The sequence below is a fragment of the Pinus tabuliformis genome, chromosome 8 (genome assembly GCF_031772625.1).
Source record: "Pinus tabuliformis cultivar Carrire ecotype Pingquan chromosome 8, CPIR1, whole genome shotgun sequence".
Classification (NCBI taxonomy): domain Eukaryota; kingdom Viridiplantae; phylum Streptophyta; class Pinopsida; order Pinales; family Pinaceae; genus Pinus; species Pinus tabuliformis.
Genome location: NC_142294.1, coordinates 2,009,909,548 through 2,010,053,726, shown reverse-complemented (window position 1 = coordinate 2,010,053,726; position 144,179 = coordinate 2,009,909,548). Strand labels below are relative to the sequence as shown.

Genomic DNA, 144,179 nt, shown 5'->3' with positions numbered 1-144,179 from the left:
CACGTCTTGGTCCCCTCCCTGCCGCAGCGTGGTCCACTATATGTATTGATCCTCATAGCTTCTAACAGGGTAGTACTGCTCCTTGATGGCATCCCAGAATGAATTCCAAGTGGGTGCGGCTAGAAATAGTTAGCCTATACTTTCATCCTTCTGCTCGTAGTAGGTTTCCCACCAATCCTTGACGTGGGGGGTTGCTTTGAGAAGAGCGAAAATAATCTTCTCCTGACTGGAAAAATCATGAATAGAAAAATAACCCTCTAGCAGATTTAACCATTTATCGATGTCATCTATGACTATCTAACCTTCGAATATAGGGATTTCAAAATTAACTTGTGCCTTAAATGATGTGGTGTTTCCAGAGTAGCTGTTGGAAGCTGATGCGTCGCCCCTGGGTAGTCGCTGAAGGATCTGGGCAAAGTTGTCCATCATCGCATTCCTTTGTCACTCAAGGGCTTCTTTAAGAAAGATTTTGATAGGATCTCCTGCCACCTTGTCTTTCTTTTCATCCACCATGGGAGGCCATTGGGATTTGCGAGGCTGGTCTCGCAAAGGTTTGACTAGTTCAAGCCCTAACTCCTTATATCCCAACCTCGTTGGGGACATGCAAAGAAAAATAGAGAAAAAAAGCAGACCGCTCTGATATCACTGATCCAGATTTAAATAGGAATGCAACAAATTATAGAGATAACCATAAACCCATAGATGCAATGGAAATAATACTTCATTTCATTGATGTAAAATACTGAAATATGCTTACAAACAGAAAGGGAAATACACCAGCTAGGGCGATGGTAGCTTATCTCTAAGAAGAGATGTGGTGGCTACATGCCTCTAAACTAAACCACAATGAGGCTCAAGGGCCTTTTTATTATTGAACAATAAGATCAAACCCTAAACAACCAAAACCCTAACCCGAGGAGATGTAACACCAAGAGTTTATGGGCCCCGTTGGGGTGTTTTGGACAACCAAATTCCTGGGGTCATGACTTCGTCATATTATGACACATATGATAGCCCATTGGAAAGATATCTCAAAGGAATACAACGAAAAAGACGATTTTAGATATAATATAGTTGGTAGTAGATTTCCAAAAAAGCATCATTTAGGTCCTCAAAATGGCTCCGGAAGTTTAGGACCCGAAAAAATGTTAAAAATTGTAAATTGTGCTACAATTAAGGAAACTGAAAAATTGAAAGAAGCAATGGTGGGGGTCCACATGGAATTGGCGGGTGGCCACCAATTGCCGCCTGGATCATAGAGTCAATTCAAAATTATGAATCCTATTATTATAAGGCCCCAATAGTGGCTCCACATGGGGATGGCATTTCCTGGTGAAATGTCAAGAAATTTAATATCAATAGCCTTTGAATTGTGATTGCAGTTAGCCTGTAAACTGTTCCTTTGTGATTTCTGCCTCATTCATATTTATGATAGTGAAACCTTAAAATCTCAGGGCCTTCTCTCCAAGCTTCAACATCAAAATATCACCATCCAATCCAATCTACAATCTACAATGTTATGTACAATGATGCAAAGTAAAGTGAATTAATGTTAATCAGTGGAAAATTAATGCTTCAACATTCTACCATTGACAAGTCCTCCTGGTAGATCTGATCCATCTATTTCTCTCATGAAAAAAACATTGTTACCCCTTTAACCATAAATGACATAAGTCCCTTACCATAAGAAGCCAAATTTTCCATGCTTGCCTTTGTCTTCTTTTCTTCAATCCCACTTAAGAACTTTATCACCTATTTAAAAATCATCAGCTTTGGTATTTTTATCAAAAATCTTTTTGATCTTGTCTTGGATTACTTGTGATTTTACATATACTTCTTCTCTAGTCTGTTGCAGGTGTATGGTCTGATTTATCCTTCTATGGATATCATTTGGTTCCACCTGTAATTCCTGGATGATCTTCACAACTAGTACTCCCAAAGAGGATGGAAAAACAACACCCATCCCATATACTAACTGATACGGAGATGTACCATTTGACTTCTTAGTATTTAGTCTGTCTGCCCATAAGGCATTGACAAACTTTTTGTTCCATGTCTTTTTTTTGTCTTCTAGTAATTTCTTAATGATATTGACTAGGCTTTTGTTAGAGGATTCTGCTAGTCCATTACCTTGAGGGTAATAGGCAGTGGAGTGGCCAAGGGTGATGTGGTATCTGTTACAGAAGTCTACCAATTTCTTGTATTTAAAGGAAGCTACATTATCAGTAATGAGCTTTTGGGGGCATCCAAATCTTGATAGGATATTATTTTCTGGGAATAAGACTATGACAGTGCCTGTGGCTTGTCTAGAAGGAATGGCTTCTATCCGTTTTGTTAAGTAATATGTGGCTGCCAGAATCCATTTATGCTGAGATGAGGAGGCTAGGTATATTTCTCTAGTGAAGTTTAACCCCGATTGTTGAAATGGAATTTCAGTGGAGATTGGTTTAAGAGGAAAGGATAAAATTTTCTCATTCCCTCAAAGATCTGGCATTTATGACTAGAGGTCACAAGTTTCTTAACATCTCCAAAGAAAGTGGGCCAGTAGAAACTAGCCCTCAAAACTTTGTCAGCAGTAGTCTTCCAGTACAAGTGTCCTCCATAATCCCCTACATGAAATTCTTGCATGATTTTATCAGCTTCATATTTCAGTAAACAATTCAAGATAATACCACCATTGTCTTTCCTAAACAAAGCATTATCTATAATACAATATTTAATGACTTCATTTTCAAAAATATAGCTTTAGTTCTTGTTAAACCAGGAGGAGCTTGTAATTCTATTAATACAAATATGATATCTGCATACCAAGGTGAATCAATAAAAGGTTCACTAATATGTGGATTTTCCATCTCTTCCTATTCATCAAGGGCACCAATAAAATTAATATCTAGAGCCTGACGGTTAAATTCAACCATGAGTTTGGCTAAACCTTGGCCTTTTATGAGTTTAGTTGATCTAAAAATCACTCGTGAATGATCTCAATTAATTAATGAAGGTATTACAAACTCATGTGCTGGGGTGTTGTTGATGCCTCGAAAATCACTGCATCAACATCAGGGAAAACCACCCAGTCCGGACCTTAACAAGCTCCTTTTCCATTCGTTGTGGTGGCTCTGACTGGATATAATGTGTCACGCCCCTACACCTGCGGTGATCTTCCAACTGCTTGTAGCGAGGTGCGGCACCACCGAACACGTTATTTTTAACAATACTAACGTTTATGGGCTATGCCTACTCCAACATAAACTTACTTAACTTGTGTTCTTATAACCGAATAAAATATTACCCCTTATACTTCAATAGAGAACATTCTTATTCATTAACCATCAACAATAAACCGAGAACAATACAAGTGTAAAGGGGAGGGGCAACTCCCCGAACAGTCTGCCCAACAATAATACTATATCAAGAATATCAGATTTTACAACAAGTGTGCGAAGCCTCACACTTAACCAATATTCTTACAAAAGACAGGCCACCTGCCTTTTACAACATTTCATGCATCCTTGTCCAAGAGAGAGTGCTCACCCGAGCCACTCAACCTCCTTACAAAAACCTGCATAAAACCGTGTACAAGAATCCACCCACAATGGCACTCTTTGCCAACCTTCACCCAAGATAAAATGTGCACTTCCTTCAAGCCTAATGCGCATGAGATATGCGCATTTACCTACCTAAGAATGCGTACTCTTTTACCCCTTTATGCGAAGACTTGAGCGAATGTTTCTTGGTTCGAATGAGGAGCATCCTCCTCATATATACACTCTTCATCATGCGTATTCTTCTTTGAGGCCGACTTATGTTATAAGCCCTCCACATAATAATATTATATTTTATGTTTCAACATGTATAAACTTCGCATTACATGATTTTAATGTATGTGCTCCATTATTTTATATTATCCATGGTTCCTCACATACATATGTGCCATCGCATGTCCATATGTATTATTATCATGTCGGTCTTCGTATTTTATTGTTTTATAATTCCATGCATATATATAACCTCCATATTATATATAATATGTCCACATAATACTTAGTCGTATTATGATTTATTATTGTCACATTGTGTCATTTATCGTCGCATATGACTCGTAGAAATGTCGCACCGTCGTGTGCGCTCACCAGCCGTACGCCCGTGCCTGCCCGTGTGCCTGTGCACGATCGCCCACCGTCGCCCCGCTGCACGAAGGCCTTACATAATGGGACCAATTTCCCAATAATATATGGATTGGATGGGTGATTGGTTTATAGTATTTAATAGAAATGATAAATATTCTATTCTAAAATGCAAAAATATAAATGTAATTAATCTATCCCAGGGATCCTTTCTCTTAATGCGATTCTTGGTTGTTCTTATCAACAAGTAAACATGTAGATGACTTACTCATAAATAAAAATATTCCTTCATATGATAATTACTTGGTTCAAGTAATTGAACAAAGTAATAATTAAAACATTATCGCACTAATTGTTATATATCATTGACATATATACATATGGAAGATATCAACTCAGAAACATTCAATAGTGATAAGTTAAAGAACTGTTGTATGAACATATACATATATCAACAATAGCAAATTAGATAAATGATAATTCACATAGAAATGCAAAACAAAGACATAGATAGTAGTACCATATGCATTTGGGTCTCCTCCGATGTGAATCCCATTCAAATACTTCCTTTTAACTTGAGAATACTTTCATAAGAAGCAATAGTGCATATCACATAAAAGTGTTATGTATCAAAACTCAAAATTCAGGTCCAAACTTTTATAAAAATAAATATATCAGAAGCACAATAATGTGACCTTCGATTTTAGTTTTAATACAAAAAATTGAGGACCCTTTCTAAAAACATGAAAGGGTCTATAAATACTACAAAAACTAACAAACTATGAAATAAAATACGCTATGCGCTGGTATAACTGAAACATAAAAATATGGGACTCATCCCAAAATAGAAGTACTGCAGTCGGTCTAGATGGTTCACTGCATTGGCTGGTTATCTTGCGATCGGAGCTGACATATGGCAAGCATCGACTGGAGTTTCTGATGGATGACTCATAAGTGAGTGTAGCTGGGTTTTGTATGTGGCATCGGTTAGCTCGGGGATCATGTGGCTAATCGCATCAGTGAGGCGTTTCATCGTTGTTCTCTGACTATGTGGTTTCAAAAGGAAGAACCAAAAGGTTCCCCTTGTTAAAGTGTGAATGCCTGTGATCAGTTTCTCCTTTTGCTCAAGCTCCTATTTCCACCGCTGTTGCAATGATTTTACCTGTGGGATTTTACCTGGAGAACATTCTATTATTAAATTTGATAAATATAGATTTTCATTGATTAATTCAACCAACTTACTTGTATCCAATCTGCATCGAGGTGTTGCTCTTTCAGCCTTCATTAGATGAGACTCGCATTCAGTAAACAAAATTTCTTTATGCGATTCCTGGATTTGTGGGATATTAGCAGCTTTACCTTCCTTCAAATCTTACCAAGACAGAAAATTCGTTAATTTCTCATTGGCCTTTTCCAATTCAAGTCTTGAGTCCACTGATTTTTCAATCATGGATGCAGTGATATCGCATAGAGGCACTGCTAATGAGATATTGTGACACAGTAGATTCAACTGTTGAGATAATGCTGTTGAAAATAATACTGAGAGGGGGGGTGAATCAGTATTATCTAATTCTTTTAATAAATCTTCTTTATTTGTTCTTTGAATTATTTTTGCATGTCAGTACCATAAAATAATGAGCATGAACAAAAGCAAACAGATAGTCACACCAAAGAACACAAGATGTAAGGTGGAAACCCAATGTGGGTGAAAACCACCTGCTGCAATATGTCTCTATCTTCTTTCAAATTAGAAACTCCTTTTACAATGGTTTTGTACTGGTGCAGTCCTTTACCAGTACGCAGGCTGCAACCTGCAGAGAGCTACAACTTTCTCTCTCGTTTTCCAGTCTCTCCTGGAAGGGAGCTACAACCCCCTACTTCTTTTCTTACAAGGACCACTTTTCATAAATTTTCAAACTGGATCCATAAGCATCAAATAATCATCAAGTATAAGAGAATCACCCAGTCAACTGTAGTAACCAGATCAACAATAATAGGACCAAACCCAGAACACAACAATGATAAACAAAGATTTTAAGAGAAGTAAGCACCCTGCTCAACTGCTCGCCTGCTTACGTAAGCACCCTGCTCAACTGTTGGCCTGCTTACAGTACTCACCCTGCTCAACTGCTTGCCTGCTTACAGTACGCACCCTACTCAACTGCTAGCCTGCTTATGTACGCACCCTGCTCAACTGCTAGCCTGCGTACCTCGCTCTGAGTCCATTGAACTGCCTGCGGACCTCCGCACCTGCAACCCTTCTGTGCCTGCGTATGTACGCACCTGAAACGCTTCATTCCTGCGTATGTACACACTTTTCTTTCACTGTACCTATGTACCATCGGGCATAGATGAATTCAAGATTTCAGAAATAACCCAGACAGTGAGATCTACAGATCTGAATATGCGCCGAAGAGATCTCAATCCATCAGTAGATTCGCCTTATTTAGATCTAGACATACTCCCAAGAGAGATCATAATATGTCAGATCTAGCCCTCATAAGATATTCAACCCAAAACATACTCAAGCCAAATGATCTCCTTTTCTTTATATAAGAAAGCTCTTCCTTAAATCATGGATCAATACCACGAGCCGACACCATAATAACACAATACCGTCGGCTAAATACCAAGAGTAAAACATAAGAAAACCCCACATCTGAATTTCTTTGCCTTGAAATGTGTGCACTGGGGGTACGCACCTCCTGAACAGGATAACTGCGGGTATGTACGCACTTTATGTAACACTGACCTGCATGTACGCACCTTATGCAAGGTGTACCTGCGTACCCCTTATTTTCTTCAATATTTGATAGCTAATCATCAATCTTTGCTGCTGACTTGAAGTACTGTGATCTATCACCTGAATGGGTTGCCATCAAGGACAACACTTTAGCCATAATGCCAACAATCTCCCCCTTTGGACTTGATGGCAACCACCTCAAAGCTTCGGCTTCATTCTCCCCCTTTGACATCAAGGGCAAAGGGTTATGCTCCCCCTAAGAACATGCTCCCCCTGAATATGAACCAGATTTGCAACGAAGAACCATAATCCACCATGAAAGAGATAGAGACATATTGCAGCTACTTCCAAGATCTCCTTCTGCACATTCTCCATAATGCCAACAATGCATTATATGCTCCCCCTGAACCTGTACCATCAATCAGAAGAGGTTCAGCAATAAGATGATGCATCAACAACCCCCAGCTTTTGCCTGAGGTATTCAAAAGTGTCCCTGGGCAATGGTTTGGTGAGAATATCAGCAACTTGTTCCTTAGAAGGAACATACTCCAACTTGACCTTCTGTTCAAGCACTTGTTCCCGGAGAAAATGATACTTGATTGGTATGTGCTTGGTTTTTAAATGCATAACAGGATTCTTTGAGATGTTGATTGCACTTGTGTTATCACATAAGATGGGGATTGGTGGTGTACAAGTGATTTGAAAATCCTGCAAAGTCTGCATCATCCAAAGGAGTTGGGTGCAACAAGATGCAGCAGCAACATATTCCGCTTCAGCTGTTGACAAGGCAATCAAACTCTGTTTCTTGCTGAACCAAGATACCAGTCTGGAACCCATAAAGAACGCACCACCACTTGTGCTTTTCATGTCATCCATGCTCCCGACCCAATCTGCATTTGTATAAGCATGAAGTGTAAGATCTGTATCTCTAGGATACCATAAGCCATAATTTTGAGTCCCTTGAAGATATTTGAAAATTCTCTTCACTGCCTGAAGATGAGTCTCCTTCGAATTTGCCTGAAATCTTCCAACTATTCCAACTGCATGCATGATGTCTGGTCGGGTACCTGTCAAATAAAGTAAACTTCCAATCATAGATCTGTAGGTTGGTTGATGTACTACTGCAGATTCATCATTTGCACTGAGGCTACATCCTGTGACCATGGGTGTACATACTGGTTTTGCATCTTCCATACCATATTTCTTCAAAATCTGTTTGAGATACTTGGTTTGAGATAAAAAGGTTCCTCCTTCTTTTTGTTGGATTTGCAAACCAAGGAAATATGTCAGTTCTCCTAGCAAGGACATTTCAAATTCTTTCTGCATGACCAAGGCAAAGTTTTGACTCATAGCTTCTTCATTGCTCCCAAAAATAATGTCATCTACATACACAACAAGTATTAGCAATTTGTCATTTTCAACTTTTATATAAAGATTGCTATCTGCCGATCCTTTTGAAAAGCCTTGTTGATGAAGATATTTGTCCAAACGGTAGTACCAAGCCCTTGGAGCTTGTTTGAGACCATAGAGAGCCTTTCTCAATCTGCATACAAGATTTGGATCATTTCCAAGAATGAACCCATCTGGTTGTTCAATGTACACTTCTTCTTCCAAGTCTCCATTCAGAAAGGCTGATTTCACGTCCATTTGAAATACTTTGAAGTTTTGAAAACTTGAGAGAGCAAGGAACATTCGGATGGCCTCAAGTATTGCAACAGGAGCAAAGGTTTCTTCAAAGTCTATTCCTTCTTGCTGCGCATACCCTTTACAAACAAGTCTGGCTTTGTTTCTAATTACTTTTCCATTTTCATTCAATTTGTTTTTGAAGACCCATTTTGTCCCGATAACATTCTTATCTTTTGGTCTAGGAACCAGCTCCCAAGGGTTGTTCTTTTCGATCTGCTCAAGTTCTTCATCCATTGCTTTCACCCAACATTCATCTTTGCATGCCTCTTTCACATTTTGTGGTTCAGTAGAGGAGAGTAATGCCAAATAGCTTGAAGCTTCTGCAACTGTTCTTCTTGTTTGTACACCTGCTTCTTTCTGCCCCATAATCTGAGATTCTGGATGGTTCTTCTAAACATATCTGGATGGAGACTTTTCTTCTATTCTTGTTTGCTCCTCTGGTTCTTCTTGAGGTTCTTCTTCTTCATCATTCTGTCGTTGGGGGTAGCCTTCATCTTCTTCGATGTCTTCATGATGTACTTGCCTAGGAATGTATCCCTTCTCATCAACCACTACATCAATGCTGTCAACAATTCTGCCAAGTCTTTTATTGTAGCATTTGTATGCTTTGCTATGTGGAGAGTTACCAAGAAGAATGCCTTCATCTGCTCTAGGTTCAAGTTTGCCAAGCTGCTCATCAGTATTCTTGATATAGCATTTGCTCCCAAATATTTTGAAGTGCTTTACTGAAGGAGTCCTACCACTCCAGAGCTCATGAGGAGTTTGAGTGTTGTTCACCCGGACATTTGTTTTGTTGAGAATAACAACTGCAGCATGTGCAGCTTCACCCCAGAAAGTTGCGGGAGTTCCTGACTCATCAAGCATAGCACGAGCCATTTGTTGGACTGTTATGTTCATTCTTTCCACAACTCCATTTTGCTGAGGAGTTCTTGCTGTAGAGAATTCTCTTCTTATCCCATGTTCTTCACAGAAATCGAAAAATTCATTTGAAGTAAATTCCCCACCTCTGTCGGATCTGAGGCACTTAATTTTGTGACCTGATTCATTTTCAACCAAGGCTTTGAAGGATTTGAATTTTTCGAATGCTTCATCTTTGTGCTTCATAAGTCCTAACCAGAAAAACCTGGAGAAATCGTCAATGAATAATATCAAGTATTCTTCTCCTCGAGGTGTTCTTTTCCTGAAAGGACCGCATGTATCTGTATGTACTAGCTCAAGAGGCATGCTAGCTGATCCTTCTTTCTCTGGAAAGTTAGTTCTGGTTTGTTTTCCAAACTGACATGATTTGCATATGGTGTTGTCAGGAATTTTGATATCTGGAAGATCGCGAACTGCCTGATATTTGCATGCTTTCCTTATTTGTGAAAAGCTTAGATGTCCCAACCTCCGATGCCATAACCAGTGCTCATCATCCTTGCTCAGATAGCATTGTTGTTGTCCTTCTTCAAATATGTACAGATTATTTGGAGTTCTTTTGCCTTTGATCACTGTTTTACCTGTATCAAGATCACGAACAAGACATCCATTTGATCTGAATATAACCTCGGTTCTTTGATCACACATCTGGCTGACACTTAGAATATTATGCTTCAATCCATCAACATACAAAACATTTCCATCCTTGACCTTTTCTTTTAACTGAGCAATGCCTTTTCCTTTTATAGTTGCAGGAGTATCATTCCCAAAAGAGACTTTCTTTCCCTTTTCTAGAGTAGAATAAGACTCAAGTTTTTCTTTATCACCTGTCATATGCTTCGAACATCCACTGTCAATGTACCATATATTTTCCTGTCCCTCTGCATAAAATGCTATCCCACATCTTTCTGTTTGAGGTTCCTTTATTCTCCATGTTTTGGTGCTTGAGGCTTGTTCGTTTTTCTGCTGAAACCTGCTCCTGCATTCAGAGTCTTCATGACCAAAGTTATTGCAAATAGAACATTCAACTTCATTTTCAAGAACCGAAAATTTGTTATAGGTCCTTTTTGTAATCCCCGTCATACTTCTTTGTTTTTGAGCTTCCCTAGTCATGATCGTTTTATATGCAACACATTGAGCTACTTTGTGACAAACGTTATGGCAAGAAAAGCATTGTCCATTGAAGAAACTTCTGCGGTTATCGAATCTACCAGCCAATTGATTGTAATTTCTATTGTCATCTATTCTTGAACCAAATTGAGAAGATTTTACCTGTGGCTGGTTGTAGCTTTTGTTCACCCTTAAGATGGATTGCCCCTGGTAGTTTCTGTTTGTAATTCATCCCTGCTTTACCTGATGATCTTCATTGTGATTTTGCTCATTTCTTCTTGCTGCATCAAGATAACTTTTTGAGGTGGATGCTTGAGAAGTTTCTCCATTATAGCCCAGACCTGTCTTGTTTAGTGGAGACCGCTGCACATTGATAATATCATCCAAAGTTTCAGATCCTTTGACAAACTTGAGATTAATAGCTTTTGTTTTCTCAATCTCTTTTCTAAGACCAACAATTTCACCTTCTAATTTTTCAAGATGTTTTTCCTTTTCATCAATTTGAAATTGTAGAGTATCAATGATCATGTTCTTTTCTTCTATACATCTCTTGAGTCTAGTAATTTCATCATAAAGGTTATCCACATCTATAGCATCCATATAATCATCATCTTCAAATTCCATTAACAACTTATATTCATTACCTTGTTCATCTTCATCACTGTTTGATAGACCATCACTATCTTCATGAGTGTAGTAGCTTTTCTTATTTGCATTTTGTTTCTTGTTCCATCTAGCAGGTTCCTTTCCTTTATCCTTATAAGGACATTTTGCAGCATAATGACCTACTCTTCCACAAGCAAAGCATTTAAAAGGTAACTTACCTCTGAACCTTCCAGAACCCCTTTGAAGATTTCTGACAAAATTTGATTCTTCTTCCTCTTCTTCTGGGACGTGGCTCGCTTCATAATAATCTCCTTTGCCTGATGCCTTGAAAGCAGCTTCTCTTTTGTCTGATGGACCTCCCTTTCTCATTTCATAAGCAGTTAGAATTCCATGTAGCTGAGACATAGTAAGAATTCGTAGATTTTCCTTTTCTTCTATTGCAGATACTTTAGATTCAAACTTGGGGGACAATGATCTTAGAACTTTTTCAACCACAATAGCCTCTTTTATTTCTTCACCCAAATTTTTCATACAGTTAACAACCTCATCTACCCGAAGAAAATAGTTAGCCACACTTTCATCATTATACATTTTGAGAGTCTCATACTGGGTTCTGAGAGTTTGAAGTTTAGCACGCTTTACCTGTTCATCTCCTTCATAGCTCGTGACAATTTTGTCCCATATCTCTTTTGCGGATTTATAGTGCATTACCTTCATGAATTCTGATTGAGATATACATCCTAATAGAGTACTGACTGCTTTTGAATTTGTTTCATACTTCTTTTTCTCGGCTACATCTGTAGGAGTAGCTAAAGGAAAAGCGTAGCCTGTCTCTACGATGTCCCAAACTTCTGTACCAAGAGATTGAAGATAGGCAGTAACTCTTACCTTCCAATAATTGAAGTTTGTCCCATCAAAAACCGGTGGCCTGATTGATGCTTCTCTCTCGTAGTTGCTCATGGTGAACGATCTACCTTCAAGCGATCAAGCTTCTCTGAAGGACCTGCTCTGATACCAATTATTGAAAATAATACTGAGAGGGGGGGTGAATCAGTATTATCTAATTCTTTTAATAAATCTTCTTTATTTGTTCTTTGAATTATTTTTGCATGTCAGTACCATAAAATAATGAGCATGAACAAAAGAAAACAGATAGTCACACCAAAGAACACAAGATGTAAGGTGGAAACCCAATGTGGGTGAAAACCACCTGCTGCAATATGTCTCTATCTTCTTTCAAATTAGAAACTCCTTTTACAATGGTTTTGTACTGGTGCAGTCCTTTACCAGTACGCAGGCTGCAACCTGCAGAGAGCTACAACTCTCTCTCTCGTTTTCCAGTCTCTCCTGGAAGGGAGCTACAACCCCCTACTTATTTTCTTACAAGGACCACTTTTCATAAATTTTCAAACTGGATCCATAAGCATCAAATAATCATCAAGTATAAGAGAATCACCCAGTCAACTGTAGTAACCAGATCAACAATAATAGGACCAAACCCAGAACACAACAATGATAAACAAAGATTTTAAGAGAAGTAAGCACCCTGCTCAACTGCTCACCTGCTTACGTAAGCACCCTGCTCAACTGTTGGCCTGCTTACAGTACTCACCCTGCTCAACTGCTTGCCTGCTTACGGTACGCACCCTACTCAACTGCTAGCCTGCTTATGTACGCACCCTGCTCAACTGCTAGCCTGCGTACCTCGCTCTGAGTCCATTGAACTGCCTGCGGACCTCCGCACCTACAACCCTTCTGTGCCTGCGTATGTACAGACCTGAAACGCTTCGTTCCTGCGTATGTACGCACTTTTCTTTCACTGTACCTACGTACCTTCGGGCATAGATGAATTCAAGATTTCATAAATAACCCAGACAGTCAGATCTACAGATCTGAACATGCGCCGAAGAGATCTCAATCCATCAGTAGATTCGCCTTATTTAGATCTAGACATACTCCCAAGAGAGATCATAATATGTCAGATCTAGCCCTCATAAGATATTCAACCCAAAACATACTCAAGCCAAATGATCTCCTTTGCTTTATATAGGAAAGCTCTTCCTTAAATCATGGATCAATACCACGAGCCGACACCATAATAACACAATACCGTCGGCTAAATACCAAGAGTAAAACATAAGAAAACCCCACATCTGAATTTCTTTGCCTTGAAATGTGTGCACTGGGGGTACGCACCTCCTGAACGGGATAACTGCGGGTATGTACGCACTTTATGTAACACTGACCTGCGTGTACGCACCTTATGCAAGGTGTACCTGCGTACCCCTTATTTTCTTCAATATTTGATAGCTGATCATCAATCTCTGCTGCTGACTTGAAGTATTGTGATCTATCACCTGAATGGGTTGCCATCAAGGACAACACTTTAGCCATAATGCCAACAAATGCCCTAGTAATTTCTAAGGCCTCAGTTCTAAATTCTCCTACTTGAGGATATTCCTTGAATCACTCCATCTGAACTGTCATCTAAGCAATTTTCTCATCTTTTGCTTTACTTATCTGTTCATTTAACAATTGTAACTTGCTAAATGATTGAGATAATTCCTTCTGCTTATGAATAGCTTGCTCATCAATTCTCTGTTTTTATTTAACCAACTACTCATTCAACTACTTATTAAAATGCTTCTATGCTATTAGCTATTGTTCCAGCTATTCTATCTTCTACTACTTTTCTTGTGACTGTGCCTCAAGCAGACTGATTGCTTGATATTTTTCTTTCATTAAATTATTAACCTCTGATTCTTTGTCCATGGTGGCCAATGTGTATGCTCCGGCATACCGAGAAAGCTTGGTTAGGTCATCGGAAGGATTAATTTCCTCCCTCCAAACTACATTCATCATTTCTGTTTGTGAAGTCAAAAGAGGAGAGTGATCAAGTTTCCTCTTTTTCCTTTACCTTTTGATTACAACCCTATGCTTAGGTTTGTCGAAGACATCCAATGGTGGTATCTCCTCTACCTAAAATATGATTTCATCAGACAGATGTTCAAGAATTATTTCTATGTACTTGTGAATCTTGGGTGGGCCGCTTGTTCCTTCTATTGGAACTGCGTTAACGGCTAATTTTTGTGTCGTGGACACCTCTTGTGTCGTGAATTCTTGAATATTCTCAGTGTTGCTTATGATATAGTCAAATTGTTGCCATTCCTTGATTAGTTTAGGGTCAACGTAAACATCTTAATCAAGGGGTGGGCTCCCTGTTTCTTACCTTTGCTCATGTTCTGTTGTCTTTTCCTTTTCAGGAACTTTTTCCACTTCAGGAGCTTTCTTAGTAGCTTCTTGTTTACTCTGGCCTTTTGGTTGAACTGTTGAGGTTGTGGCTAAAAACTCCAAAGGCATGATTTGTAATCTCCGGGCCCTGAGCCTATTGAATTTGTCCAGTCCTTTTGTTTCGAACTTAATTGCAGCCAATCCTTTAACCTGGAAAAATAGTTCTGCTGAAGAAAACAAATCATTAAAGATATCTTCTTCATGATCAAATCTAGTAAGTTTAGCCTGAGAAGTAACATCATAGGCAACCTTTTTAGGGTCATATTGCCTCCTTGGAATAGTTGCAAGATTTAGCATATGAATTTTCTCGGCCTCCTTTTCTGCATGTTTATAATCATGCAAAGTAAAAGAGCCACATTGAAAGGGGAATGTAGGCGACATATGTTTCTTGGAATCTCTAAGAGTCTTTGACATCCCCACAACTATTATCTGATATGCCAACTTTCGGGCCAATAGTTTATCAGGAATGTATAGAGGAAGCACATGAGGATCAATGAGGCTGCCAAAAAGCCTTACATAAGTGAATTTCTCCTCTCCAAACCAACTTCCTACTGTTGTTAGGTCAATTGCTGCTTCCTTAGATATCCTAGGGGCAGGCTTATTGAATATAGAATAATATACAGGCAAAACAAAACCATTACAAATTCTATACAAATGATTCTTGTAATAGGCCTTCCATAGCTCTTTGTGATAAATATGAATAGGATTAGGATCCTGGGGAGTCCATTTCCAGCCAAGAACAAGGTATTATGAATTAAAACAAATGATGTCGAGAATATAGGCACTATAGTAAAAATGAGGAATGACCCGGGTAGTTGCAAACCTCTTTCTTCTATATTCTAATATCTTGGTGGCTAGTCTATCAGAGAGAATATTGGCCCACTCCATAACGTAACCATGAATTGCAACTTCCATTAATGGGACCATGTCTATAGAGAATTTTGCAGAATCATGAATTCCCCACAGTCTACACATCGTAGCTCTAGCATGGCAATAAATGAGTCAATAGAATACATACCCAATGACTCGTGCTTATGTTTATTCAGGAGATGTCTCCAGTGTCTAATCGCGTCCAACTCTATGTCATTTTCCTTTGTGAATGCCTCTAGAAATGTTTTTTTGTAGCACTTTTCCAGCTGAGGTAGATGATACATTTTCCTGAGATCCTATGGTTTGAATGACCTGAATATTTTTCCATCGATTATGGAAGATGTTTGGTATGTTGTAGGAATTTTCTCAATAACCCATCTAACCACATTAGTATATGGCATAACTTTGGCCCGCACTGCTATCCTGTGTAGGTAAGAACATGCCAATTCTCTCAGGGTTCCTTTTGATTTGGTTGCAGCATCAGTTGAAGCTTCCTCTTCCAATTCTTCAAGCTCTTCTGCTTCCATCAAATTATAAATACTTTCCCAACTTGCATTTCCGATACCAAGGCATGTTGTATCTGATACCAGTCCTTTCTTACTTGGTTCTGATTCTTTACCAATGGCAGGGACCTTGGCTTTCTTTGATTTCTTTCCCATTTTTTCTGGGTTCATGAATTCATAGAAACTCTGCACAGACGAGTGAAAATGTAACAAAAAAATAGTGTGGTTGAAAGCAAATTCATAAATGAAAAGAGGTAAGGCAATTCACATATGATATTTCAGACATAATTAAGAATTACCACGGGTGAAAACCTTGGAGGATTCACCCTTAACTGTGAATTTAATAACTGTTGCAGCTGCCAATCATGAAAATAAATATCATAATTACCCGTCGCATCGGCCACATGCTTTCAAGCATGTCTTTAGATTCCCCCGATGAGCAATTAGAGATGAATCACAAATCATAATCGGAAGATTTCACTTGGTAGGACTTCAGCATTTCAGTCCATAAGCTGCGATTGTGATAAAGGAGAATGAAATAAGGCAGAGTATGTTTTGGGAAATATTTTTGGTTTATTAAATGTAAATATATTTTCACAAATGGAGTTCAATTGAAATACGCACGATTTCTTTATAAAATCACAATCGGGGAATTCCACTGCTAAGGTTTGGAATGAAAGCCTTGATAACTCCGATTGTGATCAAGTGAAATTATAGTAAGGCAGGAGTATGCTTTATGTGGATTGGTTTAATTTATTATTTTTAAAGATACGCTCGCAAACCATATCTCTTAATGATCTATCTTTGATATGCGTACTTTTTTATGAATCGCAATTGGGGAATTGGCTTGCGCTTTGGTTCATTGTCATATAATACCTCTGATTGTCGATTGTGATTACGTTTATCAGATCAGAGGATTTGGTGAGGCCCTTTTAAATGCATCCCTTTATCATTGTGATATGCTATCTTCGATCGCTTTATCGCAATGGAGAATTATTTATAATGTGTTTTTCAAAGGAATTCTTTATTTTTTATTCAAAAGGTTTTATATAATGTTTCAATTTCATTAGGCCTTTTTGATAAAGGTTTAAATATATGATAGGATTAATACCAGGCATATCGATTTATTTAATGAAAAATTTCACTAAGTTTATTAAAGGGACCCATTTCTATCTAAGATTTTTTGTAAAAGTTTTTTAGAAATGGGGGGTTGTTGTTTAGCACAATAGGTGTGTCTATGTTATTTTAAGCAACATATCGATAAGATTGCGAAATACACAAACACTTGAAATAGTAGGAGAAACACAGTAAGCAAATACAGAACACAACAAATTTAATAAGGAGTTCACCCAATCCTCCTAGCTACGTCTCTTGTTCTAGCCTTCAGTGGTGGCCTTTCTATTGTGTCTCAAAGCAAAGATTTTACAATAAGGAGCTCAATTTGAGTCTCACTTAATAGAGAATGAACAGTAGGATTTTACCTGGATCCCCCAAGTCTCTGGAATGCATAGACTCCCCTTACTGAATCTCGACCTCACTGGTCTCAGTGGTATGAGTCTAATTTGGTACACAATACCTCACAAGAATACAAAAAGGAGTTGCTTGAACCTCTCAAGCCTTCTCTGGAGTTCACAAACTCTTAGACTCTCTCTGTCTCTTTCTGCTTGATGTTGCCTTCACTCTGCAGGTCAACTCAACTTCTCAGTTCTCTGCAATTCGCTTTCTGCCTCTCTCTCTCTCTTTCTCTCTCTTTTTGTTCTTTGTCTATTTGTGGCTTAAAGCCAATCTACTCCCTGACTGTTCATTTCCTCTTCCTAGCTCTCTGGATCACCTGCCTCTGTCTACTGGAATCCCCCTGTTGTACGTCATCATCGCTATGTAATGCTAAATAGGGAGGTGGCAACTTGTCACCTTATGAACTGAGGGTTAGTTTTCCTTAAACAGTTGTTATTTCTGTTACTCCAGGATTTGCCCATGAAACTGATTCTTTTGCCAGCTCAGCGGTCATGTCGGACCTCAACTCTTTATGCGCCTTAGTCTATTTCCCCATCAAATCCAGCCTTCCATTGGGTTGATTCTTCGCCATTGATCTTGTCCCTCTAGATCCTACGGTCTCTGTCTATATCGTGCGGTTAAGTTGCTTGACTATTACTCATGCGATGTAAGCGGTTTTCTCTCTCATCCGCTAGACATGCATCGCCCAGTGTGTGGCATCATGCTAAACTCGGCCAAACCCGCGTACTGCTTGAAATGCATGTGATATTCCATCGGTTGGGACTTGCCTTTTGACAATTTCCACATGGCTTCTTGTTTTCTTTGTGACCGAGCATTCGGGGCTTTCCTTTTGTGAGGTTTTTGCCCTGCGATACGTGATTAGCACTTTGCACTAATTGTGTATCAGAAATTGCCTCTGTTTCTGGATCCGGACTTCCGATTTCCAATTTTTCATCCATGCGCGATCTCCATGGGCCAACGGTCAGCGTGCTTTGACCAAGGGTCCTCGTTGTTCCATGCTGGCCACAATTTCCATTATCCAGAGTTCATTTCTAATAAGCTTGTTATTCATAAGATTTTGATCTGACATAATTTGAAACAGTCATGAAAAATGTTTAAGGATCCAATTCGGATCACGGCCTTCCCACTAAAAAAGCTTTTGGACCACCAAAAGTTGGTTTTTCGAGCATCAACTAAGTGAGGTATAGTTGTCTCACTTGTCCAATCTCTATCCATTTTGCACTGCTTGGCCTTGAACCCTTGAGTCCAATCCTGAGGTACTCAACATCTCCACTGCGCATCATTCTCACCTTCCTGTCCAGAACTGTATCTTCCTGCATTTCATTTAGATATTCAGGTAACAGATCATCAATATAAGGCAATTGACTCTGCTCTTCGGCATCTTCAATTAATGAAGGTTCAAATATCCTCAAGCTCTCTACATTAACGACTCAGTAGATGTGCATGTAAGCTAGTAAATCAAGGCAAAAAACATTCTCACCAATTTTCTCAAGTATCTTGAAGGGTCCATACCTTATTGGCTTTAGCTTTATTCCTTCACCTTGCCTTCTATCCTTGCTGATATACAACCAGACTTGATCACCAACTTGGAAACTATGCTCCATCTGATGCTTGTCATGCCTTGCCTTGTATTTGGCTTGGCTCTTTTCCAACTATTGCTGTACTACCCGGTGAACCTCTTGGATTTTTTCAATGAACTTGGTTGCCTTGTCCACATAACTATGCCCATCAACTGTTATCTCTTTACCAGAGACAAAATCCAAGGGAGTCCTTGGTGTGAAACCAAAACAGGTCTCAAAAGGAGATCTTTGTGTAGAAGCATGTTTTGCTCGGTTGTAAGCATGCTGCACATAACATAAATATTCATCCCAAAGTTTGGGATGCTTGCTGCAATAGCCTTTGAGAAACTGGATCGCTGCCCTATTGACCACTTTTCTCTGGCCATCTGTTTGTGGATGAAAGTTTGTGCTTTTATTCAGTTTGTTGTCCATTAGTTCCCATAGACTCGACCAAAACTTCCCAACAAATCGGGTGTCTTGATCAGATACAATGGAAGTGGGTAATCCAAAATGAACCCATACATGCTGAAAGAACAACTTTGCAGTTTGTTCAGTTGTAATATGTTTGTTACAAGGTATCAAAATACACATTTTGCTAAACCTATCCATAACAACATATAAATAGTCATGAGCTTTTCTAGATTTAGGCAGTCCTCCAACAAAGTACATGGAAATACTCTACCAAGGATGAGAAGGAACTGGTAGTGGAGTGTACAAGCCTAGTTTTCTATTGCTGGGATTGCTTTTAGCACACATGGTACACCCTCTTACATATCTAGAAATTGTCTCATTCATTATTAGCCAATAACAAAATCTTTGCAGCTATGCAATCGTTTTACTTACCCCAAAGTGACCTGATATTAGAGAAGTGTGTGCTTCTCGAATTATCTTTACTCTTTCAGTTTATGGAATGTATAGCTTCCCACAATGATACAAGAGTCGGTCCTTGACATGATAATCCAATTCTTCTACTCGTTTTCCTTGACTTAAAGTTGCATATACATCTTTGAAATCTATATCTTGAGCATATTGTTCAATGTATCTCTCATGCAGTACTGAATTATGCTTAAGTATAGTGGATGCATTTATAATAGGTAAGATAACATATCTTCAACCTTATTTTGTATGCCCTTTTTATATCTGATGACTAAATGAAACTGTTGTAGAAAACCCATCCACCTATAGTTTCTTGATTGCTATAATTTAGTTTGGGAGTGTAGATATTGAAGTCATTGATGATCAGTATGGATAACTGTCTCTGTTCCCATTAAATAATGTTTTCACTTTTTTACACTCTGTACTAATGCATATAGTTCTTCATCATATGTTGGATAGTTAACTACTGTAGAATTAAATGTCTCAGAATAATAACATATGGGTTTACCGTGTTGTATCAACACTACTCCCATAGCATAGTCACTGACATCGGTTTGGATCTCAAACGGTCTTTGAAGATCAGGCAGTGCTAGTATTGGTGTTGTACTAATATTTTCTTTCAAGGTGTCAAAGGCTTTCTGCTTCTTGCCTCCCCACTGAAACACCTTGTTCAATCCTGTTAAAGCATGTAAGGGAGTTGCAATTGAGGAAAAGTTAGAAATTAACTTTCTCCAATATTGTGCTGCTCCTAAGAAGCTTCTGACTTCTGTAGCAGATTTGGGTTTAGGCCAATTTACAGTGACTGCAACCTTAGAGGGATCTATCTTAAATTCACCACCCCCGACTATATGTCCCAAATAATTCAAAGACATTTTGCCAAATTCACATTTTGAGAGTTTAACATAAAGTTTTTCTCTTTTCAAAACATCTAGTGCCTGCTTAACATGCTTCAAATGTTCTTCCCACATTTTGCTAAATATAAGAATGTCATCCAAATATACAATAACAAAATCATCAAAAAAAGGTCTGAGCACATCATTCATTACTCTCGTGAAAGTAGCAGGAACATTAGTTAAGCCAAAAGGCATAACCAACCACTCATACAATCCCTACTTTGTTTTGAAAGCAGTCTTCCATGCATCTTATTCTGCAACTCTGACCTGATGATACCCACTATGCAAGTCTAACTTGGAAAAATAAACAGCTTCTTTCAATTGATTTAATAGATCATCTATGCGAGGAAGGGGATAATGATTTTTGATCGTTGTTTTATTCAGTGCTCAGTAATTAATGTGCATTCTCCATGAGCCATCTTTCTTTCTAACCAAAACAATTGGCGACCCACATGGTGATGTGCTAGGTCTGATGAACCCCTTCATGAGAAACTCCTGCACCTGCTTCTTAATTTCTACATTCTCTAAAGTGGACAACCTTTTATACCTGTGGCTGCAATGGTTTTTTAATCAACTGAGTCCAACACCAAATATTTCTGAATAGCTGTAGTAGTGTTATTCTTCTTGCACTCGAACTTCTTAGGTCTCAAATCTGGATGCAAAATCTAGTAGTGTTCATCATCATGCCCATCCTTTTTACAGTCAGTGCATGAAGACTTTGTCTTTTGTGCAGTATTGGCCTTCCTTTCCTTCCATTTCTTTTTTCTTTTCTCCTTATTCTTGCTTTCAATGGGTTTGGATGATCCCCCAACTTCTAGGTTCCCATTCTTTCCTCTAGCTTCTAGATGTGTAGCTTGAACAGATACCTCAACTATACTAGTGGGATTAAACATGAGGATAGTGTACCTCGTGTAGTTGTGTAGACCCCCTATTTACTTCAACAGTGTCTCAGGTGAGTCTAATGAAATTCTTAGAATCAAAGCTCTCTTCCTAAATTCTTGGGTGTAACCCTGTAAACTTTTCCCTTTCAATTGGCGAAGAGTTTTCCAGCTCATCATGGCTTGCTACATGTCAGCTAGTGGATAGAACTGTTTTTTGATTGTAAAAACAAATTCACTCTAGACAAAAAGAATCTTACCATGTTTCTTCATGTCAGCTTGGGTCCTGCCTTCCCACCATACCAAGGCAGTGCCTCCGAGGCGTAGGCTGGCCAGCTGAATCTTACTCTTGTCTAAGTTGATACTCTGCACTTTGTAATAAACATCAATTTGTCTGATCCAATTATCTAGCTTCTCTGCATTCAACTCTCCATCGTATATTGGTAAATCAAATTTAGCGTCTAATTTAATCAAATATGTCTTCTTTTTATGTTCAGGGCTATTAGGAGGTGTAAGACAAATTTCTTCTTTCCCTTTGCCTTTTGAGTGGTCATGGAGGAGAGATTCTTCTTCTCCTTTTTCTTGTTTGGAGCCTGATGAATATTCATCTTTATGTTTCCTAAAGTCCTTATAAATTTCCTCTACCATGGACCTCATGGCCAAGAAACTATCTATAAACTGGGGATCTGGTCCCAAGGGACTTTCTTCTGACATTTTCTTTTGAGGATAGACTCTTCCAATTTCTGGATTAGTCTCAACCAACTCTCCTTCTCCTAATTTAAGCTTTGATCTAGTTAGCATTCAACAACAAAATATAGCACAAGCTTGTCTAACCTTAAACAACCTAGTTGCTCTAATACCACTTGATTTGAAAACAACTCGTGAATGATCTCAGTTAATTAATGAAGGTATTACAGACTCATGTGCTAGGGTGTGTCTATGTTATTTTAAACAACGGATCAATAAGATTGTGAAATACACAAACACTTGAAATAGTAAGAGAAACATAGTAAGAAATACATAACACAACAAATTTAATAAGGAGTTCACACAATCCTCCTGGACTACATCCCCTGGTCTAGCCTTCAGTGGTGGCCTTTCTATGGTGTCTCAAAGTAGAGATTTTACAATAAGGAGCTCAATTTGAGTCTCACTTAATAGAGAATGAACAGTAGGATTGTACTTGGATCCCCCAAGTCTCTGGAGCGCACAGACTCCTGTTATGGAATCTCGACCTCACTGGTATTGGTGGTATGAGTCAAATTTGGTACTCAATACCTAACAGGAATACACAAAGGAGTTTCTTGAATCTCTCAAGCCTTCTCTGGAGTTCACAAACTCTCGAACTCTCTTTGTCTCTGTCTGCTCGATGTTGCCTTCACTCTGCAGGTCAGCTTGGCTTCTCTGCTCTCTACAATTCACTTCTTTCTCTACTTCTGTTTCTTGGCTTTCTGCCTCTCTCTCTCTCTCTCTCTCTCTCTCTCTCTCTCTCTCTCTCTCTCTCTCTCTCTCTCTCTCTCTCTCTCTCTCTCTCTCTCTCTCTCTCTCTCTCTCTCTCTTTCTGTTCTCTGTATGTTCGTGGCTTAAAGCCAATCTGCTCCCTGACTGTTCGTTTCCTCTTCCCACCTCTCTGGATCACCTACCTCTGTCCATTGGAATCCCCCTGCTCTATGTCATCATCCTGTATAACGCTACACAGAGAGGTGGCCACTTGTCGCTTTACGTACTGAGGGTCTGTTTTCCTTAAATGGTCATTATTTCTGTTACTCTAGGATTTTCCCACAAATCTGATTCTTCTGCTAGCTCAGCAGTCATGTCAGACCTCAACTCTTTATGCGCCTTAGTCTATTTTCTCATCAAATCTAGTCTTCCGTCAGGTTAATTCTCTGTTGTTGATCTGGTTCCTCCAGATCCTACAATCTCTGTCCATATCGTGCAGTTAAGTTTCTCGACCGTTACTCACACGATGTAAGCAGTTTTCTCTCTCATCCGCTAGACACGCGTTGCCTAGTGTGTGGCATCACGCTAAACTCGACCAAACTTGCTTACCACTCCAAGTGCATGCGATATCCTGCCGGTTTTGGCTGCAGGACCCACCTTCTGATGATTTTCACACGGTTTCCTATTTTCCTTGTGACCGAGTGCTCAGGGCTTTCCTTCTCTAAGGTTTTTTTCCCTGCCATACACGATTCGCGTATCAAAGAATGCCTCTATTTCTGGATCCGGGCTTCCGATTGCCAATTTTGCATCCATGCGCAGTCTCCATGGTCCAATGGTCAGCGTGCTTTGACCGAGGGTCCTCGTTGTTCCATGCTAGCCACAATTGCCATTGTCCAGAGGTCATTTCTAATAAGCTTGTTATTTATAAGATTTTCATCTGACATAATTTGAAACAGTCATGAAAAATGTTTAAGGATCCAATTTGGATCATTAGTGGGCTTTATCTCGGTATCATATTCCAATATAGTGGCAATCCCTTTGCCTCTCTTCCCTTCAGGCCCATTTTGTGTCAAAATGTCCTTAACTACAAAGTTTGGAACATAAGCAATAATGTGTGAGTAAAGAATATAAACTTTGAGATCTTTGATAGCCTTTACTAAAGGTAATGCTTCTTTTTCCATGATATTGTGTTTAATCATGGAATATCTTAAGGATTTACTAAACAATGCAATTGGTTTTTCATATCCTTGGTCATTCTTTTGCAGCAATACTGCTGCAATGGTGTGTTCTGAAGCAAAAGAAAAAATAATAAAATCTTTCTGAAAATCAGGACTTATAAGGAATGGAGTCTTGGTTAGGGATTCCTTGATGGATTAAAAGGACTATTTGGCCTCCATTATCCATTTAAGTGTTGAGTCCTTTCTTAATATGTTATTTAATTCCCTAATTAATTTTGCTAAATTCGAAATGAATCTCCTAAGAAAATTAATCTTGCCTAGAAATGACTGTAACTCTCTAATGTTTCTAGGATGGGAAATAGCCAAAATGGCATATATTCTAGCAGGATCTATCCTAATTCCATCTTTAGATATGATGTGTCCCAACATATTTCCTTCCTCTGTACCAAAGAGTGTCGTTTTGGGGTTTAAAGAAATCCCAAATTTCATGCATTTGATAAATACTCTTCTCAGGTGATCTAGGTGTTCATTATCAGATTTAGAAAAGACAATAATTTCATCTTTGTATATTACTAGGAATTCATGGATCTCTTTGGAAAAATATATATCCATAGCTCTTTAAAATGTAGCTCCTGCATTCATTAATCTAAATGGCATCTTCAAATACATGAAGGTACCCCAAGGAGTAGTAAATGCAGTTTTAGCTTGGTCTTTTGGTTGAACCAAGATGTGGTTGTATCCAGATAATTCATCAAGTAGAGATATTATGGATCAGCCCACTACCCTCTGAAGGATATGATCCATCTTTGGTAGTGGATAGTTGTCTTTTAATGATACCTTGTTTAACTTTCTAAAATCTATACAAAGTGTGATTTCTCCTATCTTTTTCCTAGTAGTAACTAAGTTTGAAATCCAATATAAGTATCTAATGGGATCTATAGTTTGGGCATCAAACATTCTTTTAACTTCTTTCTCAATGGATGGCATAAGAATTGGGTTTATTCTCCTAATTTTTTGTTTGAAAGGTTTATGATCCTCTTTGAGAGGTATTTTGAGTTGAATTATGCTAGTGTCATTAGACTTCAAGTCTCCATAACTCCAGGGAAAAACATCTTGGAACTCTTTAAACAAGTTTATGTATTTTACCTTTTCCTTTGGAGGTAAGGCTTTTGATATGTTAATGAGTTTTGGTTTATCCTCAATTCCTATGTTACACTCTTCTATGTCTGCTCTTAGGGGTTCCATTTTCAGCTTTCTAGCTACATCGCTTGAGTCAAACAAGTCCTCTAATGGGACTAATCCCTTAGGCAAAAAAATGTTTTTAAGATTAATAATATCAGGATAATCATTGATTATTTCCTCTATTTCTATATTTTCTAAGTTGTCTACTTCTACTTGAGTGAATTTAGTAGGTTTACCTATTTCTAAAATATTTACATCTATGTCACTATCTATGTTATTTTCTATTGTATAGTCCGTATCTATTTTACAATTCTAAAAATCTCCTTCAACATTCATGAAATCATAAATCTGGGAATCCTGGGAGAAAATATGCTAATACTTCAAGTTGTCTGGTATGACAGGCCTATGTCTCACTTCTACGGTGTATTGATGGTTGGGTTGAAAGGGAAATTTACAGGTATTAGCAAAAGTGGCAAGATTGTAAGCCTGCATATTTTGTTTTCTAGGAATGAAAGTAAATTTTTTTTCCAGGAGGTCTTTAATCAAGTCTAGGACAGTGTCCCTATATTGACTAATTCTAGGGTTGTTTATAGAGTATTTACCATTAATATGTTTAATAATCAGTTCTGACTCTCCAAGTATGGAAACTCTTTTGGCTCCAAGTATTCTAAAGATTTCTAAACCTAAGATTAGGCATCATATTTGGCCATGTTATTGGTACACTTGAAGTTTAATCTAAATGCATGTCCCTCAGAATTATTATTTTCCAATATTATGGATCCATACTCTTGCACCAACCCCTAACCTATTCGCATAACCATCAAAGTCTAGATGCCATAGGGACTCATGAAAAATATTCTCACTATCATCATGTTTTCTATTTTCTTCTACAACTATGATTTTATTATTGTCATGTTCTCAGTTATACAAGATAAAAGAGTCCATATCAGAATGCATGGAATATATGGGAAAGTTTTGTGGTCTTTCAACACTACTGACCATGTATTTCATCAAGGTCTCTCTATATAATTTCATCTGTTGGTGAAAAATAGATATGGTGGCATAAGCCATATCTAACTGCAAGGATCCTTGCAATTTTTCTCCCCGTGAGTGAGATAACAACATTCCATATTTAGGAGGGATTTCTGCAACAACTATGTCCATTACAATACTCTTTGCTAGGCATTGGACTAGAGTTACACATAAGTATTTGATCAAACCAAGGCATTTAACTTGGCTAGAGTCAGAAGAAAACAAATCCCTATATGGTCTAGTGATGTCTAAGTTCAGTCTTTCCATAATTTCTTTTGGCATAAAATTATGGGATGCCCCTAAGTCTAAGATAGCATTATGAAATATCTTGTCATGAATGTTCAGGCTAATGTAGAAAGGAGGAACTCCTCCTTGCTTATAACTACCATTGGCCTTAGGGCCAAATAATAATTCAGGTTCATCGTCATTCAAATTAACAGCATCTTCTCCCTCTCCTATGTTTAAATTTTTAGTCATCTGTGACCTATAGGATTCATTCTTTACTAGTTCAGTCAAAGAAACTGATATCTTTAACTTTGCTATTTTGGTTTTGATGTTGAAGGGGAACTGAGCCTTGTTTGTTTGAACAAGATCTTCCTTAGGAAATGCAGTCTATATGTTTTTATCCTTTTTCTCAGTACTAGGCAATTCAGTTTGAATTTCAGCTATTTCGCTTTCATTTTCCCTATTAGGATTGGTTTCAATGATTGTTTCAGTTTGTGTTTCAGTGTCAGTGGAGTTTATATCTATCATTTTTGGGGTATAAGTATCTAGTGTTCCCCTAGGGAGGATTTGTAACACTTTGGTAACTGGAGCTTCTGTTATCTTTTTATTGTGGGTCTAGATTGAATTTTTATTGGGAGCTTCGTTATTCATTTTACTCCTTACGCTATATTGTTTGTGTGCCTCATATATAGTTAACTCATAACCCTATTTAAAGTCAATGGACTCAGTAGATTCTAACTACAATTATTACAACATGTACAAATCATGTTCTTCTTGGGTAAGAAAAACAATATCTTGATCCTTCATTTCTAGTAAATTTATTAGGGTGTCATCCTTTTCTTTGTGGCTCTGTGAACCCTCAGCACAGTTCTCTTGGAAGGGAGGCCTAATGTGCTGATCTAGAATATAACTATTTCTAGTTATTTGGTTCTTTCTAAAGTTATGGTTTCTTATTGGGGGTGATTGTTGATTCTCGCATTGATTTTTCCTCTCCGCATTATCTATTTTATCCATTATTAACTATATGCTTTTTGCTAAACTATCTACTTTTCCATCATAAGTGGAAGTTTCGTCTTTAAATACAACTCTCTTTTCATTTCTCATTCTGGCTTTCTTGGCTAATAGGATGACCTCTACACTAACAAAATTTCTTTTCATTTGTTCAATGTTATAGTGTTTCTTTCCTTAAGTGATATGACATGTCAGTGTCAAAACCATCAGGGAATTTAATCAATGCTAGGTCAAGTGGAGGCTTAATATTGGTTGGGATTTCATTGTAGATACTATTAAACCTAATGCAATAATCCTAGACTGACTCATTAGGAGCTCTTCTAATGTTTTCATATTGAGAAAGTATTTGTAGGGGGTTTTCCTTTCCCTCCCATCTATCAATGAATAACCTATGAAAATTAGCTAAGTCTGCAATATGATTGGCAGGTAAGGCTTTAAACCATTTCTTAACATCCCCAATTAAAGTTTGGCAAACAACCTCATCTAGACATCTGCTTCATCTATCTCATGCAAATCAAAAAAGTCAGTCATCTTGTTCACATGCTACTGGCAAGTGTACTGACCAGTAGCATTGAATAAACAATTTTGCTATGATAATCTTGGGGCATGGCATTGATTTGTGCAGGTAAAACCAGAGGAGCATATTGGTTGGCCATATTTGAGGTTCTAGTCTGACTAGGGGGTAAAGAAGTGGTGCTTGAGGAAGGGCTTGAACTAGATGGAGATGAACTAGATGATGATGAGGATGGTTGATGAATAACTAGTTTGGGGGATTGGACTATGGTGGATAATATTGGTGAGGTATTGGTAAATGAAGGTGTATTTATAGTGAGTTAAGATTGTGTACAAATTGTAGGCCCAACAGCAGTAAGTGCATCTAGTTCAACAGGTTGTTGAAGGTAAGCATTATCTATATTGCTTATCAATGTAGAGGTCAAAGCTTCTAACTTCACAAAAGTCTCTAAGACAAATTTATCTAAATCTAGATGGATAACCCTTTTTTATTCAATGAGCTGGAAAAACTCAGGGTCTAACACTATTTCATGGATTGCATTCTCAAATTTAGTTCTAAATAATGAGAGGTCAAATGACAAATCAAAAGGAATTTCCTCTAAAGCTAAGAAATCCACAGTGAGTGAATTTGATTTGACTAACTGGCTACTACTGGCCTGCGTTTCTACGTTTTTTGGTTTTCTTAAAATTTGGTCTGGGTCATCAACTATAGTTGCAAGGTTTAGATTTGGATTGGGCCTGGTATAGTGAATCTTCTTGAGAGCCAAAATTTTAACTTTTTTAGCTATTTTTATGTATTTCTTCAAAAATAACTTCTAAAAATGACCTTAAGGGGCTTAAGATGAAATTTAAGGTTTCCTTAAAGTTTTGTGAGACTGAGGATCGAACACCCCAGTATAGTTTCCAATGATGTTATCACTCCAAAATTTCCTTTGAGGTATGAAGAAGTAAATGATAGAGGTAACCACAAACCACTCTTGGAGATCAGAACCTAGCCTTTCAAATCTCAGAGAGGGCTCTCTCTTTACGTTTTAACTTTGTTTTAGTTAATTGGTTTTTAGGCTAGTTATGGTTGCACTTGGGTTTTGTTTTGAATTTGGGAAGTGGGATCACTTACTTAGATGAAAAGAGGTTTTCTTTTACCATTGGGATATGGAGTCAAAAGTCAGAAAAATGGGACTGGGTCAAGCTTCTAAAAGATGTCTACAAGGCAAGATAGGTGAGCTTTTATAGATCTCAAAGGCTAGATGGTGAAGTGGTTTCTTATCGGATCCAGGGAGAAATTAAGGGTTCCCAAGGCAGGATTATGGAAGGAATGAAAGAGGTCAACCATGATGGGAGAGCAATTAAGGGTTCTCAGATTTGGTTATCAAAAGAAAACATATAAATGACTAACTGTGGAAAATAGAGTGTACTTAAACAAATTCTGAGTTATATTCACAGTTAATACATTCAAATTTGGAAAAGCATTTAAGTTTATGAAAACATAAGAAGGTAACAAAATAACATAAAGAAGATACTTCACTGCAAATAGCTCATCTCATGAATCTTGCAGTGCAATGCTTTTATTACTTTCTCCAGTCTATTGACTTGAAATTAGTACAATCACTCTTAGGTTCAAGATCAAAATAACTCTAAAAATGTAATGTAATCCACCCCAAATACTTCAAATTGTGAACTATTTATACAATAAGAATTTACAAAATATCTCAAACTATATTGAGAACTAATCTAGGAAAAGGAAATATCTTCATGCAAGAAGATATAGACAACTTTTGAACTACTCCTTGATGTCCCTAATATTTAGGTTCTGTTGTCTTTGATGTTTGATATTTTTCCCTTTAAGAAGCTTGGTTGTTTGGTCTTCACGCTGGATGTCATTTTTACTTATGACCTTTGACCTGATACACTTTGACCATGCTAACCTGTCAATATCCATTACCGTGTTTTTACTTTTATTGTTACATTTCAAATTTTTATTGTGTATTTCAAGAGTAAATTGTTTCATTTTTTCCATGTATTAGCATCTGGTAGTTGGATATTGATCATATTTCTGTATGCTTGATCTATTTGTGTTCTGATTGTATGCTCTGCTGTTGTCTCCTCTGTTTTATCTTTCACTATGTAAATTGTCTATTTTTAACATGTATTATCTCTTTGTGAAGGATTTCATCTGCTCTGTGATAATTGTCTTCTTCTTTTGAATAAAATCTTTTAATAGATTTCCTTTCAAGTCTTGGCATAAATAGGTGTTGTGACTAGTATCAAAACTATTTATCCATGGATTTGCTTTTGGACTTACCCAAAAGGCCTCATACCAATGGAGATATTTGTCCATCCGTATATACCCATGATCCTCCCCACTTCTAGTCAATGTGGGACTTTGGTCGTATACCCAACACTATTAATAAAACACAAGGTGGTAGGGAGGTGATCGTGGCTTTATTTGAGCTGAGAGGTCAGTGGACAGAGCCCTGGCAATGTTGTGAAGGCAATCAGAGGTCAAATTTGTGTTGTATAGGTTCAGGGTGGCACCAGAGGGTTTTGGTAGGTTTTCTGTGTAAATGCGCAAAAGGAATGAAAACAAGGGTTTTCGGGGTTTTAATGCGCAACCTTTTAAATTTGGCGCAAAAGTTCATATTATGAAAAGTGATTGTTTTGGCTTATGCGGGGAAGCGGCTTAGGAGGCCATCGCACTGCTTTTGAGCAAAGGGTGGTATTATTTGGAGAGAACACAAGTTAGTGGAAAGTCGCCACGTAGTCAAAATGGGCTCAAGGAAAACCGCTCATATCGCATGCTCTCAGGCCGATAAAGGTCATAGATTGAGAGCACGCGATATGGCCATGGGTCGTAGGATTTGAGGGTTCCAGATACAACAACTACCGCATGATGGAGTTGCAAGGAAGGAATAGGGGCAGAGATTAGCGGGGCCCAAGGAATAATTACAATTAACTTGTAATTATTTAATGAATAAGTGGTGTGGGTTAAAATTTTAATGAATGGGTTTATATAGTGGGACCATGGTTTAACTGCGGCAGGATTTATTTAACCGCATAGATGGGGTGGGTTAAAAAGGTTTATATCTAGTAAATGCGATTTTGCAGGGTTAAATGGGTTTTGCAAAGTTTAACTTTATAAAGCGGAGGGGGGAATAGTAGTTACGAAAGGGGTTTTTATGGGTTTTTTGGGGGAAATTAATAAGTGGAAATTGATTTTTTCAAAGGGGAATGAGTTTCACAATAGGGAAAAGGGGTTTTTGGTTAGGAAATGACTTTTGGGGGGGTAATTTCTAGGGAAAAGTGTGAAAGCAAGGGGGAAGGGTGAAAATGAAGGGAATAAAGGGGATATTAACAAGAAATGATGGGATTATGGGAAATTAGTAAATAAGTAGTGGGGGGTGAAATGAAATGAGGGGAAGATAAGTAATTCATCTTTTGAACACCTTTTCACTCTCTTAACTACTCCTAGACATTGAAACATATATTTAAGCATGATAAGTGATCTTATGCTTCAACTAGCTTTGTACCTCTACAACCTTTCTTCTACTTACCCTAACATTTTTTCTTGACTTAATTGGGTGCATTTACACTGGAAAACCCTTTTTTTCCTTTTTCTTTTTGAAAATTAAACTATCTACTTCTAACCTTATATCTTCCAATGACTCAATTTAAGCTTGTGAACACATTTTATTTCTCTACCTAACTACTGATCTACCAAGATTAAAATGTTTGGTTAGATCTTTATTCTCTAACTATAAACATGAAATTTAAAGCATGAGTCAAGATTACATAATATGACTATCATGGGTTGCAGCATTTATGACAAGTTGTACACAACCATTATTTTGCACATAAAAGTAAAAAGTAGTGGCACTTGGACTTGCACACTTTCATGATTTGTTCTTTTGTTTGGGGTTCATATTTTTTTACTTTTTTGATATTTTATTATTTTTTTTTCCATTGATATTTCTTTTAGGACATACCCTCTTCACATTTTTTAATTTTTCAATATGGAAAACATTTGCAGAAAAGGAAAGGTATGTACAATACTACAAGTCTAACCATAGTCAATTCAAAATTATGAATCCTATTATTATATGACCCTAACAGGCAAGATGAGTGGTTCATCCTTCTCCTGGTGAGACATCCTACCCATGCAGTCTGGGACTCATGGGAATTACCTCTCATCTTGACAATGAGTAGGGAAATGAGTAGAGGGACCATAGTACTATAGATGGACACATAATGTACTACCATACTCCCTATGCTAGGATGATGGATATTCATCTGAGATGAATTGGAACTGACCTCGGGTCAATAAGAGTGGTATGAGACACTCTCTTTTGATTGGAATTAACTTCGAGTCAGTAAGAGTGGTATGACACACTCTCCTTTGATTGGGACTAACTTTGGGTCAGTAGAGAATGGCATGATACATTCTCAATTACTTCTTCTTCTTCATAGTTCAACAAAGTAGAGTAGTGCAGAGCAGTGCATTGATGGCAGAGATAGTACAGATTGGCAGATGGATTAACAGATGGAGTTCTCCCTAGTTGAGAGGGAGTGTTAAAATTGGAAACTAGGGCCAAAATCCGCATGGGTCATCTTATTAATGACAATTGATATTTTTCCTGGATTCCTCTCTCTGAGAGGTGTAGGATTGATCTAAAGATCATCCGAGTTTGACATGTACAAATGAATTTATGAATTTATTTTGATTATGGTCAAATTATCAAGGTTTGCCAGCAAACGTATGTCGGATCAGAAGCCTAACAGTCATGTCTATTCATCCTCGACATTGCATATAAATAGAAGGTGACTTAGCCTAATTTGGATCATCTCATCTCACATATCTCTCTCTCCTCTTGTGATTGGGTACGCATTTCTAGGCAATCTTCTCTCTCACGCGTGTGAAGGAAAGGAGGACAAATATTTGTTGATTTCATTGACCAACGTTCACCGAGCTACATGGAAGTTGTTTGACTACATTGACATGATGAGTTGACCTATTTTGACTTCCATTTGGGTGTGATATTTCTGTCCTAGCAGGCCGGAGATCTGGGCACAAAAGCCAAGGCAATTTGACCTCTCCTTTGACCAGTGTTGATTATACTAGTGATGGCCGCAGGGTTGACTTTCTTTGACCATTTTTGACTGGACGTTTTTGGACTATTTTGGTATGATTAGAATTTTTTTCGGAGACTGAAGTTGACTAGGTTTGATCGAGCAGAATTGAGGAATAATTCTGCCCTGCTGACCAGCATTGACTTTTATGGTTAGGGCTCTTTTGCTGCTGTCATAAACTATCAGATTTGTAAACTGTACAATCTCTTTCTATGCTAAAATATTGAATAATATAAGAATAATCGATCAAGGGTTTCCCCAGATTGGGTTTTGTCCCTGGCTGGTGCCACATCTTGTGTCCTCTTTTCTTGGCTTGTCTTCTACTATTTATGTTTATTTTCTATGTGCATTTTACTATCATGTTGATGTGATTACTAATCTGAATATTGATATAGGCCTAATAAATAAATTGAAGTAAAATTTCTCTAGAGCATAGAACATACCAATGTTGCCTAAAATTGACAAATTACTTTCTCATAAAAATGGGAGGCCTTCCCTTTTCCTTTAGGATATTCCTTCTCTAATGTTGCAGATTCAAGATGCAAAGTTTAGTCAACTTTGGTTTAGAGAATATTTCCATATTATATTCAATTCTAATGTTTCCATCTTTCTATGATCTTGTTTGCAATGCTTTACCATACTAGTATTGATAGTTTGATTGGGTATATTAAGACTTTAACTGTACTCACAATTTATATTAAATTTTACATGTAAATCATTTTCCTTGTAGCACTCTTAGTGAAACATAATTCATTATTTTTCATAAGCTATTTTTATGCCAGTAGCCAAATTACGGTGGTGTGATAGTTCTTACATTTCTGTTTTAGATTTTGGAAATTGCTTTTGTAGTTTAAATATGTGTAACTTCTTGAAAGGCTTTGAAGGATGGAGTAAGTGATGTTTTAGTAAACATATATTTATGCCAATGTGAAATTTTAATGTTTATTCACATCTGCATATGTACTATAGGTATGCAAGTACAATTGAAAGGAACCCACAATACTATGATGCGCTTTACAATTGGGCTTTGGTTCTGCAGGTATTTACTGCACATTTAAATGAATGGTTAAAATTATTTTTCAAGTCATAGAATTTTATTATGGTAAAATTATCAATGAATGGATGAATAACACTAATAGGTGAGAGGGTGTATCTTGTTAGAACTTATCAAACAAGTAGTATAGACATGCTTATAATTTTATACCTTTTGGTGATACAGATACCCTCTGATTGTTAAAATACTTCCTTTTGAGAAGAGGAATTTCTCATAGAGGTCTGTCTAAAAGGATTTTACATCTCTATGCAAGTCAAAGATGCCCATAAAATTGTTGTGGTTTTTTGGATAGACTGAAAGGTAAAACAAACTAAAGGTGACAATTTTCATATCTTTTGAATCAAATCCCTGAAATGAGAAGAAAGTAGGACAAGAGAGAAAGTGACTAGATCATATAACTTATCCGTATTCCTTCTAAGTTTTGTGTAAGATTCACCACAACAAGCTACCACATTGTATAGGTAATGCACCTGCACATAAGAAAACAACTTCCTTTTTCTTAAAATACCTTCAACCATATTATAATTCAATTCAAAGAAATCAAAATATACCAAATTGAGAAATATGTAATTCAGCTCATCAAGATTTCCAACATATATAATAATGAGTATGTGGATTGTGTGGGGCAGGGGTGAAGAAGAGAGACCATAAAATTACAATAATCAATTGTATATCTTAGCATGTGATTCAGGGATTCCTTCACCCCAAATTACGGTTCAACTACAGCCACACATGAAATCACCCTCAGATCTCTAATGACCAGCAATTCTTATATGCAAAGGAGAAAAGTTCAACAAGGAAATTCAGTCTCTTAGAGGAAGGGACTATATAGTTGAAAAATGATTCCGAACAAGATATTTTTTCCTTGATTAGTAGCGCCATGGAATTTATTTCTCAACATATATCTCTCTGTGTTTAATAGTTCATGATTATCAATTAAAGGTAACTCTTTCCCCATTCAATTATGTACTTTTATGTGGTGTATAAGAAGTTAATGTAGTTGGGGCATGGGATGAGGTGTTTGACAGTCCCAAACCCTACTCACAGGCGTGCATTATGCATTTTTTATATTTTTTAAGGTATTTTGCAGGTGACTGCTAGTGGATAAGGGACAACTTGTGATCAACATTAGTAGTTGGAATACATCATGTAGTCAGGTGTCCAGCTTGAGAAGTGTTTATGCAAACAAAAGTATAAGGAAGGGCTGAAAAAAACTTTGAACATGGTGATCAAATATGGTTTGATAAGAAAAGAGCGAAAAAAATATCATGTCACTTGTCAAATAAAATAAATATATTGAATTGGTCAAGACAAAGTCCAAGATAAGGGACAACCTATGTTCAAATCATAATTATCACAAATGAGATTTCATGCCTTTGTGCAGTGAAGTACATCTGTATTTAAGGCCATATTTTAGAGGTCTATATGTATTTAAAACAATTTTAATGATATCGAAGTTTTAAATAATAACATTGTGAATTATCCCATATACAAAGTTTTGTACTACCATCCGCTACTCTTGAAAGTGGGATTTGGTTTATTGTCTCTTGAACTCACTTCAATTTAGTGCTCGAGACAGTTTGGTTTTCTTGTTAGCGAAAAATTCTTGCAATGGAATTTTTTTACAGAGATTAACGATGTGGAGGTTTAAACATGATCTGTGCTCTGAGGCATTGAATCTGATGAAATCAAGGAAGTTAAATTCTAGAGAAAATTATTTAAGCTCCCACAGTCAAAATAACATGATTTGGATTGAAAGTGCTCTAGAGGTTATTCAAATTTCATTTCGTTATTTTATTTTTTTGCATTCACAAGAAAATATGATGAAAGATGTGCTTAGAGTTCCAATCACAAAACATGAAACATAAAGAACAAATAAGTGTAGAACCAATAGCTCTGATCACAATGGATGGTAGTAAGATAAGATAAGAACTTCATCAAGGACAACACCCCTGTATTCAATCTCTTTGTGAGTATAAGTACCATTAGGAAATATATCTAGAAATTTTTACTCTAGCCTACAAGAGTATAGCAGAAGCTGTTATGAAACCAGCTCAAGAAAAGATAGAAAAGATAGATCAACGCCTTAGAATTCAGCCTCTTCGTGGGGGCAACCTCCTTTACATTACATAAATGAACAATTCTTAGATGATTCAAATGAAAAAACCTCCTTTCTATATATAGGAGTCTAAGGAGTCACAATATAATCCAGTCGACCTAACAATAATAATATAAAGCTACGAAAATAACAATAGAGGGATTCTATGGAGCACAGTAATAACAATATGGGGGCAATAGGGGCACAACAATATTAATAAGGGGTATAACTACAATAGTAATGGGGTAATCACTAGTATTATAGGGACCCAACATGCCCCTCTCCTTCAAAAAAGTGTTGCCCTCAACGCTTGAGTAGTTCTGGATACTTCTGCATAAAATTCTCATCCTCCCATGTGGAATCTTTAGCGGATAAGTTCTTCCACTTGATAAGATACTTTGAAATTGAATGATTTCATAGCTGTCAAGTTCTTGTTTCTGTGACTGCTTCTGGTTCCAATATAATTTTTCCTTCCTCGTCAAGTTCTGGCAATATTGTTTGAACTGGGAGCTTGTTGCCTATAACCTTCTTTAAACATGAAACATGGAAAACTGGGTGCAATCGAGAAGCTGCAGGAAGCTCCAATTTGTATGCCATAGTACCAATCTTTTGCAACACCTTGTACGGACCATAATACTTTGGTGATAATTTATTATCCTTCTTAGCTTGCTTGAGGGACATTTTCTTATATGGTTGTAGTCGTAGGAATACCCAATCACCTACATCAAAACTTCTTTCATTGTGATGTTGATCTGCCTGTTGTTTCATTCTATTCTGTGCCAACATGAGGTTATCCTTTAAGAGTTGGAGGACTTGTTGTTGATGTTCGATGTGATGTTACACTGCCTGAACCTTAGAATTTTCATTTAAATATGAAGTGATGGATGGTGTTTGATACCCATAAAGTGCCATAAATGGGGTCATTTTTTTTGTTGTATGGAAGGAAGTGTTATACCACCATTCAGCCAGAGGCAACCATTTGACCCATCATGTCTGTTTATCAGATACAAAGCAACGAAGATATCCTTCCAAACATTTGTTTACTATCTCAATTTGCCCATCAGATTGAGGATGATAAGATGAGCTATGAGCTAACTGAGTACCAAGACAAGAAAATAATCATGTCCAAAAATTTCCAATGAAAATGGGATCTCTGTCACTTACAATAATCTTTGGGTTTCCATGTAGCTTTTGAATTGTTTCCATAAATGCAGTAGAAATTGCACTCGCTTTAAATGGATGTGATAATGCAAAAAATTGTGCATACTTGGTAAGTCTGTCAACTACCACCATGATGACACTCTTTCCCTCAGACTTGGCTAAACCTGTGATAAAATCCATTGAAACCTCCTCCCAACGTTGGCTTGGAATGGATAAAGGTTGTAATAGACCCGGTGTCTTAATTGTTTCAACTTTATTTTGTTGGAAAACCAAACATTCCGCCACAAACTTTTCAATATCTGATTTAGGGCCATCCCAAAAGAATTCCTTCTCAACCCTGTGGTAAGTTTTTAAAAATCCTGAGTGCCCTCCTAAGGGAGAAGTGTGCAATTCCATAAGAATCTTTTGTTTTAGCTGGGAATTCTTACAGAGGTATAAGCGATCTTTGTACCATAACGAATCATTTTTCCAGCTAAATGTATCAGACGTACTGGAATATTGTTGTAACTTTAGAATACGTTCCCACACTTCTTCGTCATTCTTCCATTCCTCCCTTGCTTTTTTTATCCAATCTGGTTGGATAATAGAAATGGCGCACAACAATGCTTCCACATCCTCATCCTTTCTTGAGAGTGCATCTGCCACTACATTTTGCTTCCCTTTTTTGTAGATGATTTCAAAGTCATAACCCAACATCTTTGTGACCCACTTTTGATGCTCTTCATAGGATAATCTTTGTTCTAAAAAGTATTTAAGGCTATCATGATCTGTTTTTACCTTGAAGTGTCTTCCCATTAGGTAGGGTCGCCATTTCTTAAGTGCCTGGAGTATTGCCAGCATTTCCTTCTCATAAATAGCTTTGCTTAAAAACTTTCCCTTGATTGGACGACTTTCAAAAGCAATGGGTCTTTCATCTTGCATTAGAACAACACCAATTCCATTTCCTGAAGCATCACATTCCACAATAAAGGTTTTCGTGAAGTCCGGTGTAGCTAAGACCGGTGCTTGGCACATTGCCTCTTTAAGATCTTCAAAGGCCTTTGTTGCTTCCGGAGTCCATGAAAATGAATCTTTCTTTAATAATGTTGTTAGAGGTGCTACTATTCTCCCATAATCCTTAACAAACTTGCGGTAATACCCTCTCAACCCAAGAAATCCTCACAGATGCTTTGTGGATGTGGGGATTTTCCATTCCTTAATGGCTTTAATTTTGCTAGGGTCTACCTTAACTCCTTCATGAGATACAATATGACCCAAATATTCCACCTCTTGGACTCCAAAGAAACATTTGGATCTTTTTGCATATAATTGTTTCTCCTTCAATAGCTGTAGCACCCTGTCAACATGTTCAACATGATCCTTCCAAGACTTGCTGTAGATTAGTATATCATCAAAAAATACTAACACAAATTTTCTAAGGAATGGTTTGAAAATTGAATTCATCAAACCTTGAAATGTTGAAGGTGCATTGGTAAGGCCAAAAGGCATGACCAAAAATTCATAATGACCCTCATGAGTTCTAAATGCTGCTTTTGGAATGTCTTCAATCTTCATTCTGATTTGATGATATCCTGAATGAAGATCCAACTTGGTGAAGTAAATTGATCCATGCAATTCATCCAGTGATTCATCAATGATAGGAATGGGGAACTTATCTTTAATAGTGAGCTTGTTGAGCTCCCTATAGTCCGGACACATGCGCCATGATCCATCCTTCTTGTGCACCAATACTACTGGAGCGAAGAAATAACTTTGACTCGGTTGAATTATACCAGCCTCTAGCATTTCTGCAACCATACGTTCAATTTCACTCTTTTGGACATAGGGATATCTGTACGACCTGATGTATGGAGGAACACTTCCTAGAATTAGATGAATAGCATGATCATGATCACGCATAGGTGGGAGACCTTTGGGAGTCTCAAATACCTTGGAATGATTGTCCAGGACTTTTTGGAGATCTGGAGAAATAGATGATTTCGATGTGGAAACATCTAGCAAGCATAATTGTGCAATTACACCTCTTTGCTCCTTTTTTAGAAGCTTTGTCATACCATTAGAGCTGATTATCTTTCCTGGTTTCCCTGCAATACCCATTAATTCAACTTCCTTTCCTTCCGTAGAAAATTTCATGAAAAGTTCTTGAAAATTAAAAGCTATTGTACCCAGGGATTGTAGCCATTGGACTCCTAGTACAACATCAGCACCTCCCATTGGAATGTGAAGCATTGGGCTAGTCAATACATATTCTCCCATGGATAGCTTGATATTATGGCACTTTCCAAAGCAATTTATTGTTCCTCCATTTCCAATCATCACTTGACACTCTGGTGTTGGATATAGGAAGCAATTCAATTATTTTGCTACCTTACAATGAATAAAATTGTGGGTGCTTCCTGAATCAATCAAAACAATTACCTTTTTCTTCTTGATTTGTCCTTCTATCATGATGGTTTGAGGAGTGGTAATTCCCGCCAATGCATTAAAAGATATGGTAGGATTAATTTGTTCTTCATCTAGGCTTTGTTCCTGGAGTATATCCTCTTCTTTTGACCTTTCTTGCTCCTTTTCTTCTTCCTCTTCACAATCTATGTAGAATAATTTCTTCTCAGCACACTTATGACCTTTAGTGTATTTGTTATCACAACTGTAACAAAGCCCTTTTGCTCTTTTTTATTCCAATTGTTGTGGTGTCAACCTTATAGGTTGTGGAAGACTAGGGGCAACAACACTTTCGTCTTTATAGTTGTGAGTGGTACACTTCCTGGTTGCCTTCCATTTTTCTTGCTAACCTGAATGCCTTCTCTAATGAATCAAGTTCCCAAAGGTGAACATCATGTTGGATATTATCCTTTAAATACCTATGAACACATCAATCCTATGCTCCTCTGGAATACCTTTTACCCTTATGTTCAATTTTTGGAACTCCTCAATGTGCTCCATTATTGAACCCTTCTGTTTGAGACTTATCAATTAGCTAAAAAAAGTGTTGCTTTGTGTATCCTCATAATGTGCTAACAATTCTTCCGTAAAAATTGCCCAAGTGATAAATTGTTTACGAGAGAAAAGCCATTGATACCATACAAACTGATTTGGTTCCAAATATAAATTTTCCATACGTACCTTTTGTGTGTTTTTCACATTATTGAGATCGAAGAATTGCTCCATCTGTAATATCCATGTGGCAGGATCCTTGCCATCAAACTTCCTCATATCGATTTTTGGAATATGGTGAGTCTTCAATCCAACATTAGCGTCTATGGAATCATGATTAACATTTCTTTTATTCTCATCATGAGTTTCCTTTAGTACCCTTTCACCCTTAGTGCCCATTTCTTGTAGCAGCTTATTCATATTTATCTTCAATTCGTCCATGTCTATCTTCAAATCTATCTTCAAATCATCCATCTTAGCTTCCACGTCAATCATCTTAGCTTCTATGCCTTTCTTTAAACAGTCCATCTTAGCTTCTACACCTTTCTTTAAACCATCCATCTTAGCTTCTATATCTTTCTTTAAACCATCCATCTTAGATTCTGTTCCTTTTGTGTAAGGGACAGTTGTTGCACTTGGTCTTGTAATTTTGATATATCATGTTGCATTTCTTCCTCTTCTTCATGAGTCATGCTAGAGCTTTTAGGTTCCTTACTAGGTGTTTTCATTTTCTTTCCTCGGGGTATCAGTTACCAATAATAATGCTCTACTATGCCCTTTGAATTCCTTCAAAATAAATTTTCAAACCAAGCTTAAGCAAAAATTTAAGAAAATCTACACATCTTTTTTCACTTTGTAGGAGCTCGATATTGCCTCTGATGTATCTCTGTACTTTCCGATCATCTAGTTCTGAATTTGTGACCTGTAGTAGCCCTCTGTGTCCTCTTTCCAATGCCACAAGTCTGACCCAAATTGGATTCTCCAAGGAAGAGTTATGTGAAATCTCACACAGTGACTTGATTATAGACTAGTCCAGTAGAGCGAACTTGTACAACGTGCCACGAGTCACTGTTTCGACCTTCGGATTTGAACAAATGCATACAAGAAACTAAAGTCCGTCCTCTTTCTGTACCTTCTTATGAAATTTCAATCCAATCCCCAGAGAGAAATTTATGACGATTTTCCCGAGGTCACCAGTTTGGAATGTAATTCAGGAGTCTGCAAAAATACCAACTTCCTCAGATCATATCTTCGCAAATGTAGCGTGAAAAGCTCTGAAATTTGGACCCAGGGTTTAGTACGATTTCTTCTCAAATGGGTTGTTTTTTCAACTTCTGAAACGTCACAGAAAATAAGTTATAGCGAAAATTCTATGATGACCTGTTTGGAGCAGTGAAACCCTAGAATCCAAAGCTCTGATACCAAATGTTATGAAACCAGCTCAAGAAAAGATAGAAAAGATAGATCAACGCCTTAGAATTCAGCCTCTTCGAGGGGGAAACCTCCTTTACATTACATAAATGAACAATTCTTGGATGATTCAAATGACAAAACCTCCTTTCTATATATAGGAGTCTAAGGAGTCACAATATAATCCAGCCGACCTAACAATAATAATATAAAGCCACAAAAATAACAATAGAGGGATTCTATGGGGCACAATAATAACAATATGGGGGTAATAGGGGCACAATAATATTAATAAGGGGTATAACTACAATAGTAATGGGGTAATCACTAGTATTATAGGGACCCAACAGAAGATGTGTCACCTTTCGTTAGGACTCAAGACCAAATCTTTTGAAATGTAAAATTGAATGTTTGTTTCTATACCATTTCTCAAAGGGAGTCTGTTGGACATCTAATCCACTAAGGGTTGGTGTGGTGTAATGTGAACAATCACTGGAGTCCAAGAGACCTTTGAATATGAAACCAACCATCATTAGGATGTATTATTTGTTTTAGCTTGTGTTAATCATTTAATGTGTGTGTTTAACATGGTATTAGAGCAAGCAAATTCTAACCTTGCTCCAATTTGAGTCACTGGTTTTGTGGCCTCTCTTTGCATGTCAGTTTTGCCTTCCCACATTTTAGAACTACCATTATTGTGTAAAGTTTTCTTACTGCACTCTGTTCCATTGACCTCTCAACAAGATTTCGTTAGCCGACAATTTCTCTGTGATATTGTGTCATAACTCTTGCTATTTTCCCTGCTCGGTCTTTTCATCTATCAGGTTTTCAGATAATATAGTGACTAATGTTAAAAAATTCATTTCATATTGAGGTTAGCTTAAGCATTTAGTTAGCTTCAAATTTTGGGAATACGAACTATCACATACCTAATGTGCCCACATAAAATATGTGTTTTTCCCCATGAGAAATATTTTTATATTAGATACAAGGAATATACATGTTTCAGTCCTCAAGGGATTACTTAGATCCAAAAACAAGGCTTGAAGCCATTACAATAAAGATCATCATCTCCCTTGTGGGAAGTGAACTTTGGTGGGGAGGTTAACAATCATTCCTCCCAACGACCCGAGGCAAACCCATTTGACCACATAAAATAAGTTTTTACATGAAGAATGAAATCCATATGGTTCACCCTTATAATTTTTTTCATTTCTATCGTTGCTATGTGCATTGTTGAACATCATTTCAAACTTCGAAGCCATGGTAGGGGATTTTCATCTAGGACATGGTGAAGGTTGGAGAAGAAGATATTGAAGCACTGTTGTATGCGGTGTAACACATAACATGAGTAAGGACAAGGTAATGGTACACATTGGAGTAGACTTGAAGGGAAAGGAAAGGCATAGCAAGAATATAAAGAAAGGCACCTGTTAGAGTGTGTGAGGTAATGATCTTCAGTGGCTACATTTTGTGGGTGTATGATGTTAGTATGATGACCTTAAGAGCATTGTTGATTGGGCATGTGGTATATATATGAAAAATGTTTAGACTATCTGAGGTTTGGAAATACCCCACTAATAGGATTGTATTATCACTACTTATGTGTTAGGATGTAGACCTATTTAAACATGATGTTGGAGTCCCTAACTGTGACACAGGCAAGTTCCCTCTGCGGACAGAGGCAACCCCTATAGCCCTAGAGTGGGTCTAGTCACTGCAAAGACAATAACAAAGAAAATTTCCTTAGCAGGTTGGTGTTATGAATACCTACCTTTAGTTCGTCGTTCGATGAATTCCTCATCATGTTTCTCTAGCTCTTGTTCTTCTAGTCACTTATACATGAAAAAAAACATGTAGAGAAATACCAAAAATGCAGTAGAAAACAACCAAACAATCTACTTAAAGAGTCAAGGAACCTCATGCTACCGACATATAATTTTAACATACAATATAGGAAACAAGCTATTGATTTCTATTAATACAAATCAAAGTAAAACTTACAACCAAGCCTTAACGTCATAAGTCTCCTCGAAGGGTCCCGTCGGCACGTCTCCGTAAGCATTCACTTGTGAACCGTCTCCCAAGGGAACAAACGATTCTCTCTTTAGTTCAAAAGATTGATGATAGAAAGTTCTCAAACCAAATCTACTCAAACATCTCTCAAGCCAAAACGCATGTGAGGCTACTCCCACACTCCAATAACACTCCTTACCTCTACTCCTCTCTTAGAAACCTGAAGCTACCAAATTACATCTAGCTATCATCATGTTACATCCAAGCTAGCTGATCTCATTCATGGAGGAGACATTTATAGGAGGTAGAGGTTCCATAAGAGATGGGAGGAAGAGCTTATCTCTTAGGGAGGTTTCACAAAAGGTGGAACAATATCCCAAAGGAGAGAAGCGAGCTCATTTGACCCAACAACCAGCCCTAGGAAAACCCATGAAGAAGTTCCATCTCAAAGCTTCGACGAGTTGTCAAAAACTTGCCAAAAGTAGATCTTCGTGGGTGAAACACATGGACAGGGCGACGAATTCACTAGGGCTAGTGAAAACTTGACCATCTTCACGGGTGGGACCACTGATTACTCGCGACGACCCAGAAACTTAGGTAAAACGGGGTTTGCTTCAGGGATAATGAACTAAAACATTCTTCCTGAGATTACAAGGAAGGCATTGAAACATAATTGTCAACATGACATAGAATAGATGTCAGTAATATGGACCTGCAGTATCCAGGATTATGGAATGTGAGGTCAGTGAAGAATTATTGTGTAACAGATGTTCCCTAAAGCATGAAGGCTGAGAGAGTGGGAGGGGTGAAATGCTTTAAGAATCCATAACTAAAACAGAACATCCTCGCAAAGAACCTACAAACACAAATACAACTGATATATCTGATACATGAGTACATAGTGAAAGGAAATACATGTTTATAAGGCATGGGCATAGCCATCCAGAAGATAAACATAAATGTTTTGTGGTATGGATGCAGCCACCCAATCAGAAAGACCACAAAAAATACTCAGGTATGTTCGCAGCCATCCACTCAAAAGAGTCATGTATGAATCAATCCACGTAACCTGTACTTGTGTAAACTGAGCCCAGGGTATTCAATCCCAACTTGACCATGGTACAAATTCTAATATGCAAATAGATGTTTTGAAATCGAGCATACTCGAAAACCACTTGATTACCAGCAACTGATGTAAACCGTTAACAAGAGCAAGAGAGACCACCAGTAATGTCAATGGTTCTCAAGGTACTGCGAGTACAATCCACAAAGTGTGAAGAATGATCTGATGTCGAACAATTGTGAAATCACTCGATCAAAGATGAATGATGCAAGCCTATCATCGAATGCGAAGAAATTTCCGTTGAGGCATGCAAGCTCTAAGGTACCAAAAAAGAGTCTCTAGATTAACTTCCCAGATAATGAGCTGAAGTCGACAGGAAGCAATTGGTCAAAGGAGGGCCATAATGTTTCCCACAACATCGACACGAGACAAAGGAACAAGATGAATGTGGATGGGATAGAGAACCTAAGGAAGTTGTGTAAGGCTACAAAATGCAGAAGGATTAAGCTCTTGAACATATCGACGACATGACTCCAGAGTTTGGCATCATTTTGGTACCAAGGGATCAAAGGTCATGATGAAGGAGCAAGGATCAAATGGAATGAGGAAAAATGAATAACCCAAAACACGGAAGGCCGATGATAGAATGAGGATATCCCAACCCGACACGAGGCAAAAAGAGTGTCGATGTTCAAGAGTGACAAGCTGCCATAATCACTAACACAACCAAAAGAATGTTTCCAAATTTTCCCCCACCATTTCTGGCGAGTACCCCAATTATTTTTGAAACACAATCTTGAAGGGGATAGCATATTCTTGTAATGTAAGTTCATCCTTCGGATGAATCCAACCTTGTAAATTTTAACAAGCCCTAGGAAGGAGAAGCTCGATCTCGTCATGGTGAAAAGTCCAATGTTTTCAGGGTTTAATGAATCTGACATAGGTAAACCTCAGAGTCTTTTTCATATTTAGAGAGTTTGAAGAAAACACGGAAAAGAAAACTCCGAAGGGTCCTTTTAGTAAATTTTTCCCTCGAATCCGAAAATGTAGAAAAGAATATCCAAGGGAACCTATTGACCATGATAGATCAAAGTATACCTTTTTCGTAAGTAATCTATCCTAGCTCATAAAAGGGGCAAACTTATACTAGATGGATGACACTTCGCAGCCTTTAACGAGTTCAAAGTGAAAAAATATCGATGATTGTTTCGGTTTTAAAAGGCCGGAAAAGAGCTGAAAGAAGACCTACCATTTTTATTCTCTTTAACGCGTCAAAAAGGGAAAAATATTCGACAAGATTTTCATTTTTTACGAGGCATAAAAGAGCTTAAAGGTGGCTCATCTTGGAGGAATGAGTGGTATAAAGGGTAGCAACTGGTTCCGACAATGATGGAACGGCTCAAAACACATAATGGTCAAGAGGTTGTCTATTGAAACCACTCGTCGCTATGGTCCCTCAGGAAAGGAAAAACACCCAAGTGAAAGCATATGATCGGCCAAAGAGATAGTGACGATGGAGTAAAACAACCAAGGCTCATCTAGCATAAATTAGTGGATAAAAACGACAATCACGAGATGTAAATCAAATATGGGTTTATTTTTCCACAAGCTTGAACCATGGAGAAATTTTCTTGGATTTGGTTAAAATTGGGCATGGGTTCATTTTTACACAAGCTTGAACCATGGAGAACTCTACCTTCCATAAGTTTGCATGCCCCCGGCATAATGACTCAATCCAGGTACATGCCCCCCAAGCTTCATTTAAGTCAACTAGGTGAATGGAATCTGTTAGTGATTACAGTAGCTTATCACTCTTGAACATTGACACTCTTTCTGCCTCATTTCAGGTTGGGATATCCTCATTCTATCGTTGGACTTCTGGGTTTTGGGTTATTCATTTTTCCTCATTCCATCTGATCCCTACTCCATCATCATGAGCTTTGATCCCTTGGTACCAAAATTCTACCAAACTCCCGAGTCATGTCACCAATATGTTCAAGAGCTTAATCCTTCTGTAGTTTGTAGCCTCACACCTTTTTCAAGTTCTTTGTCTCATCCACATTCATCTTTTTCCTTTGTCTCGCGTCAATGATGTGGGAAACATTATGGCCCTCCTTCGACTGGTCACTTCCTGTCGACTTCAGCTCATTATCTGAGAAGTTGATCTAGAGACTCTTTTCTGGTACCTTAGAGATTGCATGCCTCAATGGCAAGTTCTTCGCATTCGACGATAGGCTTCCACCATTGGTCTTTGATCAAGGGATTTCACGAGTGTTCAACTTCAAATCATTCTTCACACTTTGTGGACTGTACTCGCAGTACCTTGAGAACCATTGACATTACTGGTGGTCTCTCTTGATCTTGTTAAAGGTTTAGATCATTGGCCGGTAATCAAGTGTCTTTCTAGTATGCCTGACTTCAACAAATCTATTTGCATATTAGAATTTTTACCATGGTCAGGTTGGGATTCAAGACCCTGAGCTCAGATTACACAAGTCCAGGTTGCATGGATTGATTTATACATGACTCTTTTGATTAGATGGCTACGACCATGCCTGAGTCTTTTTTTGGTCTTTCTAATTGGGTGGTTGCGTCCATACCACAAACCACTTATATTTATCATCTGTATGGTTGCACCCGTGCCTTATAAACATTTATTTCCTTTCCCTATGTACTCACGTATCAGAGATATCAGTTGTATTTACGTCTGTAGGTTCTCTGTGAGGATGTTATTTTTCGGTTATGGATTTGTAAAGCATTTCACCCCTCCCACTCTATCAGCCTTCATGCTTTAGGGGGCATCTGTTACACAGTAATTTTTCACTGACCTCGCGTTCCCTGATCCCATATACTGTCGGTCCATGTTACTGACATCTATTCTGTGTCATGTTACCAATTATATTTGAATGCCTTCCTTGTAATCTCAGGAAGAATGTTTTAGCTGATTATCCCCGAATCAGACCCATTTTTACCTATGTTTCTAGGTCATCGTGGGTCATCAATGGTCCCACCTATGAAGATGGTCAAGTTTGCACTAGTGCTAGAGAAGTCGTCACTCTGTCCCTATGTTTCACCTACGAAGATCTACTTTTGGCAAGTTTTTGAACAACTCATCGAAGCTTCGAGATGGAACTGCTTCATGGGTGATGCTAGGGCTAGTTGTTGGGTCAAATGAGCTTATTTCTCTCCTTTGGGATAGTTGTTCCACCTTTTGTGCAACCTCCCTAAGAGATAATCTCTTCCTCCCATCTCTTATGTAACCTCTCCCTCCTATAAACGTCTCCTCCATGAATGAGATCAACTAGCTTGGATGTAACTTGATGATAGCTAGATGTAATTTGGTAGCTTCGGGTTTCTAAGAGAGGAGTAGAGGTAGAGAGTGTTATTGGAGTGTGGAAGTAGCCTCACATGTGTTTTGGCTTGAGAGATGTTTGAGTAGATTTGGTTTAAGAACTTTCTAGCATCAATCTTTTGAACTAAAGAGAGAGTCGTTTGTTCCCTTGGGAGACGGTTCACAAGTGAATGCTTACGGAGACATGCCAGTAGGACCCCTTGAGGAGACTTACAATATAAATCAAAGTAAAACTTACAACCAGGCCCTGACGTTGTACGTCTCCTTGAAGGGTCCCAACTGCATGTCTCCGTAAGCATTCACTTGTGAACCGTCTCCCAATGGAACAAACAACTCTCTCTTTAGTTCAAATTATTGATGCTAGAAAGTTCTCAAACCAAATCTACTGAAACATATCTCAAGCCAAAACACATGTGAGGCTACTTCCACACTCCAATAACACTCTCTACCTCTACTCCTCTCTTAGAAACCTGAAGCTACCAAATTACATCTAGCTATCATCAAGTTACATCCAAGCTAGGTGATCTCATTCATGGAGGAAACATTTATAGCAGGGAGAGGTTCCATAAGAGATGGGAGGAAGAGCTTATCTCTTAGGGAGATTCCACAAAAGGTGGAAAAACTATCCCAAAGGAAAAAAGAAATCTCATTTGACCGAACAACCAGCCCTAGGACTGCCCATGAAGTAACTCCATCTCGAATCTTCAATGAGTTGTTAAAGAACTTGCCAAAAGTAGATCTTCACAGGTGAAACAGAAGGATAGAGCGACAACTTCGCTAGGGCTAGTGCAAACTTGACCATGTTCGCAAGTGGGACCACTGATGACCTATGAAGACCCAAAAACTTAGGTAAAAGGTTGTCTACTTCAAGGATAATGAACTAAATAATTCTTAGTGAGATTACAAGGAAGGCAGTGAAACATAATTGGAAACATGACACAGAATAGTGTCAGTAATATAGACCGGCAGTATCCGGGATCAAGGAGTGTGAGGTCGATGACAAATTACTCTGTAACACTAATGTGATTTGAAATTGTCTATGGTTCCAATATAAATGCCATATATAAGTGGTTGTAAAAAAGTCAGTGGTTAAGGTTTAAAATATACATTAAGCTCCTAGCATGTTACATGTATCTCAATACATGGTTGATTATCGCATGCATGGAGTGCATGTACCTATTCTAAAAATAGCTATTAGTAATCTTCTCAAAATTTAAATGACACACATGTAACCTAAAATGGCCGAAGGACAATAATGATTGGAACTGATTTTGATCAAAGTAGATTGTCATGAGATAAAAGAAATGGATAAACCTCCAATGTGTCACCATGTTGATACCAAGTTGATGAAGATGTAGTGTTGATCTGAAGGTTTGCATCATGGTACCACCAAGTGTAGTTGTAAGTGTTAACAATTCTATAGGAGCTACTTGTTACTTCTCAAAAATGTTAACATCAACCAAATTTTTATTTTCTTTCTTGATCATATAACACAGACCACAAAGAGGGATAGATATATTCATCAACAAAAGGGAAGTTGTGCACTTCCTTGTTCCACCAGAGGAAACATGTTATGAGTTACTTATTAAACAAGAGTCATTAAACATAATGGTCACTTCTATAATGTTTTTTTATCTATGAGCAAGTCAATTCAATTGTGCACTTATATTTTTAACTTTCATGCACACCTATTTTGGTTAGTTCATAATTTAAGCTTGTCCCAATCTATCTCACTCTCTAGTCTCAACTTTTGCTCTTACACATGCACTACCTTTGTTATACATTGCACCTATTCTGAGTGTTATAACCTCTTAGACTACCACTATCTTACGCTATTCGAGGCATGTTGCAGTGATGTGCTAGACTATATACACCTCTACTACCCAATGGACTACTTTCTCAATGAAATTTTAATCGTTCTCTTTTCCTTAGTTTTCACTAAAGCTCTTTTGATATATGTTTCCCTTTTAAAAATATAAATAATAAAAAATTATAATATGCGTATCTCTTTTCATATGCCCATGCTAAAACTAGTATGCTATGCATGTCTTGGTGCTGAAGAAATTTAACATAAACATGCAAAGCATAAAACATGAATTTAAAAGATCTAACATACTAACTCCAATATAAAAGAAACAAAAAAATAATATAAGATTAGAGAGATTAGATTTACAGTGGTAAACCCCAGGGTGATGAAACATTCACTTTAAAATGGCTCTATAGTAAATTAATAGCACATTTCTTTGGTTTTGGAAACGAAGAAAACATAGTAATCAAGTAAAATTAAATTCAATAACAAACTCACTATCATGTTATGCAAGTTTTAGACAGTAAATTTATGTGTTTAAGAAAAAATGTAGCCTATAAGAGTTTCATGTAGTAAGCTTGTAGGAAACATATTTATTAGAGGATGGGTTAATCTATTGAGGTTAGGTACTTGCCACAACAATCAACAGTTGTTTTAACATATCTATGACATCATACTGAGATTGTGCATTGCCAATCAACAATATGGTACCATTTTCCTTTGGGAATGCTTTCGTTTTTGCAAGTGGGAAGTACTATGTTGAGTAACAGATGGGAAATGTAAGAAATAATTGATCACATTCATCTTCTATATTGTGAAGTGTTTGATTTGATGAAAAGTGTTGGCAAGCATTAAGGATTCTTAGGGCCATTGCGCATTGGTTCGAGCCATTAATATGCAGTAGGCCTCCTTAACAACTATCCAAGACAGGCTTTGGCTATCCAATACAACATGAAAGATATGGATATAGTTCCTTCAATAAGTTCCATCACCACTTGAGTGAGGTTATCAAGCTAGTATGGCAAGAGGGACATTACTACAACAATGACCATATAAGTGCTAAGTCTTCTATCAGATCAAGTGATAGTTCATATTCCCACACTTTGAAGATAATTATATTTTTATTATAACCTCAATATGACATGAATTTACATGTATCCATGTGAAGGTAGAAAAGGCCATCATAACACAAATTGTCTTACTATCTCTCCACTTGTGTCATTTCATCTTAGAGGTATGGATTAGTTACATATCTACGGAAAATTCTCTTCACTATAAATGTGTGGATATGTAGGGCATTGACCCTTGCATTTTGTTTTTCAAGTAGTTGAAAATTTTCATTGTTGAAGAGTATGTCACATGAATTTCCCCAAGTATAGTGTTACTACATGAATGTTGTGCTTGAAGACTAGTGATGCAGCCCCAAATCTATAAGCTTGTACAATTTCAAGTTCTGTAGTAGTATTTTCATGGTATCCTTAGCATCATGTACCTTTTTATTTTTATATTGTATGTGTGATCATTAACATTTCTCTAATATTTCCTCCAGAAAAATGAACAAGATAACTTTTGTATATCAAATTGGAATTAACCATAGGCCCCTCACATTTCAGAAGCAAAAGAAGTTTTTATCAACTATAGGCATGCCAAAATCACAAGGAGGAAGTTATAAAATGGTTGTTGACATATTAACAAGACTTAGTGAGTCTAGGAAACCTGCATCTAAAATAGGTTGGTTTGGATATGATCTGGCGGTACCTTATATCTGAGTTGAGGGAAAATAGTAAAAACTGGAGAATCAACCCATGAAGTGGATTAACCCACCAATGAACCCGAGTCAAAGAAATAATTTTCCTAGTGAGACTATAATTTTTTTATTTTTTTTCATTTTAGTGATTGTTTACCCTCGGGTTTTTTGTGAAGGGTTTCTTACTAGGGCATTGAACTTGAAGCACAACAAGTAAGGTTTTCACATTTTCACATGATAACTACGCCAATGCTGAAACTACTAGGGTAGTGGCTAGGGTAGGCACAAGAGAGCTTTGAATTATGGCAATAGATATGATGGTCATTAGTGATTTTATTATGTATGATGTGTGATATACTTGGCTATCTACCTTCTATAATCTATGAATGATTAGTTTTGTTAAAACCCTTGTATGTTTCATTGTGCTGAGTTTTTTCTTGGTTGATTCATGAGTCATTGCAAAATCCTGTGTCGAATTTGGTAATTATGGCTGTAACTTGTACTATTTTCCATTACTACATAATTCTCCTATAACTTGGCCTATGTCAAAAATATGTCCAAAGTCCCAATGCAATCTAATTAGCTGACAGTGGAGATGCAAGGTAGTGTTCATTAATTCATCATAATTTCAGAAACCTGCCATTGCTTCTTCCAAGATTCAAAATTCGGCCCTGTTTTACCAATATCTCACTTACCACTTCATCGTTTCAAACAAATCCTTGCAAACATACTCATTTTTTCTTTTATTTTTGGAACAGTTTTGATCATGGATTTGGAGATTTAATAACTGCATAGTTGAAGAGTTTTAAAGTTGTGTGTTCATGTCGGTTGTTGCATTGGTCAAAGACTGGTGTTATACTTGAGTTGGAGTGTTGGTATATGTTGGGTTATATGGTCATGGTATGTGTTGATGTATTCTTTAATGTGAATTTGCTGGAATGAAGTATCCTATACTATGCATTGAACTAATTTCATTGAGCTTGGCTTGGTTTTTATAAACTGAGTGCATTCAACTATACCCAAGATTATGGGTTGAAGTTGGAAGGTGCGATGGAATGTTGAGCCGTCTTAGCCTCTCTTGAAACTTGTGCATTGGTGTGTTGTTAAAAATATGTGTACTAGTACTCTTATTAAGTGTTAGTTCCTCTTCTTAGAACCAATCCTTGGTGCATTTGGTTGAACGATGATATTTTCTCTGTGGGTAATTTCGGTTATGATGTATTGTTAAATGTCGTGTGGTATATGTGGTATGAATGCTAGTCATTTTTGTTTGGATCCAAGGGTCAAGTATTAACTATGTATACTTGTTGGAGCTGCATTGAATGTTCTCTCTACATTGAGCACTTTGTTAGCATTGGTTGGAACCTAGAAGTCAGCTCGTTGGAATGGTGCATGCCATAATGACTTCTATATATGCTGGTGAATGGTTGAAGCGTTGATTCTAGTGCATTGTTTAGTATGTAACCTAGTCGAAACTCTAGTGCATTGGTAATTAAAACTGCTTACTGTCAATTAAAGCTTTGTGTTCAAGACCATTGCATATGGCCATGCTCTATTCTAGTATGTGTGTTGGTGGAATGAATACTGTGAAGTTTATTTGTGATATGTGCATCCATGTGTGGTGCTCTCCATAAGGTGCATTTTTTGAATTGGTATATGAATTGGATGTGTTGGGCACATATATGTGCATTTTAAGACGATCATTCCATTTATCAAAGCTGACCATTGCTACATTTTATTAAGGAGGTTGTTTTTGTCAATACTTATATAATAAGGCATTTGATGATGTTGGTTCAAATATGCCTCTGTGTCTAGGCCAAGGCTTCAATATATCTCCATAGATGAGAAGGTTCCATACATTCCAACCAAACCCTTGATTAAATGTAAGCTTATATTTTATAAAGAGATTTCATTTTAAAGTGAAGTGGTTTTTATTAAAATAAGTTTAGTGTTTAATGAGATGTAAAGTTTTACATTAGGGAATTGGGTGGATCTTGATTGTTGATCTAGTATTAATCTCAAATGTCTTGGAAATTTCTTGCTTGCAAAACAGATGTTGATTTTTCAATTTTAAAAACCATGGAGTAGATTATTAGTTTCATTCTTTCATGGAATTTTGGATCTATGGATAAACACAATTTCCCTAGGTGGGGAGCTACACCTAGAACAACATAATTAAAGCATTTAACCTTTTTCTATAGAAGATAAATAAGGCAAGGGACCTACTTGTTATATTTTTCTTTCCCTTTGTCTCATTTGTATGGCTCCTGTCACTCCTTCTCGAACTTAATCAGCTCAAAAAGTCCCTGCAATCGTAAACAGAAGACAAAAACCAACCAAAGCAAGAGATCTATCTACTATAAGAAAATGGAATCAAAAGAATTTACACATATAATCATCATACATAAAGACAAGAATATGGGAAAAGGTGTAAACAACTTTATTAAGTAGAAGGAATAGTTACAACCATGAAATCCGATCTAATGTCACTCCTCTATCTTGAGTTCCATCCAACATCACATCAAAAGCACAATACTCTGGCAGCATAGCAATATTTTCTTACAATCTCAAACCTCACACCAATAGTATCTCCTTACAAATTCTGAAAGTCCAACTCTTGATCACTTAGATGAGTTCTCAATTTATAGGAAAATGGAGTTGGTTTGGTCATAAATGAGGGTATAGGATGGCCTTCCAAACTTAGAGTTAGTTTCCATGGAGGAAGGGATGAGAGGATAGGAGCTTACTTAGCTCATTCCCTATCCAATTTCAAGCTCATAGGAGATGATAAGTGTGGGAATCTTCTAGAATTCTCTAGAAGATAATAATATTCCCAGAATCCTATGAGAATTCGTTCAATCTCTCCCATCACAGGTCCAAGTGGGCCTAAGTGCACTAAAATGAACGCTTACATGGGCCTACTTGCATTGAAGTGCATTTACCCCTTCCAAGGTTGTGCTGGTCCCTCAAGGAGGCATTTATGGAGGGCTTCGAGCTAGGAAACTTTCAGGGAAGGAGGCATTCAAAGTGATGACTTGTCTAGGGCATGTAGCAACTGGATTAGGGTTTGATGAGCCCTAATAGTATTCATATAATTTTTGGGAGTGATGTGCCCGAATGGACCTATAACAGTTGCCCCCAAAGCATGAAGTCAAAAATGGTAATGTCGAGTGATATGCTTTACGATGTGATGAGGAGGTTTCAAAGCAGATGGTGACTTGCATCAATTACCATACATAATATCATGATATTTTGGATTTTTCATGAATTTCTGAGGGAAGGCATACCCATGCTCAACATATAAACTTTTCATTACATGTACATAGATAGTCTTCTATAGATATAGATCCATGATAGGATGACCATCTATGTAAAGCCATTGTACGGATGATTTGGCACTTTCTTGAAATCGCAACCCGGATGGATGAAACTAGATCCAGGGCCTTTTATCTCATTCAATTGTTCGCACAAGTACGATTCTAACCATGTGATTATGTGATATGAAGTCAAACGTGGTAAGACACCATCTGATTACCAGCCGATGATGTAAGACGTTAACAGATGCGAGAGAGGTCACCTAACGATAATGATTCTGAAGGTATTGCAGTACATTCTGCATGGTGTGAATGGATGTTTTGATGTTGAACACCATACGAAGTCTTTCAGTTGAGGGCCAGTGATGTCAACCTATTGCCAAAAGCGAGAAAATTCCCATTGATGTATGCAAGCCTTAAGGTACTTAAAGGGTGTTTCTAAGTCAACTTCTTGGATAATATGTTGATGTCGACAAGGAGTCACTCATCGCAGGAGGGCCTTGATGTATCCCACATCATTGACATGAAATGTGTAATGATTTTTGGAGACAAAATGTGGCTGATGGCACAAGGTTCAGGAATGGCGGTCATGAAAATGAAGGTTTATGAGTATTGCAAAGGATGAATTTAACTTAGTGACTTCTCTTGAACATGTCAGCGACAATGAATGAATTGGCAGCATTGACCCAAAACCAAAGTAATGGATGGCATGATAGACCAAGGTATGATGACCATCAGCAGATAACCCAACCCAGGTAGTCATAGTGATGAAGTGAAAGTGTCATGTTCAAGAGTGACCTGTTGCCATTAAGTCGTTTACCCCTTTTCCCATTTTCCCCGGTCATTGTTGACTAGTACCTCTTTATTTTTTATCAAGCTTGATGAGGATAACATATTCTTGTTGTATAATTCCACCCTTTGGGTGAATCCATTGCTATGTGATTTTTGAATGAGTCTAGTGAAAGTGAAACTCGATGTTGTCATGATGCACAAGTTTGTTGCTATTTTATGCTTTAACAAGTTTAATGACAATGATAACTTGGTCCTTTTCATGTTTAGAGAGTTTGAAAAGGAGAAAAAGAAAACCACATGAGTTCTTTTTTGTAAGTTTGTCTCTCAAGTCTGAAAAAGTGTAAAATAATATGAGAGAGAACCTAATGACCATTTTCAATCAACGTATTCCTTTTTCATAAATAATCTATGTCAGTCCAGAAAAGGGTTAAAATTATACAGAGTAGATGTCGTTTCCCATCCGTTAATGAGCTGAAAAGGACAAATGCTAGACAATTTTTTCATATTTTGGAGTCTGAAAAGAGCTTAAAGAGGACTCCATTTAGAGGAATGAATGGTGTCTAAGATAGAAATTGGTTCCGGTGATGTTGTAACTTCTTAAAACATGTTTATTTATGTGAAGAAGTTGGCTAATAATACCACTCATTGCAACTTTTCCTCAAAAAGGGTAAAACAACCAAGTGAAAGCATATGATCGGCCAAGAAGATAATGACGATGGAAGGAGAAAAACCAAGGCTTATCTGATAGAAGAGGTTGATAGAATGTAAATCATGATGGTTAAAATGAATATGGGTTAATTTTTATAGAAGCTTGAACCATGGGGAACTATGATTGGATTTAGTTTCATGTTTACACAAGCTTGAAATGAAAACTATGCTTGGATTTAGTTTCATTTTTACACAAGCTTGAAACGAAAAACTATGCTTGGATTCAGTTTCATTTTTACACAAGCTTGAAACAAGACAAAACTATGCTTGAAATTTGTTTACATGCCCCCAACATGATGACTCAATTCTAGGTGCATGCCCCCAAGGCTTCATTACATTCTCCTAAGTAGACTACTCTAGCTATCAGGTGGATGGAATGAAGGTTCATTTATGAGATCAAGTGAAAGACTTGACTGGGATTTTAAGAGATTTAATCAGATACTAAAATTTTAACTATGCTCAGGGACCTTGTTTCATTTTTTAATGAGCTTGACACAAGACAAGGAACTCTCCTCAGATTCCTTGTTTCGTTTTTTAATGAGCTTGAGACAAGACAGGGAACTATGCTCTGGGACCTATTTCATTTTTTAATGAGGCTGACATAGTAAAAGAACTATCCCCATATTCCTTGTTTCATTTTTTAATGACCTTGACACAAGTTAAGGAACTATGCTCAAGGAGCTTTTTCATTTTTTAATGAGGTTGATAGAGTAAAATAACTTTCCTCATATTCCTTGTTTCCTTTTTTTAATGAGCTTGACACAAGACAAGGAACTATACTCTAGGACCTGTTTCATTTTTTAACGAGGTTGACACAGTAAAAGAACTCTCCTCATATTCCTTGTTTCATTTTTTAATGAGCTTGACACAAGACAAGGAACTATGCTCTGGGACCTTTGATCATGACCCATAAGAGGTAATGACTTCCAAGAGGTTCTCATTAGATGGGAGAACAATGCTCTCGAAGGGATCATCAGAGCGATTTGTTTCCAATGCCTCCGGTACATAATGTACAACATCACGGAATTGATTGTCTGTTGATGTAGGCATGGAACGCGTTGCCACATAATTGACCCGTGGCGGGGAAGATACCATTGGGACAAAAGGACCATTTAGGGAAGATGGTTGACTGGAAGCCATATTTGGACCGGGAAATGAAAGTTGGTCAATGATGATAATTTTGCCTTCATGCGAGAAACACATCACTCAAAAGAGTGTCGAAACAATAGCTTCCATGTCATAAACATAGTGGCGACCAAGAAGTAAATTGTAATGTAAAGGGCCTAGGACTACCATCAGATTGAGATAAACAATTTTCCCTCCCAAACTAATAGGTAACTAAGGAAGGATCCCTAAATGTTGACTGTGTAGGTTTTAACCCCATACAGAAATTACCTACATATGAATTGTAAAACACAGAAAATAAACAATGTGAGAGCATAACACATAAAGCACATATACATAGAGATTTTCCCCTAGATCCCAAACCGAGACTACCAGCTTGATTTTTCATTATATTCCTTTCAATGTTACAATACATATTTATACATGTCGAAGCATCCAATACAATGGACCAAAAACCATCATGTCCAAAACCATGGACCGCAAACCATAGGTAGGTCCACCCAACCTAATATAGGTAGGTTTACCCAACCTACATAGGTTAGTCATGGAAAGAATATAACACAACCCAACGTTCTCCCACTTGTCGTTTTCTTTCCATAGGGGGTCACAGGAGAGATTAGTCATTTTTCCAGCCTAGAAATGCCCATTGTTTCTCTACACCAAGAGAACTTCTCAAAGCTCACAGATTTTGTCAATGCATCTGCAGTATTCTTCAAAGTGTCCACCTTTACCAACAATACCCTTTTGTCTTCTATAATATCCATCACAAAGTGATACTGAACATCAATTTGATTTGTCTTTGAATGATAAGGAGGGTTCTTTGCCAAGAAAATTGCACTTTGGCTGTCACAGTCTATCCTTATAGCTCCCTATACTGACCCCATACTTGAACACAATCTCTATAACCAAACTACTTCATTGCTTGCATGAGTGGCTGCCATGTATTCTGCCTCTGTAGTTGATAGTGCCACTACAAATTGTTTCTTACTCATCCAACTGACTGCACCTCCAAACAGGTTAAACACATACCCACTTGTAGATCTTCTCTGATCTAGATCTCTAGCCCAGTCTGCATCAACAAAGCCATGGATATTCAAAAAAAAAAAAATCCTGGTCTTCCTTGGTAGCACAAACCATAATCACTAGTGCCACACAAATACCTGAAAACTCACTTCACTGTTGTCCAATGCTCCTTCCTTGGTTTTGACATAAACCTGCTCAATACTCCCACTGCATGTGCAATGTCTAGTCTAGTACATACCATTGCATACATCAAGCTACTGACTGTACTTGCATATGGAACACGAGACATATCCTCTTCCTCTTCTTGTGTCTTGGGACATTGTTCAACAGATAGCTTTACACCTACAGGAATAGGAACCTTCACTGGTTTACTATCTTGCATATTAAACCTCTGCAGTATTGTCTCGACATAATTCCTCTGGTTTAACCAGAGCTTCCTCTTTGCCCGATCTCTTTTAATTTCCATGCCCAAAATATAGTTTGCAGCACCAACATCTTTCATGTCGAATTTGGAGGACAATTGAGTCTTCAAATCCTAGATAATTTTTTTGTCATTTCCAACCAACAACATATCATCCACATATAAGACCAGATAAATAACACGGTCACCAATTAATTTAAAATACACACAGTGATCTGCTTTTCTTCTGGTGAAGCCAAGTCCCCGTATAAACGTATCAAATTTTTGATACCACATCCATGGTGACTATTTTAACCCATACAATGACTTCTTTAACTTGCATACCAGTTCTTTCTTACCCTTCACCGCAAAGCCTTCAGGTTGCTTCATGTAGATCTCCTCTTCCAGATCCCCGTGAAGAAATGTTGTCTTCACATCCATCTGTTCTACATCAAAATCAAAAGCAGCAACAATAGATAAAAGTAACCTACTAGAAGTTACTTTGGCAACAGGAGAAAAAATATCACCAAAGTCAATTCCCAGCACCTGGGAATAACCTTTCACTACCAACCGAGCTTCATATTTCTCCACCTTTCCTTCTGCATTTGTCTTCTTCTTGAACACCCATTTGCTGCCAATGGGTTTCCTTCCAACCGGCAACTCCACCAGATCCCAAGCCTCATTTTTGTGCAAATATGCCATTTCATCAACCATGGCCTCTTTCCAGAGTTTTCCATCCTCTGAATCTACTACTTCCTTTACAGTTCTGGGATCATCATCAGTAATAGATAAAGCAAAATTTGAATAGAAAGCAGATGGACTATACCTTTCTATATGCCTTCTCTCTCGAACTGATCTTCTCACACCCGGAGTTTGTGACTCTTCATTTTGTGATTCCTCCTCTGCTGTAGAGTCTAATTATTCCTCCTTTAGCTCTAACTCTATCTTCTCAGGTTCCTTTGGTTGGACTTCATGTTTAATAACATATTTCCCCTCACTGAACACCACATCTCGACTATACACAACCTTTCTTGTCACTGAGTTCCAAAGCTTATAACCCTTTAAGCCATCCTTATACACAATACATATGCACTTTTCAGATTTACTATCGAACTTGGTCTGTTTCTCCTTCAGAACATGTACATATGCATCACATCCAAATAACCTCAGATGTGAAAGAGAGGGTTTCTTACCAGTCCATACCTCTTGTGGAGTCTTATCCTCCAATGCTGATGAAGGTGATCTGTTGACCAGGTAACATGTTGTCTCCACCGCCTCTGCCCAGAAATCCTGTCCTAACCTGGCACCACTGATCATGCTTCTCGCCCTTTCCATCAATGTCTTTTTCATTCTTTCTGTGACTCCATTTTGCTAAGGTGTATATGGAGTAGTCTTCTGTCGTGCTACACCACACTTCTTACAGAATTATTCAAATTCCTTGCTACAAAACTCTCCACCGTTATCTGACCTCAACACCTTTATCTTCTTCTCTATCTGGTTTTCCACCAGAGCCTTAAATTCTTTAAACCTATCAAAGACTTCAGATTTCTTCTTAAGGAAATATATTCATGTATTCGTTGAGAAGTCATCTATAAATGATACATAGTACATAGACTTACCCAGTGATGGAACCTTCATAGGTCCAAACACATCACTGTGCACAAGCTCTAATATCTGTTTCGTCCTCTTACCACCAGAGGGGAAACTGAGCCGATTTTGCTTCCCATATACACAATTTTCACATAAATAAAAATCCAAAGAGATATTACTCATACCTTCTACCATACCTTTACAATGAAGTATTCGAAGGCCCTTCTCTCTAATATGTCCAAGCCTTTGATGCCACAGCATGGTCTTCTCTCCAGAGACCACTACATTTTTTGCTCCACTTTCAGGAACCACAGAACTATTGCACCCATCAACAATAGTGCTACCTTGCAACTTGTACAGAGTTCCAGTCCAAACACCCCGCATCAATACTAGTGCCCCTCGAACCATCTTGTAGGTATCTTTCTCGAACACTGTTTTTACACTTGCATCTTCTAGCTTGCTTATAGAAATTAGATTTCTGGCTAATGCAGGAATATGCAAAACACTTGGAAGTGTTATAACTCTTCCACCTTGCAACTTCAACTTTACTTTTCCACGACCAACGATTCTAGCCTTCCTGTCATCCCCCAAGAAGACATCACCACCATCGTATTTCTCATACTCGCAAAACCACTTTCTATGGGGAGTGAAGTGAAAGGATGTACCCAAGTTAATCAACCATGCCTCATGATCTACATGTGTACTTGAAGAATCCAAGTACACATCCCCACCTTTATCTGAGGTATTTTTCGCCTCTGTAGAAGGAGCATCATCAGATCTCTTTCGTTTATCAGGAGCTTTAGATTTACATTCCCTTTTGTAGTGCCCTTCCTTTCTGCATTTCCAACACACCACCTTTACAGGTTTTCCTGGATATTTAGATCTCCCTCTAGATTTAGCTCTCCCACTCGATGACTAATTTTTTATTCTGTTCTGGGACCATCCTCGTACAAACAAGGCATCACCATTCTGGCTCTCCACATTTTTATGTCTCATCTCCTCCATCAGCAACAATGAGACTATTTCATCAAAGTGCAAGGCAGTTGCATTGCTACCTATTCCAATAACCAAACTATCCCACGAATCTGGTAGAGAACACAACAAACTGATGCACTTATCTTCATCTGAAATTTTAATACCAACAAATGCTAACTGACTTACCATAGTATTAAATGCGTTTAGATGCTCGATCACCGAGTCTCCATATTTCATCCTCAGGTTATACAACTTTTTCCACAGGAGCAATTTATTCACTAGAGACTTACATTGGTACAAAGTCCCTAACTTGTCCCACAAAGCCTTTGTTGTAGCTTCCCCTGATACATTTAGCAATACTGAATCTAAGACACACAATCATATTATGCACTTTTCCTTCCTATCCAACTTCTTCCATTCTTCATCGGACACTCCCGTTTGTTTAGTACTCGGATCTACTGCGATCCACTGATCTTTATCCACCAACAAATCCTCCATCTTGAGTTTCTACAACTCAAAACTCTGACAATTAAATTTATCGATCTCTATCTTTCCACTGCTCGCCATCTTCTTTCTCCACCAGAATCGATCTCGAAGATCTCCCACTGAACAGGGTCTACCACAGGCCCGAGCGTAACCCCTCAGCAACAAAGGTGTCCCAACCCAACAGACACAGTCCCTAGGGATAAGTTTTGGCATAGAATAGAAGAACTTGAAATTCATGTGCATTATAGAGCCGCTGTCCATAGACTTTATGAAGAAGTGAAAGTCAAAATTAGAACCTCACTAGGTATTTTAGAAGGATTTAGAAGTGACATTAGAGTTAAGCAAGGTTCCCCTCTATCTCCTACTCATTTTGGTATATATATTAATAAATTGGAAGAGTGGCTAAATCTGCAAGGTGGATATAGTGTTTGGTTTGGGGAGATGGTGTTCGGTCTCCCATTTGGAAAGAATAGAATACAACCTAACAGACAAGTTCCTCTACTAAAATCCAATATATTCTGGTTAACAGGAATAAGTGGCAGTGAACTGAGTGCTTGCCAAGCAGTAGAGGAAAGCATACTCACAGATGTGAATGAGAAGACCATTCTTTTAAGATCTAAGGAATACCAGAACAATTTCTAAGAACGTCCTCAAGCAGTAATTGAATTCTTGCTCAAAGCAGCTTCAACCAAGTCAAGCATCCAAGACTAGTCGCAGTATATAGGGGTCAGAGGGGCCTCGAGCCAAAGCTTCAACTCAGTGTCTAGTGACCTAAGCCGAGTGGTAGGATGCGAGAGGAAAGCCATTCAATCAGTTTGGCAGGCAGGAGAGGCTAGGTGAGACACATAAACAGCGGGACAGAGCGCTTTGCTAGTTGTTCAATAAATGGATGGCTGGGTGCGACAGCAGGCTCGACCAAAAGGGACGGAGTCACTCACTATTCATACGAAGTTTGCAAGGACATCAAAGTTTGCGAGGCTTATTGGACGGTTTCTCATCAGAAGTTACATTCGAAGCAATGGTTGGTTGGTTGCCCCTTGCTGAATTTGCTTCTTCTTCTTCTTCTTCCCTTTCTTATTCTCCTTATCCACTTGGTTACTAGTACCAATAATTTCACCAGGCAAAGAGGAAGAGGAGGAGGAAGAAACAACTGAGGAAGAAGACAAAGGGTCAACTTTATGACTAGCTAGAGGTTGATTTTGTCTAGTTGGAGTACTCGATTGCGGAGAAATCACAACATTTTTAACCAAGGAGGTTGAAAACAACCATACTTGCAAGCCAATGGTAAATCTCAGAAGGGAAAATGTAGCCATATAAGGAGCACCAATATTTCCGAAAGGAGGAAAAGGACTAGGATTCCCATCAAAAGGAATTCCTTGATCGATGGACTCCGGAGTTGTTTCCATATGTCTCAACCTAAGAGGAACTAAGGAGTGACCATGGAGGATGTTATCAGCAGTCAATTAATTTTATTTTAATCAAAATAACATAACAAAACAAAAGAGGGATAATCTAGGCAAAATGATTAGCAAGCAATAGTGAACTGCAATATACTGCCTTAGTCAACCAAGGGCTTAACATACATGCAAGCAATCTCTCTTAATGTTGTGTTCGGTGGATCACAGTGTACAAGGCAGCTAACTTAGTTACCTAAGGATGGGAAGAAACCTAATGTAGTCCTCCCATATATACTCGAAAGTATGTGGAGGCACAATCAGTGTTAACATTGTCTAATGTGAAATTGCACAATGAGAGCATTCATTTATACTTTTCGTACTATAACACTACCCTATATACCTGAAGGTATGTGGACAAGCTATGATATACTTATGTACATGGAATGAGGTATCACACTTGGAATGTATCGTAGAAAAGTTAGTGATAGCTGCTATGTTTAATGACGTTGAAACATGTCTCTAGCCTAGAACCTCTAAATGTTATGTGTTAAGTTACAATTCTCCACTAGGTTAATTCAGATAAATTTTAAGTTGATCTTCTTAATAATTTTCCTTTCAAGGTTCAACATGTGATGTCTTTGAAATTCCTAGAACGCAACTAATATGATAATAATTCTTTCCATTCAATTTGAACAATGAAACCCTTAGCTACTAGGGATAGAGGAATCATATTCTTTTAATCAAAGAACAAAGAGCACATCTAATGCAATTTCCCTAAACTATTCCTATGAGCACACACAAAATTTTTCAATGCACGATGCAATTTTTTCTTTTCAATTCCATTAATTTTGAGATGAACAAAAGGAAACTAATGCACATAAAAGCAATCAATCTTTTTGCAAGAATGAAGACTTTATGACAGTTCCTTTTCAAAATAAAAGAACACTTTTAGGACACTTTCTTTTGAACAAAGATTAATGGACTATAATCTAACTTTGACAATGAATCGATAGTGATAAAGAAATCATTTAAGAAACACTAAACAATCAAGGCCAAAGTAGTGCTAGGAAGAGAAATACAAATTGATTTCAGAGACACGACAATCGTTGATCTTTTAGTAAGAAAAAACATAAGGAAATTTGGGAAAAATCAAGTCAAAGGTGGGATTTTTGACCTAAGGAGGATCAGTGCAGCCCTAAATGGGAGACAGTACAGTTCAAAGAACTATTCTCAAGCCAAGGGTGCTCTATAGCACTCTATCTCTTGACCAAGCTTGCGCTAGTGCCAGAGAGGCCATTATAGGGGCTTTCAAGCACAATTTTAAGCAAAAAACACTTCAAAAAGGCTGAAACAAGATCAATTGAAGCAATTAAAGTCTAAAAGGGTGTACTAGGATGAAGGTAAACTACTCGGAATGATGATCGATCCCCAGTGGGGTCACCAATTTGTTGTGTGGAATTTTTCATCTACGAGTCAACACAATCTCCCTAGGTGGATAGCTACATGTAAAACAATAGAATTAAAGTGTTTAACCTTTTTCCATAAAAGATAAATAAGACAAGAGACCTACTTATTATCTTTTGCTTCCCCTTTGTACCCTTTGTATGGCTCTCATCGCTCCTTCTCGAACTTAATCTGCTCGACAAGTACCTGCAATCATAAACAAAAGATAAAAACCAATGAAAGCAAGAGATCTATCTAATATAAGCAAATGGTATCGAAAGCCTTTACACATATAATAATCATACAAAAGACATGAATATGGGAAAAGGTTTAAACAACTTTATTAAGTAGAAGGAGGAGTTACAACCATTAAGTTTGATCCAATGCTACTCCTCGAGCTTGAGTTCCATCCAACATCACATCAAATGCACAACACTCCGATAGCATAACAATACTTTCTTACAATCTAAAAACTCACACCAATAGTATCTCCTTACAAATTCTCAAACTAAAACCCTTGATCACATAGATGAGTGCTCAATTTATAGGAAAATGGAGGTGGTTTGGTCATAAATGAGGGCATTGAATGGCCTTTCAAACATAGAGTTAGTTACCATGGAGGAAGGGATGAGAGGATACGAGGTTACTTAACTCATTTCCTATCCAATTTCGAGCTCATAGGAGATGATAAGTGTGGTAATATTATAGAATGCTCCAAAGGATAATAATATTCCTAGAACCCTATGAAGAATTCACTCAATCTCACCCAATGCAGGTCAAAGTGGGCCTAAGTGCACTAAAATGCACCCTTACATGGGCCTACCTGCACTAAAGCACATTTAACCCTAACCAAGTGATCCAGATTTAAACAGGAATGCAACAAATTACAGAGATAACCATAAACACAAATATGCAATGGAAATAATCTTTCGTTTCATTAATGTAAAACACTGAGATATGCTTACAAATAAAAAAATGGAAATAAACAGCTAGGGTGATGGTAGCTTATCTCTGAGAAGAGATGTGGTGGCTACATGCCTCTGAACTGTGTTACAATGAGGCTCGAAGGCCTATTTATTGTTGAGAAACAATGGAAAACCCTAAACATCCAAAAACCTAACCCTAGAAGATGAAATGCCAAACTGTGGGCCCCGTTTGGGTAAATTGGTGCATCAACTTCCCGTGGTCGTAACTTTGGCATGCGATCTCTATTTGATGCATACAGTATCTCATTAGAAAGATCTATCTGAGAAATACAACTTTGGGAAGAGCAACATGGTCCATGGACCCATGGACCAATGTTGCTCCCAGTTTTCCCAAAAAACGTCGTTTAGGGCCTCAAAACAGCTCTGGAAGTTTAGGACCCGAAAAACTGCTAAAAATAGTAAATTGTGCTACAATTAAGGAAACTAAAAAGCTGAAAGAAACAATGGTGGGGGTCCAAGTCGACTTGGCAGGTGACCACCAATATCCACCTGGATCATTCCTCCCCCCTTAGGAAGCAATGGTCCCCATTGCGTTGAGTTCATCCATGAGATGAGGAAACTTCTATTGAACTTGGTCCCTGGTGAGCCACTTGCCCTGGTGAAGGATTTGGCCTGCTTTGAGAACTTGATACAGTTGGATGTTCTGCTGGCAAGTGTGCTTGATCTGTGTGTCCATGATCTGATCAGTTGCAGCTTGTTCCAAGAAATCTGGATTTAACTCTGTGGGTGTGAGCTGTTCTACAATGTCGGATGTGTCTAGTAATGGTGGAAAGTATGGTCGAAGGCTATCCACATTGAACACTGGGTGTAGGCCAAGGAATGGGGGAATGTTCAGCTAAAATGAATTGTCTCCCACAGCCTTGGTAATGGTGTAAGGACCATATCGGAATGGTTTGCGTTTCTGATAGGCTCCGGTAAGGCGTTCATTTTGCAAATGCAACTAGACTTTGTCGCCCAATTGAAACTTGTGTGGCACCCGATGTTGATCATGTCGCTGCTTGTACTTGGCATTTGATTTCTCCAGAATGTCATGGACTTGCTGGCAAATATGTTGGATGTGCTCAATGAAGTTGTTTTCCTTATCTGTTTCGGACTGGACATGAGTTGAATCTCCGTGAGTAGCTGCAAATGGCATGGCCACATCAATGGGACATAGTGGTTGGAACCCCAAGCCCACCTGGAAAGGGTTGTGGCCAGTCGAGCTGTGGAGAGCCCGGTTGTAGCTGTGCTGAACATAGAGGAGGCTCTCATCCCATGTGCATGGATGATTTTAGTTGTACATGCATAGAATGTGTACAATCATCTTGTTGACAACCTCTGTCTGGCCATGAGTTTGAGGATGGAAGGTTGTGGACATAGTGAGTTTGGTGTCCAACATCGACCAGAGACTAGACCAAAATGTACTGAGGAAACTGCTATCCCGATTTGAGATGATAGACTGTGGGATCCCAAAGTGCACCCACACTCATTCAAAGAAGAGTTTAGCAGTTGCTTATGCTATGATATTCTTCTTGCAGGCCGCCATAATGGCCATCTTCGGGAACCTGTCGACGACCACAAAAACATAGTCATTTCCATGCTTAGTGGAAGGAAGGCCTGACATGTAATCCATGGAGATGGATTCCCAAGGTACTAGGGGTAGGCAGCAGGGTATAGAGGCCTTGCTTCTTGACTGTCAGTTTGGTAATGGCACAGGCAGTGCATGATCTGATGTACTTCCCGACATCTTGTCGAAGATTCGGCCAATAGAAATACTTTTATAGTACTGCCACCGTTTTCTTGACCCCGAAATTCCTAGCAGCCCGACTGTAGTGTGCTTCCCAAATCATCTTGTCATGCTCGCTTGAAGGAACACAAAGGTGACCCAGGTGGCATAACAGGGCATCCTAGAGGTGAAAATCTAGAACATGCTGACCCTCCAAGAGTGTCTGGTATGTGTGGCCAAAGTTTGGGTCGCTTTTGTAGAGAAGTGGCCAATCAGAAGTCTCATGCCCATAAGAGTTGAGCACGGTGGTTAATGACATGATCGGTGGTCGACTGAGGCAATCTGCAACATTATTGGTGTTGCCCTTATTATACTTGATATTCAAATGGAACTGTTGCAGGTATGTGGACCACTTCTGATGGCGATCATTCTGTAATTCCCTTTGGTCTGTATGAACTGTAGGGGTCAGTGGTTTGTGTCGATGACCGTTTCCTTCCCCAAAATGTAATGTTTCCATTGTCAGCAGGCTTGCACAATGGAATACATCTCTTTGTCATAAGTGGGATACTTCCATACTGTGTCTGAAAGTGTCTCACTATGATATGCGACTGGAAGCCTGTGTTGAGTAAGGACTGCCCCAATAGCATAGTCAAAGGCATCTGTCTCGACCTCAAATGGTTGTTGCAAGTCTGGCAATGCGAGCACTGGTGTCGAGCAGAGGCATTCTTTCAACTCTGTGAATGCCTTTTGTTGAGATTCAAACCAAAAGAATTTTGCTTTTGCTCCTCCCTTGGTGACTTGACTCAAGGGCCAAGTGATATGAGAAAATCCCAACATGAACCTGCAGTAGAAGTTGGAAAGACCTAGAAAGTTGCATAGCTCCATTAGAGTGGTCGGAGAGGGCCAATCCCAAATGACTTGGATCTTGGCTAGATCCACATGCATCCCCTGTTCATCAATAATGTATCCCAGATACTGAACCTGGGTCATGCCAAAAGTGCATTTCTCCAAATTGGCACATAACTTGTGTTGCCGCAGTGTTTAGAGAACTTGTTGGATGTGCTGGAGGTGCTCTTCCCAACTCTGGCTGAAGATCAGGATGTCATCCAAGTATACCACTACAAATGAGTTGGTGAATGGTTGCAAGATGTCATCCATTAGCCTCATGAAGGTTGCAGAAGCATTCGTCAATCTAAAAGGCATAACCAACCATTCAAAAAGGCCCTCCTTGGCTTTGAAGGCAGTCTTCCACACATCGGAGGGTTCGATTGGTACCTCGTGATATCCTGACTTCAAATCGATCTTGCTGAAATATTTTCCCCCTTCAGTTGGTCCAGCAGGTCATCGATCCATGGGATCGGGTACCTATTATGGACAGTGATCTTATTCAGCGCCCAATAGTCAATACAGAGTCTCCAAGTCCCATCCTTCTTCTGTACCAACACGATCGAGCTCCCATGGGGCGATGAACTTGGACGGATGTGACCTTTCTGTAGCAGCTCCTGAATCTACCTCTTGATTTCATCGTTCTCCAGCACGGAGTGCCGATAGATTGGTCCATTAGGTAGTGGCGCACCTGGGGTCAGATCAATGGAGTGCTTGACCTGACAGTGCAGAGGAACCCCTGTGGGGGAGGTGAAGATGTCCTCATACTCCTCCACGACCTTGTCCATCTATAGTTGTTGTGTGGAGGGGCCCTATCTGGAGGTCGTGGCCACCATCTTCTTCTTTCCTTGAGGGCTTATCATCAGGAAAAAAAAATTCTCAGTTTTTGAAATGAGCTTACTGCATTTTTTGGCAGTAACCAAAGAGATGGCAGTAGGCGGTGCTACCTTCGATATCCTGTACAACTTATTTCCCAAAGTAATAATAACAGCATGGGGCCTTGATTCATACACAACATGTCGCTTCCACAAGTATGGTTGTCCAAATAATACATCACAGACTTCAAGGGGAGAAATGTCACAAAATACCTCATACATGAAGGGCTTGATGTTGTATGGAACGCGATAGTACTGGCTCACGCGAAGATCTCGTTGTTGGTGAAGTCACCTGATGGTGTACGGTTGTGGATTGGCTGTGGTCGGTAAGCCTAGCCGCTTCACAACCTCTGTAGAAATGAGGTTCTTTTGGCTCCTGTTTTCGACAATGAACTGTAGCGGGGATCCCTTTACCTACATCTGGGAGTGGAAGAGATGCTCCTCCTCTGGATCTTCGGGTTCATCCTTCTGGATCTTCGTGGTGGAAATGGTAGCATTGGGCTCCGCATCGATAATCTGCTTCCCTTTGTCATTCCTCTTGTCACTTTTGGACTTAGAGTCGGAACATGCATCTGTTTCTGAAACGTTTAGCTCAGCCACTAGTGATTGCTTGGCCTGACACTCACTTGTGTTGTGAGTGGAGCTCTTATGGAACTCACACCATTTTCTTGTGTCCTTTTTTGGCTTTGCGGTACTGTTCTTTGCTTGCAGCTTTGGTGGGTTGTCTTGGGCCACCCTTCCTTGGCTTTTCCCTTTGTTCTGCTATTTGAGGGCACCTTTCCCTTGCTTCGGATTTGCAGATCCAAATTCTCGCTTCTTCTGTTTAAACTTTTGCTCGACCTTGAAGGCATATCGGTATGCCATGCCAAGCGAGGAGATGTTCGGGAATTCTATTTCTTCCTAGATGTACTTGTGCGAAGGGTATGGAAAATATTGGTAAACTCTGGCACGTCTTGGTCCCTTCCCTTCCACACTGTGGTCCACTTTATGTATTGATCCTCATAGCTTTCGACAGGGTAGCACTGCTCCTTGATGGCATCCCGGAATGAATTCTAGGTGGGTGTGGCTGAAAATAGTGAGCCGGTACTTTCATCCTTCTGCTCGCAGTAGGTTTCCCACCAGTCCTTGACGTGGGGGGCTGCTTTGAGAAGAGCGAAAATAATCTTTTCTCGACTGGAAAAATTATGAACAAAAAAATAACCCTCTAGCAGATTTAACCATTTATTGACGACATTTGCATCTATCTGACCCTTGAATATGGGGATTTCAAAATTAACTTGTACCTTAAATGGTGTGGAGTTTCCATAATAACTGTGGGAAGCCGATGCGTCGTGCCTGGGTAGCTGCTGAAGGATCTGGGAAAAGTTTTCCATCACCGCTTTCCTTTGTCGCTTGAGGGCTTCTTCGAGCAAGATTTTGATAGGATCTCCTGCTCCCTCATCTTTCATTTCATTCGCCATGGGAGGCCGTTGTGTTTTGTGAGGCTGGTCTTGCAAAGGTTCAAACATTTCAAGCTCTAACTCCTTATATCTCGACCTCATTGGGGACATGCAAAGAAAAACAGAGAAAAAAATAGACCGCTCTAATACCACTGATCTGGATTCAAACAGGAACAAAACAAATTATAGAGATAACCATAAACACAAAGATACAGCGGAAATAATACTTCATTTCATTAATGTAAAATACTGAGATATGCTTACAAACAAAAAAATGGAAATAAACAGTTAGGGCGATGGTAGCTTATCTCTAAGAAGAGATGTGGTGGCTACATGCCTCTAAACTATGTTACAATGAAGCTCGAAGGCCTTTTATTATTGAGAAACAATGGAAAACCGTAAACATCCAAAAACATAACCCTAGAAGATGAAACGCCAAACTGTGGGCTCCGTTTGGGTAAATTGGAACATCAACTTCTCGGGGTCATAACTTTGGCATGCGATCTTTGTTTGACGTGTACAATATCTCGTTAGAAAGATCTATCCGAGAACTACAACTTTGGGAAGAACAACATCGGTCCAAGGACCCATGTTGCTCCCAATTTTCCCAAAAAAAAACGTCCTTTAGGGCCTCAAAACGGCTCCGGAAGTTTAGGACCTGAAAAATTGCTAAAAATAGTAAATTGTGCTACAATTAAGGAAACTGAAAAGCTGAAAGAAACAATGGTAGGGGTCTAAGTGGACTTGGCAGGTGGCCACCAATATCCACCTGGATCACCAAGGCTGCATTGATCCCTCAAGGAGGCATTTCTAGAGGGCTTCACGCCAGGAAACTTTCAGGGAAGGAGGCATTCAAAGTGATGACTTGTCTAGGGCATGTAGCAACTTGATTAGGGTTTGAGGAGCCCTAATAGTACTAATCTAAATGTTGGGAGTGATGTGCCAAAATGGATCTATAACAAGAAGGTTTGATACATTCCATCCAAACCCTTGGTTAAATGGAAGCTTGCATTTTATAGAGAGATTTCATTTAAAAGTGAAGTGCCTTTTATGAAAATGAGTTTAGTGTTTAATTAGATGTAAAGTTTTTACATTAGTGGATTGGGTGGATCTTGATTATTGATTGGGTCTTAATCTCAAATGTCTTGAAAATTTCTTGATTGCTAAATGGATGTTGATTTTTCAATTTTCAAAACCATGGAGTAGATTATTAGTGTCATTATTTCATGGAATATGCATGAAACCTACAATAAATAGAAATTTCACTCTCCATAAAGCACTATCTCATCAACTTCCTTGGTGACACATGCATATTTGCACATGGTTCATACTTCATGTCTGTTCAACAATACCCTTTCAGGCAGCTATTCTAATATTCACAAGGAAACTTGGGTTAGGGTTTAGTGCTCTTAATATGTTGTGCATCTGGCGTTTAAGGCAGGTCAGTGCCCTATTCTTAAGACTAGAGAAGAAAATCCGACTCAACTATTTTTTCACAAATTATTTTAAGCTTGTTTGTGTAAATTAACACCAACAATTTCATTTTTCTTGAATTTAGTGGAAGGAAGTACTTAATGGAAAATAGTATTCACTAACATAATGAAACTAAAACCATCTTTGCTCACTTGTTAAAGTAACACTTTTTGTGGTTCACTATGTTGGATGTTTTCCATATCTGCTTGCTACTAGATATCATGATCCGAGTAGGACATGGACTGGTGTTGCATTTCCACATTTTATGAAACAAATCCTTTGGATTGACTATATGACTACAATCTATTTTTCCATTACAACTCTGACCACTGTTGGATTGGGAGACCTACATGCTAAAAATACGAGAGAAATGATATTTGATATCGTCTCTAGGTTATTTAATTTGTGTTTGACTGCATACTTCATAAGAAAGATGACAAATTTAATTGTACATGGCACAACCCAGACCATGAAATTTTAAGGAATATATTTTTAATAGATTTGTGTATAGAAAATTTATACTTACATATTCTCTCTTTTCAATGCAAAAATTCTATTTCATATGAGGATTTGGCTTTCATTTTGATTGCAGAGGGACACAATTCAAGCAGCTTCAAGATTTTCTTTTACGAATCAACTGGCACTGCAATTGCAAGATCAAATGTTGCCACATATACGCAACAAGAAGAAACATTAATGATCTTCCGAAGCCCATCCGCACAAGCATTGAAAACTTCTTGGTTTTTCCTATTGTTGATAAAGCGTATATTTTCCAAGGAGTGTCACATGATTTTCCTTTCTAGCTGTTAAGTACTGCCTAATTATGGTAAGGATACCCTATTTTTTGTCTTTGTTAGTGGACTTCAGTACAACAACTTTGAGGAAAAAATAACCTAATAGTCACCTTGTGCTTGGAAGGTTTTAGAGATGAAGGCAGAGTACTTTCCCCCAAAGGATGATGTCATTTTAATGAATGAAGCACCCGCAAATTTTTATGTGCCAGTATCTGGTGTTGTTGAACGTATCTTTTTGAACGTTACAAAGTCTAAAATTTTAGAACTTTTAGGTGTTTCACTTTATTTATTTTGCCGAATGTGTCTTCAAACAGAGAACTACAACAAAGTGTTGTAAATAGTGATGTGAAGGTACAATAACATTGAAATTTTGTTTCATTTTTGTAGGACATACTAGTAGACAAAGACAAGGGTAAAACATAGCAGGAAAAGCTATTTTTTATTAAATGAAAGTGATTATTCATGCTCTTAGTATCTTCTTGTTAGGAGAGTCATTACATAATAAGCATGGATATTAGAATGTTTGTGTATCATCTACAAATAAATTTTGAACAGCCGTTTGTTTCACTTTATGTTTTAGTCACATTGGAAAATTTGAAGTATAGAAATGACATATCTCATTCCAAATGACTTGTTTGTTTTACCCCAGGCATTAGTTGCACATATATTGTTTTGAAATCCCAAAACTAAGTCAGCTGGTTTCTTTATTGTAAACTCGTCTCCCACTGCCATCCAAATTCTTGGGCAGTGCCATATCGAAAATGTTTTTGGAGACGTTGGAGTGCTTTGTTATAGACCACAACCATACACAATCCATACAAAGAGGTTTTCTCAACTTTTGCGACTGAACCGCAATTCATTCATGAATATTGTACAATTTAATAATGCAAATGGAACAAGCATCATGAACAACCTTCTTAAGGTTTGCAAGAAATAATTACGATAAATATGCCGAGTCAAATTACCATAATAGGTTTTTATAGGAATAGGATCAATGAAATGTATTATTGTAATGTCTCGGTTAGTATTGCAGGAAAAATTAACTTCATGTTTATATGACCCTAACAATTGAAATGATTGAAGGACCCAACATTTAGAAAACTTTCAAAAGAGATAGATGAGTTACTAGCAAAAGGAAGAATCGATGTACCTGCTAGTCACTATTTTGTTGCTTCAATAGGGGGTGCACTTCTAATGGAGAAATTATTGAAAAGAGGGATGGATCCTAATGAATTAAACAACAATGGCTACACACCCTTGGTAAATTTCAAAACTAATATGCATTTTGATGAGTAGAGTTTCATGGTCTTCACAACACTTTCTTTATGTTTTTGTGGTTCATGACTTAAGTACATATTTCCATTTGGAAGCATACATTGCTTCGAGTGGGATAACCGATTAAAACTTCCTATTTTGTTTTGTTTTGTTATCAGCACATTGCTGCAGCAAATCGCTTTAAATATTGTGTCAACCTTCTTTTAGAATATGGAGTAGATGTCAAGAGAAAGGGTATATTCTCCCCTCCCTCATGTGCTCGTTAGTTGTTTTCCCAATCAAGCAGTGTGTTTGTTAATATAAACATTTGTTCGAATTTTTTCTCTAAAGTTTAGTGAAATCAACGTCTTTTTTAAATTTCAAACTGTTGCCACCGTTAATAAAATGAATAATTTGACCAGATTATATTTAACATTTCATAAACCTAACAGATGACGAAGGAAATGTTTCTTTGTGAGAAGAAATATTGGGCCAACATAAACTGCTGCCACATTACTTTATAACAAGGGTGCAAATGTTCAGTATGGTATTTTTGGCAATTTCCTCTGCAATGTTGCACAAAATAAGGATTTGGATCTGTTGAACGATTTACTAAGTTATGGGGCAGATATAAATGCAACAAATGGAGATGCGAACACAAACCTCCATGTTTCCATCAGTGATGGATTAACAGAGGTAGTGAAGTATCTTCTGGACCATGGAGAAGACATGAATAAAATAGATTGTAGTGGGGTTGGACACCAAAAGCTTTGGTAGAGCATCAAGGGCATGAAGAAATATAGGAATTATTTCCAGAAAAATCTTAGTCAACGTATTCAAACCTATGTTTATCTATCAAAGATTCAAGTGTCCCATCGAGCCTAGATGAGAAAAATCATGGGAGATCCGAACCCTTCAAGATATGCAAAGGAAAATGGCATTCATCATTTTATAAATATAATTTCCACTCCACCTAATGGATTGCAGAGGAAAATGGTTACTAATTTTGACAATTATCTTTTCGGTATAGTCAAAATGCCTTCCAAAACCAATCCTAGTGTTAGTGCCACCAATCATCCAATTAAGTGTTCCTGCTGGACAAACCTTTGTCTTCCTAGAAGAGTGACGATCCACATGCATCAGGCAATTTACATCAAAGCAAATAAGAAACTAGGGAAAGTGATACTCTTTCCAAATGCAATTCAGGAGCTACTGAAAATTGGTGGTAAGTATTTATTTTATATATGAACTCATAATTTCACGAGTTAAGATTTCCTATAATATTCGAAGTTCGAGCGCTACAGAAGAACTTCAAATTAGCCATTCACAAAATGTTGTTCTCGCAGGTGAAAAGTTTGGTTATTTGACTATGAAAGTTGAGTGAAGATTCTGCAGAAATAGATTTATTAACCTTATAGTTGAAGAGTTTTAAAGTTGCGTGTTCGTGTTGGTTGCTGCATTGGTGAAGGACTAGTGTTATATGTGAGTTGGAGTGTTGGTATATGTTGGGGTATATGACCATGGTATGTGCTGGTGTATTCTTTAATGTGAATTCGTTGGAATGAAGTCTCCTGTACTGTGCATTGAACTATTTGCATTGAGCTTGGCTTGGTTTTGATGCACTGAGTGATTTCGACTATACCTAAGATTGTGTGTTGAAGTTGAAATATGCGATGGAATGTTGAGCTATCCTAGCCTCTCTTGAAACCTGTGCATTGGTGTGTTGTTCAAAATATGTGCGCTGGTCCTTTTATTAAGTGTTGGTTTCTCTTCTTAGAACCAATCCCCTATGCATTTGGTTGAACGATGATATTTTCTTTGTGGGTAGTTTCTGTCATGATATATTGTTAAATGTTGTGTGGTATATGTGGTATGAATGCTGGTCATTTTTGTTGGGATCCGAGGGTGAAGTACTGACCTTGTATACTTTCCGGAGCTGCGTTGAATGTTCTCTCTGCTTTGAGCACTTTGTTAGCATTGGTTGGAACCTGGAAGTCAAGCTCGTTGGAATGGTGCACGCCATAATGACTTTTTATGTATGATGGTGAATGGTTGAAGTGTTGATTATAGTGCGTTGCTTAGTATGTACGTTAGTCGAAACTCTAGTGCGTTGGTAATTAAAGTTGCTTGCTGTCAATTAAAACTCTGTGTTCAAGACCATTCCATATGGCCATGTTCTACTCTAGTATGTGCGTTGGTGGAATGAAGACGGAAGTTTATTTGTGATATGTGCATCCATGTGTGGTGCTCTCCACAAGGTGCATTTTTTGAATTGGTATATGCATTGGATGCGTTGGGCACATATATGGGCATTTTAAGATGATCATTCCATTTAGCAAAGCCGATCATTGCTTCATTCATTTTATTAAGGAGGTCATTTTTGCATTACTTATATAATAAGTTATAATAAGTCATTGGCTGATGTTGGTTCAAATATGCCTCTGCGTGTGGGCCAAGGCTTCAATATATCTCCACATATGAGAAGGTTCCAAACATTCCCACCAAACCCTTGGTTAAATGGAAGCTTGTCTTTTATAGAGAGATATCATTTTAAATTTGAGTGTTTTTTATTAAAATGAATTTAGTGTTTAATGAAATGTAAATTTTTTACATTAGTGAATTAGGTGGATCTTGATTATTGATTGGGTCTTAATCTCAAAAGTCTTGGAAATTTCTTGCTTGCTAAATGGCTAGTTGATTTTTCAATTTTCAAATCCATGGAGTAGATGATTAGTGTCATTCTTTCATGGACTATGATTGAAACATACAATAAATATAACTTTCACTGTCCATAAAGCACTATCTCATCATATTCCCTAGTGACATAGGTATAGTGGCACATGGTTTATACTTGATGTATGTTCAACACTACCCTTTCAGGCAACTAGTCTAGTATTCATAGTGAAACTTGGGATAACTTTCAGTGCTTTTAATATGTTGTGCCTCTGGCATTTAAGTGATCTTTTCTCAAGACTAGAGAAGAATATCTGACTCAACTATTTCTTGACACGCTATGTTAAGCTTGTTTGTGTAAGTTAACACCAACAATTTCATTTTGCTTGAATTTTGTGGAAGGAAATATTTAATTTCAAATAATATTTATCAACATAATGAATCTGAAACCATATTTGCTTAACTGTGCAGGTAACACTTTTTTGAAATTCACTCCGTTGGATGACTTTCATATATGCTTGCTTCTAGATATCATGATCCAAGTAGGACATGGATTGGTGCTGCATTTCCACATTTTATGAAACAAAGCCTTTGGATTCGTTGTATTACTACAATCCATTTTTCCATTACCACTCTGACCAGTGTTGGATGTGGAGACCTGCATGCGGAAAATACGAGAGAAATGATATTTGATATCATCTACATATTATTTAGTTTGGGTTTCACTGCATACTTGATAGGAAACATGACAAACTTAATTGTACATGGCACAAGCCAGACCATGAAATTTGTAAGGAATATATTTTTAATAGAATTGTGTATAGAAAAGTTATACTTACATATTCTCTCTTTTCGATGCAAAAATGCTACGTCATATGAGGATTTGATTTTCATTTTGCTTGCAAAAGGACACAATTTAGGTAGCCTCAAGATTTTCTTTTAGGAATCAGCTGCCACAACAATTGCAAGATCAAATGTTGGCACATATGTGCTTGAAATTTAAGACAAGAGGGATTGCAACAAGAAGAAACATTAAATGATCTTCTGAAGGCCATTTGTACAAGCATTGCAAACATCTTGGTTTCTCCTATTGTTGATAAAGCGTATCTTTTCCAAGGAGTGTCACATGATTTTGTTTTGTTAAACACACACATGGCAGCAACAAATATGATAGATAAAACATGAGAGTGCATTTTTTATTAACAAAACATATACATTTGTAGTACATGGTTTGACCTTTGGGTTCCACATCCCAAGGTCTCTTGGACTTAGATTGTCTATTCGGCTTCCACACTAACCCATAGAGGATTAGGTGTCCAACATTCCCCCCCTTATTCCGAAGGGTTATGTATGAGTCCAAGAAAAGAGTTGTAATATAGAATGTGCAAAAATGCATGGCAACACTAGGCTGAATGTGCTCTCTGAAATGTTGGTATAAAGGGTGGTGGTTTAAGGATGACCACCAACACTGGAACGAATAGTGCAGTTCCCAGAACTCTTCCAATTCTGGCATGAAGCTCAAGTCTTCTACTAGAGGAAGTGTTCCTCATGTTTTGAAGAGGGAAACCTTCAACCATGAAAGGGAGGTCTCACACCGCATAAACGGAGGACTTCAACCTGAAAAGGGAAGTCTCAACCTATGATGGTTTAAGGATGACCAACAACTATGGAATGCTTAATGTAATTCCTGGAACTCTTCCAAGTCTCGCAAGAAGATGAAGTCTTCTGCTAGAGGAGGCATCCCCAACTCTATTCCTGGATTCTTCCTAAACTCGCAAGAAGCTCAAGTCTTCTCCTAGAGGAAGTCTCCCAGATTACCGACTGAAGGCATGCTCACAAGCATCTTTGTCTCTGGCTACAACTCTAAAACTGGTGTGACAGGTTGTGTCTCACGCTCGCTTGATGTGGCTTTGAAGCTTGTAGATGACCATCATTTCCCCCCTATGAGATACAAGGTGAGATGATGGAGAAAACTCAACTGCAAGACTCTTCAATACTTTTGAACAAGTTCTGACATGTGACTGAAATATCTTCTTGACTGTTGATGCCCATTGCCAAGAAGCGATCCATCCAAGATGAATCTTTGTTCTTGCAGGAGGTTTGTTTTTGAAGCATCTATTTGAAGAATGATTGGTTTTATGACAATGCTTACATGGATGAAGATCAAAATAGTGATCTTTTAGATGGCCAACTCGGTCACACTGTTGGCATTTCACAATATGTTGTTGTTGATGTTGCTATGGAAGAGGGGTAGAATCTGGAACACCTGAAGGTGAACTGTCATGAGGAGGAGGTGAAGATGAACCGTCTTGAAGAAATCCAACACTTTGAAATTGGATTGGCTTGGAGTAGTCTGGAATATGAAAGGACATGTCCTTGTCATATCCAAGGCAAGTTTTGTGCTTGTTGTGGAGAAGCTCTTCCCAAGGTCTGATGATTGGCTTGGGAAGTGTAGGCTGGACTTCTAAATCTGCATTCACATCTGATCTTGAATCAGCCTCAACTTTACTGTCCTCATTATTTTCTGCATGTTGATGGGAGTCAATTTCTTATTCAAAAGGAGAATTGTTCTGAACAGAAACAAGTTCAGAATCATGACGATACTTCTGTAACTCCTCTTGTTGTAGTTGTGATTCTAGCTGCAGAAACTCTATCTTTTCATGTGCATTTTGCATACATGTTTGAATGTCTGAAAGAGAGGCTTTGTTAATTTTGACTGTGCTGTTAGCAGTGGACCTTATTATAGTTTTCAGTAACTCCAATAAGCCATGAATTTTCACCATTATTCAACCAAACAAATGGGAAAAGTGTTAAGAAACCAAATGCACAATGTTGTTGCAATTCTGCACCAGAACAATATGCCAATAAAAAATAGTAAACACCAATTTGTTGCAGTACAAAATGATAATGCTCAGAGAAATAAAATGGGAAATTGGTGATGAATATTTTAAGGATTGTTCTTCAATAATAGACTCAAGCTACAAAAGGGCTTATCAAATTGATTGTTTTAATAGGAAATACTATCTCCAAAAATATGGTTCTCCTTCACCTATAAGCAACTCAACTATGAATATGATGTCAAAGACAACTTTAAAATGCTCTTCTACTGAGGATTGCTAGGGCCTTTTCTCCACTCGAATAACCTTTCTCTCTAAGTTCATTCGACACTGCAACTCTTATGCATGTTGGCAACTCCATTGTTTGACCCAGCTTAACGAACCATCAAGTGTTCTTGTCAGATTATTATACAATGCAAGATATTTTGACATGAACTAAGTTATACCAATATAATGAAGTGAATACACAACATATAATGGATTCAGCCAAGACCGATTCCAAGAATACAAAAAGGTGCGATTACAATGGAGAATAAAACTCACAAGAACCACTATGGAAACGACGTAGAGGATATTCAACTGTCCCTAATCAATCTTGAACAACAAGATTATTTTACCAGTAATATATAACTTAAGTCGATCATTCAAGGCACAATGAGGATGCGAGGAACACTAATTGATCATTATGGATTTTTCCAAAATGAGATCATCTCCTGGTCGATTATAATGTGAAGCCCACTAGTGAAAATGTCCAAAAATTAGATCGGACACTAAATTCCGAGAACCAGTAAGAAAAACACTATTATACATGGCATGCAGATGGAACTTTGGTATTGGATACATTCCACTTGAAAAGGCTGCCAAAGGACCACCTTCATAAGTAATAATAAGAGTCCAGGCCAATTTGTAATTACTGTTTATGTACATACCTTGCCTAGATAAAATAACTATGTGCCTTTTTTTCTGCCTTGAACCTCCTTCACCATACAGATCATTCCACTGAAGTAGCTCTGTCATATTTGCAAACAATAGATCCTAGTTCGAGTCTCTCAGCTCTCTCCAAAGGAATTTTGTGGGTCATTTGCAGGTGAAGACACCATGGTGAAGGTTTATCCCACTGTAAGCGAGGAGTACAAGGCTGCCCTTGACAAATGCAAGAGGAAGTTCCGAGCTCTCATTGCAGAGAAGAACTGTGCGCTGATCATGGTTCGAATCACATGGCACAACGATGGGACTTACGATGTCAAGACCAAGGCCAGAGGGCCCTTCGGGATGATGAGATATGGGGCGGATGATGAGATATGGGGCCGAGCTTGCCCACGGTGCTAACAGTGATAAGAATCCTTGCTGCAAGAATCAATCCGAGGAGCTTCAAGACCATAAAGCCATACTCATCAACGCACTGATCATATAGTGAAGGGGTTTCACACTCAAGATTTCGCGTAGGTGACAACTCAAATTTGAACAGGAACTAAGCCAACTTAGACGTTGTCAAGATAAAAGGAGGCATACACTTATGAACAAAACCAGTGCGATGTTATTTTTCCTGAAGACAGGAATACTATGTTTTCCGTTTCATCGGTCCACTGCATGACCTGGATGGCCACACAATCTTAAAATATCGGCAAACAAGTGTATATCCACCCTCAACTTGGTGTTCTCCATTGTGATTACCATCTGCACGATATGTGAACAACCCAAGGTATTAGCAAGGGACATTACTTCGACCTCCCAACCTTCGTGCGAGAATATTGTGGCCGTGATTATTTGCAATGGTCCCCCAATCATCCTGATCCCTCCTTCCAGAGCAGAGTACATATCATTTCCAGCAGATGGTAATCCATTCAACGAATCCACATGCACCAAGTAACAATACTGAGAGACAGGTTCTCGAAAGAGTACTTTGGATTCCCGTCTTCCCTAATTCTCTCTAGCTAGGCCAACAGATGACATTCCATCCCACCTCTACTCTTGTGAATCCTCAAACTGCTCTGCATTTCTTTCACTCCATCATTACCAATTTGTTTTCACGGAGAAGTAGCCACAGACGTTAGGTAAGACAAAGAATTTCATAATGGAAAAGCTGCCAGAGGACAATCCAACGTTCAACCGAATGTAGGCGGAGGAGGCGGTATAGGTCGGGCATTAACCAAACTGCAACAGCTTATGGTGGTATGGGAGGTGGTGTTTCAAGATGTTGAGCAGATAGAGAATAACATCAATAGCGCTAAGAGAAGGCCAGCCAGCACAAGGTCAGACGAATTGTTGTCCAATGCAAAATCTATAATAGAAAACGTCCCTCACAACAAGAAGAAAATAGATTTCTGATAAAGGCCAAATTAATGGAGCGTTAGCTCAAGTGCACATTGAAAACGCTCAGGTTCAGGCAAGAATGAACACATGAAGAATAATGGACATGAATATCTTCGAGAGGCAGCACATAGGAAAAACTGACAGGTACTGAGAGCAGTGTATTGGGGTGGTTCACAAAAGTCAAGGTATGGTATAATATTCAACTCTCGACCAACTCATTCAACAACAGAGATTTGATAGAGATGGAAATCTAGAATAGAGATACAGGATTGACATGTATAAAAAGGCCACCGAAAACAAGTAGCTCACAGTTGAGCAGGGTAAGAGATCGCCTGCTCTGATACCATGTTAAACACACACTTGGCAGCAACAAATATGAAAGATAAAACATGAGAGTGCATTTTTTATTAACAAAATATACATTCATAGTACATGGTTTGAGCTTTGGGTTCCACATCCCAAGGTCTCTTGGACTTAGGTTTTCTATTTGGCTTCCACACTAACCCATAGAGGGTTAGGTGTCCAACATGTTTTCCAGCTGGTAAGTATTGCCTAATTATGATAAGGATACCCTATTTTTTGTCTTTGCTAGTGGGCTTAAGTACAACAACTTTGAGGAAAAAATAACCTAATAGTCACCCTATGCTTGGAAGGTTTCAGAGATGAAGGCAGAGTACTTTCCCCCAAAGGAATATGTCATTTTAATGAATGAAGCACCCGCAAATGTTTATGTGTAAGTGTCTGGTGTTGTGGTAGGTATCTTTCTGAATGTTATAAAGTAAAAAAATTTAGAACTTTTAGGTGGTTCACTTTATTTCTTTTGCCGAATGTGTCTTCAAATAGATAACTACAAAAAAGTGTTGAAAATGCTAATGTGGAGCTACAATAACACTCAAATTTTGTTTCATTTTTCAAGACATACTACTAGACAAAGACAATGGTAAAAGTTAAAACAGAGCAGGCAAGCTAATTTTTATTAAATTAATGTGATTATTCATGCTCTTAGTATTTTCTTGTTAGGAGATTCATTACATAATAAGCATGAATATTAGAATGTATGCATCTCATCTACAAATAAATTTGGGACAACCGTTTGTTTCATTTTATGTTTTAGTCACATTGGAAAATTTGAAGTGCAAAAATGACATATCTCAGTCCAAATGAATTTTTTGTTTTACCCTAGGCATTAGTAGCACATATATTGTTTTGAAATCACAAAACTAAGTCAGTTGGTTTCTTTATTGTAAACTTTTCTCCTACTGCATTCCAGATTCTTGGGCAGTCCCATCTCGGAGATGTTTTCGGAGACATTAGAGTGCTTTGTTATAGACCACAACCATACACAATTCATAGAAAGAGGATTTCTCAACTTTTGTGATTGAACCACAATTGATTCATGAATATTGTACACTTTGATAATGCAAATAGAACGAGCATCATGAACAATATTCTTAAGGTTTGCAAGAAAGATTTACGATAAATATGCTGAGTGAAATTACCATAATATGTTTTTCTAGGAATAGGATCAATTAAATGTATTATTGTAATGTCTTGGTTAGTATTGCAAGAAAACTTAACTTCGTGTTTATATGACTCTAGCAATTGAAGCGACTGAAGGACCCAACTTTTGGACAACTTTCAAAAGAGATAGATCAGTTGCTAGCAAAAGGAAGAATGGATGCACCTCTTAGTCTCTGTTCTGTTGCTTCAATAGGGGATGCCCTTCTAATGGAGCAATTATTGAAAAGAGGGATGGATCCTAATGAATCAAACACCAATGGATGCACACCCTTGGTAAATTTCAAAACTAAAATTCATTTTGATCAGTAGAGTTTCATGGCCTTCACAAAACTTTCTTTATGTTTTTGTGATTCCTAACTTAAGTACATCTTTTCATTTTAAGCCATACACTACTATGAGTGGGATAACTGATTAAAACTTTCTATTTTTTATTCTTTGTTATAAGCACATTTCTGCAACAAATGGCTTTAAAGATTGTGTCAACCTTCTTTTAATATATGGAGCAGACATCATCAGAAAGGGTATATTCTCCCCTCCCTCGTGCACTCATTAGTTGTTTTCCCAATTAGGCAGTGTTTTTGTTAATATAAAAATTTGTTCTAATTTTTTCTCTAAAGTTCAGTGAAATCATCATGTTTTTTAAATTTCAAACTATTGCCACTATTAATAAAATGAATAATTGATGGGATTATATTTAACATTTCATAAAACTAACAGATAAAGTCGAAAGTGTTCCTCTGTGGTAAGCAATATTGGGCCAACATAAACTTTTTGCCACATTACTTTGTGACAATGGTGCAATCTTTAGGAGGGTATGGTTGGTAGTTTCCTCTGCATTTCTGCACAATATAGGGATTTGGATATGTTGAATGATTTACTAAGATATGGAGCAGATATAAATGCAACAAATAGAGATGGGAACACAACTGTCCATGCTGCCATCAGTGATGGATTGACAGAGGTAGTGAAGTATATTCTAGACCATGGAGAAGACATGAATAAAACAAATTGTAGTGTGGTTGGACACCAAAAGCTTTGGTATAGCTACAAGGGCATGAAGAAATATGAGAATTATTTCTAGAAAAATCTCAGTCACCTTATTCACACTTATTTTTATCTATCAAAGATTCATCTGTTGCAACGAACCTAGATGAGAAAAATCATGCGGAGATCATGAACCCTTCAATATATGGAAAGGAAAATTGCATTTGTCATTTTATAAATACAATTTCGACTCCACCTAATGGATTGCAGTGGAAAATAGTTACTAATTATGAAAATTCTCTTTTTGGTATAGTCATAATGCCTTCCAACTCCAACCCTAGTGTGTTACGATATTCCGACACATAGGAAATAGTTAAGTACAACTTGGTCTAGTATAGAGTTAGGTATAGAGTTAGGTAAAGTGTGTTTCTTTACCTTGTACATTTTGTAACTTACAATCCGAGGGTCACGATATGTAGTGATCTGACAGTTCATTCTCTCCTCGGTATTACCGACACTTGATCCGTGGCTTGACACCCGATTGGTCCATGATTTCTATTTAAAGCGCATGGAGGGTCATTTGTAGGGTAATCCGTCTATGAGAGAAGCATATGTAAATTTTCATTCTTTTATTAATAAATTGCCTGAAGTGGCCGCGTTGGCTCAGGCCGTGGACTGTTTCCCTCTTTGAGGGTTTTAACCACGTCAAAAGTACTGATGTATTGATCTGCGATCTGGTTGTGAGCGGTGTCCTTTGGTGTTCTGTCTAAGGAACTTACCCTGTAGATTCCTACATGGTACCAGAGCTATTTGAGGGTCGCGTCTGTTGGTGATCCAAATCTGAAGCCGGTAGAACTGCATCCGACTGCCGTTTCCTAGATCTATTGTTTCTGACTGCTTTCGGGCCGAGAGGATTGCTCTATTGTGTTGGGAGAATCTGTTCCAGTGAGGAACCTCTTTTGTTTCACGCGAAAAGGTTTCCGGTAGCCCTAGCTGCGTCATTTTCAAGATCTGGAGGTATACAGTGTTTATTTGCAGTTTACAATTATTTTCTCTCTATTTATTTCGGTTTCGGTTTATTTAGCCTTTTTTATTACCGGATCTATACCGTTCATTTCTGCGTATGCTCTTTGCCCTGCGACTGTATGTTCAAATCTCCTTTTTGTGAGGGCGGATTTTTCATTTCCGCATATTCCCGCACTTCGTCGACATCTTCAACAACTTTTTTTCAAAAAGCCATAACTTCTTCATCCGAAAGTTGTTTTCAGAGCCGTTTTTTTTAAACCAGCCTAATTTTTCGAGATCTATCCATTGGAACACTTAGTTTCAGCATCTTTACCTTCAGTTTCTGTTGAAATGGAAAGTCAATACCAAGTTACCCTTGACAGCACCAACTACATCCAATGGTTGTCCTACATGGAGGATTTACTTAGAAGTAAAGGTATCTACAGAATAGCCTCAGGCCAAGAAAAGAAACCGAAGGATGAAGATAAGGCTGCTAAATGGGAAAATAGGAAAGATCAAGCACGTGGATTGATAGGGATGTCTATTTCTCCAGATCTTAGATTCCATATTGCAGAACTTGATACTCCTGATGAAGCAATGAAACAAATCAATAAAGTTTTTGGGATTAAAAATGAACTTAGAGCCCATCAACTTGAAAATGAGTTGCTTACATTGGACCCTAATAATTTTTCTTGCATTGAAGATTTCTTGTCCAAGTTCAAGACCCTTAGATATCTCTTGGAAGGTGTTAAGGTTAAGAAAGAAGATAGTAACCTTATCTATTCCATTCTTACTAAGTTGGGACCAGCCTACTCTGTGTTTGTTTCCACCTTCCATTCTACAATAGAAGCCTTCATTTCTCAAGGAACAGACTACAAGTCCCCTTACTTTGACTCTTTTTGTGATTCTTCAATAAGAGAACAAGAAAAACTCTTACACCTTGGTCTTCTTAATCTTGGAAACTCTTCCAAGAAAGCGTTAGCCGCCCAGCAACAACCAAATTCAAAGAATCCTAAGAAGTCATATCCTAAAAAGAATGGTCCTAAACCAAACAAGGGTCCTAAGCAATCTCAGCCTCAAAATGAAAAATCATTTCAACAAAATGATAAGACAAATAAAAACAATTGGAAGAACACTGATAGACATTGCAACTTTTGTAATCGAGATGGCCACTTAGAATCCAAATGCTTTAAAAAGATGGAAGCCTTGGAAGCAGCAATGCAGAAGCATAACATCCATTTGGAGCAATCTTCAACTTCAACTTCATCTTCAGGAATGACACTTTCTGCATGTGGTTGTCAAGCATCTCGGTCTGGCTATGCACTAAATGTATCTTCTTCTTCTCATTCTCATGAGTGGCTCATTGATTCTGGAGCTTCTTATCACATGGCCAAAAACAAAGCCATGTTTTCTTCTTTAAATGATTGTAACACCAAAAATATATATGTTGGTGATGATAGATCTCTTAGTGTTGTAGGGACTGGAACTGTTCATCTAGACAATGGTCAGTTTAATGATGTATTATGTGTTCCAACCTTATCCTGCAACCTTCTATCTGTATATCAGATAACTCATTCAGGTGAAGGTAAAATCGTTGAATTTTCACCTCATGATGTTGTAATCAAGGACCTAAGAGATCCTAAACAGATTTTAGCTACTGGCATTAATGATGATTCTACAAGGTTGTATAAGTTTCACAACTTTGGGTCATCAAATCTTCCCTCAGTATTTGTTGCTCATAATGATGAAGTGAGCAAACTTTGGCATGAGCGATTTGGTCACTTAAACTATCGCTCCCTTCAGCATCTATGTAAAGAAAATATGGTGAGAGGTCTTCCTATGGTATCTTGCAGAGATGGTGTTTGTTGCGGATGTGTACTCGGAAAACATCATCGGGACAGTTTTGAAAAACGTGCCTCTTGGCACGCCTCAGCCGCTTTACAGCTTGTGCATAGTGATTTATGTGGTCCACTTCCAGTTGTTTCATTCTTTGGCTGCAAGTATTTCTTAACTTTCATTGATGATTTCTCCATACGCACTTGGGTATACTTCTTAAAACTCAAGAGTGAATTATTTAACACAATTTTGGCCTTCAAGGCCTTTGTTGAAAAACAATCTGGACATCAAATTCTTAAGCTAAGATCTGATAATGGCGGAGAATATGTTAAAAACACATTCATCAACTTTTGCACTGAGAATGGAATTCAAATGCAACATATTGTTCCATATACTCCACAACAAAATGGTGTAGCTGAAAGGAAGAATTGCACCTTAAAGGAAATGGCTAATTGTATGCTACAATCTAAAGGCCTTGGTCTTAGTTTTTGGGCAGAAGCAATTAACTGTGCAAATTACATAATAAATCGCACTCCTACTAAGGCTTTAAAGAATATCACTCCAGAAGAAGCATGGAGCTCAATCAAACCAGATGTAAGTCACTTTCGTGTTTTTGGAAGTGAAGCGTGGGCCCATATTCCAGATGAAAAGCATAAAGCTTTAGAACCTAAGAGTGAAAAATGTACTTTGTTGGATATTCTGAAGATGTCAAAGGCTATAGACTTATTCCATTTAAGTCCAAAAATGTTATCATTAGAAGAGATGTAAAATTTGATGAAAATATATCGGCCTGTGAGCCTAGTCCGGCGGATGTGCCACCTCTCCCTATCTCTTCTACTTTTGAAAACATTTCTTCTTCAGATGATGAAAATGAGGATGACAATCCTCCCCCACCATCTCAAGATCCTCCTTCAGCTCCTCAGCTTCCAAAATGGGTTCGTTCTACTTGAGATGCAGCAGGTGATCTTGCCGGTGATCCTACAGATCAGCGACGCACACGTTCTCAATTTGACAGAGCCTCTTCTTTACTAGCTCAAGCTCCAGTAAATTATGATCCTGACACCTTTGCAGAAGCTTCAGGCCATCCAGATTGGGAAGCAGCTATGAATGAAGAATATCATTCATTATTGGCAAATGATACATGGGATCTTGTTCCTCTACCAAAGGGACGAAAACTTGTTAGATGCAAATGGGTTTACAGAACCAAGTATGGACCAAATGGGAAAGTTGATAAACATAAAGCTCGTCTTGTTGCTAAAGGTTTTTCACAGGTTGAAGGCATTGACTACACTGAAACCTTCTCCCCTGTTGCCAAAATGAACTCTATCCGCCTTGTTCTTTCCCTTGTTGCCTCGTTCAAATGGGAAGTCCATCAGATGGATGTTAAATCTGCCTTCTTGCATGGGGACTTGCATGAAGAAAACTATATGGAACAACCTATTGGCTTTATCCAAACAGACTCGGCTTAAGAAATCCCTTTATGGTCTCAAGCAAGCTCCTCCAGTTTGGTATGCCAAAATGGATAACTTTCTTTTAGAATCTGGCTTTTCTAGGTGTCATTCTGACAATACTGTCTACACCAAGAAAGTGGGAAAGTCTCTTATCATTCTTGTTCTTTATGTTGATGATCTTATCCTGACTGGTAGTGATCCTAGCCTTATAAACCATGTGAAGTCTAGCCTTAAAAGGAAGTTTGAAATGACAGACTTAGGACACTTACATTATTTTCTCGGTCTTCAAGTCTTGCAATCCAAGGAAGGTATTTCCCTTTCTCAGTCCAAGTATGCCTGTGATATTCTACGCCATTTTCACATGGAAGACTGTAAGCCAGCCCCTTCTCCCTTTCAGTCTGGAGTCAAACTTTCAGTCACTTGAACTTCTCCTGAAGTTGATGCTACCTTATACCATCGACTTGTAGGAAAACTTTTGTATCTAACCCATACTCGTCCTGACCTTTCCTTTGTTGTTGGCCTTGTTCCTTGGTTTATGCAAAACCCACATGAAAGTCATTGGAAAGCAGCTAAAGGAATACTTTGTTATGTTCGAGGTACAGTTCAGTTTGGGATTCATTACAGTGCCAAAGCATCTCCTCTATTGGTTTGTTTTACTGATTCCGATTGGGCTGGTGACCCTGATGATCGGAAGTCTACTGCAGGTTATGTGTTCACTCTTGGTTCAGGACCTATTACATGGGCTTGCAAGAAACAAGGTTCCATTTCTCTTTCTTCAGCAGAAGCAGAATATCGTGGTACCATAGAAGCTAGTAAGGAAGCCTTGTGGCTTCGTCAGATCCTGTCAGAGTTTGGCTTTCAACAACAGCATCCGACTACACATTGGTGTGATAATCAAAGTGCCATTCAGCTATGCAAAGATCCAGTCCAACATCAGCACAGAAAACATATTGAACTGCACATGCACTTCATCAGAAAGCTCATTCACGACCATGTTCTTGAAGTGCAATATTGTTCAACAGATGATCAAGTTGCAGACATCTTTACAAAGGCTCTCACAGAGGCGAAGTTCACTAAACTTCGATTTATGGTTGGAGTTCAGGAAGTTGTCACTAAGGGGGGATAGGCTCTAGTGCCTCCTTCCTTCTCCTATTGTGTCATATTTGTAAATCCTTCAATCCTATCCCAAGTTGTTCTTAAGGGGGGATGTTAGGATATTTCGACACATAGGAAATAGTTAAGTACAACTTGGTCTAGTATAGAGTTAGGTAAAGTGTGTTTCTTTACCTTGTACATTTTGTAACTTACAATCCGACGGTCACGATATGTAGTGATCCGACGGTTCATTCTCTCCTCGGTATTACCGACACTTGATCCGTGGCTTGACACCTGACTGGTCCATGATTTCTATTTAAAGCGCATGGAGGGTCATTTGTAGGGTAATCCGTCTATGAGAGAAGCATATGTACAGTTTCATTCTTTTATTAATAAATTGCTTGAAGTGGCCGCGTTGGCTCAGGCCGTGGACTGTTTCCCTCTTTGAGGGTTTTAACCACGTCAAAAATACTGATGTATTGATCTACGATCTGGTTGTGAGCGGTGTCCCTTGGTGTTTTGTCTAAGGAACTTACCCTGTAAATTCCTACATAGTGTTGGTGGCACGAGTCATGCAATTACGTTTTCCTGCTAGACAAGCCCTTCACTTCCTAAAAGAGTGATGATTCATAGGAATCACCCAATTCACATCAAAGAAAATGGAATAGTCTACCTAGGTGGAGGAATTGCCTGGTTTCCGTAGCCGCCCAAAAAAACCTCCAGCTCTGGCCGCCGGCAATTCGTTCGCCCTCCGCCACCCTCGACGAGCTCCGCCCAGCTCCACCACCCTTCGCATTAATGTTGACAACTGACAAGAATCTGATAGACATTCCGATTTCCATCATGTCTTTCCGCCGGGGAGTTAATTCACCATGGAATTTGAATTCGAAAATAACCCGCGGGCTGCTCCCTGACCAATTCGACCCGACATCCCCTGCAGCTCACCAAGTAACTAGAACATTTTGGAAAACTCACTCCGTGCCTACAACTCACCAGAACAAGGTGCAAAGTTCACTCCCAGGCTCTGCAGCTCACCACCCAGGTGACAAACACGCAGGTTCATTGTAGATCGTTCATGGTAGATCACATGCAAATGCATTTTAAAATAATAGTTTATTTTCTAAAATCAGTACTCAAACCATTGTTTTACATGCCAAATATCACACATTATACATGCTGTACGTGTAATATCTTTGACATGTATTGAAAATTGATCCTCTGTTCTACTTAGTTATGGCTCTAAATGGAATGACCATCTGCATCAATTTTCTTGTTATCAAGTTACAGCCTTGTGAACAGTTATTTGCTGCAACATTCCTTTTTCCCTCTAATGATTTAAAGGAGGTCCTTTTAGGGAGGTCTGGTTGACAGTTTGGTGAGACATAGATTTATACCAGCAAAGGAATGAATTTAAAATAGTAACACACTGGGATTTAAAATTAAACAGTGGATCATGGGAAAAGGTTCTTATGCCATCAAACATGAATGAAGCATCTTATGGAAACTATTCATCTTAAAATAGATGGAGAGAAATTCTAATAGAAGGTAGAAGTTCTAGCTATAGATTATATTCGTGCAACATACCTAAGGGAAGAACCCTAAGATAATACACAACTTCTAATTGCCCAATTGTTAGCATAGCATGATTTTCTGCTGACCCAGTTGTTAGCATAGAATGACTCCTTTGCTTCTGCTGGACTATTTTGTCCTCCTCACATACTGTCAATAAAACTCCCTTCTAAACATGTCTGCTCCTTGCATACTGTCAAAAATATACCTTCTAAACATGTATAGTTTGATATTTAACTTACTGTACATCCTACAGACTGGCAAAGGGCCCTTGTTTCAACTCCTAGAAATGGGATTCTTGTGTAAGCAACATTTTCTTAATAGATTTATAAAACAAAAATTATTCATGAATTTCAAACAGAAATCTAAAAGATTCAGCAAATTTATCCTATAAAAAGGCTGTAGAAATGGATACAACAATCCAACTCAAAATGGACAACACTAAAGGAATCCTTGTTCTTATTTATTTTTCACACATATGCCACAGAAGAAAAAAATTCCCTCCTCAATTATATCTCTCTTTTTCTGGATTCTACTCAAACACAACATTAGAAAGCAGAGGAAAATCATAAAAATAGGTTAGTATAAGGATGCAAGGTGCAGTTCAGAAATAAAAAGGCACCATGAATGTTCAATCATATGCCCATTGAGCTAGCAGTTGACAACATGTTAAAAAAGGTAACTTGAAATTATCAAAAACTGGTTATAGAAATAAATCAGTTTACCTGATTAAGCATCCACTTGAATCCAACGGCTGTAGTGCAGTCATTCTTAGAAGCACTACTATTTCAGTCAAGATTATATACTTTATCAAGAATTTGTCTAATGGAAGCAAAGTCTTCCCTCCTGGTCTCATTTGCAAATAGCTCTCCATGTGAACTGATGTTTGGATGGTTCTTAAGGAGGGTTTCAAACCATCCACTTCCCGATCTTTGTATAGACAATATTAGAAAATTGTGTACAGGAGTGCAAGAACATTCTTCTCTGGCAACCAGAAATACAAACAATAGCAAACCAACAATGAGAACTCACTAATGTACCAAGGATAATTTAAGGGATTTAGGGAAGTTGTCTCATTGCCATTCCAGTACCTATTATAAGAACTTGGTTGAGGGTAATGAACAGGAAAACCGTGAGTATTTGGTTGCTGGCATTGTGTGTGATTTGTCTTGTTCTCCAAAGGGGAACCCTATCTTGATTATCCAACAGCGATCCTCTGATAAACACCAAGAAAGCACATGAATATTCCACTAACCTCGAGCAGCAAAAGCATAAATAACTTCCATATCAACATCGCCTATTTTTTCACATATTTTCCCTGCACATACAATTCAATTTGTCATGAAACAGTTCAAAACTCTCCTGCAAGCGTAAAAGTATTGAGGGGGGGCATTGAAACAAGGACAAATTTAGATATTTGGATAAGGATTTCACATTCTTGTTTGTGTCGACTGTGTAGCTAAAAAGATGAAAATTGTCTTGTGGGTCTGTGTTCAATGAAGGTGCAATTTAAACCAACTTGTTAACTACTAATTAGTAATCCTGCAAGATACACATCTGCCTAAAACAATTCTCTCTCAAGTCTCTGTCTATGCGTGTCACTAGGTAGTAAATTTCGATCTACGCATATTCAATATTATCAATCCTCAGAGACTCCAGTAAATCAGATAAAAACTCCCTCACAAAGTTTGAATTTGAAGCATAAATCCAAGTTCCAACTAGCAAAGAACGATTGAATGGAACTCTTTGTTTGGGTTCTCATAAGACATCTAGAAACCAAACAAGGATCTTTAAGGTCATAATTTAATTAGACAATGAAAACCCCTATCAATCAAAAACAGGGCATGGATGTCCTAGCTCTAACTTCTTATGGAGAATCTGACAATGGAACAAATACCTTTCAAACAATAAAGAAACCATAGATTGAAAACAGTAGGACACATGATGAAAAAGCATGTCCTCGTCGACAGTCACTTCCACCTATATCTTTTATTGAAAAAACAAGTAAAATGGCTCTCTAGGTTTGGAATCTTAAACATTAGATGGCAACCAACAACTAAACCAAATTTTACTGCTTACAATTCTCTACATTATGCAACCTGTACAATCATCTACTATACTATTCGGAAATGGAATTTCTATTACATTAAAGGATGAGATCTTTTACCTACTTCCCGGGCATGATCTGGGAAGTCAAGTTCACGTTACAAACTACAGCGCCAATTTATGTGAAATCATGAGGCTTTTGCATGTTATGTTTGGTAATATATTGCCCCCAAACAAAATCTGGCAAGAGCTCTCATTAAATTGCTATCACTATATGCATAAACTTGCTTCAAGGACAATCATAGAAGAAAATATGACAAGAGATTTCATTAAATTGCTAATACCATATACATAATCTTACTTCAAGGACAATCAGAGAAGGAATTCCTAGAATTCTGTGGCAATAATGTTTACAACATTGAGCCAGACAATAGATCTGGGCATATGCAAACCGTCCATTAACCTCCATCCAGGATTCCAGATTCCCTAAATGATTTCAAAAAAATGAAGGTCAATTTGACTAAAACATTCTAAAAAAAGATTGCTTTGCATGTATTACTTAATACATCATTATTATTCTGGTCTGTGTACAACATCTAGGGCTCAAGCCTAAGAAGCCTAGTTGGGGACCCTTACTGGTTTCTTCATAAAATCGAAAAAAAAATTATCCAACATATTAAAACTTTCCTACTAAACAAAAAAATTATATTAGACTAAGGCATCCGTAAGGATCTCAATCAACAAAAGGTCATGTTAGTGTCGGTATCTTCATCCCTCCATCAGTGATCAAAATTTTCTTTTTGCATGCATTTTAGGTGTCTCATCCAATTAGTTGCATTCCATTAGGTCATGGATCATTTGATGGTAGTGTTTCTTTGTCAATTTCCCTCATACTTTTCATCTGCCGGCCTATTTGCACATGTACAGATCATTTGCTACCATTTTTATTTCATTTCATTTGCAGAAGTCATTTTAGGGTTTTAGGTCTCATTAGGTCTAGGGTTTCATCAATAAAGTCTTGTAAACACTCAGTAAAGGTCAACAGGCACATGAGGAGGTCAAACAAAGTTGTAGCAACAATAATTTCCATAATGACATGCTCAGTGATTGATTTTTCCTCAAAACCCTGTTTTGAGGAAAGACAGAGTTTTTTATGTTTTCATGTACAAAATTGATGTAGTTTCATTTTTTCCATCTGTAATAACTTCAGAGGCAGCCTTGGTCACTTTTCCAAGCTTTTGCAACTCCATCACCTGCAAAGCAAACAAAAAGTCAAAGAATTCAGTCCATCAAAGGCAAAAATAAAGCAAACTGCTCAAAAACAGAGTTTTAAAAGCAAGTCAAAGGCAAACATTAGAAGAATGGGTTTTGTAAATGAACAATCAAAACTATATGTATATAAACCATTTTTCATGTTTAAAGAGTTCATTTGTATCCAAATGAGAAAGAGTGAGTAATGGAAAAGTCATGTTGAAGGAAAGGAGGCAAAAATCACAGCAAAGTTTGATATTTTCAGTGGCGTGGCGCACTGGGTTGGGAGCCCGGTGCACTCATAAAGCGCGGCACATTGGGCAGTGTTCTGCAATGTAAACCTTAAACAGGCATGACGCATTGAGAGGACACAATGCACTGGGTTTGTGGCGCGGCGCACAGGGCCACAAGGCTGATTTTACTCACAACCTCCTCCAAAATACAAAATTGCTAAATCCTCACCTTGTCCAAGTAAGTTGACATTCCTCCCTGACCAATGAATGAGTTTATCTTGGTGCTTATTGTTATCGGGAAAACTAAAGTCCATTCAGAGCTACTAGTCCCATTAAGACGGGTAGCTATCTTAGAAACAAACAAAATAAAGTTACTTTTGTTTTCCTTTATGAGAGATAGATGAGGGAGAAGTAGAGAGTACCAACCTCAGTCTTTCGCTTGGCTCCTTGCTAGTTTCCTCCCTCCTTTGATAGAGCTTCGCCACTCCTTCCTTACTTGTCCCGTTTCAAAGAACACTTGTAGAGTCAAAGCAGCATAATACCATCAAATCATAGAGATCTATAACCATAAACAATATAGGATCAAATGTATATTAACCATATAAACGCATATATCAACACAAGATTAAAAGATATACAAGAATATGGAGGAAAATTCAAATAGCTTTATTGATAGAAGTGGTAGAAGAGAGGATTACAACCCATTGGTCTGACCCAGCGCCATCCTCTCAGCATGAAAGCCCTATTCACCTCCTGAAAAGCTTTGATCACCCAACAATGCAATGCTTGCATAGAGAAACCAACAACACTTCCTTACAAAACAAAAAATTCTAGCGTCTGGATCTCTAGGATGAGGGATCCATATATAGATGTTTGCAGGTGGGTGAGTCAGCTTCTGGGATTTCGATTAGTGTCATCTCTCTGATAGTTCTTGGTTCCACATGGAGATTTCATGATCTCTTACTCATCCCTGGGAGAATTCAGAGAGGCAAGTGTCAAATGGGCAGTTTCTAGAAGATTCTTTGGGTTTCCACCTAGCTCTTCTGCCATTTGTCTACTTTCACTCATCGCACCCTATAGAAGGGCTTTTCAATATGCATTGCACTTTTTGCATGTGGTAGGTGAGATACATCGCACCCTCAACACTGAGCAGTCTGTATGGTCTTGTTTTGACCAGTTCTGAGTAGTTTTTCAGGGAGAACTTCTGGGAGATGATGTAATCAACTGACCTTGCTCTTTTATGGTATGAAACAACAATTTTAGGGACTTAGAAGCTCTTGGTTTATGGACATATGTTCTTGGGTTTGTAGTGCACAAATATGTCTATAACAGTTGCCCCCTAAAACATGAGGTCGTAAATCTTTTGATGTCGAGTGAAATGCTTTATCATGAGGATCCTACGTTTTTCGAACTAGAAGGTGACCTGTAATAAGATACAATACAGTACATTTTCTTCATAATATTTTCATGATCTAGCTGAGGCGGGCATTCCCATGCTCAGCTTTATAAATTCATTTTCATGTACATAGGACAGACAACCGTCTATGTGGCAGACTGATGATTCTGGTAGAGCCATCATCCCTTAACTTGGATGATTATCTGTGCAGCAATGATGTACATTTGATGTCTTTATTTTCTTGAATATATCGTAGCCCGGATGGATGAAACTAGATCCGGGGTCTTCAAAACTCGTTCAATATTTGGCCAAAGTACAAGTCGATCCATGTGAAAAGATGTTCTCAGGTCAAACATGGAAAGACATCGCCTAATTACTAGCCAATGATGTAAGTTGTTAACAGGCGTGAGAGAAATCACCGATAATGATAATGACCCTCAAGGTACTGCATTACAATTCACGTCGTGTGAATACATGAGTCGATGTCGAACACCATGCAAAATCTTTCGGTCGAAGGCCATTGATGTAAACCTGTTGCCGAAAGTGAGAAACTTGCCATTGAGGCATGCAAGCTTCAAAGCACTGAAAGGGTTGTTCCTAAGTCGACTTCTTGGATAATGAGCTAATGTTGAAAATAAGTGACCCATCGTAGGAGGGCCTTAATGAATCCCACATCTACGACACGAAATGGAGAAAATGATTTTGTGGAGGTGAAAACGATCTGATGATACAAGGTTCAGGGTGGTGGTCATGAAAGAATGAAGTGTGAAGGTATTGCAGCGGATGAGACATAAGATGGGTTGGTGAATTCTCTAAGTGACTTCTCTTGAACATATCGGCGACACTGAAATGGATTGGTAGCGTTAACCCCAAAAAATGGATGGTACAGAGGACCAATGGCGATATGACCGGTGAACGAAATAAACCAACCCGAATCAATCATGGTGATGGAGTGAAAGTGTCATGTTCAAGAGTGACCTGCTACCAATAAAGTTTTTTCAAGTTTTCTTGCCAATTTTTCCCCAGTCATGACCAGTACCTCTTTATTTTTGTCAAGCTTGAGGAGGATAACATATTCTTGTTCTATAATTTTCCCTTAGGGCAAACCCGTCGCTATGTTTCAACGAGCCTAGCGACAGTGAAACTCGCTCTTGTCTGCATGGACAAGTTTGTCGCTATTGTTTTAATGAGTTTAACGACAAAGATAACTCGGCCCTTTTCAATTTTAGAGAGTCTGAAAAGAGACGGAAAGGAAACTCCAGTAATCCTTTTTCATAGTATAATCCCTTAAGTCCGAAAAAGTATAAAATAATACAAAAGGGATGACTTTTCGATAGTTTTAACGAGCCGAACAAGACAAGCGCTCAATATTTTTGTGTAATGATCCCTTGGGTCCAAAAAGATTAAAATCTAGAGGAGGGATAACACTTCCAATCACTTTAACGAGCTGGAGAGGCCAATTACTCGGAAATCTTTTCATATTTTACGAGTCAGATGAAAAGAGCTTAAAGGAGACTCATTTTTTGAGGAACGAGTGATATTTTCAGGTAGCAGCTAGTTCCAGGTAAGGTTTGGAACTTTTCAATCATGACAGTGTAAAGAAGATGGCTAATAGAATCACTCGTCGCAATTTTTCCTCAAAAGGGGTAAACAATCAAATGGAGGCATATGATCGGCTAAAAAGAGTGGAGGTGATGGTAAGAACATGACCAACGCTCAAAATCTGATGATTATGTGATCGCAATGGTTATTTACCGAAGGTGGGTTCATTTTTTAATGAGCTTAAACTCTGGTGGAACATATGCTCATTGCTAGGTTTATTTTTTAACGAGCTTGAACTTCGCGTAAAATTGCTCATGCCAGTCATATAATAAGGATGTCTCATCGATAGGTTCATTTTTTAGGGAGCTTGCCCCATTCGAAACTTTGCTCCGGAGCCTTCTGTATGCAAGCTAGGAACGACCAACTACTGTACTAGGGGTTAAAGAACTACTAAGGTTAGGTAGGATAGCTTCTTGGTGAGAAACATCTCCTTTACTTTGACATTTCCGTCGGTCCTGGCAAAGGTGAATGGTTGATCAAACAAATCACCTAACTTAAGCAATTGGAGTTAGTAAAAACTATGGGGTTAGAGTTACGTTGATCGCTTTTCACTTGTATGCAACAAAGGTTTACATGCCCCCAGGTATAGTGAAGTAAAGTTTCCAGGTTACCATTCATTTGCAGACAAAACACTTCCTTGGCTCTGTTGGGAATATCACTTTTGACGAAGGAATCTTATTCCAATCTAATCCCATTTTCCCAAACAGACGGGTGTGTCAGACTAGTGATATATCCTCCGTGGAAACCTACCCTATACCTGAAGTTTTCCTATCGAAGCAGACCAAGGTGCATGCCCCCTCGGTTTCAGTCACAATTACCGAATCACTCGCGCTCATCAAGTGGATAGACTAGAGATTGATGAGACATTCCTTGCGTAAAAAGACCAGTTAGGGATGGCATTTGACTAGTATCTATGTGTGAGCTGGGGAATGAAAGCTGGTCTATGAGCTGGACCACTCTGCCTTCATGTGGAAAACACATCACTCAAAAGAGTGAGGAAACAATAGCTCGCATGCTATAAATGTAATCATGCCCAAGGAGTAGATTTTAATCTAAAGGTCCTTGGACTACCATCACATTAGATGAATGTTTTCCTTCTCAAAGTTATAGGTAAATTTGGAAGGATCCCTAACGGTCGACTCGTTCCTCTGTTGAAGCCTGTCAGATTTCAAATCTCAGGCAGAAGCGATGGCGAACCAAGCGCTTTCCAAGCAGTTGAGGAAAGGATACTCATAGAAGCCCCTTCATCTATGATAGTACCAACCATGATCATTCTGTAAACTTGTACTATGATCCAGAATGGTACATTAGATGGTAGGCAGGGTCTGCCTAGTAGATTCCAATCGAAGGAAACGACTAGATTGCTTGGAGGTGGGACCGAATAAACAACCGAGTAAATCTCCGACGAACTTCCTTCCTGCGGTAAAGGAACGGGTAGATTGCCCCCATGTTCGTTGGAGTCTGTGTTTACGAAAAGAATTGAATGGTGTCATTCTCATTCTCTTTGGTGACAGTATCATCCGAAGGTGGATCCTCTGAAGGCAAGATTGGGTCGACTGTCGTCTTGACCTGTTGACTTTCGTCCGGTGTGGACTCAGAGGGTTTATCTTCGATGATAGGTGCTTCGACCGAAAAAAAAGGTGTGTCAATCAGATTTTGAACTAGCGATGGACACAACAAGAGTTTCTTGTATCCAGGAGGAAGCTGCGGTGGTGAAGCAGGACGGTTGTCCAAGACTCTTTTAGCTTCATCCAAGAAGGGAATTCCACAATCTACAAGGAAATTTAGATCTTCCTTTCTGTCCATTGACTTCGTTTTCACTAATTGACGGTGTACTCTCAACATGATCGTCAGAGGTTGACGACACCGGATTGTGCAAGTGGGGAGACCAATCCCTTAAGATCCCGGGGATGCAAGGAAAATCTCGATGATAGTGGTCCCCTTTGCAAATGACACTTGGAGATTTAGGTTTGGACGGTGCAATGTGTGGATTCTCGCTAGACGATGCTTGGTTACCCTCTTTTGTCGTTGGCTTCTTCTTCTTCTCCTTCTCTTTCTTCTTCTTCTCAGTTACTTGGTTTTTAGTTTTACCAGCTTTACCAAGCGAAGAGGAAGAAGGAGGGGGAGAAATAAACAAAGTAGAAGGTTGGGGGGTAACTTCAGTATCATCCGGTTGCTGATTTGATTGCTCATGAATCATGGTGTTTTGAACGACAGAGGTCGAGAAAAGCCATACCGGCAGGCCAATTGTCAGTCCTGGAAGGGACAATGTGGCCATATGAGGTGCACCAACATCTCCCCAAGAGGAGAAGGGACTAGGACTTCCCCCAAGGGGAAATCCTTGATTGGTGGACTCCATTTTCTTAACCTAAGACCAATGAGGGAACAGTGACGTTATTCCGATTAAAATAAATTTTATGACACTTTGACACAACTTGCTTTTTCAATTTTTAAGAGTTGAGAAAAAGCTAAAGATGACTTTAGTCGCCTTCGATTTTTAATGAGCCCGAAGTGACAAGTGCTCAGATGGACCTTTTCTTTTAAGAAGTCTGAAAAGGAACGAAAGTGACTACTCTAGAAATCTAGACAAACGGATTACCAAACCAATCGCAAAACTGCAGAATACTTTTTACGGTACGGCAGTCAATCTTCCCAAATGTTGTGTTCAGTGCATTGCGATCGATAGGGCGGCAGGCACGGCTTCCTAAGGATAAAGGATATAGCCTATTGTGGTCTCCCAATATATACTTGACGGTACATGGGAGCACAAGTTTGTACTAGCACTTGTCGTCTCAAAGAGGAAGAATCACCCAAACTACAATGAAAGCGATAGTTACCAGGCTTTACGACGCCGGAATACGTCTCTAGCCTAGACTTCTAAATTTTGTGCATTAGGTTCCAAAGCGTTTTTATGTTCATTGAGATTTATTTTACAGTTGATCTTTCTTAAGAAGTTTTCCTTTAAGGTTCACCGCGTGATGTAGATATACAATTCCTAAATATGCAATCTAAGATGATAAACAGTCGTTTACTTTTTTTTGCAATGAAAATCCTAACTACTAAGGAAAGAAAAGTAAACTCCTTTCAACATAGAGCAAAGAGCACACTCTAAGATGCACTGTCCTAAATCAATATCAACAAGTAGTCTAAATGCAAATGCACATGCATGTATTTGTTTTCCGCTTTCTTAATGTGTGAATGACAAAAATAATGTTAAGTACAGATCTGAACTATTCTTCTTTCAAAGCAACAATACTAACAATTTTCTTTTCAAAAAACGAAAGGAAGACTAAGACGACACTTTGCGATTTCGAATTAAAAAATGCTTTCGACACTTGAAATACTACTAATTCAAATCAAATACAATGGAAAAAGTGTAATCGAATATCAACAAGATGAAGACTCTTTTCTTTGACTGAAAACGACAATTGCAACACTTTCAAATCAAAACACAACAGTTCGATTAAGTCATTGTTTGCACAAGAGAACTATAAACGATGAAAAATACATAAAAACATTCACAATTCTTTATCAATGGAGGCTGAATAATGCAAAGGAAGGGAGTTTCAACAGTGGTATACTGATCACAGACAGCAAAACCCCTGAATAAAGCTAAAGACAATGAAGAAAAAACCAAAATCTGGAGGCAGAAACAGTCTTATCTGATCATTGCACCTGTAACACAGGGAAACAGGGATGCATCTCACCTACAGCACACGAGAGGTATGATGCACTGAGTCTACTAATGAGAGACAGTGCGATGGTCCAGGAACGAGACTGAGCTTAATTTTTGCTCACAGTTTGCAGCTAAGTTCAGGGGTTTAGGCTGAGCTAATGATAGGCAGTAAACACAAAGTATGGGGGCTGATCTAATGAGGTTACTTGAACTACCACCAGGGCACTCAGGATGTTTGCTAGTTAGTTGTTCAGTTTATAAACAAAACCCGGAGATGGATTGAAGCAACATTGATCTACTTTGCAATTGCATATCAAGTGCAGTTCGAAGGCTAGCTGGCTTAACTTCAAGCTCTGTCTGTAGTTTATAAAGCAAACAAATAGAAACAAGAAAACAAGTTATTCGCTCCCCAGTGGAGTCGCCATTTTTTTATTGGGAAAACTAGTGTCCATTCAGAGCTGCTAGACCCACTAAGACGGTTTGCTATCTTAGAAACAAACAAAATAAAGTTACTTTTGTTTTCCTTTATGAGAGATAGATGAAGGAGAAGCAGAGAGTACCAACCTCAGCTTGGCTCCTTGCTTGTTTCCTCCCTCCTTTGACAGAGCTTCGCCACTCCTTCCTTACTTGTCCCATTTCAAAGAACACTTGTAGAGTCAAAGCAGCATAATACCATCAAAGCATAGAGATATATAACCATAAACAATATAGGATCAAATGTATATTAACCATATAAACGCATATATCAACACAAGATTTAGAGATATACAAGAATATGGAGGAAAACTCAAATAGCTTTATTGATAGAAGTAGTAGAAGAGAGGATTACAACCCATTGGTCTGACCCAGTGCCATCCTCTCAACATGAAAGCCCTCTTCACCTCATGAAAAGCTTAGATCACCCAACAATACAATGCTTGCACAGAGAAACCAACAACACTTCCTTACAAAATACAAAATTCCAGCGTCTGGATCTCTAGGATGAGGGATCCATATATAGATGTTTGCAGGTGGGTGAGTCAGCTTCTGGGATTTTGATTAGTGTCATCTCTCTGATAGTTCTTGGTTCCACTTGGAAATTTCATGATCTCTTACTCATCCCTGGGCGAATTCAGAGAGGTAAGTATCAAATGGGCAGTTTCTAGAAGATTCTCTGGGTTTCCACCTAGCTAACTGCCTATGCCATTTGTCTGCTCTCACTCATCGCACCCTACAGAAGGGCTTTTCAGTATGCATCGCACTTTTTGCATGTGGCAGGTGAGATGCATCGCACTATCAATAGTGAGCAGTCTGTATGGTCCTGTTTTGACCAGTTCTGAGTAGTTTTTCAGGGAGAACTTCTGGGAGATGATGTAATAAGCAGACCTTGCTCTTTTAGGGTATGAAACAACACTTTTAAGGACATAAAAGCCCTTGGTTTATGGACATGTGATTGGGGTTTCAGTGCCCAAATATGTCTATAACACTTATGGTGATTTAATGGGAAAAAATTGAAACCCTACCTCCTTGCATTTCTTGTCAAAAAACAATTGCATAGGGTTTATAAATTGTATTTCTTGCTACTAATTCCACTCCTAGCCATTTCTCATTCCCTCACTCCTTCATCCCCTCATTCATTTTCTCCCTCTCTTTACATTCTCATCTACCCACTCCCTAATCCCCATATCCCTACATTTACTAATCCTAAATCCCTAATCCCACTATCCCAAACCCTAATTTAAATATCCTCAAACCCTAATTGTTGTCCCAAAGCCTAAATATTATTCCCTAAACCCTTATATTCCCCAAAAACCTGACAGCAACATTCCCAAACCCCACATACACATTCCCTCCACAGTCCCTCATACATTCATATCTTTGGCAGCAGAAACCTAAAGACACCATAAAATCTCTTCATACTCATGTAAGAAAACTCAAACATTGGCAAACATGGAGTCAGATTCTTCCTGTGACAGAGATGAGGAGACAATCAATGATTCTTCTATAGAAATACATGCACCAAGGAGACCTCACAAGGGTGGTAAAAATAACCGAGAGGAGCCTACTTCACTTGCCGAGCTGCTGGCCTATCCTCTTGCTGTCACATGCTTTCAACACCAATCTTGTTATCAGTTCTATGAGATGGTAGAGAGAGCCAAGTACCACCATGAGCTAGCCAGATTATTTGTGCTCCATCTTCATAATGGCCAAGTCACTTTGGCAGGTGTGACATTCACCTTGACACCTGAGACTATTTCTCAAGCAATTGGCATTCCAAATGTCGGTGAGCAGTGGAATCAAAAGGAAGCTGATAGACAAAAAGCATTATGAGCCTTACATCAAGGCTAGTTTTTAGAGACATATTGTTGGGTCCCTATAATACTAGTGATTACCCCATTACTATTGTAGTTATACCCTTTATTTATATTGTTGTGCCCCTATTACCCCCATATTGTTATTTCTGTGCCCCATAGAATCCCTCTATTGTTATTTTTGTGGCTTTATATTATTATTGTTAGGTCGGTTGGATTATATTGTGACTCCTTAAACTCCTATATATAGAAAGGAGGTTTTGTCATTTGAATCATCCAAGAATTGTCCATTTATGTAATTTAAAGGAGGTTGCCCCCTCGAAGAGGCTGAATTCTAAGGCGTTGATCTATCTTTTCTATCTTTCCTTGAGCTGGTTTCATAACATTTGGTATCGAGCTTTGGATTCTAGGGTTTCGCTGCTCCAAACAAGGCATCGCGGCATTTTCGCTATAACTTTTTCTGTGACGTTTCAGAAGTCACAAAAAAACCCATTTGAGAAGAAATCGCGTTGAACCTTGGGTCCGAATTTCAGAGCTTTTGGCACGATATTTGCGGAGATATGATCTGAGGAAGTTGGTCTTTTTGCAGACTCCTGAATTACATTCAAAATAGGTGACCTGGGGAAAATCATCATAACTTTCTCTCTGGGAATCAGATTGAAATTTTGTAAGAAGGTACAGAAATAGGACGGATTGTAGTTTCTTGTATATCTTTTGCAGAACCAAATATCGAAAATTGTACACGTCGAACTTCATACAACTTCGCTCTTTTGGAAAGGTCTATAATCAGGTCATCTTGGGAGATTGTGCATAACTCTTTCTTGGAGAATCCAATTTGTATCAGACTGGGAGCATTGGAAAGAGGACACAGAGAGCTACTACAGGTCACAAATTTAGAACTAGATGATTGGAAAGTACAGAGATACATCAGAGGCAATATCGAGCTCCTACAAAGTGAAAAAAGGTGTGTAGATTTTTTAAATTTTTGCTTAAGCTTGGTTTGAAAATTTGTTTTGAAGGAATTCAAAGGGCATAGTAGAGCATTATTATCGGTAATTGATGCCCTGAGGAAAGAAAATGCAAACACCTAGTAAGGAACCTGAAAGCTCTAGCATGACTCATGAAGAAGAGGAAGAAATGCTACATGATATATCAAAATTACAAGAACAAGTGCAACAAATGTCACGCTCAAAAAAGTTAACAGAAGCTAAGATAAATGGCGTGGAAGCTAAGATGAATGGCATGGAAGCTAAGATGGACAATTTGAAGATATATTTGAACACAAATTTGAAGACATGCATGGAAGATTTGAAGACAGATTTGACAAATTTTCTACAAGAAATACTTACTAATGGTGAAAAGGTAGTAAAGGAAACTCATGATGAGAACAAAAGAAATGTTAATCATGATTCCATAGACGCTAATGTTGTATCGAAGAATCACCATATTCCAAAAATTGATATGAGGAAGTTTGATGGCAAAGATCCTGCCACATGGATATTACAGATGGAGCAATTCTTTGATCTCAATAATATGCAAAACACACAAAAGGTACGTATGGTTGCAGAAATGCTAGAGGCTGGTATAATTCAACCGAGTCAAAGTTCTTTCTCAGCTCCAGTAGTATTGGTGCACAAGAAGGATGGATCATGGCGCATGTGTCCGGATTATAGGGAGCTCAACAAGCTCACTATTAAAGATAAGTTCCCCATTCCTGTCATTGATGAATTACTAGATGAATTGCATGGATCAATTTACTTCACCAAGTTGGATCTTCGTTCAGGATATCATCAAATCAGAATGAAGATTGAAGACATTCCGAAAACGGCATTTAGAACTCATGAGGGTCATTATGAATTTTTGGTCATGCCTTTTGGCCTTACCAATGCACCTTCAACATTTCAAGGTTTGATGAATTCAATTTTCAAACCATTCCTTAGAAAATTTGTGTTAGTATTTTTTGATGATATACTAATCTACAGCAAGTCTTGGAAGGATCGGGTTGACCATGTTGACAGGGTGCTACAACTATTGGAGGAGAAACAATTATATACAAAAAGATCCAAATGTTTCTTTGGAGTCCAGGAGGTGGAATATTTGGGTCATATTGTATCTCATGAAGGAGTTAAGGTAGACCCTAGCAAAATTAAAGCCATTAAGGAATGGAAAATCCCCACATCCATAAAGCATCTGCGAGGATTTCTTGGGTTGACAGGGTATTATCGCAAGTTTGTTAAGAATTATGGGAGAATAGCAGCACCTCTAACAACATTATTGAAGAAAGATTCATTTTCATGGACTCCAGAAGCAACAAAGGCCTTTGAACATCTTAAAGAGGCAATGTGCCAAGCACCGGTCTTAGCTACACCGGACTTCACAAAAACCTTTATTGTGGAATGTGATGCTTCAGGAAATGGAATTGGTGTTGTTCTAATGCAAGATGAAAGACCCATTGCTTTTGAAAGTCGTCCAATCAAGGGAAATTTTTTAAGCAAAGCTATTTATGAGAAGGAAATGTTGGCAATACTCCATGCACTTAAGAAATGGCGACCCTACCTAATGGGAAGACACTTCAAGGTAAAAACGGATCATGATAGCCTTAAATACTTTTTAGAACAAAGATTATCCTTTGAAGAGCAACAAAAGTGGGTCACAAAGATGTTTGGTTATGACTTTGAAATCATCTACAAAAAAGGGAAGCAAAATGTGGTGGCAGATGCACTCTCAAGAAAGGATGAGGATGTGGAAGCATTGTTGTGTGCCATTTCTATTATCCAACCAGATTGGATAAACGAAGCAAGGTAGGAATGGAAGAATGACGAAGAAGTGTGGGCACTTATTGGAAAGCTACAACAAGATTCTAGTACTTTTGATACATTTAGCTGGCAAAATGATTCGTTATGGTACAAAGATCGCTTATACCTCTGTAAGAATTCCCAGCTAAAACAAAGGATTCTTATGGAATTGCACACTTCTCCCTTAGGAGGGCACTCAGGATTTTTAAAAACTTACCACAGGGTTAAGAAGGAATTTTTTTGGGATGGCCTTAAATCATATATTCAAAAGTTTGTGGCGGAATGTTTGGTTTGCCAACAAAATACAGTTGAAACAATTAAGACACCGGGTCTATTACAACCTTTATCCATTCCAAGCCAACATTGGGAGGAGGTTTCAATGGATTTTATCATACGTTTACCCAAGTCTGAGGGAAAGAGTGTCATAATGGTGGTAGTTGACAGACTTACCAAGTATGCACACTTTTGTGCATTATCACATCCATTTAAAGCCAGTACAATTTCTACTGCATTTATGGAAACAATTCAAAAACTACATGGAAACCCAAAGATTATTGTAAGTGACAGAGATCCCATTTTCACTGGAAATTTTTGGACAGAATTATTTTCTTTTCTTGGTACTCAGTTAGCTCATAGCTCATCTTATCATTCTCAATCTGATGGGAAAACTGAGATAGTAAACAAATGTTTGGAAGGATATCTTCGTTGCTTTGTATCTGATAAACAGACACAATGAGTCAAATGGTTGCCTCTGGCTGAATGGTGGTATAACACTTCCATACAGCAACAAAAATGACCCCATTTATAGCACTTTATGGGTATCAACCACCATCCATCACATCATATTTAAGAGAAAATTCTAAGGTTCAGGCAGTGGAACATCACATCGAACATCAACAACAAGTCCTCCAACTCTTAAAGGATAACCTCTTGTTGGCACAAAATAGAATGAAACAATAGGCAGATCAACATCGCAGTGAAAGAAGTTTTGATGTAGGTGATTGGGTATTCCTACGGCTACAACCATATAAGAAAATGTCCCTAAAGCAAGCTAAGAAGGATAATAAATTATCACCAAAGTATTATGGTCCGTACAAGGTGTTGCAAAAGATTGGTACTATGGCATACAAATTGGAGCTTCCTGCAGCTTCTCGATTGCACCCAGTTTTCCATGTTTCATGTTTAAAGAAGGTTATAGGCAACAAGCTCCCAATTTAAACAATATTGCCAAAACTTGACGAGGAAGGAAAAATTATATTGGAACCGGAAGCAGTCACAGAAACAAGAACTCGACAGCTATGAAATCGATCAATTTCAGAGTATCTTATCAAGTGGAAGAACTTATCCGCTGAAGATTCCACATGGGAGGATGAGAATTTTATGCAGAAGTATCCAGAACTACTCAAGCGTTGAGGACAACACTTTTTTGAAGGAGAGGGGCATGTTGGGTCCCTATAATACTAGTGATTACCCCATTACTATTGTAGTTATACCCCTTATTTATATTGTTGTGCCCCTATTACCCCCATATTGTTATTTATGTGCCCCATAGAATCCCTCTATTGTTATTTTTGTGGCTTTATATTGTTATTGTTAGGTCGGCTGGATTCTATTGTGACTCCTTATACTCCTATATATAGAAAGGAGGTTTTGTCATTTGAATCATCCAAGAATTGTTCATTTATGTAATGTAAAGGAGGTTGCCCCCTCGAAGAGGCTGAATTCTAAGGCGTTGATCTATCTTTTCTATCTTTTCTTGAGCTGGTTTCATAACACATATCAGTAGAGTTTTTTCTTTCCACTATTTGCAGGACACATATGCTCCCTTGATGAAACTCATAATTAAATATTTCAGTTGTGAGGGAAAATTTTCTTGCCTGTATGCCTACCACATCAGATTGTTGATGCACTTCACTAGGGTGAGAATGATGAATCTCCCCTATTTTATTTGCCAGAACATTGAGAAGATGACGCACAGGAAGCCTTCTCAGCAGCAGTATAACAACATATATCATTTTGCACTAATAAAAATTGTGTTCTTGCATTAGCTTGGTTTATAGAACATCTCATGGGAGGATTTCATTTCACATGAGGTCTTTACAGGTCCTCAAGTACCCCCAACAGTTTTTCATGAGACAGGAGGGCCTTCACATCAACAAGAGATTCATGAGACACAAACCACTGGTGTGCTAGTGTTTGTCACCTACCAAAAGGGCACTAGAAGGTTGTTTGTAGTAGCAAAACGAGTACTATCTTCACTCGGGGTGGAAGGGGTCTCGTTTCCTCCATTAGCAGAGCAGGTACAGGATAAGGGCAAGCAGCCATTACATGATGAGGGGCCTTCAGGAGGACAAGAGATAGATTTCATTCTTATTCAGGACGATGACACCGATTTGGGCTCCCAAAGCTCAAAGCTCAAGGAGATCATTCGGGAAAAACAAGAGGACATTCATGATTTTTCTCTCAACTTAGAAAGAGCCAAGTGGATAATCAAATATTTAGAGCAAAGAAACAAATAGCTAGAGGATTAGCAAACCATTCTGGAGATACAAAACATATGAGAAAATTGGCAAGCTGCCAAGAGGAGGAAAATCAAGCTGACACCACTTGAACAAGAAATTGATGCTGATCGTGAATCTTGGCTTGAGAGGGAAAATATGCATTTTTAAAAGATGCTTGAGCAGGCCAACAGAGAGAAAAAGATGTTGAGGCACATGGCCTACCACTACTTGGTGAGAAACAAGGTGTGCAAAGCAAGAATCTGGATTTTGAAGGCCAAGTTGAAGAAAGCATCAAGGAAGTGAAAACAGTAAGATAGACTCCAGATCTTGGCTTAGGCTTCCTTATCTCAACATAGCATTTAACGAAGGACACCCAGCCCAAATTTCAAGAAATTTGGGACACGTTTTGCAATTTTGAAATTTTTGGCCTAAAAAACAAGTTTTTTTGCCTGATGCGCCTCGCCACTTGGTGCACGCTTTTGCTAGAGACCTATTTTTGAGGAAAAATCAGCATTTTTGGACTTTTCATGAAAAAATATGAATGTCCTCACATGGGCAAGAAATTTTGACAGGTTTTGAGCTTCCAAAAAGGTCAAAAACACCTTAAAAATGACCTTTCTGCCCCTTTTTGGACACACAGGAAACAATGTTGGGAGAACTTAGTTTTGGAGGGGAAAATGGAAGCCAAATTTAGAAATTACACTTGTTATGGAAAGTAGATAGGCAATCCTTTCCAACAAACCCACTTGGACCAAATTTGGTGCACGGGAAGGCCTCCAAAATCAGCTGCAAAAAGGCGCTATGCATAGGGAAATCAGTGCGGCGCATAGGATGAAATTTGCTCATTTTGACCAAAAAACTTTGTTTTTCACCTATTTTCCTCATAGTTTGACTTTTCTATTTCTAATAGTCAAACTCATGATGTAATTTAATGTGACTTGACGGATTTTGATGTAATTATGATAAATTTTCACTCATAGAGGTAGATTCATCCACGAAAAGGTAGTTTGCAACTGAATGAATCAGTTCCCTAGTTTTTAGAGGCAAGTTGTTCCATTGCCTATTTTTTAGTTCTCAGTTTAGACTTTGTTGGAATAGCTCCTAAAGTTATGAGCTCGACCCCTAAAGGCTAGGATGATTTTTTTATTGCCTATATCTACTTGTTTTTCAGTCATTAGCAAAGGTTGGACTCTTGTGAATGCTTTGAGTATTATTGTACATTCATTTCTGTAGTTTGGCAAAGGAATAGACCAAGGTTTGTAGCACTTTATGGGATTCTTGTGGCAACTTGCTTTGGTATTGTGTTTCCTTCTGTAATTGCAAGTTTACATGTGTTTTATGTATGCCATTATCTCTCTCTATTCATCTCAACTAAATGAAACAAGGATAAAGGTAGAATTCATTGAGTTGTAGTGCTCTACCTAGGGTTTTACTTAGTTATTCATGTTTTCAGTTGTTTGGAGAGGATCCCTGAGACTTTCATGCCCTCTCCAACTCCTCACCAGTCTTAAACTCTCCATCTCACTTATTTCAAAGTACTAAACCATTTGCCTACCTCGCCCCATAGAGATCTCTGCAAGACTGTGTCCATTCCCCGGACCCAAATCTGCCTTTCACTTTTGAGCCAGCAAGACATCATCAAATTCAATCAAACTCCTCTAAGCATATACCTAGCCTAAAATTAGTCTTTACATCAATCATCTCAAGCCTCATTTGTTATATTTTACTGAGATTGACAAGGAGAGAGCCCTCTCCCAACCTGGTAGGGCTAGCTACTAGGTTAAGCGTGGTTTGATGTTACCCTAGATCCTGCCTTTCTCAGCCTGAGATAGATTTAGGCACTAACAGGTCATATGAAGCAAATAATATTCAAGGAGCCCAGAAACAAAGGAGATTTTTCTCTGAATCCTCAACAACAAGAATTCTTTGTCTTGGGTGGTTCCACTCCATCCCCATCTCCATATACATCCATAATATTAACTCTGTTGAGAGACAATTGAGACTTATAGGAATCCGAATTCAGCATTTTCTTGCTCACATTAGTGTAAACCTCCTTGACCACAATTTGGAGTGCAGACAATAGATTTGTATTATCTAGAGCTGAGGTCTCAATGAAGAACAACCCCTCTGATTCAACAAGCTTCTTCCCATCTTCCACAGGAACTTCCCTTATATGAGCTAAATCAGACTTATTCCCGACAAGCATTTTCAGGACATTGCCATCAGCATGCACTGCAACATCAAAATTTCAAATGAGTTTGAAAATAGCTTGCAAGATCACATATATGACAACCAAAACCTAAAGCCAATTTCAAAGATGCTCTATAAGGCATTACAACAGTAATTTCTTGCAATGAAAAAGTCAAAGCCAGAGCCAATTCCAAAGATGCTCTACAAGGCATTACACTGAAACTGCTTGCAATGTTAGTATCAGAACTAAGGAAGATGCTATCACATCAAACCCAAAGATGATCCACAGGGCATGACACCTAGACATCAATGATCCACAAGGCACAACACAAACCTACCCATAATATTCGTAGGAGAGTGGTGGAGTGCTATTACTTCAACCCAAAGATAGCTTCAGAGTCTACCCTATCCCCCAATTGTAATAGAAAAGTTGTTCCAAATGTTGTTGATGAAGCTCAACCTTTAACAAGTGTAGTGTGAAGGAACCGTTCATGTAGAGTGGCTGAATAAATTTCTTGTGATGTTATATGACAAATGGTATTTCTGTCACACATAAGGCATATACATGAATCATGCTTTGCTTAGACAATGCTCTATTAGTCTAGGGTTATGTGGCTTTTGGTGTATGGACAGTCGGTAAGGATAAATATTTTTAGAGTTTGCATATGGCATTCAAAAACCAAAGAAGCCTAATTCAGTATAATTTATTTTAAAACTCATAGATGTATTTGAGTCCTATAATGAGACTTTCGTCTATATAAAGTGGTGATTGCTAAATGTGTTTTTTGCAGAATAGTTTCCAGTATTGAAAGTGTTTCAGTGTAAATGAACACAAATTATCTACTTTTTTTAATTATATATGATTGAAAAACATGTTGAGTATTAGGAAATAGATAATTGTCTACTTTTTTAACATGAATTTATTGTTATCTTATTTTTCAGGTTTTTGAAGTATAAAAAATGATGCAAAAGTGGCGTTTATGCATTGAAGTGTCCTGCTTTCCAAATCTAGGTCGAGCAGTTATTAAATTCATCCTTTACAATATGGCAACAAATCATTTATTTCATGGAAAGAGAGAAGTGTTTGGAATTACGACAAACAATGAGGCATATTACATTGCCCTTTTTGAAGGCTTAAAAGAGGCAAAACAACATGATGTCAATGATATTGAAGTCTTCACCAACTCGGAGTTGATATGTAATCAAATGAAAGGCATCTATCGGGCTCGGAAGGACAATTTAAAACCTCTTCATAAAGAAGCAATAAGTTGGAGTTGTCAATTTCAACATTTTACCATCAATCACTTTGTAGATATTGAAAAGATGTCCACTGATATAATGTCCAAAGCATTTTTATGCACATATGTAGATGTCAAATATTACATAAGATCACCATCCACTGCAACAGAAATCATTGATCACCATCAATATAAATCCCCATTGTGTGAATAGGTTGTCATTATCATTTTTCTGGGGTCTATCATAGCATGGTTCTTTCACTAAAGAAGAACCCGTTAATGTTTTATTTTTCCCCAACATGCAATGATTACGGTTTTTTGTATGGGAGACAAATTTATGGACAAATGTAATATATTCCATGTACATGGACAAATGTATTTTGAGAAAAGTAACTGGTTCATGGTTTTGTGATCATCACTAATACATTATGATGTTGTATGATCCTTCCAAACACCTTCTCAGATCTTTGTTTCTGGAGAGATATTGATATGCTATGTGATTTTTTCATTGGTTGTTGATCACTGATGAAAGGTTTCTTTACTATGTTTATAAGGAATTTATTCTTAATAACACTTATTTCTCAATCACCCAGTCACTCTTCCCGTCTCCACCTTGTATTTCATCCCAATAGTTTTCCCAGATCACAACTCTATTTTGGCTTGACTTCTCTATATTTCAGACCTTGTGTTTGTGGATTTATCATGATAGTAAGGACCTAGTCTTTTTAAATCAAAGAGAATATTGCTCATGCTTAGTGTGTCATAAGTAAAGAAATGTCAATATTTCTCCAAGAAATCACATCTATCATGATGGTCTACTATGCTAAATCTCCCATGTGACCACTCCACTTCCTCCAAATCTTGCACTAGTTTTTCCTCTACAAAGGGATTCTTAGATAAAAACTAGAAAATATGCAGTTGGTGTTCTGGATGTTCTTGTAAGAGAGCTAAGAGGATTACTTGCAGTTAGTAAAACCTCTACAATCCCTCTAATAGTCAACCATTTAAGATTGGGTTCATCTTCATCTAAATGCAAGGACAATTTATTTCTGTTTTGCTATCATTGTGTTGCAGTAGAAGTGACAAAGTTGTAAATAGTTTTTTGAGATTTCCATCATTAATGCCTTCTTTGTATAATCTTCTCACATCTGGTACTCCTAAAGCAAAAAAGAAAGTTCGTTCTCTTAATAGAATCCTTCACAGTTGGGACTCTTCAAGAACTGCTCAAACAATTCTCTTGCCCGAGACTGGAAATTCAGTCACTTCAGCACACTAGTGAAGCAGCTGCCAGTTTTCCAGCAATTCATGCAAGGGCCTGGCTTTTACTTGTACAGATATTCTTTGGCAGTCAAGAATCAAAATAAATGTAAATATCTCTGTTATTCAACAATATTTTGTTTTTTAGAGTATTTAATCAGTCATAAAGGAGATGGACGACATAGAAATTCGGGGTGTCCAACTCACCTCTGTAATTTACCCTTCTAGGAGATCCCTAATCGCTTCCACATGTTCATTGTAGCTTGATGTACCTTTGGGTCCCATTGACCTGATTTGATCGTTTGTGTAATTGATATAAAATTTCTATCTTATCAAACTTATATATTTGAGTTGGACTAGCTTAATTGATATGTGCCCACTTTTGCTAAACAGTACATATTTTATGTTTGGAATCTGGATTAGGTATTCTCACACATAGCCATCATACCATTATCATCAAGGTCATGACTTTTGTTGTTTAGGTTTTAATCCTTATTAGCAAATCTATGTTTAGGTTTTACCCTCCACTTTTTTTAGTGAACAGATTGAGGAATGTGATTGCACAATCTTGCTAGAATATTTCATTGAACATGTATGTTAACCCAAATAAAAGGTTACAATTCATAAGAGTTAAAATATTTCATGCATAGTATGGAAATTTATTAATATAAATGTTTTTGCATTTATGTAATTTTGGCCTAATTAAATTATCTCATACAATATTTTGGAATGAGAAATTTCCCACCAGTGTTTCTAAATCTTTTTTGTTCAGTCAATGGTTGTGAAGGAGGATTTTGTTTCTAAATCTTTTTTGGCTGAACAATGTGAACATATGTAATATGTAATGTTATGCTAACCTTAAAAAAATAAATGTAACAATTGGAATAGTAAGGTAGCTATTCTGGCCGCTGAGATGTGGAAATATTGATGGTTCTCATTTTACATAGGAGCAGATGGGATAGAACTGATTGCAGTAAATTCTCACTAGTTTATTTGAAATAAATTGAGTTGTGCAATTTACATTGAACATTACCAATGGTATGATGCTATGAGTGGATGATATCTAAACTAATACTAAACCAGAAATAATTTGAGTTGCACAATTTACATTGAACATTACCAATGGTGTGATGCATTGGATGGTTGTTTTGTTTGGTAAATACCATTCATTTTTCGGATAAATTTCTTGGCAAAGTCACAATTTGCATAGTCACAAAGCAATTGAGATTGAAAATCTTGAGATTGAATGCTTGTTGTTTTTTTTAAGATAAACATATTGGCAAAGACTATCCAACATGTAAAATTTGCAGCAATCGAGGTTGAAATTGCATGCCTCCCCTCCCCTTGGATAGGTGCAAATTCGGCATGGAAAATAATCTTTGATAAAGTCAGAGTATCTTCCATAAAATAGTGTCAAAAAAAAGTACTCCAAAAATAAGCCCTATGTTCACATGGTGCGTATTATCTACCCTATTCTCTACCCAAAACAATGTGGGCAGATGTATTATCTACCTAAAACAGTGTGAGCAAATGCAATGCCAATGAATTTGTTCTACTCAAAGCCTTAGAATTTGGAGAAATTGTGCTTTTAAAGATGTGAAAAACAAAATGAACCATTAATCTACTTGTTGATATCCAGTCCCTCACACAATACTAAATAGAGATCGTACTAAATTCTTGATATCCTATTTACAAAAAGGTGTGGAGGTTTTTGTTTATGTCATTGAAGCCTTTGATGAAGTAGGTGGGCTCCTTTAAATAGTTCAGAAGCTGGTCCAGTAGAAGAAGCACTAGTAAGAGTGGGTTCTATTATTGTGAGTGTTAGTTATAGTTTATATGTGTGAACCTATACTCAATGCTATATGCTAGTCTTGCATAGCAATTTTGATTATGTCATCTTTAGTAATATATGCTTGTCTTGCATAACAATTTTGATCATGTCATCTTTAGTAATATCCCTACCAAGTTTCTTACATAGATAATCGTGGGAAAGCTTTTATATTTAAGGATTTGTGAACATTTCTTATAAAATTCTTAAAGACTGATTTCTCCTTCTACTCTGCCACATCTATCCCTTAATTAGTAAAGTTGGTTAGTCCAAAAAATCCGTTGGTAAAGGCATTGATTGTGGCTGTGGGTTTTGCTACTACCGTGTAGCTGTTATTGGCCACTTTCTATAAGTTGTGGTCTTCTCTGAGCTAGTAATTGAGCAGGTGCTTCTCCAATAGTTGAAACAAGTCCTTGTGGATTTTGATCTTGGTGTACTCTGGATTGACTTGGAAATTGACATTGGAGTTCGATTCTTGGTGTGAAATAAGATTCATACTGCATCTTACCCTTGGGAAAACCATGACCATCAATTGGCCAGGCCTGTCCATGTTTGATAGCAACAAATAGTGCCCACTGTAGCATGAATAAGAAACCAAAGATTAGGATATCTAAACTTTTTTATTATACTACTTGTAGATCTGTCTCAGATGTTTTTAGCCCTTGAACACTCACAACATGTGCTTAATTCTCCCACACATAGCACGAGCAAAGTCACCCCCACAGGATTTGAATATGGGTTGATGGGAGTAAATAGAGGATTTGAAAATGGATGGATGGAACTAAATCGATGTAAATGGATTTTTTAAGGGTTAAATTTAGCGGATTAATTGATTTTTTTTTATGTAAATATCCTTGTAAAAAAATGTGTCATTTTCAGAACCATCCATTAATTTCACATAAAATATATCATCTATATTGCAATTATCAAAAAATAGTTTCAATCAGTTTTCAAAGCTTGTGAGTATGACAGGAAGCCAAATGAAGTTCATTTGAAGTCTGAAAATGTATTGCAGAAGAGAAATCTTTATTTCCAACCTTTGAGAATTTTATCCACATGGTTTCTTGGTGACTCCAACATTCTCTCAGATGTTTTTGGCAAATGAACAAATGTATGTTTTAGAATGGTCTTTTCAATGATGAAAATGACTTGTCGATAAGCCCTCAAATATATTTCAAGGCAACTGCCATATTTGGCCCACATATACCTCCCTACATGAATATTTCTCACCAGCAAACAAATGCAGACCTAATTGATAAACTCCAGATGACACAAGTATGAATGAATAGTCCCAATTCTAGCATACAATAAGTTAATTCTATGCACTTTTCAGGTGTTTTTGTGTTACTCTTTTCACTTAGAATACTTCCTATTTTTCTTTCACAGAAAAAGCTTGATGACACTGAGGAATTCTTGAAATATTTTCAAGAGAAACACAGTCAAGCTAACTGCACAATCAAGGAAAAGGAGTTCATTATCTCAAATTTGTTACAATCAGGTAGGTTCTCAGTTGTCACAACATCTAGATGTCTTACATAGATTGGTTTCGGATTCAGTCTCACAACAGCAACAACAACTAAGGAGTATGGAAGAACAAGTGCAGCTTTTTGCTTCTACTAAAAAGCAGTTAACACAAGACTGTAAACAAGAATTTGAATTTTGGTTTTGGCTCCATTTCCTTGTTAATATAAGCAGTCCTCATTTACAATGTCATTTTATAACATACTGCCGAAGGTTATAGAAGGACTAACAAAGAGAGTGGAGAAATTGAAGACAACATATAGTTCTGGCATCAAAGCTCTGCATAATCTAGCCCATGCACTTGATGAAACGTCCCTGTCAAGTTTTGAGAAGCTCAACTTAACAGTATCTAAACAGTCTTCAGCTCTAGATGATGTAAGATTCTGCTTTGTCACAATTCACAAAGTAGTGAAGTGAAGAGTGGATTTATATATATTTTAATTTTTAATTGTGTGCAGGTTTTGGCCATTGTTGTTTCAGAGGTTGACGCAATTCTCTAACCAACTCAGACTCTGTAATCAATATTACCAGCTATCTGTACTCTAATAGAGTAATCCTTTGCCACAAAATGTTGTTGCTTTGATTTCCTTCATCTAAGGTCTCTTTCAAGCTACCATTCAATATCGTTTTCATTTTACTGAAAACATGGAACATGCTTATCATTTGGGTTACTAATAATATCTATTTCATGTATTTTAATTGGTACACAGTCACATCGTGGCACTTTAAGATCACATTTTTTACTACTCCGTTAGGAACAATTAGAAAATATTTTTTTATGGGAATTTACACAAAAAATTCATAAACAGGGAAATTTTACTATGGCCATATCTATATATATGTATGTATGTATGTATGTATATATATAGTTTCTTCTTGATCTGAGTTCAAATTTTTATAAATCATAACTTTTTGAGTGAATAGAATTAACCACTGCGACAGTAAAAGAGGCACACCAGAGGCTAGAGAGCATAATGGCTCAAAGAAAGGAGTAGCAAATCCAATATAGTGCATAAGTCAATAGCCTTAAAAGTTTCCTCGGCTCAAATCTATCCACTTCAATCAACAAAAATCTGCCCCCCTTCTTGGCATACATTGTGAAACCTTTTACTAATCTCTTAAAGATTATTCTTGTAGACCTCAAATAACATCAACCTTAGGTGATGCGACAAGTAATGATCAGGACTAGGGGCAAAAATTAAAACAATTCCCCAAAAAATTGGATTCAAACCACACAACTAAAGATCCAATATCATGTCTCAATCTACTTGTTTCTTGCATCCTACCCTGATTCCATTTGTCTCTTCAAAAAGCATTCAAGCACCTTCAAGGCTTTTGCTATTTAGTCATCTCTTAGCTCTCTTGCGGAATGCATGTTTCCATTTGTCTTAGCCCTTTCTGGAGGGAGTTCCTATGCCTGCAAAATTCAGGATCACAAATAAGGAGTAGTCTACAAGATAGTTAACACTTTATCACAAGCATAAAAGGACATCGTTCAATGAACATCAAAAAATCATGAAGAGGGCATGTTTAAAATAACATAACAATCTTCTACGCTATCATATACTATTCCATGAAGGCAAAATCAGCTTGATGAAGTCATGAAAATCCAACGAGATCTTTGACTAGAGGCAAGGAATCAAAAATCCAACAACAAAAAACGCAATGATAAGGTTCAAACCTCGTTGGCCTTTGACCATCTAACCATAACTTTATAAAGATGTAAAATATAAAGATCTATAAATCTAATAAACATCAAACGATGAACATAGGTATGAGAACATAGTAACTGCATGTTTAAGTATAAAAATCAAACATGTTGCTTGAACATAAATAAGTAAAGAGATTCTATTTGACAGCGAGCAAATTTTTCAATGACGATGAACAGATTATGAAAAAGGTATTTTCATAACACCATAACAATGGGAAAATATAAATATACTTATTATATGAAAAATGGCTACCTGACAATGCCATGATAACCTAGCTTATCTATTCTTTGTGCATACCTCATTGATTCCCACTAGAGTTGAAGTCCTTCCATAGATGATCAGTCATGGTAGAAGATGATGCTTCTCCACTTATTCTATAGTTACCTAGAAAAGTGTCAAACGTTATTGCAAAGAAATTCTATAGAGCATCAAGGTATATGTGCACACACAATGAAAGAGTGTCAAATGTACCTGGCATGGCAGGTAAGGTTGGATGGTCTTGCATCTCCCTTTGGTCTTGGGTTATCACCATGGTTGGGGATTGTTGCATTGCTGTAAAAATAAACATACCACATGTTAAAGAATAGTGATGATTAAATACTTAAATCTAAAACCATGACTCTATTCAACACATGAAAATAACCTGGAACCATAGACACAACATTATTTGATCGATGACGTCCTTGTTTATTGAGGTATCGAAACTCAAATGGTTCATATTTTGATGGATCAACATTTAAATCAATTTCCAAACCATTGTTTCTTCTGTTGCTTCTTCTTTTCTTTGTGGGGCTAAGGAACCTCTTCTTCCTCTTCAAATATGGATCAAGAGAACCCAATCCAGGTGTGAAGTCAAAATCAATAACGAGCAAATTATTGGTTTCATCCAACATTTTTTTAAACATATGATCCGGATTTAAACAGGAACGCAACAAATTACAGAGATAACCATATACAAAAAGATGCAGCGGAAATAATACTTCATTTCATTAATGGAAAATACTGAAATATGCTTACAAACAGAAATGGCAATAAACTAGCTAGGGTGATGGTAGCTTATCTCTGAGAAGAGATGTGATGGCTACATGCCTCTGAACTATGTTACAATGAGGCTCGAAGGCCTATTTATTGTTGAGAAACAATGGAAAAACCCTTAACATTCCAAAACCTAACCCTAGGAGATGAAACGCCAAACTGTGGGCCCCGTTTGGGGGTAAGTTGGTACATCAACTTCCCGGGGTCGTAACTTTGGCATATGATCTCCGTTTGACGCGTACAATAGCTCATTAGAAAGATCTATCCGAGCACTATCATTGTTGGAACAGGCAACACCAGTCCATTCCATGGACTCGTGTTGCCCCTAGATTCCCCAAAAAACGTCGTTTAGGGCCTCAAAACGGCTCCGGAAGTTCAGGACCCGAAAAACTACTAAAAATAGTAAGTTGTGCTACAATTAAGGAAACTGAAAATGCTGAGAAAGACAATGGTGGGGGTCCAGGTGGACTTGGTAGGTGGCCACCAATCTCCACCTGGATCATTCCTCCCCCCTTAGGAAGCAATGGTCCCCATTGCGTTGAGCTCCTCCATGAGATGAGGAAACTTCTGCTGAACTTGTTCCCTGGTGAGCCACTTGCCCTGCTGAAGGATTTGGCCCGCTTTGACAACTCGATACAGTTGGATATTCTGTTGGCGAGTGTTCTTGATCTGTGTGTCCATGATCCGATCAGTTGCAGCTTGTTCCATGCAATCTGGATTTAATTCTGTGGGTTTGAGCTGTTCTGCAATGTCGGATGTGTCTAGCAATGGTGGAAAGTATGGCCGAAGGCGGTCCACATTAAATACTGGGTGCAGGCCAAGGAATGGGGGAATGCTGAGCTCAAATGCATTGTCTCCCATAGCCTTAGTAATGGTGTAAGGACCATATCGGAGTGGTCTCAATTTCCTATAGGCTCCAGTAAGGCGTTCCTTTTGCAAATGCAACCAGACTTTGTCGCCCACCTGAAACTTGTGTGGCACCCGATGTTGATCATGTCGCTGCTTGTACTTGGCATTTGATTTCTCAAGAATGTCATGGACCTGCTGGCGAATATGTTGGATGCGCTCAATGAAGCTGGTGGCCTTATCTGTTTCGGACTGGACATGAGCTGAATTCATGTGAGTAGCTGCAAGTGGCATGGCCACATCAATGGGGCATAGTGGCTGGAATCCCAAACCCACCTGAAAAGGGCTATGGCCAGTGGAGCTGTGAAGAGCTCGGTTGTAGCTGTGTTGAACGTAGGGGAGGCTCTCGTCCCATGTGCGTGGATGCTTTGAGTTATACATGCGCAGAATGTGCACAATCATCCTATTGACAATCTCTGTCTGGCCATCAGTTTGAGGATGGAAGGCTGTGGACTTCGTGAGTTTGGTGTCCAGCATTGACCAGAGACTGGACCAAAAGGTGCTGAGAAACCGACTGTCCCGATCTGAGATGATAGACTGTGGGATCCCAAAGTGCACCCACACTCGTTCAAAGAAGAGTTTAGCAGTGGCTTCTGCTGTGATATTCTTCTTGCAGGCCATCATAATGGCCATCTTTGAGAACCTGTCGACGACCACAAAAACACAGTCATTTCCATGCTTAGTGGAAGGAAGGCCTGACATGTAATCCATGGAGATGGATTCCCAAGGTCGACTAGGGGTAGGCAACGGGGTATAGAGGCCTTGCTTCTTAATGGTCGGTTTGGCAATGGCACAGGCAGTACATGATCGGATGTACTTCCCAACATCCTGTCGAAGATTCGGCCAATAGAAATAGTTTTGCAGTACTGCCACTGTTTTCTCGACCCCGAAATGCCCAACAGCCCGACTGTAGTGTGCTTCCCAAATCATCTTGGCACGCTCGCTTGAAGGAACACAAAGGTGACCGAGGTGGCATAATAGGGCATCCTGGAGGTGAAAATCTGCAACCTGCCGACCCTCCAAGAGTGTCTGGTATGTGTGGCCGAATTCTGGGTCGCTTTTGTAGAGAAGTGGCCAATCAGAAGTCTCGTGCCCGCAAGAGTTGAGCACGGTGGTTAGCGCCATTATCGGTGGTCGACTGAGGCAATCTGCAACATTATTGGTGCTGCCCTTTTTATACTTGATATTCAAGTGAAACTGTTGCAGGTATGTAGACCACTTCTGATGGCGATCATTCTGCAATTTCCCTTGGGTCTGTATGAACTGCAGAGGTCGGTGGTCTGTGTGGATGACCGTTTCCTTCCCCAAAATGTAATACTTCCATTGTCGGCAGGCCTGTATAATGGAATACATCTCTTTATCATAAGTGGGGTACTTCCGGACTGTGTCTGAAAGTGTTTCACTGTGATATGCCACTAGATGTCCATGTTGAGTAAGGACTGCCCCAATAGCATAGTCAGAGGCATCTGTCTCGACCTCAAATGGTTGTTGTAAATCTGGTAACGCAAGCACTGGTGCCGTGCAGAGGCGATCCTTCAACTCCCTGAATGCCTTCTGTTGAGATTCAGACCAAAAGAATTTTGCTTTCGCCCCGCCCTTGGTGACTTGACTCAAGGGCCAAGAAATATGAGAAAATCCCAACACAAACCTGCGGTAGAAGTTGGCAAGACCTAGAAAGCTGCGGAGCTCTGTTAGAGTGGTTGGAGAGGGCCAATCCCGAATGACTTGGACCTTGGCTGGATCGACATGCACCCCCTGTTCATCAATGATGTATCCCAGATACTGAACCTCGGTCATGCCAAAAGTGCATTTCTCCAAATTGGCACATAGCTTGTGTTGCCGCAGTGTTTGGAGAACCTGTCGGATGTGGTGGAGGTGCTCTTCCCAACTCTGGCTGAAGATCAGAATGTCATCCAAGTATACTACTACAAAGGAGTTGGTGAATGGCCGCAAGATGTCATCCATTAGCCTCATAAAGGTTGCAGGAGCATTCGTCAATCCGAAAGGCATGACCAACCATTCGAAGAGGCCCTCCTTGGATTTGAAGGCAGTCTTCCACACATCTGAGGGTTCAATTGGTACCTGGTGATATCCTGACTTCAGATCGATCTTGCTGAAATATTTCGCCCCCTTTAGTTGGTCTAGGAGGTCATCAATCCGCGGGATCGGGTACCTATTACGGACAGTGATCTTGTTCAACGCCCGATAGTCAATACAGAGTCTCCACGTCCCATCCTTCTTCTGTACCAACACTATCGAGCTCCCACAGGGCGAAGAACTCGGACGGATGTGACCTTTCTGCAGGAGCTCCTGAATCTGCCTCTTGATTTCATTGTTCTCCAGAACGGAGCGCCGATAAATTGGTCCATTGGGTAGCGGCGCACCTGGGGTCAGATCGATGGAGTGCTTGACTTGACAGTGCAGAGGAACCCCTGCCGGGGAGGTGAAGATGTCTTCGTACTCCTCCACAATCTTGTCCATCTGTAGCTGCCGTGCAGAGGGACCCCGTTTGGAGGCCGCGGCCACTGTCTTCTTCTTCCCTTGAGGGCGTATCATCAGGAAAACAAATTTCCTGGTTTTGGAAATGATCTTACTGCATTGTTTTGCAGTAATCAAAGAGATGGCGGCAGGTGGTGCTACCTCTGGTATCCTGAACAACTTATTTCCCAATGTAATAATAACAGCACGGGGCCTTGATTCATACACAGCATGTCGCTTCCACAAGTATGGTTGTCCTAGTAATACATCACAAACTTCAAGGGGAGCAATGTCACACAATACCTCATCCGTGAAGGACTTGATGTTGTATGGAAGGCGACACTGCTGGCTCACGCGAAGATCTCGCCCTTGGTGAAGCCACCCAATGGTGTATGGTTGTGGATGTGCTGTGGTCGGTAAGCCCAACCGCTTCACGACCTCTGCCGAAATGAGGTTCTTTTGACTCCCGCTATCAACAATGAACTGTGTCGGGGAGCCCTTTACCCACATCTGGGAGTGGAAGAGACGCTCCTCCTCCTCTGGATCTTCGGGTTCATTTTTCTGGATCTTTGCGGTAGCAACAGTGGCGCTGGGATCCGCATCAATGATCTGCTTCCCTTTTTCATACCCCTTATCGGGTTCTGACTCAGAGTCGGAACATGCATCTGATTCTGAAACCTTTAGCTCAGCCACCAGTGACTGCTTGGCCCGACACTCACTTGTGTTGTGAGTGGAGCTCTTATGGAACTCGCACCATTTTCCAGTGTCCTTTCTCGGCTTCGCGGCGTTGCTCTTTGCTTGCAGCTTCGGCTGGTTGTCTTGGGCTGTCCCGCCTTGGCTTTGTCCTTTGTTCTGTGGTTTAGGGGCACCTTTCCCCTGCTTTGGATTCGCAGATCCAAAGTCTCGCTTCTTTTGTTTAAACTTCTGCTCGACCTTGACGACATACCGGTATGCTGCGCCGAGCGAGGGGATGTTTAGGAACTGTATTTCTTCCTGGATGTACTTGTGCAGGCAGCCACGGTATTTGAGTATCAAATGTTGCTCCGAATCCTTGATACCCAACTTTGTTCGAAGGGTATGGAAAAGATTGGTGAACTCCGGCACGTCTTGGTCCCTTCCCTGTCGCAGTGTGGTCCACTTTATGTATTCATCCTCATAGCTTCCGACAGGGTAGTACTGCTCCTTGATGGCATCCCGGAACGAATCCCAGGTGGGTGCGGCTGAAAATAGTGAGCCAATACTTTCATCCTTCTGTTCGCAGTAGGTTTCCCACCAGTCCTTGACGTGGGGGGCTGCTTTGAGAAGAGAAAAAACAATCTTTTCCCGACTCGAAAATTCATGAACAGAAAAATAACCCTCTAGCAGATTTAACCATTTATCTACGGCATCGGCGTCTATCTGACCCTCGAATATGGGGATTTCAAAATTAACTTGTACCTTAAAGGGTGTGGCGTTTCCAAAGGAGCTGCTGGAAGCCGATGCGCCGCTTCTGGGTAACCGCTGAAGGATCTGCGCAAAGCTGTCCATCATCGCGTTCCGTTGTCGCTCGAGAGCTTCTTCGAGCAAGATTTTGATGGGATCTCCTGCCCCCTCGTCTTTCTTCTCGTCCGCCATGGGAGGCCGTCGGGATTTGCGAGGCTGGTCTTGCAAAGGTTCAACCAGTTCAAGCCCTAACTCCTTATATCCCGACCTTGTTGGGGACATGGAAAGAAAAACAGAGAAAAAGCAGACCGCTCTGATACCACTGATCCGGATTTAAACAGGAACGCAACAAATTACAGAGATAACCATATACAAAAAGATGCAGCGGAAATAATACTTCATTTCATTAATGGAAAATACTGAAATATGCTTACAAACAGAAATGGCAATAAACTAGCTAGGGCGATGGTAGCTTATCTCTGAGAAGAGATGTGATGGCTACATGCCTCTGAACTGTGTTACAATGAGGCTCGAAGGCCTATTTATTGTTGAGAAACAATGGAAAAACCCTTAACATTCCAAAACCTAACCCTAGGAGATGAAACGCCAAACTGTGGGCCCCGTTTGGGGGTAAGTTGGTACATCAACTTCCCGGGGTCGTAACTTTGGCATATGATCTCCGTTTGACGCGTACAATAGCTCATTAGAAAGATCTATCCGAGCACTATCATTGTTGGAACGGGCAACACCAGTCCATTCCCCGGATTCCCCAAAAAACGTCGTTTAGGGCCTCAAAACGGCTCTGGAAGTTCAGGACCCGAAAAACTGCTAAAAATAGTAAGTTGTGCTACAATTAAGGAAACTGAAAATGCTGAGAAAGACAATGGTGGGGGTCCAGGTGGACTTGGTAGGTGGCCACCAATATCCACCTGGATCAACATACCAGTCAACTGGATTGTCTTCGCCAAAGTAGTAGGAGGGTTATCTAAAATAATATGTGTATAGCTAAACAACTCCTCCCTTGCCAAATGAAGTGCCTCGACATCTGCATCAACAACATTTGTCGCCATAAGAGTAGCATCGACATCTACATCATGGTTTTCAGGCTCTATATTAATCTCAGGTGGGTCATTGCATATGTTATCCTCTGCATGCTGATGAAGCAATGGATTTGAATTAGCCGAGTGGAAATACAACCAATTAACCTTTATGGCATGCTCTCAAATGTTTCCACGGATAGACCATGGACATTCACACGTTATAAAATCTTTATGATACTAGGTGACAAGGTATTTTTCACCTCGATTTGTCTGATTTCTCACCCAATAAGCACAGGTTATGCTCTCATGAGGACAACAATCAGTATCCATAATTTTTCTTGCTCGTTCCACTGATAATTCTAGCTGCTTTTCTCTCTTGTAGTTGTTTAGAAATCCTTCTTCTTTTAAGATTTCCTTGAATCGATAACAAGGTTCAACTATTGTTAGTAGCATATGCAATAATCAATCCATCCTTCGGGCACATTTTTTCCTTATATCATATAGAAATGTTGTTATTAGATAACAATGGTATGACTCAACAGCATTATTGGTCTCTTGCTTTGCATGAGGAAACTGCCGACAACCTTTCACCCACATACCTAATTGCAAATAGAACGATGTAAGTCTCACTATATCACCTTTATAAAAGAAAAAAAATGCATATAATATGAAAAAAATGTTTACTTACAAATCTTATCTCCAATGACCCAATTCTTGTTGAAATAGTGTAAGAACTTCTCTTCATCTGCAAACTTGATAAAAAAATTGATTGATTGCATCTTCCACTTCATAATTGAGTGTCTTTCATGATGAAACATAACTCATTGAACATCTCCTTGGCTTTTATGGAACTAGTGGCCAACTAATTGACATTTTTCAACCAAGCCCTCTGTACATGCCAAACGCAGAAGATCACATCACAACCTGTGATCCTCCTACCATATTCAATGCATTTTAGTGTGGTATTTTTATAAAAAATGCAAGTTTGGTTATATCATGAGAATGTTAAAGTTACTTCAAGGCACTGATTTCAGCCAGTGCATCATCAACCATGAAAGTATTGACTTTCCAATCAGGACGGGCTTGGAAACACTTGCGCATGAGCTGCTCCAGCCATATTGAAATATCATCTGATGTGTTTCGTGATGCCACGACCCATGCAATAGTCACCCCACTTTGTTGTTCATCAAATGCCACGAGTGTATACAACTGATACTATCATTTTCAACATTACATAAATTCAAATACAATTTATTAATCATTCTGAATGTATACAACTTAAATAAATATATTCAATAAATCATTGGCATCTAACTTACCCCATATTTAGTTGTGTTAAATGTTGAATCCATGGCTACTAAGCTATTGTGTGATAGCTTGACCATTGTCTCCAACATCCACTTTGTTTGAATCCCTATTATAAAAGGGACCTCCACACCATTTGGCTTTTGGTAAAAGAACAAATCTTCCCGATACTTTTAATACCAAAGGTTTACACTGATTTCATCCTTTTTGTGAAGTTGATAATTTCCCTTTGCCAACCTATTATAGATGTTTACAATATCTTTCCTGCATAAGAAGAAATCTCTATCTCGAGCTGCCACATCGATGTCAATATGTCTCTTAATGTGAGTTCTATACACTACATCAATAGGCACTCCCAAAAAGAAACAACTCTCTACATATACAACAACGTCCCTTGAAATCTTTGGCTTATGCAAGGCCGTGGTCTCACCTGAAGTGTCACATTGACCATGACAAGCCCAACCTTCCCCATCTTCATGTTCATATATATTGAAAGTTAATATTGCTCTATCAGGAATTTCATGCATAACGTTCACAATAAAGTGGCATTGGCAACCCCTATTCTACACAAATGAGGTCCTTTGTTTAGCTGAAAGATTTCCTCTTTTGTCCTCTGGACCAAATGAACAATGATAACTACACAAAAGATTTAAATTGTTAGTACATACAAATAAAGATAACCATGGTTTCAAAAGATCTAAACAATACATATTTTAAATAATCACATATCATATTGCAATGCAGCAGTAGCTCTTTCTTTTGGTTCTTTTTTTCTTTTTCGTATGAATTTACATGGAGCAATAGGACTTTCTTCCTTTTCTTTGATAAATTCAGCAACTCGTCGTAATGGGATTACAACAACTTGATCAATACTATTGTTTTTTCTATTTATTTCCACCCAAACCAAGTATTTACTAGAGAACATCATTTTTCCTTTGAGGTCTTGCACCTCAAGATCCATGATATATTGCCATTTGATTTGCTTGCCCATTTTGAACTGATCTGGTCAAACAATATGCAAGGACATCAAAACCAAAATTTCAATCTTAGCAAGTTATCCAACATATATATAAATATAAAACCTCTTTTGTGTTTTTTTTGAGGTCTAAAATATCAATCACTCAATAATGACAAAAATAAATAGCACAAAAGGATGCAAAAGATTTGGGATGCAAGCATTTCCTTTAAGATGTTGCTTCTTGCATCATTCACTTTGAACATGGCGTTCCTAAAAGGAAAGATTCCTTTGACAACATGAAGAGATGCAATCCAATGAATGTTGGCCATGTTTTTTTAGGGTCACCATTTGCTAAGCAGGACTAGACTTGAATGAAAGGGCTTCCTAGAATGTATGTTTACATCACAACTCTACTATTAGTTTGTCCTCAAAGATTATCAGTGTTGCCATAATATATGTGAAATCTATAGCTGGCAATCATTAGGCTCACATGCCACTACCCGTGGCAAAAGAGATATGTTAGAACAAAGAAAAAGCAATGAAATCTTCTCAAGCATTTTGTCAAACGTTTGGCAAGCAAACTCAATTGCACCCTGTTTAACATATCCTTGTAATAGCATTCCGCTCATACATTTTGTTAAACACTTGGCACACATCATTGACACTTCCACATTTAACATACATGTTGATGAGATTGTTTTCTACAAATACATTTGGCTCTAACCCACTTTTTATTATATGGGTATGGATCCACTTACCCTCTGGCAAGGCTTTTGTGTCAACACATCCCTGCAAGACACTGGCATATTCATTCGGTAATGGTTTTATGTTTTACTTCAGTTAACGGTTGCTTTCTATTCTTACTTTCTCCCAGCTGTCCAATTTCTCAGATGGGAATATTTATTTCAATCCAACAATATTATGTGTAAATGGCAAAATTGAGCTGATCAAAAACAACAATTTGAATATCAAAATAAAAGAAATATTGTTCCTATTGTTATTATTTTGCCACCTTTGAAGTTTGACTAGTTGTTGTTTCTTTTCCAACAAATACAAAACTTTGAAGATGGCCTAACCCTCCTTTCTAAGATGACAATGGACTAACTGGTACATACTTGCATCTTGTTAGTAAAACTGGAGTTATGTAGCTGATTAACCAACTATTTCTTTTTCCTTTTAAAATGATTTCCATTTTTGTAGAGGCAATTTTCTTTCACGTTCATTGCTAATGGAGACTATCTAACTTTCACCTTCTTTTTGGGATATTTTCAGAATACTATGTAATATAATTCATAGTCATGACCTTCCACAGCAGAAGATTGTTTTGCAATACCACAAATTTCCAGAAAAGACATCTAATGGGTAGAAGAAGCAGAGGTTCATTGGTTAAAGTTTTTTAGTAGTATGGTGATCAATATCTTGACCATGAAAATATGAATATAAAATAAATTTGATGAATGGAAGTATTTTCAAGAGAAAGTAAATTTATTTGAAGCAAAACTTGGGAAAATTGGAATCATGATTTACTGGCAAAATCTGTAAAATAAGCTTACATAGGAGAGGCAATCTGTAGATTGTGTTTTGTATGCATTTTCTCCATAGTAGAGGAATATAGTATATTGTTGGTTTTACCAATAAATTGCAAGCTTCACAAGCTGAGGATTGGATTAAACTTTGGGGAGGTTCAGTAGATTCGATCAAAGACAGTTTAAGGAAGGTAGATAAAGCAAGCCCTTTATAATTTAATGTGATATCTTGTGTTATACAGAGATGTTAGACTACTCCATGCTGGAACGTTTTCATATTTTCCTTGAAACATGGACTATCCTTCATGTCAAGATTCACTTTGGTTCATGTGGGATTACAAATTTGGTTTAGTTGTTGGTTTCCATCTAATGTTTAAGATTCCAAAACTAGAGAGCTGTTTCACTTGTCTTTTCAACAAAAGATATAGGTGGAAGTGACTGCCGATGAGGAACAAGCTTTTTCATCATGTGTCGTGGTGTTTTCAATCTATGGTTTCTTTATTGTCTTAAAGGTCTTTGTTCCATTTGCAGATTCTCCATAAGAAGTTAGAGCTAGGACATCCATGCCCCGTTTTTGATTGATAGGGGTTTTCATTCTCTAATTAAATTATCACCTTAAATATCCTTGTTCGGTTTCTAGATGTCTTATGAGAACCCAAACAAAGAGTTCCATTTAATCCTTCTTTGCTGGTTGGAACTTGGATTTATGCTTCAAATTCAAACTTTGTGAGGGAGTTTTTATCTGACTTACTAGAGTCTCTGAGGATTGATAATATTGAATATGCACAGATCGAAATTTACTACCTAGTGACACGCATAGACAGAGACTTGAGAGAGAACTATTATAGGCAGATGTGTATCCTGCAGGATTATTAATTAGTAGTTAACAAGTTGTTTAAATTGCACCTTCATTGAACACAGACCCACAAGACAATTTTCAGCTTTTCAGCCACATAGACCACACAGACAGGAATGTCAAAATCCTTATCCAAATATCTAAATTTGTCCTTGTTTCAATGCCCCCCCCCCTCCTCAATACTTTTACGCTTGGAGGAGAGTTTTGAAATGTTTCATGACAAATTGAATTGTATGTGCAGGGAAAATATGTGCAAAAACAGGAAATGCTGATATGGAAGTTATTTATGCTTTTGGTTCTCGGTGTTAGTGGAATATTCATGTGCTTTCTTGGTGTTGATCGGAGGATCACTGTTGGGAAATCAAGACATGGTTCCCCTTTGGAGAACAAGACAAATCACACACAATGCCATCAATCAAATACTCACAATTTTCCTGTTCATTACCCTCAACCAGGTTCTTAGAATAGGTGCTGGAATGGCAATGAGACAACTTCACTAAATCCCTTAAATTATCCTTGGTACATTAGTGAGGTCTGATTGTTGGTTTGCTATTGTTTGTATTTCTCGTTGCCAAAGAAGAATGTTCTTGCACTCCTGTACATAATTTTCTAATATTGTCTATGCAAAGATTGAGAAGTGGATGCTTTGAAACCCTCCTTAACAACCATCCAAACGTCAATTCACATGGAGCGCTATTTGCAAATGAGACCAGGAGGGAAAACTTTGCTTCCATCAGACAGATTCTTGATAAAGTATATAATCTTGACTGGAATAGTAGTGCTTCTAAGAATGACTGCACTACGGCCGTTGGACTCAAGTGGATGCTTAATCAGGTAAACTGATTTATTGCTATAACCAGTTTTTGATAATTTCAAGTTACCTTTTTTAGCATGCTCTCAACTGCTAGCTCAATGGGCATACGATTGAACGTTCATGGTGTCTTTTTATTTCTGAATTGCACCTTGCATTCTTATACTAACCTATTTTTATGATTTTCCTTTGCTTTCTAATGTTGTATTTGAGTAGAATCCATAAAAAGAGAGATATACTTGAGTAGGGAATTTTTTATCTTCTGTGGCATATGTGTGAAAAATAAATAAGAACAAGGATTCCTTTAGTGCTGTCCATTTTGAGTTGGATTGTTGTATCCATTTCTACAGCCTTTTTATAGGATAAATTTGCTGAATCTTTTAGATTTCTATTTGAAATTCATGAGTGATTTCTGTTTTATAAATCTATTAAGAAAATGTTGCTTGCACAAGGATCTCATTTCTAGGCGTTGAAACAAGGGCCCTTTGCCAGTCTGTAGGATGTACAGTAAGTTAAATATCAAACTATACATGTTTAGAAGGTATTTTTTTTGACAGTATGCAAGGAGCAGACATGTTTAGAAGGGAGTTTTATTGACAGTATGTGAGGAGGACAGAATAGTCCAGCAGAAGCAAAGGAGTCATTCTATGCTAACAACTGGGTCAGCAGAAAATCATGCTATGCTAACAATTGGGCAATTAGAAGTCGTGTATTATCTTAGTGTTCTTCTCGTGGGTATGCTACACGAATATAATCTATAGCTAGAACTTCTACCTTCCATTAGAATTGCTCTCCATCTATTTGAAGATGAATAATTTCCATAAGATGCTTCTTTCATGTTTGATGGCATAAGAACCTTTTCCCATGACCCACTGTTTAATTTTAAATCCCAGTGTGTTACTATTTTAAATTCATTCCTTTGCTAGTATAAATCTGTGTATCACCAACCTGTCAACCATAACTCCCTAAAAAGACCTCCTTTAAATCATTAGAGGGAAAAAGGAATGCTGCATCAAATAACTTTTCAAAAGGTTGTCACTTGATAACAAGAAAATTGATGCAGATGGTCATTCCACTTAGAGCCATAACTAAGCAGAACAAAGGATCAATTTTCAATACATTTCGAAGATATTACACATGCAGCATGTATAATCGGTGAGATTTGGCATGTAAAACAGTCGTTTGGGTACTGATTTTAGAAAATAAATTATTATTTTAAAATGCATTTGCATGTGACCTACCATGAACGATCTACAATGAACCTGCGTGTTTGTCGCGTGGGTGGTGAGGTGCAGAGCCTGGGAGTGAACTTTGCACCTTAATCTGGTGATCTGGAGGCGCGGAGTGAGTCTTCCAAAATGTTCTGGTTACGTGGTGAGCTACAGGGGATGCGGGGTCGAATTGGTAAGGGAGCAGCCCGCGGCTTATTTCCGAATTCAATTTCCATGGTGAATTAACTCCCGGATGGCAAGACGCGATGGAAATCGGAATGTTTGTCAAATTCCTGTCAGTCGTCGACATTAATGCGGAGGTGGCAGAGGGCGGACGAGTCGCTGGTGGCCGGAGCCGGAGGTTTTCCGGGACAGGGACGCAATTCCTCCGCCTTCCAACTCCAACCTTAGTGTTGGTGGCACGAGTCATGCAATTAAGTGTTCCTGCTAGAAAAGCCCTTCACTTCCTAAAAGAGTGATGATTCATAGGAATCACCCAATTCACACCAAAGAAAATAAGCAACTGGGGAAAGTGATACTCTTTTCAAATGAAATTCAGGAGCTATTGAAAATTGGGGTTAAGTATTTATTTTATATATGAACTCTTGATTTCATGGGTTAAGATTTCGTATAGTATTAGAAATTAGAGCACTGTAGAACTTAAAATTATCCATTCACAAAATTGTTGTTCTTGCAGGTGAAAATTTTGGTTATTTGACTGTGAAAGTTGAGTGAAGATTCTGCAGCAATAGATTTATTAACATCATAGTTGAAGAGTTTTAAAGTTCTGTGTTCGTGCTTGTGGCTGGATTCATCAAAGACTGGTGTTATATGTGAGTTGGAGTGTTGGTATATGTTGGGTTATATGGCCATGGTATATGCTGGTGTGTTCTTTAATGTGAATTCGTTGGAATGAAGTCTCTTGTACTCTGCATTGAACTATTTGCATTGAGCTTGGCTTGGTTTTGATCCACTGATTAAATTCGACTAAACCCAAGATTGTTTGTTGAAGCTGGAAGGTGCAATGGAATGTTGAGCTATCCTAGCCTCTCTTGAAACTTGTGCATTGGTGTGTTGTTCAAGATCTGTGCATTGGTCCTTTTATTAAGTGTTGGTTTCTCTTCCTATAATCAATCCCTAGTGACACGCATAGATAGAGACTTGAGAGAGAACTGTTTTAGGCAGATGTGTATCCCGCAGGATTACTAATTAGTAGTTAACAAGTTGGTTTAAATTGCACCTTCATTGAACACAGACCCACAAGAAAATTTTCATCTTTTCAGCCACATACACCACACAGACAGGAATTTGAAATCCTTATCCAAATATCTAAATTTGTCCTTGTTTCAATGCCCCCCCCCCTCCTCAATACCTTTACGCTTGGAGGAGAGTTTTGAACTATTTGATGACAAATTGAATTGTATGTGCAGGGAAAATATGTGCAAAAACAGGGGATGCTGATATGGAAGTTATTTATGCTTTTGTTGCTTGGTGTTAGTGGAATATTCATGTGCTTTCTTGGTGTTGATCGGAGGATCACTGTTGGGAAATCAAGATTGGGTTCCCCTTTGGATAACAAGACAAATCACACACAATGCCATCAACCAAATACTCACAATTTTCCTGTTCATTACCCTCAACCAGGTTCTTAGAATAGGTGCTCGAATGGCAATGAGACAACTTCCCTAAATCCCTTAAATTATCCTTGGTACATTAGTGAGGTCTGATTGTTGGTTTGCTATTGTTTGTATTTCTGGTTGCCAAAGAAGAATGTTCTTGCACTCCTGTACACAATTTTCAATATTGTCTATGCAAAGATTGAGAAGTGGATGCTTTGAAACCCTCCTTAACAACCATCCAAACGTCAATTCACATGGAGCGCTATTTGCAAATGAGACCAGGAGGGAAAACTTTGCTTGCATCAGACAGATTCTTGATAAAGTATATAATTTTGACTGGAATAGTAGTGCTTCTAAGAATGACTGCACTACGGCCGTTGGATTCAAGTGGATGCTTAATTAGGTAAACTGATTTATTGCTATAACCACTTTTTGATAATTTGAAGTTACCTTTTTTAGCATGTTGTCAACTGCTAGCTCAATGGGCATATGATTGAACGTTCATGGTGTCTTTTTATTTCTGAATTGCACCTTGCATCCTTATACTAACCTATTTTTATGATTTTCCTCTGCTTTCTAATGTTGTATTTGAGTAGAATCCAGAAAAAGAGAGATATACTTGAGTAGGGAATTTTTTATCTTCTGTGGCATATGTGTGAAAAATAAATAAGAACAAGGATTCCTTTAGTGCTGTCCATTTTGAGTTGGATTGTTGTATCCATTTCTACAGCCTTTTTATAGGATAAATTTGCTGAATCTTTTAGATTTCTATTTGAAATTCATGAGTGATTTCTGTTTTATAAATTTATTAAGAAAATGTTGCTTGCACAAGGATCTCATTTCTAGGCGTTGAAACAAGGGCCCTTTGCCAGTCTGTAGGATGTACAGTAAGCTAAATATCAAACTATACATGTTTAGAAGGTATTTTTTTTTACAGTATGCAAGGAGCAGACATGTTTAGAAGGGAGTTTTATTGACAGTATGTGAGGAGGACAGAATATTCCAGCAGAAGCAAAGGAGTCATTCTATGCAAACAACTGGGTCAGCAGAAAATCATGCTATGCTAACAATTGGGCAATTAGAAGTCGTGTATTATCTTAGGGTTCTTCTCTTGGGTATCCTGCACGAATATAATCTATAGCTAGAACTTCTACCTTCCATTAGAATTGCTCTCCATCTATTTGAAGATGAATAATTTCCATAAGATGCTTCTTTCATGTTTGATGGCATAAGAACCTTTTCCCATGACCCACTGTTTAATTTTAAATCCCAGTGTGTTACTATTTTAAATTCATTCCTTTGCTAGTATAAATCTGTGTCTCACCAACCTGTCAACCATACCTCCCTAAAAAGACCTCCTTTAAATCATTAGAGGGAAAAAGGAATGCTGCATCAAATAACTTTTCACAAGGCTGTCACTTGATAACAAGAAAATTGATGCAGATGGTCATTCCACTTAGAGCCATAACTAAGCAGAACAAAGGATCAATTTTCAATACATGTCGAAGATATTACACATGCAGCATGTATAATGGGTGAGATTTGGCATGTAAAACAGTCGTTTGTGTACTGATTTTAGAAAATAAATTATTATTTTAAAATGCATTTGCATGTGATCTACCATGAACGATCTACAATGAACCTGCGTGTTTGTCGCGTGAGTGGTGAGGTGCAGAGCCCGGGAGTGAACTTTGCGCCTTAATCTAGTGATCTGGAGGCGCGGAGTGAGTCTTCCAAAATGTTCTGGTTACGTGGTGAGCTGCAGGGGATGCCGGGTCAAATTGGTAAGGGAGCAGCCCACGGCTTATTTCCGAATTCAAATTCCATGGTGAATTAACTCCCCGACGGCAAGACGCGATGGAAATCGGAATGTTTGTCAAATTCCTGTCAGTCGTCGACATTAATGCGGAGGTGGCGGAGGGCGGAGGAATCGCTGGTGGCCGGAGCCGGAGGTTTTCCCGGGCGGCGACGGAATTCCTCCGCCTTCCAACTCCAACCCTAGTGTTGGTGGCACGAGTCATGCAATTAAGTGTTCCTGCTAGACAAGCCCTTCACTTCCTAAAAGAGTGATGATTCATAGGAATCACCCAATTCACATCAAAGAAAATAAGCAACTGGGGAAAGTGATACTCGTTTCAAATGAAATTCAGGAGCTATTGAAAATTGGGGTTAAGTATTTATTTTATATATGAACTCATGATTTCATGGGTTAAGATTTCATATAATATTAGAAATTAGAGCACTGTAGAAGAACTTAAAATTATCCATTCACAAAATTGTTGTTCTTGCAGGTGAAAATTTTGGTTATTTGACTGTGAAAGTTGAGTGAAGATTCTGCAGCAATAGATTTATTAACATCATAGTTGAAGAGTTTTAAAGTTCTGTGTTCGTGCTTGTGGCTGCATTCATCAAAGACTGGTGTTATATGTGAGTTGGAGTGTTGGTAGATGTTGGGTTATATGGCCATGGTATATGCTGGTGTGTTCTTTAATGTGAATTCGTTGGAATGAAGTCTCCTGTACTCTGCATTGAACTATTTGCATTGAGCTTGGCTTGGTTTTGATCCACTGATTAAATTCGACTATACCCAAGATTGTTTGTTGAAGTTGGAAGGTGCGATGGAATGTTGAGCTATCCTAGCCTCTCTTGAAACTTGTGCATTGGTGTGTTGTTCAAGAACTGTGCATTGGTCCTTTTATTAAGTGTTGGTTTCTCTTCCTAGAATCAATCCCTAGTGACACGCATAGATAGAGACTTGAGAGAGAACTGTTTTAGGCAGATGTGTATCCCGCAGGATTACTAATTAGTAGTTAACAAGTTGGTTTAAATTGCACCTTCATTGAACACAGACCCATAAGACAATTTTCAGCTTTTCAGCCACATAGACCACACAGACAGGAATGTGAAATCCTTATCCAAATATCTAAATTTGTCCTTGTTTCAATGCCCCCCACCCCTCCTCAATACTTTTACGCTTGGAGGAGAGTTTTGAACTGTTTGATGACAAATTGAATTGTATGTGCAGGGAAAATATGTGCAAAAACAGGCGATGCTGATATGGAAGTTATTTATGCTTTTGCTGCTTGGTGTTAGTGGAATATTCATGTGCTTTCTTGGTGTTGATCGTGTTATCACTCAGATTTTCCCTTTTGACTCCTAAAGGGATACGGCCGAGGTAACCACAAACCAACTTTGGACTGCAGGCCCTAGCCTGCCTGCAGTCAGAGAGGGCTCTCTCTTTAAGATTTAGCTTTGTTGAAAGGGATGATTTTAGGCTAGATATGGCGCACAGGGGTTTTGATTGAGTTTTGGTGGGAAAACTGACACTTTCAGGTAGAGAGGCTGAGTATAGTCTGAATGTTTCAAACCATTGGGCGTGGAGTCGAGGAGGGGAACTGCTGGTGTTTTTCCTTAATAACCGTGAGGGGAAAATGGAGCAAGATAACTGAAATAGAAGCAACTTTCAGGTTCAAGGGATGGCAAGAATGCTAAAGAAAGAGAGGCAGTTAAGAATCTCTCCAACAGATTAGCAGAGGAAATAACAAGGCACTACCTAGGAGCAGTTAAGAATTCCTAGATAATTGGCCAGCACAGGTGAACTGGGGTAAACATGAGCCAGAAGGAATTCAATGTTCATAACCAATTCATTCAGAAGAAAACATCAAGAAACATCAGGAATTGAGCATTGAGAGTATTTAAACTAATTCTAGGCTATTCTTTCTTCTTGCTATTTAGATAATGGCAAACACATAAACAGAGATAAGAGGCACTTATTGCTTCAGGCCGCAGCGCAGGAATTCCATCTCCAACTCTTCAACACATTCATCAACAACAGACAGTTCGCTCTCCAAGCTTTAAGCAATCTTTGATTACAGAAAAGTTCAGGTATACACAGCGAGTCTCTAACGAAAATTATCAATTGACCAACCCTTAGAACTATACAGAGGGTGGTATATATAGGGCAAAACTCTCTACAGAGTTTCCTTTATTACATCTTGACCTAATTAGGTCATAAAAAATGACTACTTGACCTAATCCTATCTAGAAATAAATGCAAAGAATGTCTCGGGCCGTGCTCAGGGCCGATGTGTCAAAACTGAATGAATGATGCTGTCCTTGATGGCTTGCTGCAGTGCTTTCTGCAATAAATGGGTATGGGTCTCTGCTTCCTTGCTGTCCTGGTGCTTTGAATGCTTTGACGGTGATTTGAAGGCAAGGATGGGTTGATGCTTATCGATTTGATTTTCTGGGGGCTTTATCAATGTTCAGGTGCCTCGAGCCCCTAAAAAATCATGACTGATCCTCTCTGGCATCCTCTTGCACTGATACTCTCTGACAAAATTTGGGTTGCTGATCTGCGGTGCTGCATGTCTAATCACCAGTAAATGGCCGTTGTTCGGCCTCTGTATCATCTGGAATTGTCTTCTGATCATTTTGGTATGCTCTGTGAAGAAAACGGATCATTTCTGCGCCTTTTCGGGCTTCCTGGGGCTGCATGGAGCGAAGATTCCCTGAAGATTCTCCATTTCGGCCCAAAGAATCCTGCGATGAGAAATTGCCTCAGAATTTGATTCCGGGGCTCCGAAGTGCGATTTTCGCGCCTCTGCGTCCAAAAAGGGCTGATGACGTCAGCATTGTACGACGGGTGACGTCAGCATGATGTCAGCATGGCGACGTGGCGGGATGACATCAGCATGACGTCATCATGTACGGTCGATGACGTGGCAGGTACGGTGGTGGGACACGTGGCAATGACGTGGCAGGAGGCCACGCAGGCGGGTGACTGTACAGGGGGGTGATGTGGGCTGTTAACTGTGCAGGGGGTGACGTGGGCTGGTGACGTCACCGGGCGGTAAGTGGTATGTGGCGCACCGCTTATGGGGGATGGCGGTTTCGGAGGGAGGGGCTCCGCCACGGCCCGGCACTTGACGCGTGGCGGGAGTACGGCGGCAAAACAGCCGAACTCCCGGACGTTAAAGGTCGGGCGCGTCGGGGATAAGGATGCTCGCCAGCCGTAGATCTGCGGGGCTGTGGATCGGACGGCTGGCGGCGGATGCGAAGGGATAGGGGGTTAACGGGCGGGAATATTCACAGGAATATTCCGGATTTAATATGCGCGGCGGATGGGTAAGGACTTAGGGAAACGGGTTTAAGGGATTTTTACAGCGGTGGGGTGAAATTTTACAAGGGGAAACGTGGAAACATGGGTTTTTTGGGGGTTTTTAGGGTTAAGGGAGAGGTTACTAGCTGACCAGATGTCAAACCAGTTCCTCAATGACGCGGATGGGCTAAAAACAGTCCCAGATGGACTGAGATTTCCCGGACTTGGTAGAAAGTATGGCTATATTGCCAGGGATGGGATATTTACATAGGGGGATTTATATACATGATTTTAATAGGGGAAGGGAAAAACTAATAGGGAGTTATATAATAAGGGTGATGAGAAAAAGAGAAATGTTAGTGAACTCCAGCCTGAGTACCTCCAACTGAAAAAACTACCTCAAACCAAAAATGGATTGCTTTATCAAAATTGGAACACAGCAGTGGCCCTTAGACCAGCCTACTCTTATGGATACTTTTTGGCCATCTGTAGCAAATATGGAGCATTGCAGTATGCATAGCACGACATATTTGGCATGTAAAACTGTCGATCATGAAAGATGATTAACCTGCTGCAGCAGGAGGCTAACAGTGGCTCCACTTGGGGATGGCTTTTCCTTGTGAAAAGTCAAGAACAGCAGGTCAGACTGCCTTGTATTCAATTGTTACTGTGTTCTGCAAATTTCTCTTGGCTGGTTGCCTTATTGATCCTACCTACCTTCCTACCCTAACCAGCACTTACTTTGCTGTTAGGTGAAGTGAAATAACCAATGCAGCCACTTAAGTAATAATAACATGAGTGGGCTTTGCTGCTTGTGCTTGCGAGTGACACCAACTGAGATTCTACAATTTGTTGTGGCTTTATCAATCTTTGAGAAGATCAGGAAGCTACTGACCTCCTTTGCGGTGTTTAAATACTGTACAAAACTGTCCTGCAACATATATATACAATTTTTTGGCTGAATTAAAGAACTGTACAAAGGTTCAAGATCACTACCATGCCTTGGAGTCGGGAGATCATTGTCAACTCGATACTGAGCCTTGCAGCCTGTTGATGGAGACGCGCATTGATTTCTTTCATCATTCTGCCTGCCAGCGGATAGGTCATTCAGTACTTGCAGGGGTGTTTGTAATTTATTACAATCTGGCTCAAATAGGGCCTGACTGATCTGTGCGGGCTGCTGGTCTTCTTCTTCTTTGAATAATTCAAATGGCTGAAAACAAAGAGGCAGGGGATCCACTTGGATCATCTGGTCATATGCTTCTGCTTCTGGGTCCTCCTCAATCTGATATTCAATGGCTCTTTGGGGCTGCAAAACTAGAGGCGATACCTTTGGAACAGTATCTTGATTAACCTCCAAACGGTCAATAGCAACACATGGTGACACTTGATCATATATGGCATAATAGTTATCCTTGATAAATTGGAAAGATTCAAAACAAAACGGTAAAGTTCCTTCACTGAAATCGGCACACTCTGCGTTTTCCTCCTTTTCTTCATAGCTAAGATGGGCACGCTGATCATTGGGTTCAGGTTGCTGAACCTGAATACTGCTTCCTGCCAAAATAGGATTTGATTCCTCTGCAAGGCTGATTTGGTTGTTAGGCTCATAATCCTCATCATATAGATCGTACTCGGGCAGACAGTTGAAAGAAGAGAAGCTATTATATTCACACAGTATATCAGGAGACTGCTCCATCACGTATGGCTGGATGAATATGTCATCTGTTTTGTGGCAGGTTTGTTCGTGAATGTCACTACTTTCCTGTTGTGAAACAGATCTGTTCTGGTGCTCTGAACTTTCTACTTTCATCGTGATCAGCTGCATCATTTCCTCTGTCTTTTGTAACGCACTATGAAATCTTTCTTCTTGCTTTTCTTTGCGCTGTTCCTCCCTCCTTTTTAGATTTGCTTCCACGTCCATAGCTATGTCCTGCATCTGTTTCAAGGTGGACGGGCATCTTTCTCTCAGACAGAATTCCATTTCTGCATCAAATGCTCTAGGATACTGCAATAGAGCTAAATCAAGGGGAGGTCTTATATTTAGAGGCATGGATTGATAAACTTGATTGAATCTGTCTGAAAACTGCTGAAAAGATTCATCCGGATGCCTTTCTAAATGGTTGTATTCTTCGATCAGCAAGAAGAGATTACCTCTGATCATCCATCTATCAAGGAAAAGCTTGGCACACTGCTGAAACTTAGAGATGCTCGCCTCAGGCAACGCTTTAAACCAAGTCCTAGCTTCGCTTTGCAAAGAAAGGGCAAATAGTATAAGACTGACATCTTCATCTTCCACTTCAAATGTATTAAGATAATCTTCAAAAGCCTGGATATGTTTCTGGGCAGTAGTGCCATTCTCTCCATCAAATTTAGGGAGATATTCAGGATGATTTGCCGGCAGGGGGCCAAGCACAGGAGGCAAAATGAGCGGCTTATATCTTTCAGGAACTTTACGAGGTACGGGAGTATGTACAGGAACTAGAAGACTGGACTCTATTTTTGGTTCCTCCCTGACTGTATGATGATTTTCAACAGCATTTGGAAGCTGCTGCTCTGATGTGCAAGGAGGCTTTTCAACAATCTTTTCCAAAGGAAAAACACAAAAATCTGACATAAAATCGCTTTTAAAGTACAATATGCACAACAAAATTTGGTGCAAGAGAAAGAACATGGTCTCTTGGATGATCATCCAGATCAAGAACCTGATCTGCTTATATAATTCCTTCGGGTTCATTTCTCCAGCGGAGTCTTTATTATGGGGATGATGTGGAGTCGCCAGGTGGATGATGTAACCTTAAAGTGCCTGATCTCTGTCCACCGTCATAGATCAGAGCTGAGCATGAAAAACCCTGAAGAAAAGGAAGACTTTCTCCAGAAAACGAGGCGAACTGGTCAAAATTGAGGATTTGCACTAATAAACACATGATTCACTTCCCCAGCAGAGTCGTCATTATGTTATCACTCAGGTTGTCCCTTTTGACTCCTAAAGGGATACGGCCGAGGTAACCACAAACCAACTTTGGACTGCAGGCCCTAGCCTGCCTGCAGTCAGAGAGGGCTCTCTCTTTAAGATTTAGCTTTGTTGAAAGGGATGATTTTAGGCTAGATATGGTGCACAGGGGTTTTGATTGAGTTTTGGTGGGAAAACTGACACTTTCAGGTAGAGAGGCTGAGTATAGTCTGAATGTTTCAAACCATTGGGCGTGGAGTCGAGGAGGGGAACTGCTGGTCTTTTTCCTTAATAACCGTGAGGGGAAAATGGAGCAAGATAACTGAAACAGAAGCAACTTTCAGGTTCAAGGGATGGCAAGAATGCTAAAGAAAGAGAGTCAGTTAAGAATCTCTCCAACAGATTAGCAGAGGAAATAACAAGGCGTTACCTAGGAGCAGTTAAGAATTCCTAGATAATTGGCCAGCACAGGTGAACTGGGGTAAACATGAGCTAGAAGGAATTCAATGTTCATAACCAATTCATTCAGAAGAAAACATCAAGAAACAGCATGAATTGAGCATAGAGAGTATTTAAACTAATTCTAGGCTATTCTTTCTTCCTGCTATTTAGATAATGGCAAACACATAAACAGAGATAAGAGGCACTTATTGCTTCAGGCCGCAGCGCAGGAATTCCATCTCCAACTCTTCAACACATTCATCAACAACAGACAGTTCGCTCTCCAAGCTTTAAGCAATCTTTGATTACAGAAAAGTTCAGGTATACACAGCGAGTCTCTAACGAAAATTATCAATTGACCAACCCTTAGAACTATACAGAGGGTGGTATATATAGGGCAAAACTCTCTACAAAGTTTCCTTTATTACATCTTGACCTAATTAGGTCATAAAAAATGCCTACTTGACCTAATCCTATCTGGAAATAAATGCAAAGAATGTCTCGGGCCGTGCTCAGGGCCGATGTGTCAAAACTGAATGAATGATGCTGTCCTCGGTGGCTTGCTGCAGTGCTTTCTGCAATAAATGGGTATGGGTCTCTGCTTCCTTGCTGTCCTAGTGCTTTGAATGCTTTGACAGTGATTTGAAGGCAAAGATGGGCTGATGCTTATCGATTTGATTTTCTGGAGGCTTTATCAATGTTCAGGTGCCTCGAGCCCTAAAAAATCATGACTGATCCTCTCTGGTGTCCTTTCTTGCACTGATACTCTCTGACAAAATCTGGGCTGCTGATCTGCGGTGCTGCATGTCTAATCACCAGTAAATGGCCGCTGTTCGGCCTCTGTATCATCTGGAATTGTCTTCTGATCATTTTGGTATGCTCTGTGAAGAAAACGGATCATTTCTGCGCCTTTTCAGGCTTCCTGGGGCTGCATGGAGCGAAGATTCCTTAAAGATTCCTTGAAGATTCTCCGTTTCGGCCCAAAAAATCCTGCGATGAACGATTTGCGCTAGGGAAACTGCCTCAGAATTTGATTCCGGGGCTCCGAAGTGCGATTTTCGCGCCTCTGCGTCCAAAAAGGGCTGATGACGTCAGCATTGTACGACGGGTGACATC

The 144,179-nt window shown here is 38.6% G+C and overlaps 2 pseudogenes; both read left to right on the top strand.

Moving 5' to 3' along the window:
• The first annotated feature begins 44,653 nt into the window (after positions 1-44,653).
• Positions 44,654-73,663, top strand: LOC149244495 (potassium channel KAT2-like; annotated as a pseudogene).
• A 2,431-nt stretch (positions 73,664-76,094) lies between these two features.
• Positions 76,095-85,005, top strand: LOC149244494 (potassium channel AKT1-like; annotated as a pseudogene).
• The last annotated feature ends 59,174 nt before the right edge of the window (positions 85,006-144,179 follow it).